This window comes from Meriones unguiculatus, chromosome X, assembly GCF_030254825.1.
Source record: "Meriones unguiculatus strain TT.TT164.6M chromosome X, Bangor_MerUng_6.1, whole genome shotgun sequence".
NCBI classification, from domain to species: domain Eukaryota; kingdom Metazoa; phylum Chordata; class Mammalia; order Rodentia; family Muridae; genus Meriones; species Meriones unguiculatus.
Window position 1 is genome coordinate 123,386,709 of NC_083369.1, and position 144,179 is coordinate 123,530,887.

General features: G+C 38.4%; 1 pseudogene; it reads left to right on the forward strand.

The window, feature by feature from the left end:
* The first annotated feature begins 76,286 nt into the window (after positions 1-76,286).
* On the forward strand, positions 76,287-77,209 carry LOC110542975 (olfactory receptor 5B21-like; annotated as a pseudogene).
* The last annotated feature ends 66,970 nt before the right edge of the window (positions 77,210-144,179 follow it).

The window sequence follows — 144,179 nt, forward strand, 5'->3', positions numbered from 1 at the left end:
CTAGGGTCAGATGGAAGGGGAGGATAACCTCCACTATCATTGGACTGGAGGAGGGTCATAGGAGAAGAAGATGGAGGGAGGGTGGAATTGGGAGGGATGGGGCAGGATCTACAGTTTGGATACAAAGTAAATAAACTGTAATTTATGAAAATAAAATAAAAATTTAAAGAGGCAAAAGCACAAAGCAAATTCAAAGGCTATCCTATTCTGTACAGTAAATGAAGAGCAAAAACCTAGCTCAAAAAGGAGATTGAGAAGGAACGAGGAGGAGGAAGAAAGCAAGAAGGAAGGAAGGAAGGAAGGAAGGAAGGAAGGAAGGAAGGAAGGAAGGAAGAAAGGAAGGAAGGAAAGAAGGAAAGAGGGAAGGAAAGATCGAAGGTTGATAGGAAGGAAGGGATCTTCAATAATAATGGGATTTAGCTACCTTTTAGATAATTTATCCCTGAAATTCCTTCAATTACATAAACCACTTTGTGGAATGATAATGTATAAGTGGAAATGATAGCTCCAGTGAATGACTGAAGTTCACCTTTCATCCTTTTGTTCATATTTGAAATCATTTGAGATCCTCCTTTATCTGTCAATTTTAAAAGATAACATTATTGACTACAACAATCTTGTTTGGCTGTTATTTGCTTTCAGTGTTGGAATTCTGTTACTAATTGCTATCCTAGCTTTTAGAGGTGCCAGTGAGAAATCTGAATCTATTCTAATATGCTTGTCTTTGTAAACATGTTGATGTTTTAGCCTAATAGTTATTAATATTGTTTATTGGTTTATACTTTTGCTATCCTGACTGCACTATGTTGTAAAGATGTGTATTTATTATCATGTCGCTTAAAAGTTATAAATGTTTCTTATAGTTAGATGTCTAAGCTCCCTCTACATTTAAAATTTTCCCCAATGTATTTTCTATATGTACACATTTATAATTTTGCTTTTTTAGCTTAGTGCTTTCTTCTATCTTTTAGATTCTTAAGTTTCTTCTCTGATTGTTTCCCAAAGTTCTGGGACATCAAGGCCCTAGCTATTATCTCTTTTCTCTATTGAGGTTTGAAAATAATAGCATTTCCTTGGCTTTGCCATCAATCTATGGTTTTATTTCTTCATGTCAATTCAGTGTTTTTTGTATTTTTATTTTTATTGATTACAGTTTATTCACTTTGTATCCTCCTGTAGTTCCCTCCCTCCTCCCCTCCCAATCCCACCCACCCCCCTTCTCCACCCATGCCCCTCCCCAAGTCCACTGATAGGTGAGGTCTTCCTCTCTGTCCTACTGATCCTAGTCTATCAAGTCTCATCAGGAGTGTCTGATGGCCTGGTAAGGCTGCTCCCCCATAAGGGGGAGGTTATCAAAAAGCAGGCCAATTAGTTCATGTCAGAGACAGTCCCTGTTCCTATTGCTGGGGACCCTCTTGGACACTGAGCTGCCATGGGCTACATCTGTGCAGGAGTTCTAGGTTATATCCATGAATGGTCTTTGGTTGGAGTATCAGTCTCAGAAAAGAACCCTGTGCCCAGATATATTGATACTGTTGCTCTCCTTGTGGAGCAACTGTCCTCTACAGGTCTTACTCTCTCTCCCTTCTCTCATAAGATTCCCTGCACTCTGCCCAAAGGTTGGCTATCAGCATCTGCTTTGATACCCTGCAGGATAGAGCCTTTCAGAGGCCCTCTGTGGTAGGCTCCTGTCCTGTTCTCTGTCTTCTCCCTCCTTGGATGTTCACCTGTTTATATTTCTGAATGGGAATTGAGCATCTTAGCCAGAGTCCTCCTTCTTGATTACTTTCTTTAGCTGTACAGATTTTAGTATGTTTATCCAATATTATATGACTCATATCCACTTATGAGTGAGTATATACCCTGTGTGTCTTTCTGCTTTTGGGATACCTCACTCAGGATGATCTTTACCAGTTTCCACCATTTGCCTGCAAATTTGTCAATTCAGTTTTTAATACTTGCTAATATTTTAAATTTGATCCATTGAGTTTTTCATTTACAATATTTTATTTGGTTCTTTTTTTAAATTTCAATTTTATTTATAATTTTTCCTTGTGTTGCTAGCTCTTTCATCTATATTGCTGATTTTCTCATCTATTTTATTGACTTTGTGTAGCTGATATTCCTCTCCCAGTCCCAGACTTAGTTAATTTTCCTTGTATTCTCTCTGAGATCACAGATAATTTTTACTAGTCAACTTTTGAAATATTTCACTTGACATTGTACCTATTTCATAATATTTGAACTCAGTAATTGAGACATTATCTTCTTTTAGATGAGTTAAATTGCCCCAATTTTTATCATTTTTATTTTTATTTGTGTGTGTGTGTGTGTGTGTGTGTGTGTGTGTTGCTTTTGTGCATCTACTGGTTTGGATATGTCTTCAGGATTTACTTAATGATATTGTTATTGATCCAACTTCTATTGATAGTATAATCCCTTGAAACACTCAAGGAAGATTCTGATGTCTAATATTGATTGTCACCATGAAAAGATTTAGAGTAATATAGGAGACAACTTCTGGCCACATCTATAAGGAAGTTTCTAGACTCAGTTAATTGAGATGGAAATACCCAACCTGAATCTGGGTAATGTCATTTCATGTTTTGGGGTGCAAGGGTGAATAAGAAAGAGAAAGCAAGTTGAGCACAAGCAATCACTGTTATATACTCCGTGACTGCAAAGAAAATACGACCTCATAATCTTGCCACCATGTTTTTCCTGTCAACATGAGCTGTACCTTCATCTTGTAAGGCAAAATTTATCATTCCTTAAAATATTTGTCTTACATATTTTCTTTCTTTTTTTATTTATTTTATTATTATTATTTTTTATCAGTTACATTTTATTAACTCTGTATCCCAGCCGTGTCCCGATCCCTCATTCCTTCCCAGTCCCTCCCTCCCTCCCTCATCTCCACCGTGCCCCTTTCCAAGTCCACTGATAGGGGGGACCTCCTCCCCATTCATCTGATCCTGTTTTATCAGTTATCTTCAGGACTGGCTGCAAAGCCCTCCTCTGTGGCCTAACAGGACTGCTCCTCCCTTCGGGGGTGGGGAGACCAAAGAGCCAGTCATTGAGATCCTGTTAGAAATAGTCCTTTTTCCCCTCACTTTGGGAAACCAATTAGTTACTGAGCTACCACAGGCTACATCTGAGTGGAGGTTCTAGGTTATATCCATCCATGGTCCTTGGTTGAATGTCAGTCTCAGAAAAGACCCTGTGCTCAGATATATTTGGTCCTTTTGGAGCTCCTATCCTTTCCCCATCAGACTAACTCCCCTTCTTTCTTATGATTCCCTGTACTCTGCCAAAGGTTTGGTCACGAGTCTTTGCTTTGAAAACACTGCTAGTTAGAGTCTTTCAGATGCGCTCAGTAGACTCCTGTCATACGTTCAATGCACATCCCATCTGTCTTTCTAAATGAGGATTGATCATCTTACCCCATGTCCGCTCAATTGATTATCTTTTTTAGGTGTATAGATTTCATTATGTTTATCATATCTTATAGGTCTATATAAGTGAGTATATCCCATGTTTGTCTTTCTCCTTCTGGGATATTTCACTGAGAATGATCTTTTCTAGATCCCACCATTTACCTGCAAATTTCATGATTTCCTCCTTTTTGATTGCTGAGTAGTATTACATTGTGTAAAAATACCACAATTTCTGTACCCATTCCTCCGTTGATGGACATCTGGGTTGTTTCCAGGTTCTGGCTATTACAAATAAAGCTGCTATAAACATGGTTGAGCAAGTATCCCTTTTGTGTACTTGAACGAACTTTGGATATATACCTAGCAGTGGTATAGCTGGGTCTTGAGGAAGCACTATTCCTAATTGTCTTAGAAAGCGCCAGATAGCTTTCCAGAGTGGTTGTACCAGTTTACATTCCCACCAGCAGTGGAGGAGGGTTCCTCTTTCTCCACAACCTCTCCAGCATGTGTTATCGCTTGAGTTTTTCATCTTGGCCATTCTGATGGGTGTAAGGTGATATCTCATATTTTCTATATCTGTGAAAAGACACCACAGCCAAGGCAACTTAATAAAGAAAGTATTTTATGTTAGATACAGTCCCTGTTCCCATTACGAGTGAACCCACTTGGACCCTGAGCTGCCATGGTTTACATTTGTGTAGGGGTTCTAGGTTATCTCCATGAATGGTGCATGGTTGGAGTATCAATCTCAGAAAACACCTCTGTGTCCAGATATTTTTGGTTCTGTTGCTCTCCTTGTGGAGCTCTTGTCTGATAGAAACTAATTGGCCTGCTCTTTGATTACTTCCTCCTCAAGGGGATACAGCCTTACCAAGCCACAAAGGAAGACAACACAGCCACTCCTGATGAGACCTGATAGACTAGGATCAGAAGGAAGGGGAGGAGTACCTCCCCTATCAGTGGACTGGGGGAGTGACATGGGTGCAGAAGAAGGAAGGGGTTGGGAGGGGAAGAGGGAAGGAGCTGCAGGTGGGATATAAAGGGAATAAACTATTTAATAAAAATAAAAGTAAAATATTATAATTAGAAAGTATTTAATTTGGACTCATGGTTTCAGAGTGTTAGAGTTCATGATGGCAGAGCAAAGAGATAATGGCCAGAATAGCTAAGAGTTTATGTCTTGATCCATAAGTAGAAGGCAGAGAGAGAGAGAGAACACAGGGGATGGTCAAGGTCTTTTGAAACTTCAAAGGCTGCCACCAACAAGGGGGCATGTCTTCCACAAGGCCACACCTCATAATCCTTCCCAATAGGTTCCATGAACTGAGGACCGTGTATTCAAACATATGAGTGAGAGCTATTCTCATTCAAACCACCACAGTTAATTTTTAGATATTTTGTCACAGCAATAAGATTAGTAGTTCTAAGAACTAGACAAACTGCTGTAACAGCAACATTGTCAAATAGTACAAAATTTAGCACAGTTAAAGTTTACTAAACCTCTAGAATACATCACTAGAGATCATACAACAAAAAATGCCAAATTAGTATAAATTGTACCATGTAGTTAAGAAGGTATTTTGTATAAAAATGGAATACAGTGAATGAATAAGATAAAGGGAGGAGGCTGAGAAAGAGATATAGAAGGAGCAAGTAAGATTAAACACAAAAAAGGAGAAAAGAATCTGATTGAAGGCAGATGTTATAGCAGGGAAAAGGACAAGAAATTAGGAAAAAAAAGTTTCTGAAATTTAAAATGAAGTCATGTTTCCAATAATGAGAAATATAAAACATTGCACGAACATACCAGGGGAAATACAAAGTAAAAATATAAAAATAAGGGGAGGGGAATCCAAGATGGCGGCACCGAGAGGACACTCTTTTTGATCAGCAGCACTGCAGGGTCTGCACAGTGACCAACAGACAGAATTCTGGGCCCTAAAACACCAATAATTGTATTTCCCAGGTGAGAAGAAACCCCAAAATGTGGGATTTCTATCAGCTTTAGGTCACCCAGCTAAACCAGGAAAGATTTCCGTGGTCCCACTAGATGCTTGGTCACCAGCCCAGAGCCAGAAGCCAGAGACTGGGATTTCCAGTAGAGAGAAAACCCCAAGGTGAAGGAAGAGATTAGGGCCAACCTTAGGTCACCCAGCCAATCCCTGGTAAAGGACCCAGGTCCAGCAAGCACCCAGGTGCCAGCCCAAAGTGGGGTGCTTAGCTGTCAGCACAAAATCCTGCCTATGTGCCTGACTCACCGTTCCAGAAAGAACTGTGGGTTCCAGAGTACCAGAGACTGAGTTGCTTTGTCTGGAGGAAACCACACAGTGAGGAGAATAGCAGGTCTGACCTCAGAGCACTCATCCAATCCCTCCCCCCCCCAAAAAAAAAAAAAACTTCTGAGGAAAAGTCCCCAGGTTCTTGCAGGCACACAGGCGCCCAGTCTACAGCAAGGCAGAGCCATGTGTCTGTGCCTGCACACTCTACTCAGCATCCCAGATGGAACTGTGAACTCCAAAGTACTACAGATTTGGGGAAAACATCAGGTCCAACCCAGCTCCAGAAAAGTTTCTGGGTTCCCACCTGCTCTAGGCTCTGGCCATCTACTGAACACATGAGTGCCTAGCTCACCTGCCATTGATGACAGCTAGGGTACTGGGGCACACAGCTCTAATGTCAGACCTACAAAAGCCTGGGAGCCATTGGAGAAGCCCTCAGATACTGCTCTAAGGTGCGACCAGTTATCCATAGCTAAACTGATGAAACCGCAGGACTCCTTGTTTCTTCAGAGGTCTGAACCCAGCAAATACAGCTTAAAAGCAGCAGCAGCTCACTAAATTCAGAGCAAAACACCCAGCAGCAGGACAGCCATCTCCAGGAGTTCTCCTAATTAGAGGAGAGCCTTCCTGAACACCACAGTTACCAAACAGGTCCATATGCCTCAAGTGAACAGTGATAATTCCTGAGAAGCACCATCATTCAGTTGACCATACCCAAAAAGCTGAAGAGATCTCCTTCAGAACCCTGCCAAAGGGATTCTCTCCACCCCAAAACCCCAAGAGGCACCAGAAATTAACAGACAGACAATATCTGCGACGGACAGATGGGTATAGGCCAGCATCAAAGCACAACCAACAAAAGTCAGAGCAATATGGCATCCTCGGAACCCCGTTATCCAGGGACAAGTAGCCTAGGACACCATAACGTAAATGAAATTCAAGACGCTGACCTTACATCTCTGCTTATGAATAGGTTAATGGAGGAAATAAATAAAATGCTTAAAGAAATAGAGGAAGATACAGTCAAACAGAATGTGGCTATCTGTACAGAAATACAGGAAGATGCAGCCAAACTGACTGTGGCTTTCAGAGAGGAAATGATTAAATCACTGAAATAAATAAAAGGAACAGAAGAATGTTCAAACAAACAGGTGAAGGAATTGAAGGAAAAACAGGAAAATACAGTCAGACAGGTGAAAGAAATAAAACAACACAAGATCTGAAGATAGAATTGGAAAAATTAAAGAAAACACAAGTGAAGGAAATCAGGGTGAGGGAGAACTTAGGAAAGAAAACAGGAACTACACAGGTAAGCATAACCAACAGACTACAAGAGATGGAAGAAAGAATTTCGGGTGTGGAAGATACAATGGAATAAGTCGATGTATTCATCAAAGAAAAAAAAATTCCTCACAAAAACCACCCAAGAAATCCAAGACAACATGAAAAGACAAAACCTAAGAATAATAGGAATAGAGGAAAAAGATTCCCTCCTCCAAGGCCTAGAAAATATTTTCAACAAAATCATAGAAGAAAATTTCCCCAACTTAAAGGAGAGGCCTATAAGCATACAAGAGGCCTACAGAGCACCTAATGAATTAGACCAGAAAAGAAAATCTTCCTGCCACACAATAATCAAAACAGTAAGTATACAGAAAAAAATAAAAAAATTAAAAACCTAAAAGCTGCAAGGGAAAAAGTCCAAGTAACATATAATGGCAAACCCCTCAGAATCACACCTGAATTCTCAACAGAGACTATGAAAGCCAGAAGGGCCTGGGTGGATATCATGCAGACCCTAAGAGAACACAGATGTCAGCCCAGGCTACTATACCCAGCAAAACTCTCAGTCCTCACAGACAGAGAAAACAAGCTATTAAATGACAAAAACATATTTCAACAATACATGCACACATATCCAGTGTTACAGAAGATACTATAAGGAAAAATACAACCAAAGAAAAATTAACTACTTTATGAAAATGCCGGAAATAATTAAAATTAGTACAGCAAAACAAAAAGTACCTAAGCACCCAAACATAGTACCACAGTCAACATCAATATCAAGGGATCTAACATCCACTGGTCATTAATATCTCTCAACATCAATGGACTCAATTCTCCAATAAAAATACACAGACTAACAGAATGGATGTGTAAACAAGACCCAACAATCTGTTGCATACAAGAAACACACCTAAGTCACAAAGATAGACATTACCTGAGAGTAAAGGACTGGAAGACAGTCTTCCAAGCAAATGGACCTAAGAAGCCGGCAGGAGTAGCCATTCTAATATATAATAAAATAGACTTTCAACCAAAATTAATAAAAAGAGATGGGGAAGGATACTTAATACTCATCATGGGAAAATTCCACCAAGAAGACATCACAATCCTGAACATCTATGTCCCAAATACATGGGCACCCACATTTTAAAAAGAAACATTAATAAAACTTAAACCACACATAGATCCCTAATTTTAATAGTGGGAGACTTCAACATCCCACTTTCAACAAGGGACAGGTCAACAAAACGAAAATTAAACAAAGAAACAATAACTGTAACAGAAGTCATGAATCAAATGGACCTAACAGACATCTACAGAACCTTACACCCAAACACAAAAGAATTTACCTTCTTCTCAGCACCTCATGAAACCCTCTCCAAAATAGACCATAAAGTTGGTCACAATGCAAGCCTCAACAGATACAAGAAGATTGAAATGATCACATGTATACTATCAGAACCATGCACTAAAGCTGGACCTCAACAACAACAGAAAGCGCAAAAAGACTACAAACACATGGAAACTGAACAATTTGCTACTAAATGACAGCTGGGTTAGGGAAGAAATAAAGAAAAAAATTAAAGACTGCCTAAAATTTAATGAAAATGAAGGCACAACATACCCAGACTTATCGTACATAATGAAAGCAATGCTAAGAGGAAAGTTCATAGCACTAAGTGCCTTCAAGAAGAAATTTGAAACATCCCATTCAAGCAACTTAATGGCTCACATAAAAGCCTTAGAGAAAAAAGAAGTAGATACACCAAAAAGAGTCGAGGATAGCAAATATTCAAACTCAGGCTGAAATCAATAAATTAGAAACAAATAAAACAACTCAAAGAAACAGTGAAACTGCTGGTTCTATGAGAAAATCAATAAGTTAGACAAACCCTTTGCCAAACTAACTAAAAGGCAGAGAGAAACTGTCCAAATCAGCAAAACCCGAAATGAAAAGGGGACATAACAAAAAACACTGAAGAAATCCAAACAATAATTAGGTCTTACTTCAAAAGCCTATACGCCTCAAAATTAGAAAATCAAAATAAAATGGACAATTTTATTTGTCTATTCCACTTGCCAAAGGTGAGTCAATACCAGGTAAATCAATTTAATAGTCCTATATTCCCCAAGGAACTAAAGGGTTCGTCAAAAGTCTCCCATGCAAAAAAAGCCCAGGGCCTGATGGTTTCAGCACAGAATTCTACCAGACCTACAGATAAGAGTAACTCCAATTCTCTTCAAACTATTCCACAAAATAGAAACAGAAGGAACTTTACCAAACACCTTCTATGAAGCCACAGTCACTCTGATACCTAAACTACACAAAGATTCAACAAAAAAGAGAACTTCAGTCCTATGTCTCTTATGAATATTGATGCAGTAATACTCAACAAAATACTTGCCAACCGAAACCATGAACACATAAAAGATATAATTCACCATGACTAAGTAGCCTTCCTCCCAGGTATGCAGGGGTGGTTCAACATACATAAATCCATCAATGTGATCCACCATATAAACAAACTGAAGGAGAAAAACCACATATGCTGAAAAAACATTTGAAAATATCCAACATCCATTCATGTTTAAAGTCTTGGAGAGATCAGGGATACAAGGCACATATCTAAACATAGTAAAGGCGATATACAGCAAGCCTATAGCCAACATCAAACTGAACGGAGAGAAACTTAAATCATTCCCACTGAAATCAGGGACAAGACAAGGCTGCCCACTCTCTCCATATCTCTTCAGCACAGTTCTTGAAGTCCTTGCTAGAGCAATAAGACAGTTGAAGGAGATCAAGGGGGTTACAAATTGGAAAGGAAGAAGTCAAATTATCATTATTTGCAGATGATATGATAGTATACCTGAGTGACCCCAAAAATTCTACCGGGGAACTCCTACAGCTGATAAACACCTTCAGCAAAGTGGCTGGATACAAAATTAACTCAAAATATCAGTAGCCATCCTGTATACAAAAAAAAAAAAGAAAGAAAAGAAAAGAAAAGGCTGAGAAAGAAACAACACCCTTTACAATAGCCACAAAGGACATAAATTACTTTTGTGTGACCTTAACAAAACAAGTCAAAGACTTGTATGAAAAAAATTGCCGGTCTCTGAAGAAAGAAATAGAAAAAGGTATCAGAAGATGGAAAGATCTCCCAGGCTCATGGCTTGGCAGGATTAACATAGTAAATATGGCTATCTTATCAAAAACAATCTACAGATTCAATCCAATTTCATCAAATTATCAACAGAGTTCTTAACAGACTTTGAAAGAAAAATTCTGAAATGCAAAGGACACTGTCATCAGAACAAAATGACTGCCTAGAGATTGGGAAAGGATCTTCACCAACCCTGTATCTGACAGAGGACTGATATCCAGAATATATAAAGAACTAAATAAGTTAAAAAAAAAAGAACAAATCAAGTAATCCACTTAAAAATGAAGTACAGAGGTAAACACAGAATTCTCTGTGTAGGAACATCGAATGGCAGGGATACACTTAAAGAAATGCTCAATGTATTTAATCATCAGGGAAATGCAAATCAAAACAACCCTGAGTTTTTACCTTACACCCATCAGAATGGCTAAGATCAAAAATTCAAGGGACAGCACATGCTGGAGAGGATGTGGAGAAAGGGGAACCCTCCTCCACTGCTGGTGGGAATATAAACTTGTAAAACCACTTTGGAAATCAGTCTGGTGCTTTCTCAGACAATTAGGAATAGTGCAACCTCAAGATCCAGCTATACTATTCCTGGGCATATATCCAAAAAAGGGGCTCAATTACACAACAAGGACATTTACTTAACCATGTTTGTAGCAGCTTTATTTGTAATAGCCAGAAGCTTGCAACAACCCATATGCCTCCCAGTTAAAGAATGGATACAGAAATTGTGGTTCATCTACACAATGGAGTATTACTCAGCAATAAAAAAAACAAGGAAATCATGAAATTTGTAGGCAAATTTTGGGAACTGGAAAAGATCATCCTGAGTGAGGTATCCCAGAAGCAGAAAGACACACACGGTATATACTCGCTTATAGTGGATATTGGTCATATAATATAGAATAAACATACTAAAATCTGTACACCTAAAGAAGCTAATCAAGAAGGAAGACTCTGGCTATAATGATCAATCCCCATTCAGAAAGTCAAAGAGGATGGACATCAGAAGAGGGAGAAAACAAGGAACAGGACAGGAGCCTGCCACAGAGGGCCTCTGAAAGGCTCTATCCTGCAGGGTATCAAAGCAAATGCTGAGTCTCATAGCCAAACGTTGGGCAGAGTGCAAGGAATCTTATGAAGAAGGGAGAGATAGTAAGACCTGGAGAGGACAGGAGCTCCACAAGGAGAGCAACAGTATCAAAAAGTCTGGGCACAGGGTTCTTTTCTGAGAGTGATACTCTAACCAAGGACCTTTCATAGAGATAACCCCTGCTCAGATTTAGCCCATGGCAGCTCTGTGTCCAAAGTGGGTTCCCTAGTAATGTGAACAGGGCCTTTCTCTGACATGAACTGATTGGCTTGCTCTTTGATCAACTCCATCTGAGGGGCTGGGGAGCAATCTTGCCAGGCCATAGTGGAAGACAGTGGAAGACCCTTCAGATGAGACCTGATAGATTAGGTTCCGAAGTAAATAGAGGAACTCCTCCACTATCAGTGGTCTGTGGTAGGGGCATGGGTAGAGAAAGGGAAGGAAGTGTGGGATTGGTAGGGTTGGAGCTACAGGGGAATACAAAGTATATCAACTGTAATTAATAAAAATAAAAAAACTAAAATAATTTGCTTACCTAAATTATATATATATATATATATATATATATATATATATATATATGTCTTACAAAATTAAGATTAACACTGTATGCATGATAAGAACATAAAAGACAAGAATTAAGGAACGAAAGAGAGAAATAAAGATTTTCCTAAAGTGAAAAAAATATGTAAAGAAAATTAGATGGATATATGGAAGGAAACAAAAAATAAAAACAAAGAAGCTTTAATTCAATAAATAAAAACACTAGCAAACGTTTTATATAGCTAGCTGGGGAGATGACTCAGCAGTTAGAAATATTGACTTTGCATCTAGAGGGCACAGGTTCAATTCTTAGCACCCAAACTGTTACTCACAACCATCTATAACTTCAGTGCCAGGATACCCAACACCTTCATCTGGACTTCATATCTTTGTACACATGTGGTGCTCAGACACATTCACGCAAACACTCACACATAAAATAAAAATTAAAAGTTTTTAAAGCTTAATATGAACAGTAAAGTATGAGGAGGTGGAAAAAATTTAAATATTGTATTTGAAACAACTGTTTTGTTGGTTCTAAAAAAATGGATACGGCCAACTATTTACTCTGTGATAAGGTCTGATGAAATTCATTACTCCTCTCTATGTTTTAGGCTGGAGTTGGGCTCATGCTGGAGTAGTATTTAGTATCCACTGTGACTCCCTTTAATTTAGCATCTTTCCTTCTTTGAGCAGCAAAGGTTTCTGTTGGTCACACTTAGATTTATAGTCTGTTGGTTAGGCAGATTCTCTAAACCCTTAAATGTTCCCAGATCATAATGTGTAGAACGATTAATCTACCTTAGGTTGTCTCCCAAATGTATAGCAATGAGAGAAGTGATTACACTACCAAGAACTGCGCAGGTAGAGAGGCACTGTGTGTACTTTCAAGACATTGGGTATTAATTGCCCTGCTGGAGGACTGTACCTGTCGGTTTCAAAAGACTGCTGGAACAGTTTGAGGGCTCTAAAGCAACAAGGAAGACAGGTCCCTCCAAAGTTGACACCTGTTGACCTCAGTTTTGTGGCAACCAAACTTCAGGTTTATTTTCAATTGATGAAAGGTGTACTAAGGCACCTATGGTAGGGATATGTACTTTACTGCCTGAATTTAGCCCCCTTTACGCTGTGCTTTTTAACTTGCTGATGCTTGGCTTTCCTGCCCTTTCTCATCTTGGAGTTGTAGTAGCACACATTCAGGCTACCTGATTTGCGACTGCTCCCTCTTCTAAGTGCTCCAAGAGTAACTCAGTTTTAAACAATAGATCCCTTCTTAAGTTGGCAGTGAGACGCTGTTCTCTGAAGCACACAGAGTAACAAAATGGTATTCCTTGTCTGCCTTACCAAAACCCACAGCTAGAATCCAAGCTTGTGAACACTTACAGGCTTGTTCTGGGGATAATGCTTACTTTCTTTTCTTCATGGCCTCCAGGCTTCCTTTTTGGATGAAATTCCTATGGACCTGCACAGCTAAAGCTGTATTCATTTTTGCTTATTCTTATTATTCTTACTATTTTGTCACATGCTTCTTTCCTATACTTTCAGCTCTTATATTACTGCCTTTGTGAATTTTTATAGCCTTTCTTCTCTTTCTCTGTTTTAGGAACAGTCTCCTGTTTTTCATTCTCGTTCTTCTTCACCAGGTTACATGGATACACTTTTAAATACACTATGTTTTAGAAAATGGTATGCTTTAAAAAAATAGCAGCAATTCATGAGTACGTAGGTCAAAACTCCAATGAGACTGACTATAACTATTTCAATTTTACAGGTTACAAAACTTATATGTAAATACTATAACCAAATTAATCAGTGATCCTCTGGAATCCTAATGCAGTCCCATGCTCTTTACTGCACTTATAATGTTTTATCTGGGAAACAGAAATATCAGTTTGTAGTAATAGCCACTCCAGATCCTGGAGTTTCAGAAAGCTTTTAGGAGAGTAGGGGTAGGAGAGATGCTTCTGGTGTTCTTTAATTTTGGAATTGAAAGTGAAATTTTTGAATATTCTGGTAAAACAAAGTTATGCATGCTGGGTAATTGGGAATCCTGGGAGATTTGTGTAAAGAAAAATTATGAAGTGTGTCCAAAATATTTCCAAAAATGTTTTTTTTTATTAAAAAAAGCTGTGAATGTATGTGTTGGAGTCTCTACATATGTCTAGCTAGCTTTGCAAGTTTCTGGCTTTCACAGTGCTAAAACACTGAATTATTCAATACAAATATATGATTGATCTGATGAAACTCACTCAGATCATATAAACACACAAAATGTGTTGTTTCCATATATTTATATTTACATTTGTTTTAAATCTTCAAGGTTATTAAACACCAGGACGTATATACTGTGGCAGCCTTTTTGGAGTTAATGGCAAATTTTGAGTTAATGGCATCTGAGCAGTGGAATTCAGCCTCTTGGCTTTGGCTATTTTCCAAAGTCCAGTTTCTCATAAACTGACCTTGGTGGTCCCACAGCAGACTGATTTGACCCTGAGAAACTCTGTGCAACCATAGTAACCAGACAGTAGGCTCTGTGTAACCTTGAGTGAGCTCTCCTGTGTTTTGACCAAGTAAAGCTCCTACATGAGAAACTGCTTATACTTTTTTGCCTACTTAAATGTTAACCTGATGTTCATTAAATCGACACTTTGATCAGCATGTAGACTTGGTGTCCTTCTCTGTGTCGCCCCCCCCCTCTCTCTCTCTCTCTCTCTCTCTCTCTCTCTCTCTCTCTCTCTCTCTCTCTCTCTGACCCGCTCTCAGGTGGTATTCAGGTGTCACTGCTGGCTGGTGACAGATGGAGCTGAAACCCCGGGAACCTGAGACGGAGGACCAGCTGAGGCAAGTTACACAGACCATAGGATCCCGCGCAAAGCAACTGACCAAGGTAAAGTTGGGTGGCCGTCAGGGGCAGGGAACTAGTAAGGTGGGATCTATTAGATCCCTTAAATAGTTTTTTAAGACACAGAGAATTAGAATAAAACTCCCTAATCCCTTTACTTTGTAAAACTAAAGAGTTGCTTGGAAAAATTAAAGCAGCCAAACAGGCAGAAAAAAAGTACTTCTAAGGTTATATCGAATGTTCATAAAGGAGCTCAAACAGATTTGTGTAATTTGAGAGCAGAAAATAATTTAGGAGCTAGATAGTAAAGATGAAACGGAGTCAAAGATAAAAGCTGCCAAGTCTCACAATTCAGACTGGCCTCTTGGGCCTTCCCCTCCACCCCCATGGGATCACTGCAGGAAGATATAACTGTTCTCTGAGAGAAAAATCCAGTTAAAAAGAGAACAGGTTCAATTATTAAATATTTATAATAATAATAGTAATAAATAATAATTTTAATGTAACACAAAAGGAGTATTCACTCAGAGTGGACTTTCTTTTGTGCAACAGTTGGCTTTTGAGAATGTTAATTCAGCCTGTAAAACAGCTATCAGACCCTATCAAACTAAAGCAAACTTAACTTGTTATATTCAACTTTGTGCTGATATTGGGCCGCTCTTGACTATTATACTTAAAATTATGGCTAAATCCAGTAAAAAGAGCTTTATTTGTCTGTTTAAATATATGGTCATCTTAAATGGCTAATATATATCTAGGTTATAGATAAAAGTAATTAAATATATTTTTAAATTATATTCAAACTGTTGTTTAGAATATATATATAATATAATATAATATACACATATATGTTTATAAGGTCTATAAACACATGTTTAAAAGGCAACCATATGATATAAGTCTGTCATCTTTGCTATAGGATATGGGTTAAAAAAATTATTATAAAACATCCTAGTTAACATAAATTTTGTTTCCTTTTAGACTGAAATGACAAGTCTCATTTTAAAATTGGATTGTTTGCACTGGTAAATTTGAAGTTTGGTTTTGACTTTTAAAATTATTAACATGCTATATGATTTCACTCCTAAAGAGGATGCTTTGTTTTAATATTGTAAAAACAGGTTTTTAAAAAATATTTAAATGTTTAAAAAGCAGGTACTGCGGTTGTTTCTTCTCTTTGTCTTGTGTGTGTGTGTGTGTGTGTGTGTGTGTGTGTGTGTTTGTCTGCCGGTTGTGTGTTTTGGTTTCTGGTTTCTGTTTGCTAAATAGGTCTGGGGAAGCTCGGAGAGTTTCCAGTTTGGTAGAGGGAATCTGGAGGACGCTCCAGTTCCCGGCGAGGGGGCCATGAGGGGGTTCACTCCTTCTGGAATCTGTGGGACTTGTGTCTGGTAGAGGCCGGTCAAGTCTTGGTATTTGGGTATTCTGGTTACTCCAAGGTGGCAATGTCAAATTTCTATGTTCCTTATGTATGTTTATCTGTGTATGTATGTTTATCTGTAGACTTGGACTAACGATACTAATATTTTTGGACATGAGACAGTTTAAATCAGCACCTCTGAGTTTGGTCCTGGACCATCGGAGTTAAATTCTATAAAACATTTTAAAATTTATCAGGTATTTTAAAATAATAACCATTGGGCAGTCTAACAAAGAACTTGAAACAGTTTCTCAACCCTTTGGGGGAGGTCAAAAGACCTTGGTATTTATTTTATTAATTTTGCAAAGTAAAATCAAGCCATGCTGTTTGAGCCAATTAAAAAAAAACTGCAGTTATTACAATGTATCAGATCAGAAAAAAATATAAAATATGTTGCTCCTCATTTAAAAAGGCTGGAGATTCTTCAATGCAAAATGTTTGCTTATGCTCCTTTAAAGAAAAAAAAAAAAAAAGGACTGCAGCTCCATATTAGCCCAGGATTATACAGGGTTATATTCAGATCATTGTTAACCATTGTAGGGCTTATAGTTCTCTCTAACTCACCATGGAACACGCCCATATTTATAATAAAAAAATCTAACAAATTTAGGTTATTACAAGATTTTTAAAAATGAGACTATAAAAATTATGAAAACATTGCAACCAGGACTCCCATCACCTAGTGGGATTTCTCAAAACACAAGATTATTTTAGATTTAAAAGACTGTTATTTTTTTCCATTCCTTCACATCCTGAGGATTGCCATAAATTTGCTTTTAGTCTCCCTTCTATTATTTTAAGGAACCTATGAAACATTATCATTGGAGTATGCTGTTACGGGGCATGGCAAATAGTTCTACTTTATGTCAACAATTTGTAGCTAATGCTATTAGTCCAGTACGGAAAAAATGTCCTTCTATTTATATCATTCATTATATGGATGATATTTTATTAGCCTCTCCCATATGTCAAGATGTTATAGCTTGCTATACAGATCTATTTAAGGCTTTGTCCCAAGCAGGATTAAAAATTACTCCAAAAAAGGTACAAACTAGAGGTCCTTATAGTTGTTTAGGTTTTAATTTATTTCCTCTGGGTATTAAACATCAAAAAGTACAAATTAAAAAAAATTAAAGACTCTTAATGATTTTTAAAAATTATTGGGAGATATAAATTGGCTTAGGCCATATCTAAAATTAACCACTGGACAACTAATGCCATTGTTTAATGTTCTTAAAGGGGATTAAGCTCCTACCTCCTCCCAAAACAAATTGATTCCAGAGGCTCAAGATACATTATTATTAATAATAAAGGCTTTAAAAAATCAATTTGTAACACATTGGGATCCAGATACTCCTCTCCTATCACTTGTATTTCAAACACAGTCAACTCCTACTGGATTGTTATGACAATCTAATCTTCTACTGTGCTCAGATATTTTGATACTGTTGCTCTCCTTGTGGAGCTCCTGTCCTCTCCAGGTCTTACTCACTCCCCCTTCTTTCCTTTGATTCCCTGCACTGTGCCCAAAGTTTGGTTGTGAGTTTCAGCATCTGCTTTGATACACTACTGAGTAAAGATTTTCAGAAGCCCCTTGTGGTAGGCTCTTGTCCTGTTTTCTCCTTCTTGCAATGTCTATCATGTTTGGCTTTTTGACTGATGATTGATCATCCTACCCAGGGCCTCCTTCTTGCTTGATTTCTTTAGGTATACAAATTTGTCTAGGTTTATCCTATATTATATGTCTAGTATACACTTATAAGCAAGTATAGAGTGTGTGTGTCTTTCTGCTTGTGAGATAGCTCAATCAGGATGATCTTTTCTAGATCCCACCATTTGCTTGAAAATTTCATGATTTCCTTGTTCTTAATTGATGAGTAGTATTCTATTGTGTAAACGTACCACAATTTCTGTATCCAGTCTTCCTTTGAGGGAAATCTGGATTGTTTTCAGGTTCTGGCTATTATGAATAAAGCTACTGATAACATGGTTGAACAAATGCTCTTATTGTGTACTTGAGAATCATTTGGATATATGCCTAGGAGTGGTATAACTGGATCTTGAGGAAGCATTATTCCTAATTGTCTGAGAAATCACAAGATTGATTTCCAAAGTTGTACAAGTTTACATTCCCACCAGCAATGGAGAAGGGTTCCTCTTTCTCCACATCCTCTCCAGCATGTGTTGTCAACTTGAGTTTTTGATCTTGGCCATTGTGATGGGTGTAAGGTGAAATATCAGGGTCGTTTTGATTTGCATTTCTCCGATGACTAAGGACGCTGACCATTTCTTTAAGCGTTTCTCTGCCATTTTATATTCCTCTACAAAGAATTCTGTTTATCTCTGTACCCCATTTTTTAATTGGATTACTTGATTTGTTGCTTTTTAACTTCTTCAGTTCTTTATGTATTCTGGATATTAGCCCTCTGTGAGATACAGGGTTGGTGAAGATCCTTTCCCAGTCTGTAGGCTGTTGTTTTGTTCTGATGACAGTGTCCTTTGCTTTACAGAAGCTTTTCAGTTTCATGAGGTCCCTTTTATTGATTGTTGATCTTAGAGCCTGTGCTGTTGGTGTTCTGATCTTTCAGTTGGGAAAATTTTCTTCTATGATTTTCTGGAAAATATTTCCTGGACCTTGGTGCCCGGTATCTTTTTTTTTTTTTTTTTTTATTCATTTTCTCCTACTATTCTTAGATTTCGTGTTTTCATGGCATCCATGATTTCTTGGATGTTTTTTGTTTGGAACTTTTCTGATTTTACATTTTCTTTGGGAGAAATATCAGTTTCTGCAAGTGTATTTTTAGCACCTGAGATTCTCTCTTCCATCTCTTGTATTCTGTTCCTGCTGTTTTGTCTAAGTTCTCTAGCTCCAGGTTTTTCTCTGTTTGTGTTTTCTTTATTGATTCTAATTCTGTTTTCATGTCTTACACCATTTCCTTCATCTGTTTTAATGTGGAATCCTGTTTTTCTATGATGGCTTCTTTTTTTTTTTTTGTTTCCTCTCTATATGCCATTAATTGTGCCTCTACTTGTTTGGCTGTATTTGCCTGTATTTCTTTGAGAGCTTTGTTCATTTCCTCTTTATTTGCCTGTACTTGTGTGGCTATTTCTGAGTGATTTGTTCATTTCCTCTTTATGAGCCTCTAATAACTGGCTAAGTATAGTTTTAAAATCAATATCTTCTGTTTCTGATGAAATGAAATGTCCATTGATTTTGGGGGTTGCTGGTGAAGCCATGATGTCCTGATTGTTGTTGGGTGTGTTCTTACTCTGACCTCTGGCCATCTGCTTATCTGTAACCTTCACTGTTTGTTCTTTGAGCCTGTATTTCAGACTGGGTCCATCTTTTTCTGGTTTCTGGAATGTTTTCCAGGAAGATGAGAGAGGTCCACTGGTTTGAGAGTGTGTGTTGGTGTTTCAGCTGTACTACGTGAGGAATTTGTTGCTGGTGCTATTCGCAGGTGCTGTTATTGGGCACAATGTGTAGGCGCTGATTCCCTGACTACCACAGTGGTCTACAGGCCACTGGTATGCCGATCTTTCTGGGTTTCAGGAATTTTTTTTTTCCTGGAAATCACTGGTAGACCTGCAGAGCAGGGGCTTCAGTTATGAAAACACTGTCCCAAGAATCCCTATGTTGCCCACAATAAGGCTCTGGGTGATAGGGATCTGTTGGCTCGTTGCTTGTTTGGAGGGGCCCTGGATCTGGGCCTTTCTAGGCACTCTGTTGAAGGTGCACTCACTCTCTAGCAGGACCAGTCCAAAAGCACAGGGGTTCCCCTTCTTCTCTATTCTCCGATTTGATGCTGCTGCGGCAAATGCTGGTGTAGGCTAACAGTCAGCTCAGTGGTGCTGTAGCTGCAGATCTTAGTGTCCACCAGCACTGTGCAACATGCTGGGAGCCACCGGAACTGGTGGCCAGGAACTATTTTCTGTATCGGACTCTGCAGGCTGTCTTTGTAGCCTTCTCCTCTGCCAGGGAAGGATTATGGTGGCTGGTCCTGGAGAAGTGCTGGGGGCATGGGAGTTGAGTATTCTCTGTCCCAGATCCTGGGCTGGGGTTTCTTTGTTAGGAGCCACCGGCACTGGGGGCCTGGCACTTTGCCCTGTGGCATGCACTGTGGGATGCCTCCGCTGCCTCAACCAAAGAAGGAGTAGGGAAGTGGATATAGGGAAGTGGCTGGGGATTGAGTCCCCAGGAGAAATCCACAGAGGAGTCTGTGGGTGACCCTAATTTAAATGGTTTCAGTTCATGTTTAGTCTCCTTTCTCCCTGGAAGCCTTCATGTTGTAGTTCTGGGTTCAGCAGCTCATTCACTCACCAATTTCATTTTCAGATGTCTTGCCTCTCAGATATGGTGCACGCTGGTCTCTGCCATCTTAGATCCTCTAGCATATTTTGAGTCTTTTTCTGGTGCTTTAGTTATATTTCTCATGCTCTACTGTTATGGTGTACTGGTTTCTGGAGGAGACATATTGTCTTGATTGTTTTTGTCCTGTGTCTAGGCATCTGGAATTAAGATAAAGATGATTTGAAGTTTTATTTTTTTATTTTTTTTCTTAAATTTTTCATCAATTACACTTTATTCATTCTGCATCCCCCCATAAGCCCCTCCCTCCTCCCCTCCCAATCCCACCCTCCCTCCTCCCTCTGCTTGCATGCCACTCCCCAAGTCCACTAATAGGGGAGGTTCTCCTCTCCTTTCTAAGTCTGTCAGTTCACATCAAAAGTGGCTGTATTGTCCTCTACTATGGCCTGGTAAGGCTGCTCCCCCCCCCCCCCCAGAGGGAGGTGATCAAAGAGCAGGCCAATCAGATTATGTCAGAGGCAGTCCCTCTTCACATTACTATGTAACCCAATTGGACTCTGAACTGCCCTGGGCTACATCTGTGCAGGGGTTCTGGGTTATCTCCATGAATAGTCCTTGGTTGGAGTATGAGTCTCTTGGAAGTTCCATGTGTTCAAATTTTTTTGTTCTGTTGCTCTCCTTGTGGAGACCCTGTCCTCTCCAGCTCTTACTATTTCCCAGTTCTTACCTAAAATTCCGTTCACCTGCCCAACAGTTGCCCATCAGGCTCAGCATCTGCTTTGATAGTCTGAAGGGCAGAGGCTTTCAGAGGCCCTCTGTGGTAGGTTCCTAGGTTGTTTCCTGTTTTCTTCTTTTTCTGATGTCCATCCTCTTTGCCTTTCCGGATGGGGATTGGACATTTTAGTTAGGGTCCTCTCTCTTGCTTAGTTTCTTTAGATGCACAGGTTTTAGTGGGTTTGTCCTATGTTGTATGTCTATATGAGTGAGTATATACCATGTGTGTCTTTTTGCTTCTGGGACAACTCACTCAGGATGATCCTTTCCAGATCCCACCATTTACAAGCAAATTTCATGATTTCCTTATTTTTCATTGCTGAGTAATATTCCATTGTGTACATGTACCACAATTTCTGCATCCATTCTTCAGTTGAGGGGCATCTGGGTGGTTTCCAGCTTCTGGCTATTACAAATAAAGCTGCTACAAACATGGTTGAGCAAATGTCCTTTTTGTGTACTTGAGCCTCTTTTGGATATATGCCCAGTAGTGGTATGGCTGGATCTTGAGGAAGCACTATTCCTAGTTGTCTGAGAAAGCGCCAGATTGATTTCCAGAGTGGTTGTACAAGTTCACATTCCCACCAGCAGTGGAGAAGGGTTCCCTTTTCTCCACAACCTCTCCAGCATGTGTTGTCACTTGAGTTTTTGATCTTGGCCATTCTCATGGGTGTAAGGTGAAATCTCAGGGTTGTTTTGATTTGCATTTCCCTAATGGCTAGTGAGGTTGAGCATTTCTTTAAGTGCTTCTCTGCCATTCGGGATTCCTCTACAGAGAATTCTTTGTTTAGCTCTGTTCCCCATTTTTTAAGTGGATTACTTGGTTTGCTGCTTTTCAGCTTCTTTAGTTCTTTATATATACTGGATATGAGTCCTCTGTCAGATAAAGGGTTGGTGAACATTCTTTCCCAATCTGTAGGTGGTCGCTTTGTTTTGATGACTGTGTCTTTTGCTTTACAGAAGCTTTTCAGTTTCATGAGGTCCCATTTATTGGTTGTTGCTCTTAGAGCCTGTGCTGTTGGTGTTCTGTTCAGGAAGTTTTCCCCTGTACCAATGAGTTCTAGGGTATTTCCCACTTTTTTTTTTCATGCCGATTTAATGTGTCTGGTTTTATGTTGAGGTCTTTGATCCACTTGGACTTCAGTTTTGTGCAGGGTGACAAATATGGATCTATTTTCATTTTTCTACATGTAGACATCCAGTTAGACCAGCACCATTTGTTGAAGATGCTATCTTTTTTCCATTGTATGGTTTTGGCGTCTTTGTCAAAGATCAGGTGTCCATAAGTGTGTGGGTTTATTTCTGGGTCCTCTGTTCGGTTCCATTGATCCACCATTCTGTTTCTATGCCAGTACCATGCAGTTTTTAAAACTGTTGCTCTATAGTACAACTTAAGATCAGGGATGGAGATACCTCCAGAAGATCTTTTATTGTAGAGGATTGTTTTAGCAATTCTGGGTTTCTTGTTATTCCATATGAAGTTGAGAATTTTCTTTCCCAGGTCTGTAAAGAATTGTGTTGGTAATTTGATGGGCATTGCATTGAATCTGTAGATTGCTTTGGGTAAGATGGCATTTTTACTATGTTAATCCTACCAAGCCATGAGCATGGGAGATCTTTCCATCTTCTCATATCTTCTTCTAATTCTTTCTTCAGAGATTTGAAATTTTTTTCATACAAGTCTTTGACTTCCTTGGTTAGGGTTACTCCGAGGTACCTTATGTCATTTGTGGCTATTGTGAAGGGTGTTGTTTCCTTAATTTCTTTCTCAGCCCTTTTGTCTTTTGTATACAGGAGGGCTACTGAGTTTTTTGAGTTAATTTTGTATCCTGCCACTTTGCTGAAGGTGTTTATCAGCTGTAGGAGTTCCCTGGTAGAGTTTTTGGGGTCACTCACGTATACTATCATATCATCTGCAAATAGTGATAATTTGACTTCTTTCTTTCCAATTTGTATCCCCTTGATCTCCTTCAACTGTCTTATTGCTCTAGCAAGGACTTCCAGAAATATGTTGAAGAGATATGGAGAGAGTGGGCAGCCTTGTCTTGTCCCTGATTTCAGTGGGATTGCTTTAAGTTTCTCTCTGTTCAGTTTGATGTTGGCTATAGGCTTGCTGTATAGCGCCTTTACTATGTTTAGATATGTGCCTTGTATCCCTGATCTCTCCAATACTTTGAACATGAATGGATGTTGGATTTTGTCAAAGGCTTTTTCAGCATCCAGGGAGATTATCATGTGGTTTTTTTCTTTCAGTTTGTTAATATGGTGGATCACATTGATGGATTTCCGTATATTGAACCACCCCTGCATACCTGGGATGAAGCCTACTTGGTCATAGTGGATAATATCTTTGATGTATTCTTGGATTCGGTTTGCAAGTATTTTATTAAGTATTTTTGCATCAATGTTCATAAGGGAGATTGGCCGGAAATTCTCTTTCTTTGTTGAGTCTTTGTGAGGTTTAGGTACCAAGGTGACTGTGGCTTCATAGAATGAATTTGGTAATATTCCTTCTGTTTCTATTTTGTGGAATAGTTTGAAGAGAATTGGTGTTAGCTCTTCTTTGAAGGTCTGGTAGAATTCTGTGCTGAAGCCATCTGGTCCTGGGCTTTTTTTGGATGGGAGACTTTTGATGACCGCTTCTATTTCTTTGGGGGATATAGGTCTATTTAGTTGATTTACCTGGTCCTGGTTCAGCTTTGGTAAGTCAAATCGATCAAGAAAATTGTCCATTTCATTTAGATTTTCAAATTTTGTGGCATATAGACTTTTGAAGTAAGTCCTAATGATTGTTTGGATTTCCTCAGTGTCTGTAGTTATATCCCCCTTTTCATTTCTGATTTTGTTGATTTGGGTGGTGTCTCTCTGCCTTTTAGTTAGCCTGGCTAAGGGTTTGTCGATCTTGTTGATTTTCTCAAAGAACCAGCTCTTGGTTTCAGAGATTCTTTGAATTGTTTTATTTGTTTCCAATTGATTGATTTCAGCCCTGAGTTTGATTATTTCCAGCCGTCTACTCCTTCTTGGTGTGTCTGCTTCTTCTTTTTCTAGGGTTTTTAAGTGAGCCATTAGGGTGCTTGAATGAGCTGTCTCGAATTTCTTCTTGAAGGCACTTAGTGCTATGAACTTTCCTCTTAGCACTGCTTTCATTGTGTCCCACAAGTTCGGGTATGTTGTGTCTTCATTTTCATTGATTTCTAGAAAGACTTTAATTTCTTTATTTCTTCCCTGACCCAGCTGTCATTTAGTAACAAGTTGTTCAGTTTCCAAGTGTGTGTAGGCTTTTTGTTATTTCTGTTATTGTTGAGGTCCAGCTTTATTCCATGGTGATCAGACAAGATACATGGGATTATTTCAATCTTCTTGTATCTGTTGAGGCTTGCTTTGTGACCCACTATGTGGTCTATTTTGGAGAAGGTTCCATGAGGTGCTGAGAAGAAGGTAAATTCTTTTGTGTTTGGGTGTAAAGTTCTGTAAATGTCTGTTAGGTCCATTTGATTCATGACCTCTGTCAGAGACATTGTTTCTTTGTTTAATTTCTGTTTGGTTGACCTGTCCTTTGTTGAGAGTGGGGTGTTGAAGTCTCCCACTATTAATGTGTGTGGATCTATATGTGCTTTAAATTTTATCAATGTTTCTTTCACAAATGTGGGTGCCCTTGTATTTGGGGCATAGATGTTCAGGATTGTGATGTCTTCCTGGTGGAATTTTCCCTTGATGAGTATGAAGTGTCCTTCCCCATCTCTTTTGATTAATTTTGGTTGAAAGTCTATTTTATCAGATATTAGAATGGCTACTCCTGCTTGCTTCTTGGGTCCGTTTGCTTGGAAAGTCGTCTTCCAACCCTTTACCCTCAGGTAATGTCTATCTTTGTGTCTTGGGTGTGTTTCTTGTATGCAACAGATTGTTGGGTTTTGTTTACATATCCATTCTCTTAATCTGTGTCTTTTTATTGGAGAGTTGAGTCCATTGATGTTGAGAGAGATTAATGACCAGTGGCTGTTAGATCTCTTGATTTTGATGTTGGCTGTGGTCATCAGGTTGTGTGCTTGGTTGCTTTTTGTTTTACTGAAGTGAGGTTATTTATTTCCTGTGTTTTCTTGAATGTAGCTAGCTTTCTTGGGTTGTATTTTCCCTTCCAGTGTCTTCTGTAATGCTGGATTTGTTTGTAGGTATTGTTGAAATTTGTTTTTGTCATTGAATATCTTGTTTTCTCCATCTATGAGGACTGAGAGTTTTGCTGGGTATAGTATCCTGGGCTGACATCTGTGTTCTCTTAGGGTCTGCATGATATCCGTCCTGGCCCTTCTGGCTTTCATAGTCTCTGTTGAAAAGTCAGGTGTGATTCTAATGGGTTTGCCATTATATGTTACTTGGCCTTTTTCCCTTGCAGCTTTTAGTATTTTTTCTTTGTTCTGTATACTTACTGTTTTGATTATTATGTGGCGGGAGGATTTTCTTTTCTGGTCAAATTTGTTGGGTGTTCTGTAGGCCTCATGTATTCTAATTGGCCTCTCCTTTAGCTTGGGGAAATTTTCTTCAATGATTTTGTTGAAAATATTTTCTGGGCCTTGGAGAAGGGAGTCTTCTTTTTCCTCTATACCTATTATTCTTAGGTTTTGTCTTTTCATATTGTCTTGCATTTCTTGGACGGTCTGTGTCAGGAATTTTTCGGATTTAACATTTTCTTTGACAGATACATCGATTTCTTCCATTGTATCTTCTACACCTGAGATTCTTTCTTCCATCTCTTGTAGTCTGTTGGTTATGATTACCTCTGTAGTTCCTGTTTTCTTCCCTAGATTCTTCCTTTCCATTATTTCTTCCATTTGTGTTTTCTTTAATTTTTCCAATTCTATCTTCAGGTCTTGAGTTGTTTTGTTTACTTCCTTCACCTGTCTGATTGTACTTTCCTGGTTTTCTTTTAGTTCCTTGAACTCTGTTTCTATCATTTCATTCAGTGTTTTAAGCATTTCCTTTCTAAAGGCCATAAACTGTTTGGCTGCATCTTCCTCTATTTCTTTACGGATGGCAATATTCTGTTTGAGTTTATCTTCCTCTATGTCTTTACGAATCTTATTTGTTTCCTCTGTTATCATCTTCATGAGCATACTTGTTAGGTCATCTTCTTGGATTTCAGTTATGGTGGGGTGTCCAGGGCTACTTGCCCCTGGGTAACTGGGTTCTGGAGATGCCATATTGCTCTGTCTTTTGTTGCTTGAGCTTTTACGCTGGCCTTTACCCATTGTGTTATCTTAGGAGTTTGGGGTTATTTTCTGATGGCTCCTGGTGATCCTGTGGTGGAGAGAATCGCCTTTGCAGAAAGCTGGTTTTTCCTGAAGGATGTCTTCTCAGCTTTTTGGGTATAGTCCCTGGATGGCTGGTGTTGTTTTATGAGTTGCTCACCTTAGGGATATAGACCTGAGTGGTAACTGTGGTCTTTCTTAGTCGAGAGGGTTCTCCTCTCACCCAGGGAAGTCCTGAGGGCAGCTGCCCTGTTTCTGGGTTTCTTGTTGCAAATTTAATGATCAGCTGCTGTGACCCAGTTGGACATCAGGCGCGCCTCAACTGTTTGTGCTTGTGTCTGGAGAACAGCTGAGTGCTGGCGCCTCGGTCCCACTAGACTGCTAGACTTTTTCCACGGAAGGATTGGGTGATTTAGATCAGTACAGTTTCCTTCCTTCCCCGTGGATTCTCTGGAGACATGGACTCCTAGTGTCTTTTTTTGCCCTGGTGCACACTGCTCAGTGTCTGCCAGCTGGCTGGCCACAGAAATTTGCCTGTGCCTGGAGCACAGCTGTGTGATGGCGGCTCAGTCTCTGCCAGCTGTCTGGTGCGCAGAAACTGCCTGTGTCTGCCTTTGCGGCTTTTGGGAGCCTGAGTGGCTCCCTAAGCTGAGTAATTTTCCAGGGACCTTTTCAGGTTGGGGGTGAGCTGAGTGCTCTGAGATCAGACCCGCCGTTTCTATCTCCGGCAGCGAATCTGGCCCGCAGGCAGGCAGGGCTCTGTGTCTGGGTCCCCGGCTCTGGCTCCGGGCTGGCTCCTGGGGTGCCCGTGGAACCCGCCCGAGTCTTTTCCAGGGGATGTCTAGGTGACCTAAGGCCGGTCCCAATCATTTCCTGTACCCTGGGTTTATCTCTCGACTGAAAATTCCAGTCTCTGATAGTGTGGTGCCCAAGGTTCAGTCTGGGACCGTGACCAGAGACACTGGCTTGTGGCTCTGGGCTGGGGCTGGGGCTGGCGGCCGGCAGCCAAGCGTCTGGCGGAACCGGGATCTCTTCCGCGGTTTAGCCGGGTGAGTTAAAAGCTGATTGAATCCCCCACAGTGGGGTATCCTCTCACCTGGGAAACACAATGACTGTGTTTTATGGCCGAGAGTTCTGATTGCTGTTCACTGTGCTGATCCTGCTGTGCTGCTGCTCAGAATGAGAGTCCTCCCGGCGCCGCCATCTTGCCCCTCCGATTTGAAGTTTTAATATCTGATCTTGTCTTTGTCAGGTTGGTGTTCCATTCCTTGGTTTCTGTTTCCATGTCTGGATCTTAGAAGTGTATGGTTGCTCTAGTAGAGAGCACTTCTTTCTCACAGTGTGTGGAAAAGTTAGATTGGCTAGACTGAGAGGAGCTATGGGAAAGAGCTAAAGGGAATCTGTCTAGAACGGGAAATGGGGTTCCCAGAGAGTTGGATATGTGGTGGAAGAAAAGGCTCCTGCAAATAAATTGAAGTAAAACAAATAATAATATGGAGAGATAGGGATGAAAAGGTAGAGGAACATGAAGTCTCTACCAAATGATGGAGTCTCCAGTAAATGCAGTACAGGTGGGAGGAGCAGCACCTGAAAGCCCCACTGCAGTACTAGGTTGAAATTGCCTAGCTGAATACAAGCCCAGTGTGGCTACTCATATTGCCAAGTAGAAAGTGTTTTGAGACTGGGCTAGAGGTGATAGCTAAGAGGGTCCATGGGAAGGAAAACTATGTCTTCTCCTAGGTTTTTTAGAGACATCAGATAATCGATGAAGTGTTGGAGTAGGGGCACCTACAAGCACACTGCTATGAGGCTTGAGTGAGCCTGAAAATTCCTAAAAGTTGAAATGAAGGAGAATGAAAACAGCTTACTTGGGCTACAGCCCAGTGTGACTATGAGTGTTTCCAGGAAGAAAGTTTTTCTACGAATCAGTGACTGACACAAAGGAATGGGAATGGGATAGTAGGGAAGGGTGAGAGGGTCCATGCTACGGAAGAAAGGTGAGTTCACACCTAGGTTCTTCGGAGTCACCAGAGAATGGAAACCCAACTTTATTACCTCTCTCCTATCTATCTATCTATCTATCTATCTATCTATCTATCTATCCATCCATCCATTTAGCTACCTACCTACCTACCTACCTACCTATAGATAAATAGATGTGTTTTGAGGCTGGGCATGATATTATCATTTTAACATCCATTTTAAAAATGTAATTCTTATCACCTTTTGTAAAATATAGTATAGATCTGAAACCCTGGAACTAAGCTAGAGCCCTGTTAATCAAGTCAATTCATATGTTAGACCAGATAGATGGTTTGATGATAGATGGTAGTGAATCTGACTATTTAACACATATTGATAGTTTTGCAATAGATATAGAAGAAAAGGCCAAGAGGACTTCATGACTGATTGATGTGCAGTGTAAGAAAACAGTGAGAATGGCCAAGCACACATTTTTTATCATGGATTTAAATGAGGTAAAGACAAATATCCATTGCATTATAAAGGTAATTAATGCCACTGTGATTTAAGGATCTGACTGCATTTTAATGGTAAAAAATGTACATTTTATTTAAGGGGAGTGTTCAGAGCAAGTTTCAGGTGGAACCCAACCACTTTGACAGATGAAGGAATTAAGACAACTAACTATTCTACTTTGTAAATTGATCTTGTGTTGTGTAAGAGTGCTTTATCTCTCAAATTAGAACATAAAGTTCCAAGCAGCATTACTTATTTTATAGACATATCTTCTTAATAGCATCTGATATAAGGACTGAGAACATAAGAAAAATTCAATAAATGCTTTCCAAATTAAAATTAATTGAACTTCTTTTTCTTTTTCAGGTAAGAGAGAGAGAGAGAGAGAGAGAGAGAGAGAGAGAGTTCTTATCAATAATGGCAATGTAACTGTTCATCTTTTGGGGTTTGTTTTATCATCAAACATCTCATCTTACCATTTATTGCACTCTGGAAGTGCTTTATCTTACCTTATTGGTGTACCTCAGTATTGTTGTGGTTAAAGTTGATGCAGAGTTTTGTACCTTTGTGTTTGCTTTCCAAAGCAACCTATATTTCCTTGGTATTTACTGCTTCAGCAATCCAATATTATAATAAACTACCCAAACTAGGTCCTATACTAGCTACATCGGTTTCCCTGGAAACCACATCCCTCTTTATAGGGGGTGAAGATCTCCTCCTTGCTCTTGTGGCTAATGGCAGATCTCCAGTTCCCCATGTTCCACAATCATTGTGAATAATCACATCTTAATATACATTGGCCTTGGCAATGTGGACCTTACCTTCCAAGTAACAACCAAAGCAATAACTGAATTTCTGCCCAGCTTTGTGGGCATGGCATCATAGTCATCCTACCTGTGAGGTACAGGCGCTGCTTTTCATCTCAGAAATCACTGTCAGTGTGATTGTGAGTCTATTTCTGAGCATGTTCACTTGTCTCTGCTCTTCACCTTCACTCTCATTTCCTGCTTCCACATTGTGCTTGTTATATGCTGAGGATCTGCTGTGTGGAGGCCAGGCTCAAAGCTTTCTCCACCTATGATACACACTTACTCCTTGTCACCCAATCATGTGGACTAGAAGCCTCAGTCAAAGGAATCTCAGAAAAGAAAAAAGATTTCTCAACATTGTGAATTATTTACTTCCAAGTTAAATCAACTGACATATATCCTGAAAGATAGGCATGTAAAAATGTTCTGAGAAAAAACCCTAGAAACCTAAAAATATTTTAATATTTTAAGGACTATATAACCAACAGTTTGTTTTTGAATTATAAAAATAACAAAGTGGTATTCCCTTGTGTAAATGAACCGCAATTTCTGTATCCATTCCTCCGTTGAGGGACATCTGGGTTGTTTCCAGGTTCTGGCTCTTACAAATAAAGCTGCTATGAACATGGCTGATCAAATATCCTTGTTGTGTACTTGAGCATCTTTTGGATATATGCCTAGGAGCAGTATAGCTGGATCTTAAGGAAGCAGTATTCTCTTTTTTTTTTCTTTATTAATTACACTTTACTCACTTTGTATCCCCCTCGTGGTTCCCTCCCTCCTCCCATCCCAACCCCTCCCTTCCTCCACCCTCTGCCTGCATGCCCCTCCCCAAGTCCACTGATAGGGGAGGACTTCTTTTCCTTTCTTCTGATCCTAGTCAATTAGGTCTCATCAGGAGTGGCTTCATTGTCTTCTTATGTGGTTTGGTAATGGGAAGCAGTATTCTTATTTGTCTGAGAAAGTGCCAGATTGGTTTCCAAAATGGTTGTACAAGTTTACATTCCCACCAGCAATGGAGTAGAGTTCCCCTTTCTCCACAACCGCTCTAGCATGTGTTGTCACTTAAGTTTTTTTAACTTTGCCATTCTGATGGTATAAGGTGAAATCTCAGGGTCGTTTTGATTTTCATCGCCCTGATGGCTAAACATGTTGAGCATTTCTTTAAGTGTTTCTCTGTCATTCTATATTCCTCTACAGAGAATTCTCTGTTTAGCTCCATATCCCATTTTTTATTGGATTGCTTGATCTGTTGCTTTTTAACTTCTTTAGTTCTTTATATATTTTGGATATCAGTGCTCTGTCAAATATAGGGTTGGTGAAGATCATTTCCCAGTCTGTAGGATGTCATTTTGTTCTGATGACAGTGTCTTTTGCTTTACAGAAGATTTTCAATTTCATGAGGTCCCATTTATTGATTGTTGCTGTTAGAGCCTGTGCTGTTTGGTGTTCTGTTCAGAACGTTGTATCCTTTCAAAATGATTTCTAGGCTCTTCCCCATTTTTTCTTCTAACCGACTTAGTGTATCTGGTTTTATGTTGAGGTCTCTGATCCACTTGGACTTTAGTTTTGTGCAGGGTGATAAATATGGTTCTATTTTCATTTTTCTGCATGTAGACATCCAGTTGGACCAGCACCATTTGTTGAAGATTATATCTTTTTTACACTGAATGATTTTGGCTTCTATGTCAAAAATCAAGTACCCATAGGTGTGTGGGTTTATTTCTGCGACTTTTTCAGTTACATTGATCTACCATTCTGTTTCTATGTCAATACCATGCAGTTTTTATTACTATTGCTCTGTAGTACAGAATGAGATCAGGGATAGAGATACCTCCAGACAATTTGTTTTTGTACAGGATCATTTTGGAAATTCTGGGTTTTGGGTTTTCCATACAAAGTTGAGAATTTTTCTTTCAAGATCTGAAAAGAATTGTGTTAGTATTTTGATTGGAATTGCATTGAATCTATAGATTGCTTTTAGGAGAAAGGCCATTTTTACTATGGTGAAAGAGCAGAGGAGATCTTTCCATCTTCTGATATCTTCTTCAATTTCTTTCTTCTGGGACTTGGAGAGTTTTTTAAACAGAACTTTCACTTGCTTGTTTAGAGTCATATCAAGTAATTTATGTTATTAGTGGCTATTGTGAAGGGTGATGTTTCCCTAATTCCTTTCTTGGCACTTTTGTCTTTGGAATACAGGAGAGCTTCTGATTTTTTTTTTAAGTTAATTTTGTATCCAGCCACTTTGCTAAAGGTGTTTATCAGCTGAAGGAGTTCTCTGGTTGAATTTTTGGGGTCACTCATGTATACTATCATAACATCTGCGAATTTGTCCTCTTCCTTTCCAAATTGTATCCCCTTGATCTTCTTTAGTTGTGTTATTGCTCTAGCTCAGACTTCAAGAACTATGTTGAAGAGATATGGAGAGAGGGGGCAGCCTTGCTTTGTCCCTGATTTCAGTGGGATTGCTTTAAGTTTCTCTCCATTGAGTCTGATGTTGGCTATAGGCTTGCTGTATATTGCCTTTACCATGTTTAGGTATGTGTCTTGTATCCCTGATCTCTTCAGTACATTAAACATGAATGGATGTTGGATTTTGTCAAACGTTTTTTCAGCACATGTGGTTTTTCTCTTTCAGTTTGTTTATATGTTGGATCACATTGATGGATTTCTATATATTAAACCACTCTTGCATGCCTGGGATGAAGCCTACTTGGTCATGGTGGATTATATCTTTGATGTCTTCTTGGATTCAGTTTGCAAGTATTTTATTGAGTATTTTTGCATCAATGTTCATAAGAGAGATAGTTCTGAAGTTCTCTTTCTTTTTTTTTTTTTTCAATGCAGTTTATTCAGGAACTTTGAACAATCCTCGGACCCCGCGGAGAGCTTAAATAGCCTCTGGGTAGCCAACCCAGGCGTGCCACGGGGGCAATGCAGATAGGTCCACATACATGGAAGCAAGCCAGATCCTCAGCCTTAGCCAAATGTGGAGTTGTTCGTGACAGAGAGCACTCACCATCGGGAAGGTGGAAGGCGGAAACCAGCTCCATCTTTAAGGCATAGCATTCCGCAGCTCTCTACAGTTCCCCCTTTTTGTTTTAGATGCATCAGGCAAGAGTAGAGGTCTGATCTCTGATATTAGAAATAAATTGGGACTTTGTACAGATGTTCATTTAGGTGTCATCCACCCAAAGAGCATCAGACCCGTCAGATACCTTTTTCTCAGAGGCGGGACCTGGGGCATCAACCAGCATGCAATCAGACATGCTCTTCTCTGGGTCCAAAGCGGCTGACCCTGAGTGCAGTGCTTAGCCTCGCATCCTGAGCATAACATTTTAGCTTTTTATGGTATCCAACCATGCTTGGGGAGAATGTCCTGCTTCAATGGCTGTAAAGGCCTGAATGATCATGGCTGCATCACACTGTTGTGAGACTCTAATCTTGCATATATACCACAGGCAAACCAAGGAGACCAACACCAGAAGGCCTGCTAACACTCCCATGCCTGCCCATTCCTTCAGATGATTCATGGCTGCAGCAATCCATGTTGATAATCCTGTGGCTAGTACTGCGTCCACTCTGGTCGAATTTACTGTGACAATGGCCACTCTCAGCTGCTCCATCGTAGTATCGAATTCTCCAGCTGCAATAAGTTCTCTTTCTTTGTTGGGTCTTTGTGTGGGTTAGGTAACAAGGTGTCTGTGGCATCATAGAATGGGTTTGGTAATGTTCTTTCTGTTTCTATTTTGTGGAATAGTTTGAAGAGAATTGGAGTTAGCACTTCTTTGAATGTCTGGTAGAATTCTTTGCTGAAATCATCTGGCTCAGCCCTTATTTTTGGAAGGTAGACTGTTAATGACTGTTTCAATTTCCTTGGGGGATATAGGACTATTCAATCTTTCTACCTGATCTTGACTTAATTTTGGTAGATTGAATCTATCCAGAAAATTGTCCATTTCCTTTAGATTTTCAAATTTTGTGGTATATAGGCCTTTATAGTACAACCAAATGATTGTTTGGATTTCCTCAGTGTCTGTATTTATGTCACTCTTTTCATTTCTGATTTTGCTGATTTGGATAGTGTTTCTCTGCTTTTTAGTTAATTTGGCTAAGGGTTCGTCTATCTTGTTGATTTTATCAAAGAACCAAGTCTTGATTTCATTGATTCTTTGAACAGTTTTATTTGATTCTAATTTATTGATTTCAGCCCTGAATTTGATAATTTCCAGGCATGTGCTCTTTTTTTGGGTATTTCTTCTTCTTCTTCTTCTTCTTCTTCTTCTTCTTCTTCTTCTTCTTCTTCTTCTTCTTCTTCTTCTTCTTCTTCTTCTTCTTCATAAGGCTTTCAGTTGGGCCATTAAGTTGCTTTTATGGGATGTTACAAATTTCTTCTTGAAGTCACTTAGTGCTATGAATTTTCCTCTGAGCACTGTTTTCATTGTGTCCCATACATTTGTGTATGTTGTACCTTCATTTTTGGTATATTTACACAATAGTATACTACTCAGCAATTAAAAACAAGGAAATCATGAAATTTGTAGGCAAATGGTGGGATTTAGAAAAGATCATCCTAAGTGAGGTATCCCAGAAGCAGAAAGACACACACGGCTTATACTCACTTATAAGTGGATACTAGACCTATAAGATTGAATAAACACACTAAAATCTGTACACCTAAAGAAGCTAATCAAGAAGGAGGACCCGGGTTAAGATGATCAATCCTCACTTAGAAAGACAAATGTGATGGACAATGGAAGTAAGAGAAAACAAGTAACAGGACAGGATCCTACCACAAAGGGTCTCTGTAGGACTCTACATAGCAGTGTATCAATGCAGATGGGGAGACTCATAACTAAACGCTGGACAGAGTGCAGGGAATCATATAAAAGAAGGGAGAAGTAGTAAGATCTGGAGAGGACAGGAGCTCCACAAGGACCAAATACATCTGGGCACAAGGATCTTTTCTGAGACTGCTTCTCCAACTAAGGACTATGCATGGATATAACATAGAACCCCTGCTAGGATATAACCCATGGCAGCTCAGTATCCAAGTGGATTCCCTAGGGAGTCGAACAGAGACTGTCTCTGACATGAAATCAGTAGCTGGCTCTTTGACCTCTCCACCCCCGAGGCAGAAGCAGCCTTGGTGGGCCACAGAGGAGGACATTGCACTTATTCCTGAAGAGACCTCATAAGCTAAGGTTAGATGGAAGGGGAGGAGACCTCCCCTATCAGTGGATTTTGAGAGGGGCATGGAGGAGATGAGGAAGGATGGGTGGGATAGGGAAGGAATGAGGAGGGGTCCACAGTGGGATACAAAGTAAATAAACTGCAATTAATATAAAAATAAAATTAAAAAGTAACAGTGGAAATAATAATTTATAATTTAGAAAAGTAATTAAAATATGCTGTTTCTAATTTCAACTATTATGTAAAATAGAACTTCCTTTCACCAAGAAAAGCATATTAAATTTTTACAGTGCCATCTATTTAAGTAGCAAATTACAAGAGATAATTTTGAGAGGTTTCTAATAAAATATTTACTAGTATATTTTAATAACAAGTTTGATTTTATATTATCAAATGGGAAATATGCTAGTATTCTAAAATTCCCTTTTCTAAGTGAGAAAGTGCAAACTGAATAAGGAGAAATTGCTATTTCAGTATTCCCAATGTGAAATACTATGACTCAGGTTTCAAATGTTGGATGTTATTGACTAAAAAGAGGAAAACTACAGTGTAGACTTCCACATGGAAGGTTTCTGCTGAAGCAAGGAGCCCTCCAAAACTGTGGATAGCTGAGAGTTGGACTTCATGTCCCTAAGGGCCATGAAATTCCATGTCTTTTAAAATATGTGTTTATAATAAATTATTATGGTGCATGAGGTGGTCAGACAACAACTTGCAGTATTCAGTTCTCTCCTTTTACCATGAACCTTGGGGATCAAATTCAAGTTATTTATCAGGCTTGGCAGCAGGGTCCTCTACCTCAAACCACTCTCACCAATCCTGACTTGTATGTCTTGAAAAGAACATACAACTGTGTCTTCTCAGTCAGTGTACACTTCTTCCAACTTCTAAAGTGGTTTTAAAACTATGAGAAAATTCAGCTCAGGAAGAATGTCTTTAAAAATTAGCAAACATGTAGTTGCAGTTAGAGTATAAACTATACTATTCATTATTTTAAATAGGTTAGGGGATCAAAGGAAATAGAAAATCCATTATAATCACTCAGTGAGGCATCCATAGGTTTTAACATCATACAGGTATATGTTTGAATCTGTCCCTCACAACTGTATTAATTTCTCTTTAGGCTTTAGATTTCTTACTGCTAGATAAGGACTATAAAAGTGCCTATCTCCAAATTTTGTCCTGCAACTTAAGTGAAGTCATAACTATGGAGTTGCTGTCATAATTTCTAGCACATCATAGTACTGACAAATATATGAGCCAAAAGAGAAAACAAAAGAATCAGTTTACTATTTAATATCTATACTTTTGATTAAGTGGCCAGTTGCCTATGTGCACACCAAAAATGAATGTATCATTTAAATTTGATGATAGCATAACAGGCTGAAAGCATATAATAATAATAATAGTAATTATTATTATTACAACTTATTTAATTTTAGATAAAGTTGATAATCTGGGTATATAGTTCAGTGGTAAAGTGGTTTCCTGGCATGCACGAGGTACTAAATTTGAATTCCACAGCCACAAATTGAACAGTATATAATAAAATAAAGAGAAAGCTAATGAGTTTCAGTATATTTATTCTGTAAATTAATTGGTTATTTGGATTTGGGGAGGGTGAATCTTTATCTTTTAATTTTTATATTTACTGTTTGAGTAACTGATACATTAATATGTGTTTTGATCAAAAACACCTCTACTTACTCCCCTCCAACATTTCCTGTAACCTTCATTTCTTTTTCCGGTCAACTTCATGGGCTCTTTTTAAAACCCACTGAGTCTACTTAGTGCTTCCACTATATGCACAGGAATGTGGCCATCAACTGAAGTATGAGCAACTTAACAAGTGGCCTCATCCATGAAGAAAACTGACTACCCTTCCCTGAGAGTAGTTACTCCATCCATGAAGGAATTTAGTCTGGCTTAATCTTTTGTAGGCCTTATGCACGCAGTCATGGCTTCTATGAGTTCATGTGTGCAACGGTAATGTCGTGGCTCATAAATAATGTTTCCCTAAACATATCCCCTGACTCTGGCTCTTATAATCTTTCTGCAGTCTCTTTCACAATGATTCCTGAAACTTGGGGTGACATGGGTATAGTTGTCTCATTTAGACCCACAATCTGTACTCTCTGCATGAGGCCAGTTTTCTATTTCTATATTAATTGCCATATACTCCAAAAAGAAACCTCTCTATTGAAGGCTAAGAATGATACTAATTTGGTATATGCTCATAGGTTTTTCATATCTAAATTGGTCATTTGTATCTGAAAATTCAAGGTGTTTAGTAGTTAAGTCCAAATGGCAATGAACTGTCACAGGTTCTGAGAACTACATTGATCATGTGTATTTCAAATTTCAAGGCGGTCGAAGTTAAATCAAAATGACAATGATCTGCCACAATTCTAGACAACAAATAAACAAAAAAAACCAATGCTACATTTAATAACATATGACAGACAAAAACCTCCATTTATGTTTCTTCTTTGATTGAATCTACCATTGCTTCAAGATACATCCTAGCAGACTTAAACCCACTTTGTGCCCTGTTTAACTCCACTAAGCATTCCTGGAATAAATACTTTATTTGTGTTTATTTATTTATTTAAATTATTATTATTTATTACAATTTATTCACTTTGTATCCTATCTGTAGACTACTCCCTTGTCTCCTCCCATTCCTACTGTTCTACCTTCTTCGCCCCTATGTCCCTCTCCTAGTCCACTGATAAGGCAGGTCATCCTCCTCTACTATCTGCCCCTAGTCTATCAGGTCTTATCAAGACTGTCTGGAAACTCTTTCTGGATTCATCCTAAGGCCTCCTTGTCAGGTGGAGGTGTTCAAAGGTCAGGCAATAGAGTTCATGCCAGAGACTGCCCCTGTTGCTCTTACTAGTGGACACTCATGAGCTGCCATGTCCTAAATCTGAGCAGAGGGTCTAGGTCCTCTCCGTGCCTGGTGCTTTGTAGATTCATCAGTCTCTGCAATCCCCCCCAACCCCGGGCCAAGATTTATTGCCTCTATTAGTATCTTTGTGGCGTTAGTGTTTCCTCCAGGTCTTTCAATCTCCCCAATCTTCCATATGATTCTCTACACTCTGACCAAAGTTTGGCTATGAGTCTCAACATTTGCTTCAATCTACTGATAGGTAGAGGATTTCAGAGACCTTCTGAGGTAGGCTTCTGTCCTGTTCCCTGTCTTCTCCTACTTTTTATATGTATCCTGTTTGCCCTTCTGAGTGATAGTTAAGCATCCCTAGGGTTCTCCTTGTAGTTTAGCTTTTTTAGCACTATGGATTTTAGTATTTTTATCCTATACTATATGGCTAATATCCACTTATAAGTGAGTATATTCCATGTGTGTCTTTTTACTTCTGGGTTACCTCACTCAAGATGATCTTTTCTAGTTCCGTCCATTTGCCTGAAAATTTCATGATTTTTTTTTTGTTTTGTTTTCAATTGTTGAGTAGTATTCCATGGTGTAAATGTCCCACAATTTCTTAATCCATTCCTCAGTTGAGGAACAACTAGATTGTTTCCAGGTTCTGGCTATTACAAATAAAGCAGATATGAACATATTTGAGCAGATGTCCTTGATGAATGGTGGAGTATCTTTAGGGTATATGCCCAAGATTGGTATAGCTGGATGTTGAGGTAGCACTATTCCTAATTTTCTGAGAAAGTGCCAGATTGATTTCCAAAGTGGTTGTACAAGGTTACATTTCCACCAGCAATGGAGGAGGGTTCCCCTTTCTCTACAACCTCTCCAGCATGTGTGGAGAAAAACAATTGAGTTTTTGATCTTAGCCTTTCTAATGGGTGTAAAGTGGAATCTCAGGGTCATTTTGACTTTCATTTCCCTGATGACTAAGGAGGTTGAGCATTTCTTTAAATGTTTCTCTGCCATTTGCTATTCCTCTATTGAGAATTCTGTTTAGTTCTGTGCCCCATTATTAATTGGGTTACTTGGTTTGTTGGAATTTAACTTCTTGAGTTCTTTATATATTCTTGACATTAGCCCTCTGTCAGCTGTTGGGTTGGTGAAGATATATCCCCACTCTGTAGGTTGCTCTTTTGTTCTGTTGATAGTGTCCTTTGCTTAACAGAAGCTTTTCAGTTTCATGAGGTCCCATTTACTGATTGTTGACCTTAGGGCTCATGTGTTTATTTTATTCACTTCACATACTTGTAGCCCCTTGCCTCTTTCCCATCCAGTCTCACCCTCTCCCTCTCCCTCTAACCCCTTTGCTTTTCCCTAGAAAAGGAGAGAAACCTTTCCCATCCATCCCAGCTCATCAAGTTGCATCAGGACTGAATGTGTCCTCTTCTCCTATGGCCTGTCAAGGCATTTCTGCCAGAAGAAAGTGATCTAAAAGCTAGCAAGGGAGTCCATGTCTAATGCAGTCCCCATTTACCTTACTAGAGCACCCAATTGAAGGCCAAGAAAAAAATTGTTGATTAATAGATATTTTATTTATTAAAAGTATATTGACTCTGTAGATTGCTTTTGGCAGGATGACCATTTTCACCAATCCATGAGAATGGGAGATCTTTCCATCTTCTGGTATCTTTACTTTCTTTTATCAGATACTTGAAGTTTTTGTCAAACAGGTCTTCCACTTGCTTGGTTAGAGTCAAACCAAGGTACTTTATGTTATTTGTGGCTATTGTGAATGGTGTAGTTTTCCTAATTTCTTTCTCAGCCCTTTTGTATTTTGTATACAGGAGGGCTACTGATTTTTTTGAGTTAATTTTTTATCCAGGCACTTTGGTGAAGATGTTTATCAGCTGACGGATTCAATGAAATTCCCATCAGAATACCAACACAATTATTTACAGACCTTGAAAGAACAATTCTCAAATTCATATGGAAAAACAACAACAACATAAAACAAATTTCCCAAATCGATCTTGTACAACAATAGATCATCTGAAGGTATCTCCATCCTTGATCTCAAGCTGTACTACAGAGAAATAGTAAAACAAAACAAAAAACCTGGTACTGGCAAATGGAATCGAATAGAAGACTCAGAAAAAAACCCGCATATCTACGGATACTTGATTTTTGACAAAATGTCAAAACCATACAATGGAAAAAAGACAGCACCTTTAACAAATGGTGCTATTCCTACTGGATGTCTACATGCAGAAAAGTAAAAATAAATCCATATTTATCACCCTGCATAAAACTAAAGCCCAAGTGGATCAAAGACCTCAACATAAAACCATACATGCTAAATTGGTTAGAAAAAAAAGTGGAGAAGAGCCTTGACCACAGAAAACAATTTCCTGAATAGAACACCAAACAGCACAAGCTCTAATATCAGCAATCAATACATGGGACTGCATGAAACTTAAAAGCTTCTGTAAAGCAAAGGACACTGTCATCAAAACAAAACGATTGCCTACAGATTGGGAGAAGATCTTCACCAACTCTTTATCTGATAGGGCTAATACCCCGAATATATAAAGAATTGAAGAAGTTAAACAGCAACAAATCAAGTAATCCAATTAAAAAAATGGGGTACAGAGCTAAACAGAGAATTCTCAGTAGAAGAATACTGAATGGCAGAGAAACATTTAAAGAAATGTTCAACCTTCTTAGTCATCAGGGAAATATAAATAAAAAGGACTCTGAGATTTCATTTTACATCCATCAGAATGGTCAAAATCAAAAACTCAAGTGACAACACATGCTGAAGAGGATGTGGAAAAGTGAGAAACCTCCTCCACTGCTTCTGGGAGTGTTAACTTGTACAACCATTTTGGAAATCAAATGGACACTTTCTCAGACAATCAGGAATAGTGCTTCTATACGATCCAGCTATATCTGTTCTGGGCATATATCCAAAATATACTCAAGTACACAACAGGGACGTTTGTTTAACCATGTTTAACAGCTTTATTTGTAATAGCCAGAACCTGGAAACAACCCAGATGTCTCTTAGAGGAGGAATGGATACAGGAATTGTGGTACATTTACACCATGGAATACTATTCAGCAATGAAAAACAAGGAAATCATGAAATTTGTGGCAAATGGTGGGATCTAGAAAAGATCATCCTGAATGAGGTATCCCAGAAGCAGAAAGATACACACACATGGTATATACTCACTTATAAGTGGATATTAGACATATAATATGGGATAAACCTACTAAAATCTGTATATCTAAAGAAGCTAAGAAAAAAGGAGGATCCAGGGTAAGATATCAATCCTCACTCAAAAAGGCAAACTGAGACAGACATTGGAAGAGGGAAACAAGAAACAGGACAGGAGACTACCACAGATGGCCTCTGAAAGAATTTACCCAGCAGGGTATCATAGCAGATGCTGAGGCTCATAGCTAAACATTGGGCAGAGTGCAAGGAATCTGATTAAAGAAGGCAGAGATAAAAAGATTTGGAGGCAACAGGAGCTTCACAAGGAGAACAAGCAATAGAATCAAGAAATCTGGGCCCAGTGGTCTTTTCTGAAACTAATACTCCAATCAAAGACCATGCATGGATATAACCTAGGACCCCTACACAGATGAAGCCCATGATAGTTCAGTGTCCCTAGTAAGGGGAACAGGCACTGTCTCTGACATGAACTCAGTGGCACTCTCTTTGATCACCTCTCCCTGAGGGGGGAGCAGTCTTACCAGGCCAGAGAGGAAGACAATGCAGCCAGTCCTGATGAGACCTCATTGTCTAGGGTCAGATGGAAGTGGAGGTGGACCTCCCCTATCAGTGGACTTTGAGAGGGATATGGGAGGAGTTGAGCGAGGGAGGGTGGGATTGGGAAGGAATGAAGGAGAGGGCTACAGCTGGGATACAAATGAATAAACTGTAATTAATACAAAAAAATTAAAAGTATAAAAAGTAAATTGACTGCAGATTCTTGTAAGCACATATAGTTGAGAAAAATCCATAGGAACTCTGATTTTTAACTATGCTGCATAACACGAATCCATTTTGTGTTGCAAATTTTGTTTTAGTATTGCCAATTTACAAAGTAAACATATTCTTTCATAAATTTAATTTGTGGTGTTTTATAATTATTCTTATTTAATTAAAAGCACCCCTGAAAGTACAGGGGTTTTACTATTAACGAGCAAATAAGAGACAGCAAGGAGACATTCTCCAACACCACAGGTGAAGTTGGGAACAAACATGATTCTACAAAAGAAAGGCAGGAGAGGCATAAAACCACAGGTCTAATATTTATTGGAGTTTGATTATTTTCATTAGGCACTAAAGTAGGTTGAGAAGAACAAGCAATAAGATGTGCCATATTCTGACAGGGAGAAATTTATTGGAAAGATGCAGCTACCTTTTTAGCTGTGAGAGAAAAATTAGACAGATAAACTAATGTCTTTCCTTTTTATTGCATCTGGGACATATTAAGAAGGATTCTCTCTAGAGTGAGAAAACTGGCACACCTGAAAGTAGAAAGAAAGCTGCAGTGAGGTGTTTGAGATGAAATCAAGACTCAATGAAAAAAAAATTTAAGGGATAATTAAAAAACACTTTATCATATAGAGATATGTATAAAACCAACCTTTATGTTCAATGTTTTAAAATCTTTCCTGTGTTACTAAATGGCTGTCATTGCTGGCTACTCAACAGGCAACCTGTAGGAACTCTCTTTTGCTGGGAAAAATTTATTTAGATTTCTTGTCTATGTCAAAGACACTTTATGACTTATACCTGATAACAGGCAACACTTAACCTTCTGCACACTATTTCCTCATAGGGTGTAAGAAATTTACTGGACAACCTTATGAAGTTGGCCTGGTCTATTAAAATCAACACTATTAATTAAAGAACATTATACAGTTCATCAGAATCAGGAGAGTGAGGAAAAGGCATGTGAGACCCATAACCAAAACACTGTTTTGAATTTTAAAAAATTATTTATTCACTTTATATCCTGATTACAGCCCCCTTCTTTCAGTTCTGCTTCATATACCTCTTGCCTCATTCTCCTCTCTCCTTCTCAGCAGAGAAAGGAAGGTCCACCATATGTACCAACTTGTCCTAGCAGATAAAATCACTGCAGAACACGGTGCATCCTCTCCCACCAATGCAAAAAAAATGAAACATAGTTAGGAGAACAGGATCCAAAGGGGAAGCTTCAGAGTAAAAAAGGGCCCCACTCTGGTTTTTGGTCCACATAAAGATCAAGCTGCACATCTACTACATATGTGCAGAGGACCTAGGAGCAGTCCATGCATGTTCTTTGGTTGATGATTCAGTCTTTGTGAGCTCCAATGCACGCAGGTTAGTTGACTGTGTATGTCTTCTTGTGGGGTCTTGACCCCTCCTAGTCCCTCAATCATTCACCCGAGCTATCCATTAGATTCTCTGAACTCTGTCTAATGTTTGGCTCTGGGTCTTTGCATCTGTTTCTATCAACTGCTGGATGAAGTCTCTCAGAGTAGTCATGCTAGGCTCTTGTCTATAAGCATAGCAGAGTAACATTAATAGTGTCAAGGATTGGTTCCCCCAAAGGGATGGATCCCAATTTGGGCCAGTCTTTGGCCTTCCCTCAAACTTTGATCCATCTTTGTCCCTGCATATCTTGTAGGTAGGACAAACTTTGGGTCAAAGGATTTGTGGGTGAACTGTTGTAAATACCCCTCCACGGTAATGCAGTGCCCAGCAAATACAGCTTAACAGCAGCAGCAGCAGCAGCAGCAGCAGCTCATTAAATTCAGAGCAAGAAACCCAGCAGCAGGACAGCCCTCTCCAGGACTTCTCCTGATGAGAGGAGAGCCTTCCTGAACACCAGAGTAACCACACAGATCCATATGCTTGAGGTGAACTCTTGACAATTCCTGAGAAGCACCACCATTCAGTTGACCATACTCAAAAAGCTGAGGATATTTCCTTCAGAACCCTGCCAAGGAGATTATTCCACCCCAGGATACCAGTAGGCACCAGAAATAAACAGACAACACCTGAGATGGACAGATGGATAGAGGCTAGCATAAAAGCACAACCAACAAAAGTCAAAGCAGCATGGTATCCCCAGAATGCAGTTATGCAAGTAGCCCTGGACACCCTAACATAAGTGAAATTCAAGAAGATGACCTTACATCTATGCTTATGAATAAGTTAATGGAGAAAACAAATAAAATGCATAAAAAATTAGAGGAAGATAGAGTCAAATAGATTATAGCCATCCTTAAAGAAATATAGGAAGATGCAGCCAAACAGATTGTGGCTTTCAGAGAGGAAATTAAATCATTGAAAGTAATAAAAGAGACAGAGGAATGTTCAAACAAACAGGTGAACAAATTGAAAGAAAAACAGGAAAATACACTCAGACAGGTGAAGGAAATCAATAAATGGTTCAAGATATGAAGATAGAATTGGATAAATTAAAGAAAACACAAACGGAGGAGATCATGGAGAGGGAGAACTTAGGAAAGAAAACAGGAACTACAGGGGTAAGCATAAGCAACAGACTACAAGAGATGGAAGAAAGACTCTTAGGTGTGGAAGATACAATGGAAGAAATTAATGTATCCATCAAAGAAAACAATAAATCTAAAAAATTCCTGACACAAACCATGCAAGAAATACAAGACAACATGAAAAGACAAAACCTAAGAATAATAGGAATAGAGGAAAAAGATTCCCATCTCCAAGGCCCAGAAAATATTTTCAACAAAATCATAGAAGAAAATTCCCCCAACTTAAAGGAGAGGCCTATAAGCATACAAGAGGCCTACAGAACACCTAATAAATTACACCAGAAAAGAAAATCCTCCTGCCAAACAATAATCAAAACAGTCAGTATACACAACACAGAAAAAAATAATAAAGGCTGCAAGGGAAAAAGGCCAAATTCATTAGAATCACACTTGACTTCTCAACAGAGACTATGAAAGCTAGAAGGGCCTGGACGGATATCATGTAGACCCTAAGAGAACACAGACGTCAATCCAGGCGAAAAACTCTGTTAAACCTACATATCCAAGAGCATCAGAGATCTTTCCATCTTCTGATATCTTCTTCAATTTCTTTCTTCAGAAACTTGAAGTTTTTCTCGAACAGGTGTTTCACTTGCTTGGTTAGTGTCACCCCATGGTACTTTATGTTATTAGTGGCTATTGTGAAGGGTGTTGTTTCCCTAATTTCTTTCTTGGCCCTTTTGTCTTTGGTATACATGAGGGTTTCTCTCTCTCTTTTTTTTTTTTTTTTTGAGTTGATTTTGTATCCAGCCACTTTGCTGAAGGGGTTTATCAGCTGAAGGAGTTCTCTGGTTGAATTTTTGGGGTCACTCGTGTATACTATCTTATCATCTGCGAATAGTGACACTTTGACTTCTTTCTTTCTGATTTGTATCTCCTTGATCTTCTTTTGTTTTCTTATTGCTCTTTCTAGGACTTCAATTACTATGTTGAAGAGATACAGGGCAAGTCTTGTCCCTGATTTTAGTGGGATTGATTTATGTTTCTCTCCATTGAGTTTGATGTTGGCTATAGGCTTGCTGAATATTGCCTTTACTATGTTTATGTATGTGCCTTGTATCCAGGATCTCTCCAAATCTTTAAACATGAATGGATGTTGGACTTTCTCAAAAGCTTTTTCGGCATCTAAGGAGATCATGTGTTTTTTCTCCTTCAGTTTATTTATGTGGTTGATTACAGTGATGGATTTCCGTATGTTGAACCAGCCTTGCATGCCTGGGATAAAGCCTATTTGGTCATGGTGGATGATATCTTTGATGTGTTCTTGGATTTGTTTTGCAAGTATTTTATTGAGTATTTTTGCATCAATGTTCATAAGAGTGATAGGTCTGAAGTTCTCTTTTTTTGTTGGGTGTTTGTGTGGTTTAGGTATCAAGGTGACTGTCACTTCATAGAATACGTTTGGTAATATTCCTTTTGTTTCTATTTTGTGTAAATTTTGAGGAGAATTGGTTTCAGATGAGAAGTCTGGTGTGATTCTGATAGGTCTACCTTTATATGTTACTTGACCTTTTTCCCTTGCTGCTTTTAGTATCTTTTCTTTGTGCTGTAGATTAAGTGTTTTAACTATGATGTGGCATGAGGAGTTTCTTTTCTGGTCTTGTCTATTTGGTGTTCTGCAAGCCTCTTGTCTGTTTGGGGACATCTCTTTCTTTAGGTTGGGCAAATTTTCTTCTATGATTTTCTTGAAAATATTTTCTGGACCTTGGAGCCTGGAATCCTCTTCTTTGTCAATTCCTATTATTCTTAGATTTTGCCTTTTCATGGCATCCTTGATTTTTTGGATGGTTTGTGTTTGGGATTTTTCCAATTTTACTTTTGCTTTGAGAGAAGTATCAATTTCTGCGAGTGTATCTTCAGCACCGGAGATTCTCTCTTCCATCTCTTGTATTCTATTAGTGATGCTTACCTTTGTGGTTCCTTCTCTTTTCTTTAAGTTCTTCAGTTCCAGGGTTTTTTCATTTTGTGTTTTCTTTATTGCTTCTAATTCTGTTTTCATGTCTTGCAACATTTCCTTCATCTATTTGAATGTGGCTTCCTGTGTCTCCAAGATAGTCTCTATTTTTTTGTTTGTTTCCTCTCTTAGTGACACTACTTCTGCCTCCATTTGTTTGTCTATATTTGCCTGTGTTTCTTTAAGAGCTTCCTTCACTTCGGTTTTCTTTGTTTCCATTTGGGAGGCCAAATCTTTGAGAGATTTATTTGTTTCCTCTTCAACTGTTTGAATCTGTATGACTATTTCTCTGAGAGATTTGTTGGTTTCTTCTTTATGTGACTCAAATAACTGGATAATCATAGCTTTAAAATCATTTTTTTGTGTTTCTGATGAGTTGGAGTGTCCAATAATTTGGGGGGTTGCCGGTGAAGCCATGATATCTTGATTTACGTTGGTTGTGTTCTTTCGCTGACCCCTGGCCATTTGTTTATCCGTAGTGTTCACTGTCTGTTCCTGGATTCTGCAGATCAGACTGGTCTTTCTCTGGTGTCTGGAGAATTCTTCAGGAAATTGGAGAGGACTAGTGGTTTCAGTGTGTGCATTGGTGATTCAGCTATACCTGTAGAAAGAAATTTCACAGGCGCAGAACAGCAAATGCAGGGTAGTGTGTGTTTGAGCATGTATTTGTGGATGTGACCTTAGGGACGGTGTTGGAGAATGAAGAGGCCTTCAGTGTGTGAGATGGGTGCTTTGCAGGCACTGAAGGTGTTGCGGGCGCTTAAGGGATCTCAAGCGCTGTTGAAGATTGCGGGCACATATTGTTTTTGCAGGTCTGCGGGACTTTGGTGTCTATTCAGCTGGTTTTCTGCCACTGAGGGGTTGGATGGCCCATACAATCACTGGCTGGGAAGCCCTGTGTAGTCAGTGCTGCCACTTGCAGACTTGGGATCTGGGAAGGATTGTACTGCAGATCTGAGTCTCTGTGGCTAGCACTCTTTGGGCGTGCACTCTGGCGGGGTGGAGTTTCTGGAGGTGCGTGCACTCAGGTGGGACCAAGTGGTTGTGGTAGTGGGGGGTACATTCCGAGCATCCAGAGCTCGGCAAGAGGGCACTAGGTGGGGTGTGGGCTCCTCAGATGTGTGCTCTGAGTGGTGGCGTTCAGCCGGTGGTTACAGCTCTCTGCTGTAGCTTCGGTGTCTGGAGCCCCCTGTCTCCTCTGTCTTCGGTCCCAGGCACTGAGCTTTGCAGCTTTGGGTTCCAGGAATGATTGTATAGCAGGACTGAGTCTCTGTGGTTGACACTCTGTGGTTGGGCCTGTGCTCTGGCGCTGGCAGTGGGTGTGCTCCTGCGGTGTGGCCGTTTCCGGAGGTGTGTGCGCTCCGGTCGTTTGGGACGTGAGCTCTGCTGTGCTTCTTGCGGCAGGATCACATCAGTGGGATGGGGGGAGGAGACCCTCCGCGGGTCTGGAGCTCCCTGTCTGGGGCCTGGGGTGGGACCTGTGTCCGAGGGGTGGTGTTCAGTGGGCGGTTACAGCTATCTGCTGTGCTAAGGGGTCTGGAGCACTGTCTCTGCTGTCTTAATCCCCAGGCTGTGAGCTTTGCGCTCAGCTGCCTGGTTCTGTGTGCAGGTTTCCCCACGGGAGGCCCAGACAAGGGAAGAGCCCACTTCCTTCCAAGAGAAGTCTGCGCCCTATCTATTTCTACAAGCACTTCATGCTTCTGTGGTGTCCCCTCTCTTTTAGAAATCCCCAAATCCAAATTCTAGTTTCAATTGTCTCTCCACTCACCAGTTCCCGAGATTCATGTCCTCTACCTCTCCAAAACGGTTAGCTCTGCTTGGAACCCGATTCTTTGCTTTTTTTTTTTTTTTTTTTTTTTGAGTTCTTTAAGCATTCTGAATATTTTTAAATTTATTTATTTATTCACTTTACGTCACTATAGCAAGCCCCTTCTTCCTCTCTTCCACATCCTACCCTGCTACCTTCTTCCTTCCTCCCCCTTCTCTTCAGAAAAGAAAAGCCCCTTCCATCTAACCCACCCCAGCACATCAAGTCACATCTGGACTAAGTGCATCCATCCTCTTCCACTGAGGCCAGACAAAACAGCCCAGCTAGGGGATAGTGATCCAAAAGCAGGCATCAGTGTCCATGTCAGAGACAGCCCTCACCCTAATTGCTAGGGGACCCTTAATGAAGATCAAGCTGCCCATCAACTACTTATGTGAAGGGGACCTAAGTCCAGTCCATGCTTGTTCTTTGATTGGTGGTTCAGTCTCTGATCCCCCATGGTCCTATGTTAGTCGACTCTGTTGGTCGTCTTGTGGAGATTTTGTTCCCTCCATGGCTCTCTATACTTACTCAAACTCTTCCACAAGACTCTCAAAGCCCTTATGTTTGGCTGTGGGTTTCTACACTGGTTCCCATCAGCTGCTGGGCCGAGCCTCTCAAAGGTTCTTGTCTGCAAGCATAGCAGAGTATCATTAACAGTGTCAGGGGCTGGATCTTAAGTTGGGCCAGTCATTATTTGGCCCTTCCCTTAATTTCTGCTCTATTTTTTTCCCTGCAAACCTTGTAGGCAGTATAAATTTTAAGTCAAATTTTTGGGTTCCCTCCACTGAAGGTCCTGTCTGGCTATAGGAGGTGGCAACTTCCATCCCCATATCCCTCACTGCTTGGAGTCTCAGCTAGAGTCACCTCCATATCCTCCCAGGAGTCAACCCTGTTACGTGTCTCCAACTTTTCCAAAAGATGCCCCCCTTCTCTCTCCCAGACCTTCACCTTCTACCTCCACTCTCTCCCAACCTGATCCCTAACCTCATTCCCCTTCCTATCCTCTCTCCTACTCAGTTCTCTCTCTTCATACACTTTTGATGCCTATTTTATTTTCTTGAGGAAGATTCAAGCATTCTTCTTTGTGCCCTCCTTGTTACTTAGCTTCTTTGAGTATGTTGGTTGTTGTATGGTTATCCTGGACTATACACAAGGAAATCATGCATTTTACAGGCAAATGGATGGAACTAGAAAATATTATTCTGAGTGAAGTAACCAAGACCCAGAAAGACAAACATGGTATTTACTCACTTATAAGTGGAAAATAGCCATGAAGTACAGGATAAAAATTCTGAACATTTACCCTCTCTTACATGTAAAATTCCCCTCCCCATCCCATGGGTCTTCTCTTCACCAAACTGTTTCTTTAGCTATACAGAATACTTTCAGTCTTGTGAAGTTCCATTTGTCCATTGTTGTTCTTAATTCTTGGGTAGATGGAGTCCTATTCAGAAAGTCCTTTCCTATAGCTATATCATATAAAGCACTGCATAATTTTTCTTTTATCAGTTTCAGTGTTTTAAGTTTCATACCTATTTAGGTCTTTGATTTGTAGTTCCTTTTTGTGCAGGGTGATACATGTAGCTCTAATTTCATTCTTTTACATGTGGACATCTAATATTCCTAGCAGAATTTTTTGAAGATGATTTATTTTCTCCAGCTTATGCTTTTAGAATCCTAATCAAATATGAAGTGACTGAAGTTACCTGTGCTCATTTTTGGTCTTTGATGTTATTCCATTGGTCTACACATATGTTTTTGTGCTAGTGCTATATTGGTTTTGTTACCATAGCTTTGTGATATATCTTAATATCTGGAGTAATAATCCCTATGGCATTGTCCTTTTTGCTCAGTATTGTTTTGGCTGTCTCTGTTTTTTTTTTTTTAGTTACATACTTATTTTAGGATAGGTTTCCATTTGGGTTGCATTAATTTGTTAACACCATTGTTTCTACGAATCCAGGAGTATGATATGTCTTTCTATTTTCTAATTATTTTCTATTTCTTTCTTCAGATGTTTAAAAATTTCACTTTAGAGGTCAATTATCTGTTTTGTTAGGCTTATTTCCTTTGAGGTTATTATGAATGGGAGTGTGTCCATGATCTCTGTCTGTATGTTTGTGGTGTATCAAAAAGCTATTGATTTTTGTAAGTTGGTTCTGTATTCTGCCACATTGTTGAATTTGGTTAACTTCTGTGACAGTTTTCTGATAAATGTTTTTTGGTTCCTTGTATATATATTCTGAAAATTAAGGATAGTTTGACTTCCTTCCATATTTGTATCCCTTTAATTTCCTTCTCTTACTTTATTGTGCCACTTAATGTTTTGAGCATATTGAAAAAAGAATGAGGAAAGTGGACAGTCCTGTCTCAGTCCTGATTTCTTCAGTGAGATTGCTTCAAATTTTTCTCTTTTTCAGATGGTTTTGGCTGTATTTTTTATAACTAGCTTTATTATGTTCAGGCATGTTCCCTTTAGTCCTACATTCTCTAGGATTTTTATCATGAAAGGATGCTAAAATTTTGTCAAAGGTTTTTCTTACAGCTATCAGGTGATTGTGTGATTTTTGTCTTTCTGTACATTTCTGTAGTTTATTCCAATTATTAATTTGCATATGTTGAATTATTCAATATTATTTTTAAATAAATATGTGCAGTAGCATCAATCATTTTCAGAAGTGTTATATGAAAAAGCAAGATAAGAAATATGGAAGATGTATGTTGTTATGAATATGATATTCAAAGACTACCAAAATCATTCTGGGTAAAGAAACAGAACAGTGGCTATTTATGAAAGTGGAGACTGTACAGTGATCCAAATAAATGAGTTCTATAGCCATGTTGCACATTTTAGCAAAATTGTGGTTACAAATGCATATACATTTTGAAAATTTGTCTCATGTTTTATGTTTCACTCTATGTAAATTTCACTTTCAATCTTGGAAGGAAACTGTTTCATAAAGGCAAAGTTCAATGCTCGAAATTGTGTTTCAGGTACATGCAGATACAGTGAAACCGAGATTCCCATTGAGTCAAGAAGCATGTTTGATATCAGGTGAGTGACATTCACGAAGTAAAAGTAGTTCCACATTCTTCATCTTCTTCTTGTTCTTCTTTTAAAATTTATTCGCTTTGTATTCCAGTTGTGGCTCCCTCCATCATCTCCTCCCAGTCCCATACTCTCTTCTTCTTTCCTCCTTTCCTCCTCCCCTAGTCCACTAGTCATCTTGATGAGATGAGACCTGATAGGCTAAGTCAGATAGTAGGGGAGGAGGACTTCCACTATAAGTTCCATATTCTTAGCACTTTGAGTACAATTCATCCTTTTTTCTAGTTTTTTGTCTTCTTCAGTTAAAGAAATTCAGCTATGTTTCCAACTCTTCATATGATAGGAATTCTGTACAGAATGTTTTAGATTTGCTCTCTGATGTATCTAGGCTGTTTCTTCAATGGGAATAATTAGATGTTCATTTCCATTTTCTCAGTAAGTTAACAACATATGAGAAAAAGTGAAATAGGGAATTGTCAGTCTCTGGCAGGAAGAGGAAAAGTATGCTATGTCTCACAGCTTATATCCTGTTAAGCTATAATACAGCTAAGGGCACTTCATCCTGTGCTGTGCTTTAATGATTTTGGAATTCCAATTGGCTACTATACCAGTATCTCCAAGAACAAGTGGGTCCCAGAAGGTTATGGATCCCTAAAGCATTACAGCTGCACACACACACACACACACACACACACAGATCTAGACCTAAGATATGTCGTATTGACAGATGATTGATGACATACTCTCACAATTACCTCCAACTTAATAAGATGTTTATAAACAATTACCATTACAGTTACATTTTCTCAGTTAATCATGAAAGGAATGAGCTCAGAGGTAATGACAGTCAGTCCATTTAGTGAACATGTAAATCAGGCACTGCTGTGCATTGTTTTAGTTTACCCCTAATTCACTCTCTTACATAGGTATTACTATGATCACATTAATTTTTAACGTGAAATACTGAGAGGAATTTGTGAAGGGAAGAATTCAACTGAGAATTGCATGACAACAATGAGCTCACAACGGAATACTAAAGTCATGCGGCTTCTTTTTAAATGTTTGTTATGTCCATAGTATGGTCTTCTTACAAAGAGTGGGATTCATAAGTGAGCTCCTGACATTTTATAGTCAAAACCATACAATTCACTTCTCCATGACATTTTGAGAAAAGGGGGTATATGATCACACTTAGAGAATTGCTTCAAAGGAAGAAAGTGGGATGACTCACTTGAAGAACCTAGTTATCAGAATGTTTACATGGCTAGTGTCTGTAGTCATTGTAGAACAGGCAAGAAAAACAATGAGTTATGTTCCAGACACTCTGTCCCTTGGATTTATAAAGGACAAGAACTCCTTGACAATTGAATGTATAGGTATTAAACGTCTTGTTACAATGTTTACTATCTTATTCAAGTGTCTGAGTACTGTTGGAAATACTTCTGCCAGTCAAGTAAAAGCCTTGATGAGAACATCCTGTGACTTTCAGGGCCAGAAATTGAGACTTGGTCTCCTTTTGGGAACTACATGGAGATGACTTGATTCCACGTCCTAAAAGTTGAGGCTTCTATCCTCAAATAATAAGCAAGCTATTATTCTTTGTAGGAAAAGATCTCTTTAAGTTTGTGCCCAGATTATGAAGAACACTTTCTCCATATTATAATCATAGGTGACTATTCAAATTAACCTTATTGATTCATGTATTTAACATCAATGTATTCACATTCAGAGATAACAGGAGCTGTTCTGTGAGGAGAACTTATTACCTGCTCTTATCGGGTCAGATTTCACTTGTAGATCCTAACAGTGGCCGGATATTGAACTTTCTCTCACTCTCTGCCTGGGAACTGCCAACTGAGTTATTGCTGTCGGAGAATTATGCAGTGTGTCTGGGCTTTGGAGTTATCAGATCAGCACAGGCATTGTTGAGTAAAGTTTATTTTTCTCCTAGCCAAAGAATTATAAACTCAAAATCATAAGGCTGTAATAACCTAAAAGGTCATTTTCTCTATTTTCTCTATCTTCCAGTTAAAAGCTACATCACATAAGTAGCACATATAGGCCTCTGTAACAATAATAGGCTAAAAATAAATCTGACTGTTTACTGTATACCTGAAATACCATTTTATGCATAGTTTCATTTAATATTCATAACATTACTCTGAGTTAGAAATTGTGTTTTTTTTTAATGGCAGATGTTTATTAGAGAGTTTAAGTGGCTAGACAAAGTTCACTTGGAATTAGGAAGAAAAAAACTCAGACCTAGGTTTGTTTGTAAAACCCATATCTTTACACTTCTTATGGTTTCTCATAATTCAAATAAGTAGGATAATTTTAACCTTGGAAATTTCATATTTTATTGCTGAATTCAGGAAATTTGCTTGCCTCTATATCACTTTCCTTGTTCTTCTCCCAGCAATGACCACAAAACTACTATTTTGATTTTTGTTTGTTTGTTTGTTTTAGTAGGTATTCTACAGACTATTATAAAAAACTGCAACTAACAGAAACATAAATCTGGCCATCAAATCCTGTAACTCTGAAAGATTAAAAGCTACTTGAAAACAGGAAATTTTGAACCACAAACAGACCAGTTTTAATTCTTGAGAAGTAAATAGGAAGAGAATAAAAGAGCCTCTGATCAAAATGCATCTTTTTTTTGATAAAATTCTATACCACAGAGTGGTGAAGCTGTTTGTTGGACTTATTTAAACTGATATATCTTCAGAATGATTTTTCCCTCCCTACTACATAGATGCCTTTCTCAGGCAGGTGCAATGTCTTCCCTCTGTTTCCTTTAAAGAGATCTACACTTTAGTTTTCCTAAACTTATTGAGCACTATTTTTGTCCTTAACATTATACTAAGAACTAAATACATGTAAAAGGAAACCACAGTCTCTATCTCAATCTAGCAGCCAAACATATCTTTAAACTAAAAGTAGCAATTTAATAAAGAGATTTTTAATGGAAATATGCACAGAATGCTTTAAAGCATAGGAGTTAGCAGTGTCACACACATTGCAGGTGCTCAATATCCGCTGTTTAAATTTCATTTACTCAAGGAGAGGAAAGGTTTAGCTCAGTAGGAAGTCGAAAATGAAACAAGGTTTTGAAGTATGAGGGAGATATAATCAAAATACAAAATTACTCTAGCAGAAATGTCGAACATAGAGGAACAGGACAGAAAAAGAGACCATGCAAAAGATAAACAAAAGGCTTTGACAAGGGAGGTGTCTTGCTATTCAGAATAGCATATTTTTTGAATCAGACTAGGTGCCTAGTAACTGATGAAAGGATAAAGAAAATGTGGCACATATGTTATAAAGTTTTGTTCAGGCATAAAGAAGGAAAAAACTCATTTATTGAAAAATGCATTGAACTGGCATCCTCTTATCAAGTAATGTAAGCAAACATAGAGACACAAGTGTCACATTTGTTTTTATTTGTGAATCTGAGATTTATATAGGTACATAAAACCATATGTGTGTGTGTGTGTGTGTACACAGAGAGACACCACACACACATCTCTGAGAGTGAGTTCTGTGTGTGGTGGTGGGAACTATAATGGAAGAAAGGGAACTAAGAAAAGGGGAAGGAGAGAAAATGGAGGATGCTGAGTGGTGAATATGATCAACAAGCATGACAACCAAACCTAGGTCTTCTGGAATAGCAGTAAGTGCTCTTAACCTAGGAAACATCTGTCCAGCCCTGTCAACACGGAAAAAAAATCAATGAAAATCAGTGTGCTTAGTAACTGATAGGGAAATTGTAATAAAGAAAATGTAGGTGTCTTTTGCAGTATTGGAGAAAAAAATGATGCTTTTAAATGGAATGGGATAGTTACAGATCTATTTTAATTTTTCAAGAAAGCAGAACATGGTGGCTCATCCTTCAATCTTAGAAAACTGAAGCAGGATAATTATCATTAGTTTGAGACAAGTCTGTATTACAAAATGAGTGTCAGTTAATCCCAAATTACATAATGAGTCCTTGTATCAAATAAACAAAAATAGTTTTTAAAATTGCTTACAGTTTAGAGTTCAGGATGCCATTACAATCAAGTGATTCACAAAGTTTTCTTTCTTTAGGAGTTATTGTTGTGAAGAACTGGATAGGCTCATATGGTCAGGTATGATCATCTATATAAGATATAAGGTTGTATAAATGAGTAGGAAGCATAATGGTGATCATTGGGATTTTTTACAATTACTACAGTCTCCATATCCTTCCATGTATAAGGTAGCATCAACCTGTGACTTGTTTAGCCAGCTCCGTGTCAGGAAATGGAAAGGCTCTGTCACTTCCTGATAGAAGCTTAAAGGTCACTACAGATTTCAGTATGCTTTTCTTATCCTGCCTTTGTCATCATTACTATACATGTCAAGTAGAATCTCCAGTCAGGCTTGGTGCCTGGATGTTGATGGATATGTAGCATGAACAAAAAAGAATAAACCCGTGTTATTCAGGCCATTCAAAATTCGACATATGTTACTATTTTATCTTAAATGCTACTAAAGACTTAGGAATACATACATTCAGAAATTTGAAATAAGAAAGGTGACAAGGGAAGTTGCAATGGAGATGAAGCAAAGACCTGCACTGAACCATGTTGAAAAAAATATAGTAAAGGAATCTTTACTATACAACAAGGACATCTGCTCAACCATGTTTGTAGCAGCTTTATTTGTAATAGCCAGAACCTGGAAACAACCTAGATGCCTGTCATTTGAAGAATGGATACAGAAATTGTGATACATTTACACAATGGAATACTACTCAGCAATTAAAATAAGGAAATCATGAAATTTTCAGGCAAATGGTGGGATCTAGAAAAGATCATCCTGAGTGAGGTATTCTAGAAGCAGAAAGACACAAAGGTTATGCACTCACACATAAGTGGATATTGCACATATTACATAGCATAAACATGCTACAATTTGTACATCTAAAGAAACTAATCAAGAAGGAGTACTCTGGATAAGATGCTCAATCTTAATTCAGAAAGGCAAAGAGGATGGACATCAGAAGAGGGAGAAAATAGGGAACAGGACAGGAGGCTACCACAGAGGGCCTCTGAAAGATTCTACCATGCTGGATATCAAAGTAGATACTGAGACTTATAGCCAAACTGTGGGCAGAGTGCAGGGAATCTTATGAAAAGGTGAGAGAAAGACCTAGTTAGGACAGGAGCTCCACAAGGAGAGCAACAGAACAAAAAAATCTGGGCACAGGGGTATCTTCTGAGACTGATACTCTAACCAAGGGTCATGTATGGAGATAATGTAGAACCCCTGCACAGATGTAGCCCATGGCAGTTAAGTGTCCAAGTGGGTTCCCTCATAAAGCATACAGGGACTGTCTCTGACATGAACTGATTGGCCTGTTCTTTGATCATCTTCTCCTGAGGGAGTATCAGCCTTACCAGGCCACAGAAGAAGACAATTCAGCCACTCCTGATAAGACCTGATAGACTACGTTCAGAAGGAAGGGGTGGAAGACCTTCCCTATCAGTGGACTAGGGCTAGGTCATGGATGGAGAAGAGAGAGGGAAGGTAGGGCTGGGAGGGGTGGAGAGAGGGGCTTACTGGTGGGATAAAAAGTGAATAAACTGTAATTAATAAAAATAAAAATGAAAATAATTAAAAAAGTTCTAGACTGATCATTTTGTAAAACCATTTTTTTCTCTTTGCAAAGGAGATGCTTCAAATTTTTAAGCCACTTTTTATTTCTGATGGGCCCTTGCTGACATATAAGAGTTAGGTCAGTTTCCCTCAGTAGGAAAAAGCTACTTAAGCATAATTTAGTTCAAAATACCAAAATTATAGATTCATGAGTTAATAGAGTAAAGGGTCTGAGAGGGCATCACTCAACACTACACTTGCTCAAGTTCTCCTGGCCATTCTGGCACTGCCAAATAGTTTATCCATGTGCTCTTAGAGGCACTTATTGACAGGGATACAAAGACGGTAGGAAATAGATTCTAACATTTCAACAATCTATAAAGCTCTTCTGTGATTGAATATTGTTCATAGTATCAACATGAAAAGAAAGATGCTCAAATGCAACTACTGAATTCCCACTATCCCTTCACTTTAAAAACACACAACAAAGTTGAGTTGGAGATAATCTTACCTGTATTATTTTTTTGTCAGAAACAGCAATTAATTACATTTACACTTTTCATATCATTTCACCCACCACTCATTTTATTGTAAAGTCTCAACTTTGAGGTAGGAAAAAATTTGAGGTAAGAAAGACATTGCTCCTCATTCTCATTCTATGGGTTATAAAACCACAGGTCTTTTATATCAATAAAGCAAATATATGATCACACTAAAATGCATGTGATTTAGCATTCTTTGCTAGTATTCTCACTGGTTCTTTTAATAATAATTCAGCTACATGAGAATAGAGTTATCCTGGACAAAAACTGCAGTTTCATTAATTGTATTCTTGATACCTCACCATAGTAAGCTCCTTGACTTTAATGACTCAAGTTCTATTCTATCTTTAATCCTATTGTATCAAAGAATTTGATTTCCATGTATACAGTCATTGTTCAGGTATTTTTATGCAGCTATTTCTAAGAGACACAGTTTCACAGTACACTTCCTGGTTCTAGTCTCTTAAAATCTTCCTTCCCCCTCTTCATTAATGTTCCTTAAACCAATGATTGCTGAGAGAGCAAAAATTAGCCTCTCCCAAGGAGGAACTCCATAACTGATTATCTAATACAAAGTGGTCAACCCTGAATTTATAAACATGCCAAAAAAGAAACTAACCTGGCAAATTATATTTATATATTTTTATACACACATGTATGTATGATTAATAACCATAGAAAAAGAAGCCATCAATTTGACAGAGAGAGGGCATGAGAGGCTTTATATGGATACAAGATGAGGGGATGTGACATAATTGTATTTAAATACATTCATTTTAAAAACAAATTGTTTTCTATACACAGCCAATGCTGAAAACCTGGAGACTAACTAGAAAGAAATTAACTTCAATTTTGTTGTGCAGGCCAAAACATAAAAAACATTTCAATTGGAATTAGAATTATTTATCCCTGTATCTGCATACATCTAAACCTCATTTTAGACGAAGTAAATGCTTTGGCATGCATGACAAAGCCTTTCAAGAGTTGTCTTTTACCATCAAAACCATTATTGTATACACAAATCAAGCTGAATTACTTAGGAAATCCATTTTTAATTAACATTTTATTTTTTATATTGATTACGATTATATTGATTACAATTATATTAATTACAATTAATTCACTTTATTACAATTATATTAATTACAATTATATTAATTACAATTAATTCACTTTATATTCCCCCTCCCTCATTCCCTCCAACTCCCACCCTCCCTCCCTCATACCCTCCCATACCCCTCTCCAAGTCCACTGATACAGGAGGTCCTCTTCTGCTTCCATCTGAACCTATCTTACCAGGTCTCATTAGGACTGGATGCATTGACCTACTCTGTGGTCTGGGAAGGCAGCTACCCCCTTAGGGGGGAGGTGATCAGAGAGCAGGCCACTGAGTTCATGTCAGAGACAGCCCCTATTCCCCTTAATAGGAAACCCACTTGGGTAGTGAGCTGCAATGGTCTACTTCTGTGCAGGGGTTCTAGGTTATATCCATGAATGGACCTTGGTTGGAGTATCAGTCTCAGAAAAGACCCTTGTGTGCAGAGTTTTTTGGTTCTGTTGCTCTCCATGTGGAATTCCTGTCCTCTCCAGGTCTTTTTGGCATAAGATTCCCTGCATTCTGCCAAAAGTTTGGCTATGATTCTCAGCATCTGCTTTGATACACTGCTTGGTAGAGTCTTTCAGAGGCCCTTTGTGGTAGGCTCCTGTCCTTTTTCCTGTTTTCTACTTCTTTCAATGTCCATCCCATTTGTCTTTCTGAGTGAGGATTGATAATCTTACTCAGTGTCCTGCTTCTTGCTTAGCTTCTGGAAGTGTACAGATTTTAGTGTCTAATATCCACTTCTAAGTGAGTATCTACCATGTGTGTCTTTCTGTTTCTGGGATACCTCACTCAGAATGATCTTTTATAAATCCCATCATTTGCCTGCAAATTTCATGATTTTCTTGTTTTTAATTGCTGAGTAGTATCCCATTGTGTAAATGTAGCACAATTTCTGTATCCATTACTCTATTGAGGGACATCTGGGTTGTTTCCAGGTTCTGGTTATTGAGAATAAAGCTGCTGTTAACATGGTTGAACAAATGTCCTTGTTGTATACTTGAGCATATTTTGGATATATGCCCAGGTGTAATATAGCTAGATTTTGAGGAAGCACTATTCCTAATTTTCTGAGAAAGTGCCAGATTGATTTCCAAAATGGTTCTACAAAGTTACATTCTCACCAGCAATGGAGTAGGGTTTTTCCTCCACATCCTCTCCAGCATATATTGTCACTTGAGTGTGTGAACTTTGCCATTATGATAGGTATAAGGTGAAATCTCAGGGTTGTTTTGATTTGCATCTCTCTAATGAAGAAGGACGCTGAGGATTTCTTTAAGTGTTTCTCTGCCATTCAATGTTCCTCTATTGAGAATCCTCATTTTAGCTCTGTACCACATTTTTAATTGGATTACTTGATTTGTTGCTGTTTAACTTTTTTAATTTTTATTTTTTTAATATTAATTACAGTTTGTTAGCTTTGTATCCTTGCTGTATCCCGCTCTCTCTTTCCCTCCCAATCCCACCCTCCCACCCTCATCTTCTCCCTGCCCCTTTCCAAGTCCACTGATAAGGGATAACCTCCTCCCCTTACATCTGATACTGGTTTATCAGGTGTCTTCAGGACTGGCTGCAAAGTCCTCCTCTGTGGCCTAGCACCTCCCTGAGTGGGGGGTGTCAAAGACCCGGCCATCGAGTTCATGTCAGAGACAGTCCCTGTTACCCTTATTAGGGTACCCACTTGGATACTGAGCTACCAAGGGCTACTTCAGAGCAGGGGCTCTAGGTTGCATCCTTGTTTGGAAACACAGTCCTTGTTTGGGAAAAACAATCTCATAAAAGACCCCTGTGCCCAGATATATTTGGTCCTTGTGGAACTCCTGTCCTCTCCACGTGCTGTTTAACTTAAGTTCGTTATATATACTAGATATTAGCCCTCTGTCAGATATAGGGTTGGAGAAGATCCTTTCCCAATCTGTAGGCAGTCGTTTTGTTCTGATGACAGTATCCTTTGCTTTACAGATGCTTTTCAGTTTCATGAGGTCCCATTTATTGATTGTTGCTCTTAGAGCCTGTGCTGATGGTGTGCTGTTCAGGAAATTGTCTCCTGTGCCAATGAGTTCTAGGCTCTTCCCCACTTTTTCTTCTAACCAATTTAGTGTGTCTGGTTTTATGTTGAGGTCTTAGGACTTTGGTTTTGTGCAGAGTAATAAATATGGATCTATTTGCATTTTTCTGCATGTAGACATTCAGTTGGACCAGCACCATTTGTTGAAGATGCTGTCTTTTTTCCATTGAAAGGTTTTGGCTTCTTTGCCAAAAATCAAGTATCCATATGTGTGTGGGTTTATTTCTGGGTCTTCTACTTGGTTCCATTGATCCAACATTCTGTTTCTATGCCAGTACCATGCAGTTTTCATTACTGTTGTTCTGTAGTACTACTTGAGATCAGGGGTTGAGATACTTCCAGACTATCTGTTTTTGTACAGGATCGTTTTGGAATTCCTGTGTTTTTTCTTTTTTCATATGAACTTGAGAATTTTTCTTTCAAGTTCTATAAAGAATTGTGATGGTATTTTGATAGAAATTGTATTGAATCTGTAGATTGATTCTGGCAGGATGGCCATTTTCATTAGGTTAATCTTACCAATCCATGAGCAAGGGAGATCTTTCCATCTTCTGATGTCTTCTTCAATTTCTTTCTTCAGAGACTTGAATTTTTTTTTTCAAACAGGTATTTCACTTGCTTGCTTAGAGTCACACTTAGGTACTTTATGTTATTAGTGTCTATTGTGAAGGGTGCTATTTCCCTTATTTCTTTCTTGGCCCTTCTGTCTTTGGTATGCAGGAGAGCTTCTTGTTTTTTGAAGTTAATTTTGTATCCAGCCACTTTTCTGAAGGTGTTTATCAGCTGAAAAGGTTCCCTGGATGAATTTTTGGGGTCACTCATGTATACTATCATATCATCTGCAAATAGTGATACTTTGACTTCTTCCTTTCCGATTTGTATCCCCTTGATCTCCTTTAGTTGTCTTATTGCTCTAGCTAGGACTTCAAGTACCATGTGGAAGAGATACAGAGAGAGTGGGCAGCCTTGCCTTGTCCCTGACTTCAGTGGGATTGCTTTAGGTTTCTCTCCACTGAGTTTGATGTTGGCTATAGGCTTGCTGTACATTGCCTTTACTATATTTAGGTTTGTATCCCTGATCTCTCCAAGACTTTAAATATGAATGCGTGTTGGATTTTGTCAAATGCTTTTTCAGTATCTATGGAGATGATCATGTGGTTTTTCTCCTTCAGTTTGTTTATATGGTGGGTTACACTGATGGTTTTCATATATTAAACCACCCTTACATGCCTGGGATGAAGTCTACTTGGCCATGGAGGATGATAACTTTGATGTGTTCTTGAATTTGGTTTGCAAGTATTTTATTGAGTATTTTTGCATCATTGTTCATAAGAGACATAGGTCTGAATTTCAATTTTTTTTTTGAGAGGGGCCTTTGTGTGGTGAAGGTGATTGTGGCTTCATAGAATGAGTTCGGTAATGTTCCTTCTTATTCTATTTTGTGGAATAGTTTGAAGAGAATTGGAGTTAGCTCTTCTCTGTAAGTCTGATAGAATTCTGTGCTGAAACCATCTGGCCCTGGGCTCGTTTTCAGAAGGGAGACTTTTGATGACTGCTTCTATTTCTTTGGGGGATATAGTACTATTCAATCTATTACCTGATCTTGATTTAATTTTGGTAAATGGAATCTATCAAGAAAATTGTCAATTTCATTTAGATTTTCAAATTTTGTGGGGTATAGGCTTTTGAAGTAAGACCTAATGACTGTTTGGATATCCTCAGTGTCTTTTGTTGTGCCCCTCCTCTTTTCGTTTCTGATTTTACTGATTTGGACAATTTTCTCTGCCTTTTAGTTAGTTTGGCTAAGGGTTTGTCTATCTTGTTGATTTTCTCAAAGAACTAGCTCTTGGTTTCATTGATTCTTTTGAATTGTTTTATTTGTTTCAAATTTACTGATTCCTGCCCTGAGCTTGAGTATTTCCAACCATCTACTCTTCTTAGCTGTGTCTCCTTCTTTATTCTAGGGCTTTCAGGTGACTTCTTTGTTTGCAATGTTTCAATTTTCTTTTTGAAGGCACTCAGTGCTATGAACAATCCCCTTAACACTGCTTTCATTTTGTTCCATAAGTTTAGGTATATTGTGCCTTCATTTTCATTGAACTCTAGGACGTCTTTAATTTCTTTCTTTATTTCATCTCTAACCCAGCTGTCACTGAGTAGTGAGATTTTCAGTTTCCATGTATGTGGAGGCTTTTTGCTATTTCTATTGTCACTGAGGTTCAGCTTTAGACCATGGTGGTCAGATAAGATACAAGGGATTATTTCAATATTCTTGTATCTACTGAGGCTTCATTTGTGATCAAGTATATGCTCTACTTTGGAGAGGGTTCCATGAAGTGCTAAAAAGAAGGTATACTCTTTGAAAATTTCTGTAGATGTCTATTAGGTCCATTTGATTTAGGGCCTCTGTAAGTGCTCTTATTTCCCTGTTTAGCTTATGTCTGGATGATCTGTTTCTTTTGTGTGAGTAGTGTATTGAAGTTTCAGACTATTAAGTTGTTGGGACTCATTAGTGATTTAAACTCCAGGGTTTACTCTGTTTGTGTTTTCTTTATTAATTCTAATTCTGTTTTCATGCCTTGCACCATTTCTTTCATCTGTTTGAATGTGGATTCCTGTCTCTCTATGATGTTCTCTATTTTTTTGTTCATTTCTTCTCTATTTGTTTGGCTATTTTTGCCTATGTTTCTTTGAGAGCTTTGTTCATTTCCTCTTTATTTGCTTATATTAGTGTGGCTATTTCTTTGAGAGATTTGTTTGTTTCCTCTTTATGTACCTCTAATAACTAGATAAGCATAGCTTTTTTTTTTTCAATGCAATTTATTCAGGAACCTTGAACAATCATCTGACCCTGGGGAAAGCCAGCCCACAGCTTAAATAGCCTCTGGGTGGCCAACCCAGGCGTGCCACGTGGGCAATGCAGATAGGTCCACATACATGGAAGCAAGCCAGATCCTCAGCCTTAGCCAAATGTGGAATTGTTCGTGACAGAGAGCACTCACCATCGGGAAGGTGGAAGGCGGAAACCAGCTCCATCTTTAAGGCACAGTATTCTGTAGCTCTCTACAGTTCCCCCTTTTTGTTTTAGACGCATCAGGCAAGAGTAGAGGTCTGATCTCTGATATTAGAAATAAATTGGGACTTTGTACCGATGTTCATTTAGGTGTCATCCACCCAAAGAGCATCAGACCTGTCCGATACCTTTTTCTCAGAGGCGGGACCTGGGGTTGCCCAATACTAGAATGCTAGTAAATTTAGGTATGCCCTGGTTACTCGCATGCCTCACTGGGTGCCTGTGCCCGTTGATGCCCCTCATGCTATGACTCTCTTCAGACAGAAAAGGGATCTTGGAACTACAGCCACCATTGTTACTACCATCTCATTGGCAGCTGTTGGAGCTACCACCGGGGCATTAGCCATGAGTCATACTGGGCAGACTGCTCAGACCCTGAATAATCATTTAGCCAATGTAGCTCATGCCTTAGTTGTACATAAAGGAATTAATGCTCAACTAAAAGGAAGCTTGATGGTGTTCAATCAGAGGATTGACCTCGTGCAGGAGCAAATTGATACCCTATGGCAAATTGCTCAACTTGGCTGTCAATGAAAATATGCTGGACTTTGAGTCACTAGCAGATAAGCATAGCTTTAAAATCATTTTCCTGTGTTTTCCATGAATTGGAGTATCCATTGATTTTGGGGGTTTCTGGTTAAGCCATGATGTCCTGAGTTTTGTTGGATGTGTTCTTACGTCGACCTCTGGCTTATCTGTAACCTTCACTGTTTGTTCCTGGATTCTTCAGTTCAGACTAGTACCATCTTTCTGTGGTGTCTGTAGAATTCTTCAGGAAGATGAGAGAGGTCCAGTGTTTTGAGAGTGTGCGTTGGTGATTCAGCTGTACCTGAGGGAGAAGATGAGACCTTGTAGGCTAAGGTCAGATGGAAGGGGAGGAGGTCTTCTCCTCTTAGTAGACTTGGGAAGGGGAATGGGTTTAGAAGAGGGAGGAAGTGTGGAATTGGGAGGGAATGAGGGAGGAGGCTACAGCTGGGATACAAAATGAATAAATTGTAATTCATAATAAATAAATAAATAAATAAATAAATAAATAAAAGATTAGTGTTGGAATTTTGATGGGAATTGCATTGACTCTATAAATTGCTTTTGGTTAGTGGCCATTTTCATTATGTTAATCCTACCAATTAATTAGAATAGGAGATGCCTATATTGTGATCTCTCTCTCTCTCTCTCTCTCTCTCTCTCTCTCTGTATGTGTGTATGTGTGTGTGTCTGTGTTTTATATGTGTTTTTGTGTGTTTTCTGGCGTATGTCATTGAGCACATATGGAGGTCACACGATGACTTTCAAGAGTTCTTTCTCCCCTTCCACTCTGGGTTCCTGGGATCAAACTCAAGTCATTAAGCTCTTCCAGAAAGCTCTTTTACTGTCATGGACCTATGACCAGCACCAGCCTCTTGTTTTTTAGATGGAGAAGAATTAGATCAGAAAGGGACTTTTATTAGCCCAATGTAAGATAGCTGTTTAGGGTCATATTTAAGGATGATCTATTTGCTAACCTCGTCATTGCTCTTTCTAATTAGGGAGCTGAAAGGTAAGGTTTTATACTAATTAGTTCAAATTGAAAGTTCATATTTCCCAGTGGGTTAGAACAATAAATATGCTGCAGTATGACAACTGACTTAGTGACCAAAGTTGGTGAAACGATGTTTGCACAAGCAGAAGACATGATAAAGCAACAAGATTCTATTTACATGATATCCTTCAGTTAAGCTAAGATTATCTCAGGGAAATGATTCTATATATTATATGAGGTATTTTTTTCCATACTTGGCTCACGATTGACTGTTTGTGTGGAGAGAAGAACAATGAGCTAAATGCTTCATTTGTTCCAGAAGAAACAGTTCAGGGAAGATGAATGAATTGCTAACCGTATTTTTTGGAAAAATATAACATGAAATTGTAAGTGAGCAGTGTGGCCTTGTGCCTTTTGTTGTAATCGCAGTACAGAATAGAGCAAAAATTAAAGTTTGTGTTTTGGTGGGATGCTACTGATACAGTCTTTACAATAAAAGTGTTCCTATTTTGACATGTTTGTCTAGGGCCTATATATTGAAAAACTTCAAACAGAAATTTTTTCTTTGAGTAACTCTATTTGCTTTTCATACTTCTATTTTATGTCTGCAGAGGTAACACACAATAAATTTGGGTAAGAATGTAGCAGGAGGAAATCAGAATTGATGAATTCCAAGCTTACATAAACTAAGGTCTGCAATCCTGTGTGCTTTTCTTTGTCCCTGTCAGTAGACTTAGTGAACAAGACCAATGTTCTGAGTCCTTCTCACTCCTGTCCTATCACTCAGGGATTTTGAAGACTAGGCAGTATGATTGCTTTGCTAAAACAGAAGAGGATTTACTGGGTTAAGATGTGAAATGGAAGTGAGGCTGCAGGGAGGAAGGCAGTATATCAAACAGATGACTTGTGTTCATAGGTGATATGAGAAGGGAAGATGCGCAGATTCCAGCTCGCTGCAGGAGCCAACAAGCAGCTACCACATCTTTTCATTTTTGGTAGATGCTGCAGGCACTCAGTGCCCACAGCTATCCTTACCTCAGAGTTTAATCCCCAACATGGACCAGAACAAGTACTTGTAGGTTTGACTTAACACTCACCTTTATATACTGTTGATTTTTAAAATTGCAGAACTTCACTGAGTCATAGCTATCCAGCCCCCTGCGTGCCTGGCTGACCTTTTTAAGGGACAGTCATGCTATTATGTGGCCTGAGGTTATATCAGATATAATTCTTTTCATTGTTTCTGGTGATTACATGGCCATCTAACCTGATAATATCAAATAGTGTGTTTAGCCATCCCCCGGTTTCTAGGCAGTTACTATTTTTCATGTAATGCCCTTTTCTCTCTTTTTATTTTTTTGGTAGATAAATAGTTAGAGGGATAAAGAGTCAAAGAATATATGTTTAATTTCCCTCTACAAAATTAGACCTAGTTTTCTTTCTCTGAGAGCAGTGTAAAAGCTCTGCATGGGGAACTCAGGATTCTCTGGGTCCCAAAGGGCTCCATTACCCCTGCTATACCACTGGAAACAGACACAAATTCTGTCATAGGCTCAGGTCAGCTTCACTCTACAGTTTTACTGTCCTTGGTGGTCATCCTACAGTACCAGCTTCTCAAAAATCCTGGTGTCTCCACTACATCTGCGCTACATCTTCACCAGAAGACTCTCCTTGGCTTTCTTCATTGATTCTGCATGGTGCCAAACCTCAACTTGTTCCCATGAGCCCTTAAGTCTGGGACTTCTATTGCAACTGAGGTTGTTCCTTCATTATTGTCCTCTCACAGTGCCGGCCCTCAGTTGGTCTCATTGACCCATTCATGCCTTCAAAACCAGCACTATATTAGAGAATCTTACACATGATCAAGTTGGACTTCAATCCAAGTTACAGCCATGGACCCCTCTGGAACACAGTTTCTGTGTGTAGATTTTCAAGAAAAACTTCCCAGAAGATTCTTCCTCAAAGAGGTTAGTCTTTTCTGAATTGCAGCTAATTATTCAGTATCAGTTGACCAGCATTAATTGTTCCAGCAAAGCAAAGGTTTCACTTCAGTGATTCTAATCTCATGTTAGTTAATCACATCATATTCTTCAGCCCCAAGTGACCCAAACTAAAGATTCTTAATTCATGAAATCTTCAGGCAAATGGTGGGATGTAGAAAAGATCATCCTGAGTGAGGTATCCCAGAAGCAGAAAGACACACAAGGTATATACTCACTCATAAGTGGATATTAAAGATATAATATAAGACAAACATACTAAAATCTGTACACTTAAAGAAGCTAAGCAAGAAGGAGGACCCTGGGTAAAATGATTAGTCCTCACTCAAAAAGGCAAATTGGACAGACATCGGAAGAGGGAGAAAACAGGAGAAAACAGAGAACAGGACAGGAGCCTACCACAGAGGGTCTCTGAAAGATTCTATCTAGCAGGATATCAAAGTAGATACTGAGACTCATAGCGAAACTTTGGGCAGAGTGCAGGAAATGTTATGAAAGAAGGGGAGAGAGGGAGGGAGAGTAAGATTGGGAGGGAATGCGGGAGGAGTCTACAGCTGGGATACAAAGTAAATAACCTGTGATTAATATAAAAATATATTTTTTAATTTTTTTAACTTTTATTAATTACACTTTATTCATTTTGTATCCCTCCATAAACCCCTTCCTCCTCCCCTCCCAGTCGCACCCTCCCCCCTTTCTGCATGCATGCCCCTCCCCAAGTCCACTGATAGGGGAGGTCCTCCTCTCCTTCTTTCTGATCTTAGTCTATCAGTTCTCATCAGAAGTGGCTGCATTGTCAGGGTTCTAGGTTATCTCCATGACTAGTCCTTGGTTGGAGTATGAGTCTCTGGGAAGTTCCCTGTGTTCAAATTTTCTTGTTCTGTTGCTCTCCTTGTGGAGTTCCTGTCCTCTCCAGCTCTTACTATTTCCCACTTCTTACATAAAACTCCATTCACTCTGCCCGACAGTTGGCCATCAGGCTCAGCATCTGCTTTGACAGTCTGCACGGCAGAGGCTTTCAGAGGCCCTCTGTGGCAGGTTCCGAGGTTATTTCCTGTTTTCTTCTTCTGGCTTTCAGAGGTCCTCTCTAGCAGGTTCCTAGGTTGTTTCCTGTTTTCTTCTTTTTCTGATGTCCATCCTCTTTGCCTTTCAGAATGGGGATTGAACATTTTAGTTAGGGTCCTCTCTTTTGCTTAGTTTGTTTAGATGTACAGATTTTAGTGGGTTTATTCTATGTTGTATGTTTATATGAATGAGTATATACCGTGTCTGTCTTTTTGTTTCTGGGACAACTCACTGAGGATGATCCTTTCCAGGTCCCACCATTTACCTGCAGATTTCATGATTTCCTTATTTTTCATTGCAGAGTAATATTCCATTGTGTAGATGGACCACAATTTCTGCATCCATTCTTCAGCTGAGGGGCATCTGGGTTGTTTCCAGCTTCTGGCTATTACAAATAAAGTTGCTACAAACATGGTTGAGCAAATGTCCTTATTATGTACTTGAGCCTGTTTTGGATATATACCTAGGAGTGGTATGGCTGGATCTTGAGGAAGCGCTATTCCTAGTTGTCTGAGAAAGTGCCAGATTGATTTCCAGAGTGGTTGTACAAGTTTACATTCCCACCAGCAGTGGAGGAGGGTTCCTCTTTCTCCACAGCCTCTCCAGCATGTGTTGTCACTTGAGCTTTTCATCTTGGCCATTCTGATGGGTGTAAGGTGAAATCTCAGGGTCGTTTTGATTTTCATTTCCCTGATGGCTAATGAGGTTGATAATTTCTTTAAGTGTTTCTCTGCCATTCTATATTCCTCTACAGAGAATTCTCTGTTTAGCTCTGTACCCCATTTTTTAATTGAATTACTTGATTTGCTGCTTTTCAGCTTCTTTATTTCTTTATATATACTGGATATTAGCCCTTTGTGAGATAGAGGGTTGGTGAAGATTCTTTCCCAATCTGTAGGCAGTCGTTTTGTTTTGATGGCGGTGTCCTTTGCTTTACAGAAGCTTTTCAGTTTCATGAGGTCCCATTTTTTGATTGTTGATCTTAGAGCCTGTGCTGTTCGTGTTCTGTTCAGGAAGTTGTCTCCTGTGCCAATGAGTTCTCGTGTCTTCCCTAATTTTTCTTCTAACCAATTTAATGTGTCTGGTTTTATGTTGAGGTCTTTGATCCACTTGGACTTTAGTTTGTGCAGGGTGATAAGTATGGATCTATTTTCATTTTTCTACATATAGACATCCAGTTAGACCAGCACCATTTGTTGAAGATGCTATCTTTTTTCCATTGTATGGTTTTGGCATCTTTGTCAAAGATCAGGTGGCCATAAGTATGTGGGTTTATTTCTGGGTCTTCTATTTAGTTCCATTGATCCACCTTTCTGTTTCTATGCCAGTACCATGCAGTTTTTATTACTGTTGCTCTGTAGTACAGCTTAAGATCAGGGATGCATTCTTCATCAAGCTCTTCTCAGTTTTCAAGGTCTGCATTCATGACTGCCTCCCCTGTCAAAACTTCCTTTTCTCTCTCTTCACCTTGTTCCACTTCCAGAAAGGAAATTAGGTTTCTGATTTGTGTTTTTATGACTCTTTGTCTTTTCTTTTTTCATGAAATTAGATATATTTGCAGGTGCCTTCCTTAATACAGTACAGGTCCTTTTAAGGCAACAATTGGAAGTTACACACCAATGAATCGCCAAACAACGTGATGAACATTTTTTAGTTATTAACATTTATTTGGGGTCATACATATGTATGCAAATTTCTGCAAATATCTGTGTTATTTAGGAAAAAAACAACAAACTCTGATTTTTATGGCACACATACACACTGTGTTAGGAGAAATTTTGTGTTTCAGTGCATACTTTTCTGAAGTTATAAGCTCTGTCATAGGAAGAGGATGGACCAAAAGATCTATTTACATTGCCATCTTATGTTTTTATCATTTCTTCATGTTTTAAGTAGTGAGTTTTAAAAACGCCATTACTGCATTTTATGTCTTTTAGTTACTGCCTTATTTGAAAGTAAAATATTCAAAATAATTTTCATCATATATTTTAACATACCATCCTACATCTGAGAACATCATTTTGACTTGATGATTCCTTGTCTTTTCAGTAACCATATAACGAAAGATGTAGCATTGTTCTGTTTTGGGTTTTGCTTCCTATTTCCACTGGAGAGAGTTGTTTGTTTAAATTTTGATCTTTTTGAAATTTAATAAACTATATGATGCAAATTGCATACCCTAATTCACTTCTCATTTTACTACTACAGTTTTACAACATTTATTGAAGTGTTTCAATTACAAGTGTTTTTGTTTTGTGTATGTGTGCTCTAACCTTCCTGAAAAATTTTTGCAAGAATTCAAAATTTGTTCTTTGTTTTCTAAAATATACTGTTTGTAAAATCAATCTTTAGTCCTACCTGATGCCAATTAGTCTTTATATAAATCTCTTTGCAATAATGTTCAAAATCTGAGAAGTTGTAACCTCCACTACTTAAAAATAATCTCATGACATTATTTTCTTCTTGTAGACAAATAACTTCAATTTATAGTTTGCATATATATATTTGCAATTCAAATAACATCAAAGCTGTACTTTTGCATAAATAGTATTACTAGTCGGGTATTTTGTGAATTTTTCTTATTTATGTTTTCATGTCTACCATTATAATTTTGTCATTTCTTTGTATATATTTGTTTTGTCATTATTTTTTTAATTTTAATTTTTTGTTTTTTACAATTTATTCACTTTACATCCCAATTGTAGCCCCCTCCCCCATCACCTTCCTGTCCCTTCCTTAGTCACTGAAAGATGGAATCCTCCTCCCTTACCACTGCCTATCAAATATCAGGACTGCCTGGATCCTTTTACTTTTTGATCTGGCAAGACTGCACCACCAGGGGGAAGTGATCAAAGAGCAGGCAACAGAGTTGATGTCAGAGACAACCCATGTTCCCCTTACTCTGGAACCCACATGTTGACTGAGCAGCCTACCAGCTACATCTGAGCAAGGGGTCTAGATCCTCTTCATGTATGGTCCTTGGTTGGTGCATCAGTCTCTTCAGGATCCCCTGAGTTCATATTTTTAGCTTTGTTAGTCTTGTGGGGTTCCTGTCCCCTCCATGTCTTTCTATCACCCCCCGTCTTCCATAAGACTCTCTGTGCTTAGTCCAAAGTTTGCCTGTGAGTCTCTGCATGTTCTTCAATCCTTTCTTGGGTGGAGCCTTCCAGAGGATATATTAGTAAACTGACAATAATATCTTGTGTATAGGGCTTTCTGCCAGAGGTCACTAGAAGAGTTCATCTTCGATCCCCTGTTGGGTGGAGTCTTCCGGAGGACATTTTGCTAAACTGATGATAACATGGTGTATAGGGCTTTCTGCCATAGGTTACTAGAAGAGTGTCTATATAGCATGAGTGACTGAGCTATAATGTATTTCTTCTCTTCAGTATTTATCATTACTTTTTTGGTACAAGTCTCTATTAAGATATAATTCATATACCGTAAAACTCATACATCTGAGCTGTACAATAGGTTTAAATATATTCACAGTTGAGTAGCTATCATTTTGGTCATCTGTAGTACATTTTCATCATCCATAAAAGAAATCCCATACCTCCAATTTAGCACCTTCAAAACCCTATCAAGATCTAATATACTTTCTGAAGCTCATGCTATAAATGAACTTTAAAGATATGCAATCCACATATACTGAGCATCTAAATATCTGCTGATATTTATATTTCTTTATACTTTACATGTTTATTTATACTTTTTAACTACTATTTATTTATACTTTATATTTATTTAAAATTTTATAGCTATGTTCATGAGCATTGTATCTACATCACTCTAGCCCTTCCCTTTTTCCTCCAACTCCTCTCATGTCTCTCCAATTCCCTCCAAAATTCGTGACCAGTTCTTCTTTAATTATTTTTGTTGTACAGACAACACACACACACACACACACAATTAAACATTAAAACAACAACAACAAAAATGTCTAATGACCCTAATGAATTATTTCATGTAGTTTTATGTACATGTATCCTGGGTTGATCATTTGGGATTCAACAACCTATGTGTGAGCTTGTTTCTAGAATAAAACTGATTATACCTCTCTCAGGAGAGACTGACCACCTGTATATCTTCACCAAGGCATGAGACCTATTGGAATTTTTCCTATCCACATTGGCATATCAACTGTTATTGCCATTATACATTTCTTTGTTCAAGCTACCTAATCATTGGGATCTCATGGGTGCAGTTTCCATGCCATGTCTAGATGATACTACCTAGGAGCAGGTATCCTGGTATTTTGGCTTTTAGAATATTTTCACCCCCCCTTTCATGATTTTCCTGGCTCTAAGTTGTAGAGGTTTTATTGCAGATGTAGCCATTGGGGCTGGACACCCCACAACACTTCTCTGCATTTTGATCAGTTATGGATATCTGTTATAGTTTCTATCAAGAGAGTCATTAAAGTTAAGTTGTATTTTTCTAACTTTAAGTAAGTAAATGGGTTTCAGAGAAGTTGATCAGTTTGCTCAGTCATGCTCTTAGAATTTGACTAGATCTTTGGGAATGTAATTTGTATTTAAAGTCAGGAGGAAACTTGGGAAAAAAACCTTTTATGCTCCGTCTCAGTTATCTTCAGTGACTTGCAAGAAGAGCACATACCAATAGAACATTTCTGGTACCAAGGGAGGAAAGAACAGTGAAGGGCAGAAAGGTTTGTAGAGCACAGATACACATCACTGTAGAAATTTGCTTTTGCTACTTCCCTTCATCAGATATAGAGAACAGCTGGTGACCTTTGAGCAGTATGACTCACAGAGCCATGGGAAATTAGAGAGCAAAGCTGCAAAGAGCTTCAGAGACCACCTAGTTTAGCTGTTCTGTTTTACTGATGAATGAACTAGGACCTGTAACAAACAAGCAATTTGCTTCCAATCATATAGCTGAAATACAGTGACAGATAATTACCTTTCATCCATTATTAGTGGAGTGAATGCACCAAAGGAAAGCATCCCCTCAAGAATAACTTCAGAAAACAAGTTAAGAATAAATCAAAAATGGTATTATAAAAAGAATGACTGTATCAGGAAAGAATATCTGGGTTTTAACACCAGCACTGCCCCTTGTTCACTGAGTCCTTAGCCACATTTGTCATTCCTGGGTGCTTGTTTCTTGTTTTAACTAAAAATTGGTGGGTTGGAATAGATGACTTCTAGAAGCCTTGCACTTAATAAACACTCAAAAAACATTTTAGTGAAGACTTCTTTAAATTCCAAGTTCTTAGTTATTTTTAGAGTAGTCACAGTTAACAGCCTAACTGAAGGATTGAAAAAGGTAATGAACTTTTTGAAGAATAGGTATTGTAAATGTAAATGCCTGTATGAACAAGTACAGGAATGCATTTAAAAATACCTGTAAAAGGTCACTTCTTCAACAAATAGGAGAGTCTGAGTATTTCCAACAAGTAAACATCCAAGACACATCATCCATGGTAATAAACCAGCTCAGTTGTCATCATGATAGCAGTTAATGCAGCAGCATGTGTGGATGGGAGTATCAAATCATTCTTTTATAAAAGCTTTAATTTTTATGTTTATTTCCTCTGGGGAAAAAAAGCAATTCTATCTTATTGTAAGTACAAAAAAGAGAGATTTCACTGCATTTTTAAGACTAGCAGTCACTTACTCATTCAAGTATACATATTGAATACTTAGAATGCATGCAGATGCCAAGGAAAAGACCCTAAAACAGTAAAAAAGTTTTAAAATGACACGAGAATGTGAAAATAACATTGAAAGGAGCCTGACTTTCTTAGGATCACAGGTATGTGCACAGCCTACAGCTACTGGCTTAAGCCTTCCCAGGCTGAAACACTCATAGTGAAGTGGCATAGCAGATAATATGTGCAGGGGTGAGTGGGAGGGCAGAGACGGCAGCTCTGTAAGTGGGAGCTGGAACAGGCAGCAGAAAAATGAGCATATTGACGTGTTCCTTCTCTCTCTCCCACCTTCTGAGATAGAATAATAGTAGGGATCTGTTCCATGTGTATTGTATCACGCTTCAGAGTTTACAGAGTGCTTCCAACATTAATCATCTTCTTTGATCTTCATGCCAACCCTAAAACAGAATATTGGTTGTTATATTTTCTGGTTTCAGACATAAAAAAAACATGGGACTCAAAGTAGTTATGAGTTTGTTTGCTGTTTTTCAACATTCACTGACAATACGAATTAATTTAATCCTTCTCTTTTTTATTTTAACTGAAAGCAGCTTACTTTCCACTCACCCCAACCCAGCTTTCTTCTGTCTCCTTATTTGAAGGAAGACATTGAGGAATGTTCTACAGAACACTGCAACAGCAGAAGGCAACTCAAACAGTTTTAGAAGAGCAAAAGCAAGCGACAAACAAAACCAGTGAAGTCTTAAAACAAATAAAACTGACAGGCTCTGTTTTAATTTGGTCTGACAAAATTTCCGTGTGTGTGTGTGTGTGTGTGTGTGTGTGTGTGTGTGTGTGTGCGTGTGTTGGGTAGACAACGTGGCAAGAGAGTGGAACTTGTGGAGTCTAGAGAGTTTTAATTTAGCTAGTTGTCAGTAAATTTCCTCTTACTATCTGCAGATGATGTTAATGACACACATGAAGCCTCTGCCTGAACTTAGTGAAATATGGACAAGCAAGAGAGAAAATACCTAACACAGGCATGAGTGGTATTGGAATGATGGAGAAAATAATTTTCTAAGCATTTGCATGTACCAAGGAGATTTAAAAACAATATTACTGAATGTTACAATAGTTCCATGGCATAGAATATACTATTGCCTTTCTTTTACAGAGTGAACTAAAAGTAACATAGGCTGAGTCCTTGGTCACAGAACTATTGCTCTCCTAAGAAGATTCAGATGGTCCATATGGCTGCAGGATCAGAAATGCTATTATCGCAAGTGATGACACTATGTCATCTTGAAAGATTGCAACTACAAAAATAATTTTATTTTTAATTTCTGAGGTTCAAAAGCATGGCCAAAAAAAATCCTATATGTCAAGTTTGGGACCACTCTTATGCAGTTCTCTTGTGCTGCTCCTAGGCAAATTGAGGACCTCACTCTAGATTCCACTGCACAATGGCTGTCAAACCATCCAGATTGAATGGGTGTTGGTTTCAATTCTATACATGGAGATAGAGCTGGATAGATGCACACATAGATGCAAAGGCCTGGTACTCATGTGAGGTAGCAAGCTGCCATCAGTGATAGGTTGTGACCACAAGAGTGAGGGCCATAGCCCATGCATCTGACACCAACCACTTTGCTCTTCTGGCCTGTGCCTAGACACAGCTGTTCACTCAGTGGACTTGGGAGTCACAGTTAGTTTTGCAACTGTATTCCCTCTGGTTTAGGAATGGTCAAAGGATCAAGCAGCTGCACAGGTGGAAGCTGCATGAATCCTGAGAGGTTTGCCCTTATTTGCTTGCTCCTTCATGGGATAGAAGCAGTACCTTCACATCTGAGTTCAATATCTTGTGGTCATTTGGGCATATTCTAACACCGGAAATAGTATTTTAGTGAGACGATAAACATGATTTTGAAAAATTCTGTGATTACCAACACAGTAATGATAACGTCTACTGTGTCAAAAATAATGTCCCAGATTCTGAGGGTATGGGGAAAGGTGGTCTGTGACTGAAATACTTGACCCATTTGATCCATTTGCCATTAGTTGACCCATTTGCCTCATGCCTTGTTTCAATTTTGTAGGTATGAGAGGAAGAAGGATGTAAAATTACACTGCACTATTTTGTTTTGATTTTGTTGTTATTTTTGTAAGAACGTGTAGTAAATCTTCACTTATTCCTTTGACAAATGTAAAATCCAGTTTGCCTCCTGGGCCTTTGCTCTTTTGTTCCCTCCTGAATTCCTATTAGGCCCTGAGTTTTGTTAACCTCTTTCTTGCTTTTCTATTTCTCTTCAGCCTTTCCATATTACACATTTTATCTGGAGATGGTACTACTGTATGGAATGGAGTTTAATATGAGACTATAGATAAGGGGATGCGTTTGATAATGTCCTGGTTTATGTGTTTTGAGAAGGACTATTTTACTTATATCAGCTAGTTTTCTTTCATTTTCTTAAAGCATGCCTAATGAGTTTTAAACAAGTCAAGAATGATTCTTAGTCACGTCAATGGAGAATTTATCTACAGAGACTAAATTCATTTTTCTTGGTTTGACAGATAACCAGCAGCTTGTGGTCTCAATTTTTGGACTCTTTCTTTTGTTATTTATTTTATTACTGTACTGGGGAACGTAGGCCGGTGGTACTACTTCAAGTCAGTCACCATCTCCACTCACTTACATACTTTTTTTTTCTTCTCTCAAATCTGTCCCTCCTTGATGTCTGCTTCTCTTCTATCACAACCGCAAAGACTTTAGCTAATTTATTATCTCAGCTACAAGACGTTTCTTTCTTTGGATGAATGGCTCAAATGGGCTTGTTCATAATCTTTGCTTCTGATGAATGAAATTTTTGGCCATGGCCTATGAGCATTGCACAGTCATCTGTTGGCCACTGATTTACCATATTACCATTTGGAGAGGTCATTGTCTTTTTGGCAGAAGGATGTTACCTTGGTAGGTTATTTAACATGGTTGCTGTAACAACTTCCATCTCACAACTGTCATTTTGCCAGCCCCATGTCATTTCACATTTCTTCTGTGGTATCCCCTCATTGCTGACATTAGTCTGTTCTGATCAGTGGGTAACCCAGAAGATCTTGGTTGTTGGCTGTGGGGGATTTGCCCTTGTCACCACTGTCATGGTAATTCTTCTTTCCTAAAAGTCTATATTAATGACTATCATGGGCATCCCATCAGCTTCTGGCAAACAGAAGACCTTCTCCACCCATGCTCCCCATTTAACTGCACTTACTCTCTACAATGGAACTACTATGTACACGTACTTGCAGCCCTCTCAGCATGGATCTCAAGCAGGAAATCAGATGATCTCAGTGTTTTATACAGTGGTGATTCCCATATTTAATCCTCTCATCTTTGAGAAATCAGGAAGTGAAAGCTGCCTTATAGAAAATATTGAGGCACAATCTCTAATTTATTTTGTGTCTCAAGAGATAATAGACTTACAAAGAACTACATTTCGTTCAGTGTTTTCCTTGCCTAAATATGAAGTCTTGTTAAGAATTTAATTTCACTGGCTAAGCTTTAGAAGTGGTTGTGTGGATAAATAAAAATGTAGTAGGGGTAGATTATATGTACAACACAATCTATTTTCTGAGACAGTTATTTAATAAGCAGTACTAAAGAAGGAAATTTCTAATTTAATGACTATAAATATGTCAGTCTTACTGGTGAACTTGTATAATACTAGTCATAAGTTTAAATAATCTCCAGATAACAGAGGTTAGAAACATTTAATTTTACCATGTTTTACAAAAGAAGCCATGGGTGTCAACTGGGCTGACTGCAAATAAAATTATTCTTTTATGCATTTACTTACAATGAGGATTTGGTGCACCATAGTTTGAATTAGATTAAGTCAATATCTGTGTTAAGGATTCAGAAGGTTCCTCGGTATTCATTACTGAGAATTATAGGGGAAAATCTTAAAAAAATACAAAATAGAGAAGACTTACAAATTTGAATTTCCAGATCATTTAAAAAAGACAATTGCTCATTGCTTACTGAGACATCCAGTTTTGAATTGCACCTGTGATTGCTGCATGCAAATTTTGAGTGGAACTAAACAAAGATTACTGTTATTATTGAATATTCTTGCAACAAGAAACACAAATGGAAATACAACTCCAGTTAACTCATTATTCCACAGCTACTCATCAGAACTTACAAGTATGCAATAAATATGTGGTGATTGTTATATTTTCTAAATACTCTGAGCAATGGTGCTGATGGGATAGCTCAGTGAAAGAGCATTTGCTTGGATTGCATTATACCCTGTGTTTCATCTTCACTACCTTGTACCGAAAAAAAAAAAAACAAACAAAAACCAAAAAGCCTCTAGTCATAAAACCAGCTAAAAATATAAAACCTTATTTTTATTTTATAAATGAAAGGAGAATCTAGGAAATTTACCAAACTCTAACAACTAGCTGTAGAGAAATAATCCTACTGGCACAAGCTGCAAGGAAAACCAGAAAATAGTATTTACCTGGAGCCTGGGATCGTGGCACATACCTAAAATCAAAACAGTGCCAGTGAGAGGAAGCAGCATGTAGGCTTCAGTGCTAGCCTGGGCTGTATGATGAGACCACATCTCAAAATCAAAGACAAAATAAACGCATCAAATCCCTATCATTATCAATAAGCAGAAAAATCAAGGTAATATTTCCGTCTACAGTCAGGCACAATCTTTGAACTCCAAGCATGTTTTATCTTTAGACTCTACTTTGAAGAATTGTGTAATCTTGGAAATAAATTTTCAAGGATCTTTTACTCCTAGGTGTTATGGAAGACACCATAATTTACTTATTGGCTTTGAAAAGCCCAAACCCGAGAATTCCAGATTCTGAAGCACTTAGTAGAACCTCGGGCACACATAACCTTTAAAAACCGAACCTCTTTAAACTTATTCTTCTTTCCTTGTCTCCCATATAAGTAACTTTTACAGCTCCAAAACTAAGATTAAATCATTGGCACTCCTTTTTTTTTTTTATCTGCAACTCCAAGTACCACATCCATATCAGTTCTCTCTCCATTCTCTTGAGTTAGGTTTTTCTTCACCATCCCTGTTCCAGATCAAGATGTTCTCCCTTCACACTTGGATTAAATCACTGGTGTTGCATCCTTTCTTCCTGAAAATGTTCTGTGTCCTATCCAATTCATTTTTTATCAGGCAGCCACAAATTTAAATGGTTAATATGACTCATGCACAGTATATCAAACTAGTTAGAGATTAAATTAGTCTGATCATAGCAACCCCCTCTTACTTGCCACACTGCTGAAAATCTTTCCAGGTGTCCACTTTCCATAAGACAAATCCTGAATACATCAAAAAATGAACCCAGTCCTTGTGTAAGTATTATTCATCCTTAACTTAAATTCCGTATTTTTGTGGGTAACTTTTCCTAATGTTTAGGCAGAAGTAAAAAAAAAAAAAAAGTCCCTTTTTCTAATTCACTTTGCATGTCTCTTTTAGGCTTATGATATTTTGATATCTAGTGAAATACTCAAATATTTACTTAGATTTTTTTCTCGCCTGGCCTGAATACCTTTGGAAGGACAGAAACATGTTTGATGAATTTTTTTTTTATGTCTAATCATAGGCCTACCATGGGACCTGATTACTTAGTAGAGGCTAAAAGAAATAAATAGTTGGAATTCACTCACAACTAACATCCTTGCTAATACAGTCTACTTTCTCTACTATGTATTCTTATATTCTGTTGTGCAACAAAGGCAAAGTTGAAAGTCTTGTCTCTTAAAACACCAGAATGCAGCAAAGTCTTTGATTTTTATAGATACATATCATATCTGTATGTATGGAAACTGAACTTCTTTTTCTTCAATCACCCTTAATGTTTGTCTCTCCACCACCAAATCAATCTGATGGCATCTCTAGATTTCTGTTCTTTTCCAGTCTTAGATATAAGTATGTATATAGATTGCGTCCTTTAAGCACAGTTCTCCACATTGGAACCAAAGGTAATAACAGGGCCCACAGAAAGAATGGAGAATGATTGATTTCAATATTTTCAGCACTGAAACATCTTCAAGATTGAAAGCACGACAGAGCGTTAGGTTTGCCTAAAGGAAGTATGATGTACTCATTACCTGGCTCTCACCATCTTTATCTAAGCCTATCTCCAGAATTTCAATGATAGAAAACACTAGATTAATAAAAGCTGTTATTTTCAGAACATGCCCAAGAGAAAAACTATATTCTAGAGATCATTCAGGTAGTCAGTGGCGAAGGTAAAATTAGAATTCAGGCTTATTGATTCATAACCCTTGAACACTATGTACTGAACACTATCCTTTGATGTGGTGTGATACTGACTACAACTGAGAGGATCTGATGAAATGGACCTTATCGAACCGTGCTTCAAAGAGTAAGTTATAATTCCTTAGCGTGTGAAAATGCTCACTGCAAAATACACACCTTAAAGAACCTCACTGAAAGTACAGATAGTTATGACCTCATCAGCTCTAAGGTATGGGCCTTGAGATATCCAAGTGATTTAGTCATAGATATACCTCATACATAGGACTGGCAACATAATTTTCAGGTCCGACACAGGATGTATCTATGAAGATAAAGCCCCTCTAAGGAAAAAAAAAGCATTTCTCCTAAAGCCCCTCAAACATATAGTTGTTTTTTCTAAGTCTATTTTCAACCTGCCGCACTGCCTTAATTTAGCTATTTAGTGTCACACCATCTCAGGTGCAGGCATGCTTAAAAAGCAGGTGCAGACACTCAAGGGTATCTAGTAACCTTTTATTAAGACTTGATTCAGTTGTACAGAGTCTACTGAATATCAGACTTTTCCTGACCCCAGTGCTGGACAAGAAGGCAAAATTAACCTTTTACCTTTCCATAAAGAGGGTGCCTCAACCTACCAAAGGTATATTAAACGTTAGCTCTATGTAGATCATCAGTCTTATGTCAGGGATAGTCTGTGGCTAGGATAGCTGTTAACATGATCAATAGTAATATTTCGCATCTTTCCTGTACCTGAAACTAAGCTTATCTGTGATCATGTTTAATCCTCTGTGGGTAGAGAATGATGAGATAGAGTAGGACAAGTTGGAAGAGCAGAAAATGATGAGATAGAACTGGACAGGTTGGATGGGGTTGAGGGAATCATAGTGAAGAATCTGTTAAAAAGAGATGGAAAGGCTGTGAAAATAGAACTGCATGCCACTAGAAGCTGCAAGCTCCGTGTATGAATGCAATTGTGCTTTTAGACTTCAGTGACAAAAAATATTCAACATATTAAAATGTATTAGATGCATAGGTGAACTCCAACTCTAAGGCCCTTCTAAGCTCTGGGATCTGTACAAATGCCTTGATCACATAACATGAAGCTATCTCTGTAAATAAAGGTAGTTTCTTTAAAGAATAGAACATGGTGGTTAAGGTACAAATTCTGTGGACAATGAATGTAGCTTGATGCTGGTTTGCTTGAGTAATGTGTACAGGGCTCCAAAATTCCATTCCAATGACAATGAGAACTCAAAAAGTTAAAAATCAACAAGATCAAGTAATCTAATTAAAACATAGGGTACACAGCATTGCCAAAATGATCCTGTAGAACAAAAGATCATCAGGAGGTATCTCCATCCCTGATATCAAGCTGTACTACAGAGCAATAGTAATAAAAACTGCATGATACTGGCATGGAAACAGAATGGTGGATCAATGGAATCTAACAGAAGACCCAGAAATAACCCACATACCTACTGATACCTGATTTTTGACAAAGAAGCCAAAACAATACAATAGAAAAAAGATAGCATCTTCAACAAACAGTGCTGGTCTAACTGGATGTCTACATGTAGAAAATAGATCCTCATTTCTCATGTGACACAAAACGAAAGTCCAAGTGGATCGAAGACCTCAACATAAAACCAGACACACTAAACTTGTTAAAAGAAAGAGTGGGGAAGAACCTTGAACTCATTGGCACAGGAGACAACTTCCTGAACAGAACACCAACAGCACAGGCTCTAAGAGCAACAATTAATAAGTGGGACCTCATTAAACTGAAAAGCTTCTGTAAAGCAAAGGACACTGTCTTCAGAACAAAACGACAGCCTACAGACTGGGAAAGAATGATCAACAACCCTATAGTTGATAGAGGTCTAATATCAAGAATATAAAAAGAACTAAATAAGTTAAAAGGCAAAAATCAAGGAATCCAATTAAAAAATGGAGTACAGTGCAAAACAGAGAATTCTCGGTAGAGGAATTTTGAATGGCAGAGAAACACTTAAAGAAATGTTCAACATCCCTAGTCTTCAAGGATATGCAAATTAAAATGATCCTGAGATTTCACCTCACACCCATCAGAATAGCTAAGCTCAAAATCTGAAGTGAGAACACATGCTAGAGAGGATGTGGAAAATGGGTAGCCATCCTCTATTTCTGGTGGGAATGAAAACTTGTAAACCACTCTGGAAATCAATATGGAGCTTTCTCTGACAATTAGGAATAGTGCTTTCTCAAGAAATAGTTATATCACTCCTAAGCATATATCCAAAAGATGCTCAAGTATACAACAAGGACATATGCTCATCCATGTTCATAGCAGCTTTATTTGTAATTGCCAGAATCTGAAAACAACCCAGATGTCTCTCAAAGGAGGAATGGATACAGAAATTATGGTACATTTACACAATGGAATACTACTCAGCAATTAAAAACAAAAAAAATCATGAAAATTGCAGGTAAATGGGGGGGGTCTAGAAAAGATCATCCCGAGTAAGGTATCCCAGAAACAGAAAGACACACATCATATATACTCACCTATAAGTGGATATTAGACATATAATATAGGATAAACATTCTAAAATCTGTACACCTAAAGAGCTAAGCAAGAAGGAAGACTCTGAATAAGAAGCTCAGTCTTCACTCAGAAAGGACATAGGAAGAGGAAGAAATCAAGGAACAGAACAGGAGTCTACCACAGAGGGCCTCTGAAAGACTCTACCCAGCAGTGTATCAAAACAGATGTTGACACTCATAGCCAAACTATGGGCAGAATGCAGGGAATCTTATGAAAGAAGGGAGAGATGAAAGACCTGGAAGGGACAGGAGCTCCACAAGGAGAGCAACAGAACCAAAAAATCTGGGTCCAGGGATTTTTTTTCTGAGACTGACACTCCAACCAAGGACCATGCATGTATATAACTTAGGACCCATGCACAGATATAGCCCACGGCAGCTCACTATCCAAGTGGGGGTCTCTAGTAAGAGGAACAGGGACTGTCTCTGACATGAAATCAGTGACTGGTTCTTTGAGCACATCCCCCTGAGTGGGGAGAAGCTTTCAGAGACCCAGAGGAAGACAATGTGGCCAGTCCTGATGAGACCTGATAGGCTATGTTCAGAGGGAAGGGAAGGAGGACCAACCCTGTCAGTCGACTTGGGGTGGGGAATGGGAGGAGAAGAGGCATGGAAGGTTGGAATTTGGAGGGAATGAAGGAGGGTACTACAGCTTGGATACAATGCGAATAAACTTTAATTAATATAAAAAATTAAAAAAGTAACAAAAACTGAGCCCTTTCCAACCTGCTCTCTGTGCTAAAGCCAGAAGTTGTGGATAGCTACACTTTAGCATTCTTATCACAATTTCTAAGAGTTCTCTTTGATGGCTTCTTGTCTAATCTGTAACTTTCATTTGCCATGGTAAGGGTGGAGGTGGGTAGGTGTTGTCACAGCCTTCTATGATTCTCTTTTTCAACTGAGTCTACAGTTATCTATACCACCATAAAAGTAGCTTCCTTGCCTTTTACAGTCAGTGGGAGCAAGGATGACATGGTTTCTGGCAACAATATGCACCATAGACATCAACATGTCCACGGTGTCCATACAAGTCATAGACCTTAGCATGGTTTCTGGTGGCAGAACAGACCATGGATATCAACATGGCCCTCAACAGCAGGGCAGCTAGGGACATAAAAAATGTCTTTGTTTTTAATCTTAGTCATTTTAAGTGGTATGAGATGAAAATATAAATATCATTTTAATTTTCATTTTTCTAATGACTAAGAATAATGAACATTTTCCACACATTTCTCAGCCATTTGTATCCTTTTTTGTAAGTACATCTGTTTTGTTACATGCCCCAATTTATATTGGGTTGTTTGTTTTCTTAGTATCTTGTTTACTAAGTTCTTTATATATTCTAGACACTAACCTTCTGTCACCTGTATTAAGGAATGTTTTTCAAAATTTTAAAAATATGGCTAAGCTAGCATTTTTGGAGAACAGAAATGTCCTAGATTGTCCATGAATATTTGAGCACAGTCTGTGTGAATTGCTATTTTTGGTTGTGTAGAAGGTCAGAGAAAAGAGCAGGGAGAGAGGTGGAAGATGCAACAGAAAACAAGGGCAGTAACTTTTTCTCTTTTGGAGCATAAAACATTGGCCCTTGAGGAAAAAAAAAAATGGCCAAGCACAATGAAAACCAAGTCAGAAAGAAACCAGTTTTATATTATTATTTTTTCAAAATTGTTTTGTAAAATTTGTTTCAAACTCACTAAATTTCTACTGATTTCTTTTTAGTTTTTAGAGATATTTTCCTCCTTTAAAAGGTAACCTAAATTCATAACAATAAAGGTGTTAATTTCTTTTGGTAAGGATTGTTACCTTTACCACACATGCTGGTTGACCATGATAAGTAATTGAATTACCTAAAATCACCTCTTTTTTATTCCCATTACTGAGGACTTGAAAATATGGAGAAAGAGAAACATAAATTAAGGAGCCCCAACCTCTACATCCAGGAAGCATTATTTGGTATACAACTTTTAGTCTTTATTTTTTTCTTAAATGCATGCACAGGACTTTGCATATGTGTATAAAAATATTTGTAATAGAAAAAATGGGGTATTATTTTGTATCCTCTCTTCACTTAAAATACATCAAGAAAATATGCATGTCATGAAGCATTGTCATTTCTCCTGAATTTAATGATTGCATAATGCAAAAGCGTATGGTTGAGCCCTCATGACTAATTGTTAACAAAGAACTTTGAATAGGCTGATAGGAAGAATATATAGTTAACAATAGCTTCTATCAATGTGCTCAAAGCAAGATTGAAAAACACAATTTTGGGTGTGACTGTACTTTATTAAATGCATAAATAGGAGTACAGGCTAAATTAAGTTACTGGGAAGAAAAATTATCTCCTGTGATCAAATCTCATAGGAGCACAAAGGTTTGAAGTGAAATGAATTTGAATATGTAGGGGAAAAAGATTTAACTTTTTTTTGAAAATGAAATGAAAACTTTTACTGGAAGTTTCTCATAAGAGTGTGGAATAGGAAATTCAGCTTATTTCAGCACTGAACACAACAATCAATATAATCACAGAAAAAGAAGTCCATTCCAAGGGTGAGGTTGGTGGAAGGGATCAGGGAATGCCTCTAGATTTTTAGTACAAGATTATAAGAGTGGTTTGGAAAGTCAGAGATGTGAGAACTTATTCCTTTCCTAGAGCAGAGTCTATGGAGAATGATAATCTCAACAGATACTTGTGGATGAAGGAGAGGAAAGCAGCGGAGAAGGATTAATAACTAGCTTCACCAAAGAAGGCTTATTACAGAGGGAAACAATTCAGAGAAGGTGTGAAACACCTGACGAGGATATTGAGTGTACAGATATCACAGTGGCTTGAAAACCAACACCCAGAAACATCTGAAACAAAATTTTTAACACAAACTCAAAGAATCCAACAGATATTCTGATTTGATCTCCTCATCCATGCTGGTGAAGTTTTCAGTTCCTCCTACTCTGAGTTGTCACAAAATCAGGATTGGCAATTTGTAGCAATCCCAAGGGGTAAAACCATTCTGGACCATTTAAAATTCATTTAAGCCAAGTTTAATTAACATAATATTTAATTCTACTTTAATTACTTTTAAGAACTCACATATTTCTTTGGGGAATTAGTAAAATTAGACAAAATTAGTGTGTCATAACCTGGAACAGGTTGAGAATCGTTAGTTTAAACCATCTGCATAGTTAGTTATCTTTCTTTCTACTTAGTAATTGACATCATCTATATCTGCCTGTACATCTCCCTACACCCTACATCTCCCTCCAGTCCCTCCCACACATGCATATCCATTAGGTAGTCTCTTGAGAAATGGGAGTTCTGTTATTTGGTCAACCTTTAACTTTATGTCTTCTTATGCTTTATAAGCTTTCAATTAATCACATATAACATAAAGTTATATTATCGAGAAAATTATGGTGACTTGACAAGATCATGTACCTAATATAATTCATGAAAAATTTCAATTGCTTGGAAACTTTAACCTAATATAGATGCTGGGTGGTAAGTCTTGATTCATACTGTTGACCAATGAGGAAGACATATTGGTAATCGCCACCAACAAAAGATAGCTTTGACTGGTTTCACAACTTAGGTCTATGAGAAGTATCTAATGAATAGTGAAATTAGAATTCTCCTCAGCTAAAAGGTACAATTGACACTCCTTTTCTCAAAAGACACAAAAACCTTCACAGATGCCCCAGTGTGATAACTTACACTTATCAGAATGGCTAAGATCAGAAATTCAAGTGAGAGCACATGCTGGAGAGGATGTGGAGAAAGGGAACACTTCTCCATTGCTGGTGGGAGTATAAACTGCTACAACCGCTTGGGAAATCAATCTGGCACTTTTTCAGAAAATTGGGACTAGCACTACCTCAAGATCCAGCTATACCTCTTTGGGCATATACTCAAAGATTCCTCACCATTCGATGAGGATATTTGCTCAACTATGTTCATAGCAGCTTTATTTGTAATAGCCAGAATCTGGAAACAACCTATATGTCCCTCAACCGAGGAATGGATACAGAAATGGTACATCTACACAATGGAATACTACTCAGCTTTTAAAATCAAGGAAATTTTGAAATTTGCAGGCAAATGGAGCAAGAAGAGATTATACTGAGTGAGGTAACCTGAGTTTTTGATTTTTGTCTTTCTGGTGGGTGTGAGATAGAATCTCAGAGTTAAGTTATGCTGATTTTTCATTTCCTTGATGACTAAGGATGTTGAGCATTTCTTTAAGTGTTTCTCTGTCATTCAATATTTCTGTGTTGAGAATTCTGTTTAGCTCTGTATGCCATTTTTTTTAATTTTATTTTTTCTTATCAGTTACATTTTATTAACTCTGTATCCCAGCCGTGTCCCGATCCCTCATTTGTTTTGTTGGTGTCTAAATTTCTGAATTCTTTATATAGTCTGAATATTAGCCCTCTGTCAAATGCAGGTTTGGTAAAGATAATTCCCAAATCTAGTCTATTGTTTTTCTCTGTTAACAGTGTCCTTTGCTTTACAGAAGCTTCTCAGTTTCATGAGGTTCCATTTGTTAATTATTGGTCTTAGAGCCTGAACTGCTGGTGTTCTGTTAAGGAAGTTTTCTCCTGTGCCAATGAGTTCAAGGCTCTTCTGCACTTTTTCCTCTAAAAGATTTAGTGTGTTTGGTTTTATATGGAGTTCTTTGATCCACTTGGAGTTAAGTTTTCTGCATGGAGATAGATTTGGGTCAATTTGCATTTTTCTGCACGTGGACTTAGACCAGCACCGTTTGCTGAAGATGTTATCTTTTTTCAATTCTATGGTTCTGACGTCTTTGTAAAAAATCAGGTGTCTGTATTTGTGTGGGTTTATTTCTGGGTCTTGGATTCAATTACATTGATCCATCAGTCTATTTCTATGTCAGTATCATGCAGTTTTTATTACTCTTGCTCTATAGCACACCTTGAGTTCAGGGATGGAGATACCTCTAGAATAACTTGTATTGTAGAAGATTGCTTTAGTTATTCTTTGTTTGTTGGTTGCTGTTGTTTTTGTTTTTAATACACACAATCTCATACACATTCAGATACACATACATACACAAACACATACATACATTCACACACACACACACACACACACACACACACAAACTTTGGATAGACATATATCTCAGCAAAAGAAGGAGTATATTTTAAGTTGTGATCCAAACTATGAATTCTGAACCTACAGTCCTAGTCCACTTACTGATTATCTATATTATGCACACTTGCCAAAATAAATAATTGAAATATATTTTAAAGATAACCTGTGTAACTTATAGCAGTAACATAAAAGAAAAAGACAGTGTAATTCATGGAATTAACATCAAAACATTTACTTATAGACTGGGAGAAAATCAAAATTTATGTTTCAGAATTTCCAGGCCTACAAGTTATAAGACTGTAATCCTAGCTATTCAGGAGATTGAGTTTGGAAGAATACAATTTCAAGGCTTGCCTAAACATCATAATGCAACTCTGACTCAAAATATAAAGTAAAGGCCAGGCATGGTGGCACTCACTTTTAATCTCAGCACTCAGGACGGAAAGACAGGTGGATCTGAGTTTGAGGCCAGTCTGATGTACTAAGCTAGTTCCATGAAATCCAAGGGCATGTATATGTGTGTGTGTGTGTGTGTGTGTGTGTGTGTGTGTGTGTGTGTGTAATCCTCTTTGTGCACTGAGCCAACTTGCTAACCTACTTTGATTTTTTTTTTAATTTTGACTGTGTCCTTTTTTAACATGAAGTTTCTGCAGTGAGAGATATTTTGTAACTAATCCTGCAATATTGATGTTATCAATTCCAGGATGGATGCCCAAAGGAATGAACTTGCACTAGAAGTAGAAAAAAACTACATCAAAGGGACATTTGATGGCAACTCTATTTTACAGTGTTCTTCTTACAGTTGTCTACCTTTCCCAGTGGGGAGGAGATTTAACTTAACTCCAATTAAAACAATAAGGATTTTCTGAATGCACTCATAAATGAGTTTCTATGTAATTTTGGATGTGCTCTAATTTTCTATTGAAACATCCCTTTCTCTGGTCACCTACTTAATTTCCAACACATTAAGATATTTCAGAAACATCTTGTACTTTTACTGTTCTAATCAAAATATCAGTTCTTTTTTAAGATTCCTTAAATCCTCTGAGAGGAGTTATGAGCAAAATTCATGCATACATATGGCGTGAACATAGCATATCCATTCTTTACATGTATCTCTGTTTCTCTTTCATCCTCTGGCTCTCCATCTCTCTATCTCTGTCTCTCTCTCTTGCTGTATGTGTGTGTGTATATCTGAGTGCCTAACTGCAAGTCTGTTTGTCTCTTTCTACTCCACCTCTTGAGCACATATCCAACACCTCTAATTTAAAACCAACATCTCAGAAATCTTTCTAGATTTCTTGTTTTCTATGCTTGCTTTTTAATTAAATTTTTATTTTTTATATTAATTACAATTCATTCACGTTGTATCCCAGCTATAGCTGTCTCCCTCATTCCCTCCCAATCCCACCCTCCCTCTCTCATCTCCTCCCATTACCCTCTCCAAGTCCACTGATAGGAGAGGTCCTCTTCCTCTTCCGTCTGACCTTATTATATCAGGTCTCATTAGGACTGGTTGCGTTGTCCTCCTCTGTGGCCTGGCAAGGATTCTCTCCCCTCAGGGGGAGGTGGTCAAAGAGCCCGCCACTGAGTTCACGTCAGAAAAAGTACCCATTCCCCCTACTAGGGAACTGAGTTGTTAACAAATTCTTTGTTAGTGAAAAAGCTATCTCTTATTACTTTTGCTTATTTATAAATACAGTCAACTTCCTTGCATATAAAAATTCTCTGGTCTATGATGATAATCTCTCCAGCTCACAGCTCCATTGCAATTTTCTCAGCCTTGCTACTTTCAAAAAAAAAAAAAGTAATGTAAATATTAGGTTCAAATACATCCAAAAGAATATAATGTAAAAGGAAGGTGATTTTATTAATTGTATTAAAAATAATTTACACGAATAGAATGAATGTATAAAGAAGACCCAACAATGTTGCATACAAGAAACACACCTAAGTCACAAAGATATATATTACCTGTGAGTAAAGGACTGGAAGATGGCTTTCCAAGCAAATGGACCCAAGAAGCAAGCAGGAGTAACCATTCTAATATCTAACAAAATAGGCTTTTAATCAAAATTAATCAAAAGAGATGGGAAAGACACTTCATACTCATCACGGGAAAATTCCACCAGGAAGACAACACAATCCTGAACATCTATGTCTCAAATACAAGGGCACGCACATTTGTAAAAAAAAAAGGAGACTTCAACACCCCTCTCTCAACAAAGGACAGGTCAACAAAACAGAAGTTAAACAAAGAAACATTATCTCTAACAGAGGTCATGAATCAAATGGACCTAACAGATATCTACAAAACCTTTCACCCAAACACAAAAGAATTTACTTTCTTCTCAGCACCTCATGGAAATTTCTCCAAAATAGACCATATAGTTGGTCACAAAGCGAACCTCAACAGATACAAGAAGATTTAAATAATCTCTTGTATCTTATCTGATCACCATGGACTAAAGCCGGACCTCAACCACAACAGAAATAACAAAAGGACTGCACACACATGGAAACTGAAGAACTCGCTACTAAATGACAGCTGAGTCAGGGAAGAAATAAAGAAAGAAATTAAAGTCTTCCTAGAATTCAATGAAAATGAAGACACAACATTCCCAAACTGATGGGAAACAATGAAAGCAGTGCTAAGAGGAAAGTTCATAGCATTAAGTACATTTGAGAAGAAATTCAAAACATCTCATTCAAGCAACTTAATGGCTCACATAAAGACCTAAAGAAAAAAAGAAGCAGGCACACCAAAAAGGAACAGACTACAGGAATAATCAAACTGAAGGCTGAAATCAATAAATTAGAAACAAATAAAACAATTCAAAGAATCAATGAAACCAAGAGCTGGTTCTTTTAGAAAATCAACAAGATAGACAAAGCCTTAGCCAAAGTAACTAAAAAGCAGAGAGACACTATCCAAATCAACAAAATCAGAAATGAAAATGGGGACAGAACACCAGACACTGAGGAAATCCAAGCAATCATTAGGTCTTACTTCAAAAGCCTATAAACCATAAAATTTGAAAATCTAAATGAAGTGGACTATTTTCTTGATCAATTCCACTTGCCAAAGTTGAATTAATACCAGGTAAATCAAATAAATAATCCAATAATCCTATGTCCCCTAAGGAAATAGAAGTGGTTATATATAAAAAGTCTCCCATGCAAAAAAAAAAAAAAAAAAGCCCAGGGCCAGATGGTTTCAGCATAGAATTCTACCAGATCTTCAAAGAAAAGCAAACACCAACACTCTTCAAACTATTCCACAAAATAGAAACAGAAGGAACACTACCAAAATCATTCTTTGAAGCCATAGTCACCTTGGTAACTAAACCCTCACAAAGACCCAACAAAGAAAGAGTTTCAGGCCAAACTCCCTTATGAACATTGATGCAAAAAATACTCAAAAAATATTTACAAATGAATACAAGGACACATCAAAGATATCATCCACCATAGCCAAGTAGGCTTCATCCCAGGCATGCAGGGATAGTTCAAGATATGGAAATCCATCAATGTGATCCAGCATATAAAAAACTGAAGGAGAAAAACAACATGATCATCTCCTTAGATTCTGAAAAGGCATTTGACAAACTGCAACATCCATTCATTTTTAAAGTCTTGGAGAGATCAGGGATACAAGCACATACCTAAATATAGTAAAGGCAATATACAGCAAGCCTATAGCTAACATCCAACTCAATGGAGAGAAACTTAAATCAATCCCACTGAAAACAGAGACAAGGTAAGGCTGCCCCCTCTCTCCATATCTCTTCAAGATAGTACTTGAAATTCTTGCTAGAGCAATAAGACAAAGGGGATACAATTTGGAAAGGAAGAAGTCAAAGTATTACTATTTGCAGATGATATGGTAGTATACTTGAGTGACCCCAAATATTCCTCCAGGAAACTCCTTCAGCTGATAAAAACCTTCAGTAAAGTGGCCGGATACAAAATTAACTCAAAAAAAAAAAAAATCATCAGCACTCCTGTACTCAAAGACAAAAGGGCTGAGAAAGAAATTAGGGAAACAACACCCTTCATAATAGCCACGATGGACATAAAATACCTTAGTGTGATCCTAACCAAGTAAGGCAAGACTTGTATAAAAAAAATTTTTTCTGAAGAAAAAATTAGACGAAGATATCAGAAGATGAAAACATCTCCCATGCTCCTGGCTTGGCAGGATTAACATAGTAAAAATTACTATCTTACCAAAAGCAATCTACAGATTCAATGCAATTCCCACCAAATTACCAATACAATTCTTTACAGACCTGGAAAGCAAAATTCCCAACTTCATATGGAATAACAAGAAACCCAAAATTGCTAAAACAACCCTGTATAATAAAAGATTTTCTTGAGGTATCTCCAACCCTGATGTCAACCTGTACTATCGAGCATCAATACTAAAAACTGCATGGTACTGACATAAAAACCATACTTATCACCCTGCACAAAATTAAAGTCCAAATGGATCAAAGACCTAAATATAAAACCAGACACACTAAACCTCTTAGAAGAAAACTTGGGGAAGAAAAATTGAACTCACTGGCACAGGAGACAACTTCTTGAACAGAACACCAACATCACAGGCTCTAAGAGCAACAATCAATAAATGGGATCTCATGAAACTGAAAAGCTTCTGTAAAGCAAAGGACACTGTCATGAGAACAAAAAGACTGCTTATAGATTGGGAAAGGATTTTCACCAAACCTATATCTGACATAGGGCTTATATCCAGAATATATGAAGAACTCAAGAAGTTAAACAGCAAGAAATTACTTAATTGTATTTAAAAAATGGGATACAGAGCTAAACAGAGAATTCTCTGTAGAGGAATATCGAATGGCAGAGAAACACTTAAAGAAATGCTCAACATCCTTAGTCATCAGGGAAATGCAAATCAAAATGACCTGAGATTTCACCTTACACCCACCAGAATGGCTAATATCAAAATCTCAAGTGACAGTACATGCTGGAGAGGATATGGAAAAATGGTAACCCTCCTCCACTGCTGGTGGGAATGTAAACTTGTACAACCACTTTGGAAATCAATCTGGCACTTTCTCATACAATTAGGAATAGTGCTTCCTCGAGATCCATCTATACAACTCCTAGGCATATATCCAAAAGAAGCTCAAGTATACAAACAGAACATTAGCTCAACCGTGTTTGTAGCATCTTTATTTGTAATATTCAGAAGCTGGAAACAACCCAGATGCCCCTCAGTTAAGGAATGGATATAGAAATTATGGTACATCTACACAATGGAATATTACTCAGCAATGAAAAACAAGGAAATCGTGAAATTTGAAGGCAAATGGTGGGAACTGGAAAAGATAATCCTATGTGAGGTATAAAGACACACAGGGTATATACTCACTCATAAGTGGGTAATAGATGTATAATATAGGATAAATATACTAAAATCTGTACACCTAAAGAAACTAATCAAGAAGGAGGTCTCTGGCTAAGTTGCTCAATCCCCATTCAAAAAAAGCAAATAGGATGGACACATCAGAAGAGGGAGAAAACAGGGTACAGGACAGACACCTAGGCCAGAGGGTCTCTGAAAGGCTCTATCCTGCAGGATATCAGAGCAGATTCTGAGACTTATAGCCAAACTTTGGGCAGAGTGCAGGGTATCTTATGAAAGAAGGGAGAGATAGCAAGACCAAGAGAGGAGAGAGGCTCCATAAGGAGAGCAAAAGAACCAAAAAATCTGGGCACAGGGGTCTTTTCTGAGATACTTCAAACAAGGACCATTCATGGAAATAACCTAGAACCCCTGCACAGATAGAGCCCATGGCAGTTCAGTGTCGAAGTAGGTTTCCAAGTAGGAATAGGAACTGTCTCTGACAGGAACTGATTGGCCTACTGTTTGATCACATCCCCCTGAGGGGGAAGCAGCCTTACCAGGCCACAGAGGAAGACAATGCAGCCACTCCTGATGAGACCTGATAGACTAGGATCAGAAGGAAGGAGTGGAGGTCCTCCTGTATCAGTGGACCTGGGGATGGACATGGATGGAGAAGGGCAAAGGAGGGTGGGGTTGGGAGGGAAGAAGGAGGGAGCTACAGGGGCGGGGATACAAAGTGAATAATCTGTAATTAATAAAAATAAAAACTAGCAATAAAAATAATTTACATGCATTTGTTTTACTCTATCTTAAGTTATATACTCATGTCCATGAATAATGAAGCATTTTAATTTTTCCAATATTGATATCTCATTTCTCTTAGCTTTTTTAATTTATACTAGATTGTCCCCAAATAATTAAATAACAAATGTGATTAGGGACATACTTTCTTTATTCTTGATATTGATATATTACTTGAGTCTCTCACCAGTAAGTAGAATAATACAGATTTCTAAAATTCTCACTTTATTTTTTTCTTTGTGATAATCTGTTTTGATTAAACATAGTCATTTAATTTTTATTAAATTAATGTTGTTACTTAAGGAAATTAATGTCAAATTTTATTTGATAAAGATTTGTATTAAATTATATTACTTTCCAATTATTTAATCTTAAAGTTTTCAGTATAAAACTCATCATTTTGGTTTAGTTATTTTCTTTTAATGGGGCTATGGCCTATTTGTTAACATTTAATTTGATATTTTTCGTTGGCGTTAATAATTCAGAATTGACTATGGTTTTTCAGTTTTGGTATTTCTGGTCTATTTTCTATCTCTGGTTCTGGAACATTTTAAACATCATTAACGTACTTTGTTCTTTTAAATTCTAGTAGAACTAGAGACTATGACCTTGGAATACATAAATACTTTTTTATATTAATATTTTTTATTTTTAAATAATTTTATACATTCACTTGTATCCCAGCTGTAGCCCACTCCCTTTTTCCCTCCCAGTCCTCCTGGCCCTAGCTTATCAGGTATCTTCAGGATGGTTGCAATGTCCTTATCTGTGGCCTAGCAAGGCTGCTCCTCCCTCAGGGGGGAGGGGAAACTCATGAGTTCATGTCAGAGACAATTCCTGTCCTCCTTACTAAGGAACCCACTTGGATACTGAGCTGTCATGGGCTATGTTTCAGCAGGGGTTGTAGGATATATTCATGCATGGTTCTTGGTTGGATAAACATTCTCATAGAAGACCCCTGTGCTCAGATTTTTTTGGACCTTGTGGGGCCCCCCTCCCTGTAGGATATACTAATTCCTCCTTCCTTCATATGATTCCCTACACTCTGCCAAAGGCTTGGTTATGGGTCTCAGCATCTGCTTTGATACACTGCTAGGTAGAGTCTTTCAGGTGCCTTCTGTGGTAGGCTACTGTCCTGTTACTTGTTTTCTCCTATTTCCATTGTCCATCCCCTTCGTCTTTCTAGATGAAGACTGATCATCTTACCCCTGGACCTCTTTCCTTTTTATCTTCTTTAGGTGTACATATTTTAGTATGTTTATCCTATCTTATAGGATATACCATGTGTGTCTTTCTGCTTTTGGGATACCTCACTCAGGATGATTTTTTCTAGATCCCACCATTTGCCTACAAAATTCATGATTTCCTTGTTCTTAATTGCTGAGTAGTATTCCATTGTGTAAAAGTACCACAATTTCTGTATCCATTCTTCCGTTGATGGATATCTGGGTTGTTTCCATGTTCTGGCTATTACAAATTAGGCTGCTACAAACATGGTTGAGCAAATGTTCTTGTTGTGTACTTGAACATCTTTTGGATATATGCCTAGGAGTGGTATAGCTGGATCTTGAGGTAGCACTATTCCTAATTGTCTGAGAAAGTGCCAGATTGATTTTCATAGTGGTTGTACCAGTTGACATTCCCACCAGCAATGGAGGAGGGTTTTGATTTCACCACAGCCTCTCCAGCATGTGTTATCTCTTGAGTTTTTGATCTTAGCCATTCTGATGTGTTGTAAGGTGAAATCTCAGGGTCGTTTTGATTTACATCTCTCTGATGGCTAGGGATGTTGAACATCTGCTTATGTGTTTCTCTGCCATTCTATATTCTACAGAGAATTCTCTGTTTAGCTCCAGACCCCATTTTTAAATTGGGTTCCTTAAATTATTGCCTTTTAACTTCATTAGTTCTTTATATATTCCAGATATCAGCCCTCTGTCAGATGTTGGGTTGGTGAATATTCTTTTCCAATCTGTAGGCTGTTGTTTTGATCTAACGACAGTGTCTTTTTCTTTACAGAAGCTTTTCAGTTTCATGAGATCCCAGTCATTGATTGTTGCTCTTAGGGCCTGTGCTGATGGTGTTCTGTCCAGGAAGTGTCTCTTGTGCCAATGAGTTCCAGGGTCTTCCATCAGCAAAATCAGAAATGAAAAGGGGGACATAACTACAGACAATGAGGAAATCCAAACAATCATTAGGTCATACTACAAATGCCTATATGCCACAAAAATTGAAAACCTAAAAGAAATGGACAATTTTCTTGATAGATTCCATCTACCAAAATTAAGTCAAGACTAGGTAGAAAGAATGAATAGCCCTATATGCCCCAAGGAAATTGAAGCAGCCATCAACAGCCTCCCTTCCAAAAAAAAAAAAAAAAAAAAACAGACTTTTTTTTGAATAAAAAAGTGCTAACTCCAATTATCTCCAAATTATTACACAAAATAGAAACAGAAGGAACATTACCAAACTCATTGTATGAGGCCATAGTCACCTTAATACCTAAACCACGCAAAGATCCAACAAAAAAAGAGAACTTCAGACCTATCTCTCTTATGAACATTGATGCAAAGATATTCAATAAAATGCTTGCAAACCGCATCCAAGAACACATAAAAGATATCATCCACCATGACCAAATAGTCCTCATCCCAGGCATGGAAGGGTAGTCCAATATACGGAATCCTTCAATGTAATCCACCATATAAACAAACTGAAGGAGAAAAACCACATGGTCATCTCCCTAGATGCCGAAAAAGCATTTGACAAAATCCAACACCCATTCATGTTTAAAGTTTTGGAGAGATCAGGGATACAAGGCACATACCTAAGCATAGTAAAGGCAATATACAGCAAGCCTATAATCAACATCAAACTCAACGGAGAAAAACTTAAATCAATCCCACTGAAATCAGGGACAAGGCCAGACTGCCATTCTCTGTATATCTCTTCAACACAGTTCTTGAAGTCCTTGCTAGAACAATAAGATAACTAAAGGAGATCAAGGGGATACAAATCGTAAAGGAAGAAGTCAAAGTTTCACTATTCACAGATGATATGATAGTATACCTGAGTGACCCCAAAAACTCAACCAGAGAACTCCTTCAGCTGATAAACACCTTCAGCAAAGTGGCTGGATACAAAATTAACTCAAAAAAATATCAGAAGCCCTCCTGTATACAAAAGACAAAAGGGCTGAGAAAGAAATTAGGGAAACAACACCCTTCACAATAGCCACTAATAACATAAAGTACCTTGGGGTAACTCTAACTAAGCAGATGAAAGACTTATTTGAAAAAAAGACAAAAAAACAAAAAAACTTCAAGTCTCTGAATATAGAAATCAAAGAAGACATCAGAAGATGGAAAGATCTCCCATGCTCATGGGTTGGTAGGATTAACATAGTGAAAATGGCCATTCTGCCAAAAGCCATCTACAGATTCAATGCAATTCCCATCAAAATACCAACACAATTCTTTACAGACATTGAAAGAAAAATTCTCAACTTCATATGTAAAGACAAAATCCCAGAATTTCCAAAACAATCCTGTACAACAACAGATCATCTGGAGGTATCTCCATTCCTGATCTCAAGTTGTACTACAGAGCAATAATAATAAAAACTGCTTGGTACTGGCATAGAAACAGAATGGTGGATCAGTGGATCCGAATAGAAAACCCAGAAATAAACCCACACACCTATGAATACTTGAATTTTGACAATGAAAACAAAACCATTCAATGGAAAAAAGACAGCATCTTCAACAAATGGTGCTGGTCAAACTGGATGTCTACATGCAGAAAAATGAAACCAGATCCATGTTTATCACTCTGCACAAAACTAAAGTCCAAGTAGATCCAAGACCTCAATATAAAACCAGATACATAAATACTTTAAGGTCTGAAATAAATATATTTAAATCAATAGCAATGGTGTATTTTTGTGATATTACAAATTTTCCATATTTCTCTACATCCAAAACAAAAAGTTTCTTATAAAGGTAGAGCTATGCAAATTTTATTGCTATATTTTGTGTACATATATTAACTTAAAACCTTACATCCATTATAGTTTTAAAATTAAAATGATAAATGTCATAAAATAAATGTAAGACAGACACATCTTCTCTTAGCCATTCTCTTCTACAAAGTATTTTCTTGATTCTTTGGTAAGGCACAAATTAGAAATTGAAAGTAGAATTTTAATTGAAACCCCTGGAGGAGAAAAGTAATCATTAGTCATACCCAGCCATGAACAATGCAAGATATTATAATTATTGATCTAACAAAACATGTCTATGGGTGTAATAGTGTCATGAATGTTATGGGAACCACCAGAACTTTCTTATTAGATTTGGTTCCCATGTCACGAATTGAAACCAATCCCTGGCACCATTATCAGAGCATGAAACTGTGCCTTAACAAGACATAAGCCATAGAGAAGAGCCTACTGCTATTATTCTGCTAAATGAACATAGTACTAAACTATGCCTATTGGCTCATTACTATAACAATATATTAATGTACTCTCAACCCTCAGAGAAGCTTCTATTTTCAGTAGATGGAGATTAACACGGAGACCCCAAAATGGTCAAGGTGCAGAGAATTGGAGCCTGAAATAATTCTTGGCCTTAAACAAGATACCTATCGTTATTCCCTTTCTACCAAGAATCAGAGATGTTGAGGACTACAACAAAAAGTGTTTTCTGAACATAAGAGAATGGCTAGAAATATGAACACAGAGTAGCTGTGACAGTATGTACAAGTTCAAGCAGGACAAAATCCAAACATGTAAATTGGAGGTGGATACAAAGTGACACACTATCTGAGGAGGTATTGACAGTTTATAGCTGTTGGATGAAAAAGACTCAATGTTCTTTAAAAATCCATCCCTTGGTAAATCAACCACATTTATGTGTAAGGCTACACATCCAATAACATATAGAAAGAACATGCTGGATTAGATCAGTGTGGTACTTCAAACTAATGTGGCTCAACAAGAGATTAACAGAGCCATAAAAATCTGGGCTCGTGAGGTCCTGCAGAGACTGATGAATCAACCAAGGACCATGCAAGGAGAGGACCTAGATGACCTGTTCAGATGTAGCCCATGACTAGTTCAGTCTCCATGTGGTTACTTAGTAAAGGGAGCAGAAGCTGTCTCTGACATAGACTCAGTGGCTGGCTCTTTGATCATCTTCCTCTGGTGATGTAGACTAATTAGGCCAGAGAGAAAGAGGAGCCAGCCAATCCTGATGAGACCAGATAGGCAAGGATCAGATAGTAGGGGTGGAGGACCTTCTCTACCATTGGACTATGGGAAGGACATATGGGAGGAAGAGGGAGGGAGGGTGGGACCACCAGGACATGAGAGAGTGGGCTACAGCTGTGAAAAAATAATAAATTACAATAAATAATAATAAAGAAAACAATGAAAAAATAAAATGGCCCCCAATGGCTCATAGTGATTGACATTATTTGAAAGGATTAAGATGTGTAATCTTGTTGGAGTAGGTGTCGCCATATTTGGAGGAAGTGTGTTGCTAGAGTTGGGCTCTGAGGTTTTAGAAGCTCAAGCCAAGTCCAGTGGCTCATATTCTCACTCCCTGCTACCTGCTGATTCAGATACATAGATCTGAGCTCAGTTTCCAACACCATGTCTGCCTCAGTTCTGCCATGCTTCCCACCATGACAATAATGGACTAAACCTCTGAAACTGTAGTAAGCCAGCCCCAGTTAAATATTTTACTTATTAAGAGTTCTATGGTTTTGGTGTCTCCTCCAATCAATAGAAACCATAACTCAGAGCACGGGTTTTCAAAAAAGACTATATATATTTTGAGAAGCAAATTTTGGAGGAACTGATACAAGGGCAGCCACAACCAAAACTTATGCAAAATTCACAAAGACCCAGTAATTATTTTTTTTCAAAAAGAACTTCAAAATATGTCCTATTTTTTCATGGGTAATCATATTTAATTAAATGATAATTCAACACTTAAAAATACATATCACCACTGCTCCAAACCCATAGAGGAGGAACAATTTTTTTTTTTTTGGCTGAGAAACACAGGACTTACAGGGTGAAATACAAAACACTGCTAACAAAAACTAAGGCAGGCGTCAATAAATGAAAAATATTGTGTGCTCAAAGGCCATGAAAGTTTCTAATGTTGAGATGACAATTCTCCCTAAAAAATCATCATGGTCATGGACATTTTTTTGAAAAATGATGAATTGACTTTGAAAGTATTATTTAAAAACGCTTGGAAGACTATTCAGATAAACAAAATGATTTACAAAGAAAATATAAGTTGTAACACTCATTTACTGATTTTAAACCAACTATGTATCCATCCTAAAAACCACAAGTGGCATTGCCTTAAATGCAAACATAGGACAAAAACTGAGAATGGAGATCACAGAAAAATATGCTCACAGGTTGAACACTGAAGGAAAAACAAGTAGAGCTGGAAAAGGTAGTGTAACTACTCTCAAAACAATGAAGCTGGATTCTTTTCGTATTTATTTAAACATTTACTCAAAATGAATTCAATATCTAAAGTTAAAAATGGACATTTCTTTTAGATTTTCCAATTTTATCTAATACACACTTTTGAGGTAAAACCTAACTATACTTTGGATTTCCGCAGTGTCTCTTTTTATGTTTTCCTTTTCATTTCTTATTTTGTTAGTTTGTGAGCTGTCTATCTTTTAATTAGTTTGACCAATGTTTTGTATGTCTTGTTGATTTTCTCAAAGAACCAACTCTTGGTTTCATTGATTCTTTGTATTGTTCTCCTTGTTGCTAATTTATTAACATTAGGTCTGAGTTTGATTATTTCCTGCTATCTACTCTTGGGTGTGTTTGTTTCTTTGTTTTTTTTCTAAAGTTTTCAGATGCTTTTTAAGTTGCTAGTATGAGATCTGTCCATTTTCATTTTTTAATTCAAATTCAAATTCAAATTTTTATTTTTATTTATTTTTTATTTTTATTTTTTATTATTAGTTACATTTTTTAATTTTATTTTTATCATTAGTTACATTTTATTAATTCTGTATCCCAGCTGTATCCCTCATTCCCTCCCCAATCCCACCCTCCCTCCCTCATCTCCTCCCTGCCCCTTTTCAAGTCCACTGATAGGGGAGGACCTCCTCCCCTTTCATATGACTCCGTTTTGTCAGGTATTTTCAGGACTGGCTGCAAAGTCCTCTTCTGTGGCCTAACAGTACTGCTCCTCCCTTGTGAGGTGGGGAGGTCAAAGAGCCAGTCATTGAGTTCCTGTTAGAAATAGTCCTTGTTTCCCTTACTATGGGAAACCAATTGATTACTGAGCTATCATGGGTCACATCTGAGCAGAGGTTCTAGGTTTTATACTCTCATGGTCTTTGGTTGAGTGTCCATCTCAGAAAAGACCCTGTGCCCAGATATGTTTGGTCCTTGTGGAGCTCCTATCCTTTCCACATCAAACTCCCCTTCTTTCATATGATTCCCTGCACTCTGCAGAAGGTTTGGTTGTGAGTCTTAGTATCTACTTTGGAACACTGCTAGGTAGAGTCTTTCAGATGCTTTCTGCGGTAGACTCCTGTCATACGTTCAATGCAAGGACTGATCATCATACCCTGTGTCCGCTTTCTTGATTATCTTCTTTAGGTGTATAGATTTCATTATGTTTATCATATCTTTTAGGTCTATATAAGCGAGTATATTCCATGTTTGCCTTTCTCCTTCTGGGATACTTCACTCAGAATGATCTTTTCTAGATCCCACCATTTGCCTGCAAGTTTCATGATTTCCTCTTTTTTGATTGCTGAATAGTATTCCATTGTGTAAAAAATACCACAATTTCTGTATCCATTCCTCCATTGATGGACATCTGGGTTGTTTCCAGGTTCTGGCTATTACAAATAAAGCTGCTACAAACATGGTTGAGCAAATGTCCTTATTGTGCACTTGAGCAAATTTTGGGTATATGCCTAGCAGTGGTATCTGGGTCTTGAGGTAGCACTATTCCTAATTGTCTGAGAAAGCGCCAGATTGACTTCCAAAGTGGTTGTACCAGTTTACATTTCCACCAGCAGTGGAGGAGGGTTCCCCTTTCTCCACAACCTCTCCAGCATATGTTATCACTTGAGTTTTTCATCTTGGCCATTCTGATGGGTGTAAGGTACAATCTCAGGGTCGTTTTGATTTGCATTTCCCTAATGGCTAATGAGGTTGATCATTTCTTTAAGTGTTTCTCTGCCATTCTATATTGCTCTACAGAGAATTCTCTGTTTAGCTCTGTTCCCCATTTTTTAATTGGATTACTTGGTTTGTTGCTTTTCAGCTTCTTTAGTTCTTTATATATACTGGATATTAGCCCTCTGTCAGATAAAGGGTTGGTGAAGATTCTTTCCCAATCAAAGAAGTGCTGATACCAATTCTCCTCAAACTATTCCACAAAATAGAAACAGAAGGAACATTACCAAACTCATTTTGTGAAGTGACAGTCACCTTGATACCCAAACCACACAGAGACCCAACAAAAAAGAGAACTTCAGAACTATCTCTCTAATGAATATTGATGCAAAAATACTCAGTAAAATACTTGCAATCTGAATCCAAGAACACATCAAAGATATCATCCACCATGACCAAGTAGGCTTCATCCCAGGCATGCAAGGGTGGTTCAACATATGGAAATCCATCAATGTAATCCACCACATAAACAAACTGAAGGAGAAAAACCACATGATCTTCTCCTTGGACGCCGAAAAAGCATTTTACAAAGTCCAACACCCATTCATGTTTAAAGTATTGGAGAGATCAGGGATACAAGGCACATACTTAAACATAGTAAAGGCAATGTACAGCAAGCCTACAGCCAACATCAAACTTAATGGAGAGAAACTTAAATCAACCCCACTGAAATCAGGGACAAGACAAGGCTGCTCATTCTCTCCATATCTCTTCAACATAATACTTGAAGTCCTAGCCAGAGCAAAAAGACAACTAAAGGAGATCAAGGGGATACAAATTGGAAAGGAAGAGGTCAAAGTGTCACTGTTCGCAGATGATATGATAGTATACATGAGTGACCCCAAAAATTCAACCAGAGAACTCCTTCAGCTGATAAACACCTTCAGCAAAGTGGCTGGATACAAAATCAACTCAAAAAAATATGAAAGACAAAAGGGCTGAGAAAGAAATTAGGGAAACAACACCCTTCATAATAGCCACTTATAACTTAAAGTATCTTGGTGTGACATTAACCAAACAAATGAAAGACCTGTTTGAGAAAAACTTCAAGTCTCTGAAGAAAGAAATTGAAGAAGATCTCAGAAGATGGAAAGATCTCCAGTGCTCATGAATTGGTAGGATTAACATTGTGAAAATGGCCATCCTGCCAAAAGCAATCTACAGATTCAATGCAATACCCATCAAAATACCAACTCAACTCTTTTCAGACCTTGAAAAAAAGATTCTCAGCTTCATATGGAGAAACAAAAAACCCAGAATCTCTGAAACAACCCTGTACAACAACAGATCATCTGGATATATCTCCATCCCCAATCTCAAACTGTACTCCAGAGCAATAGTAATAAAAACTGCATGGTAATGGAATAGAAACAGAAAGGAGGATCAATTGAACCAAATAGAAGACCCAGAAATAAACCCATATACCATACCTATGAATACTCGCTTTTTGACAAAGCAGCCAAAACCATTCAATGGAAAAAAGATAGTATCTTCAACAGATAGTGCTGGTCTAATTGGATGTCTACATGCAGAAAAATGAAAATAGATCCACATTTATCACCCTGCACAAAACTAAAGTCTAAGTGGATCAAAGACCTCAACATAAAACCAGATACTCTAAATCGGTTAGAAGAAAAATTGGGAACAGCCTAGAACTCATTGGCACAGGAGACAACTTCCTGAACAGAACTCCAACAGCACAGGCTTTAAGAGCAACAATGAATAAATGGGACCTCATGAAACTGAAAAGCTTCTGTAAAGCAAAGGACACCGTCATCAAATCAAATTCTTATTTTTATATTAATTACAGTTTATTTGCTTTGTATCTCAGCTGTTGCCCCTCCCTCATTCTATCCCAATCACACCCTTCCTCCCTCATCTTCTCCCATGCCCCTCTCCAAGTCCACTGATAGGGGAGTTTCTCCTCCCTTTCCATCAGACTCTAGCTTATCAATTTTCTTCAGGACTGGCTGCATTGTCTTCCTCTGTGGCCTGGTAAGGTTGCTCATCCCTCAGGGGGAGATGATCAAAGAGCCAGCCACTGATTTCATGTCAAAGACAGTCTCTGGTCCCATTATTAGGGAACCCACTTGGACACTGGGCTGCCATGGGCTACATCTGTGCAAGGGTTGTAGGTTATTTTCATACATGGTCCTTGGTTGGAGTATCAGTCTCAGGAAAGACCCCTGGGCCCACATTTCTTGATCCTGTTGCTCCTTAGGTGGAGCTCCTGTCCTCTCCACGTCTTACTATCTCCCCCTTCATTCATAAGATTTTCAGAATTCTGCCCAAAGTTTGACTATGAGTCTCAGTATCTGCTTTGATACCCTTCTGGGTGGAGTCTTTCAAGGTCCTCTTCGGTAGGCTCTGGTCCTGTTTCCTGTTTTCTCCTTCTTCTGATGTCCGTGCCCTTTGTCTTTCTGAGTAAGGATTGATCAACTTACCCTGGGTCTTCCTTCTTGCTTAATTTCTTTAGGTGTACAGATTTTAGTATGTTTATCCTATACTGAAGGACTAATATCCACTTATAAGTGAGTATATACCATGTGTGTCTTTCTGATTCTGGGATACCTCACTAAGAATGATCTTTTCTAGATTCCACCATTTGTGTGCACATTTCATGATATACTTGTTTTTAATTGCTTAGTAGTATACCATTGTGTAAATGTATCACAATTCCAGTATCCCTTCCTCAGTTGAGGTGCTCCGAGGTTGTTTCCAGGTTCTGGCTATTACAAATAAAGCTGGTAGATCATGGTTGAGCAAATGTCCTTGTTGTGTACTTGAACATATTTTGGATATATGCCCAGGAGTGTTATAGCTGGGTCTTGAGAAAACACTATTCCCAATTGTCTGAGAAAGTGCGAGATTGATTTCCAAAGTGGTTGTACAAGTTTACATTCCCACCAGCAGTGGAGGAGGGTTACCATTTCTCCATATCCTCTCCAGCATGTACTGTCACTTGAGATTTTTATATTAGCCATTCTAGTGGGTGTAAGGTGAAATCTAAGGGTTATTTTGATTTGCATTTCCCTGAAGACTAAGGACCTTGAGCATTTCTTTAAGGGTTTCTCTACTATTTGATATTCTTCTATACAAAGTTCTCTGTTTAGTTCTGTACCCCATTTCTTACCTAGATTACTTGATTTGCTGCTTTTTAACTTCTTGAGTTCTTTATATATTTTTGATATTAGCCCTCTGTCAGATATAGGGTTGGTAAAAATCCTTTCCCAGTCTGAAGTCTGTCATTTTGTTCTGATGACACTATCCTTTGTTTTCCATTTTCTTTATGATGACACTTAATGTTATAAACAGGATAACCTAAAAGCTGTCAAATGAGTCCTTGTCTGATGCAGTCCCCATATCCCTTACTAGAGGACTCACATGAAGCCTAACCTGTACATCTGCTACATCTTTGTAAGGGACCTGGTTCCAGTCCATGCATGGTACTTGGTTGTTGCTTTCAGTCTCAGCAAGCCACTCTAGGCCCTGCTTAGTTGGATCCGTTGTTTTTCTTTTAGAACTTCTGTCACTTTCAGTTCCTTTTCTCTTTCCTGCCACTTTTTCACAAGACTCCCTAAGCATTACTCTATTTTGTCTGTAAGTATTGGCATCTGTTTGGAGGTGCTGCTGAGCAATGACTCTCAAAACACAACTCTGACAGGCTCACATCTGCAAGCTTAGCAGAGTATCGTTAATGGTGTCAGGGGTTGACACTCTCCCATAGGGTAGGTCTTTGGTTTGGCCAGGCATTGGCTGGGCATTTCCTCAATCTCTGCTCTACCTGTTCTTTCTTTTTCCCTGCACATTTTGTACGCAGGGAAAATTTGGGTTTAAAGTTTTTGTGTGTATGTTGGAGTTCCCCTGCCACTACTAGGTGGCTAGTCTAGTTTGAAGGTGTCCTCTTCAGTCTCTATGGCCTCTGCTAGTAGCAGTCACTGCTTGAATCCCCCTCATATCCTCCCAGGTGCTTACCTTGACTTAGCTTGTTTCCGATATGTGCCCACCTTCCTTTTCTCTTTTTTCTGCAGGCCATCTGTCCTCTTGCCCTCACTCTCCCCAGGTCTGAGTTTCACCCTCTTAACTCTCTGTGCTCCCTCTCCTAGATCGTTTCCTTTCTTTAGCCACTACCTCTGTCTACTCTGCCTCTCCTTCCAAGTGAGGTTTATGCATTGTCCCTTAGATCCTCCTTAAACCCATATACCTAGAGACACTGGATTTTTGACAAAGGAGCCAAAACCATACAATGGGAGAAAAAAAAAAAAAAAAAAAAAAAACAGCATCTTCAACAAATGGTGCTGGTCTAAGTGTATGTCTACATGTAGAAAATGCAAATAAATGCATATTTATCTCCCTGTACAAAACTCAAATCCAAGTAGATCAAAGACTTCAATATAATGCCAGATACAGTAAGTTTATTATAAGAGAAAGTGGCGAAGAGCCTCAAACTCATTGGCACAAGAGGCAACTTCCTGAACAGAACACCAAACAGTTCAGGCTCTAAGATGGACAATTAATAAATGGGACCTCTTGAAACTGGAAAACTTATGTAAAGCAAAAGACACTGTCAATAGAGCAAAATGACTGTCTACAGACTGGGAAAAGATCTTCACCAATCCTTCATCTTACAAATGGCTGCTATCCCAAACATATAAAGAACATAAGAAAGTAAACACCAGCAAAACCACTAATTCAATTAAAAAACGTGGTACAGAGCTAAACAGAGAATGTTCAATAGAGGAGTATCAAATGGCAAAGAAATATTTAAAGAAATGCTCAATATCCTTAGTCATCATGGAAATGCAAATCAAAGTGACTTTGAGATTTCATCTTGCAGAATGGCTAAGATTAATATTTCAAGTGACAGCACATGTTGTCCAGGATGTGGAGAAAGGGGAACATTTGTCCATTGCTGGTGGGAGTGTAAACTTGTACAACCACTTTGAAAATCAACCTGGTAATTTCCCAGAAAATTTGGATTAGATTTACCTAAAGGCCCATCTATACCACTCCTGGGTATATAACCAATAGATTCTCCACCATACAACAAGATTACTTACTCAACTCTGTTCATAGCAGCTGTGTTCGGAATAGCCAGAATCTGGATACAACCCATTTGTCTCTCAGCTGAAGAATGGATAAAGAAACTGTGGCACAATGAGATACTACTGAACTATTAAAACAATGGAAATCATGAAATTTATGGACAAATGTATGGAACTAGAAAAGATAGTCCTGAGTGAGGTAGTCCAGACCAAGAAAGACACCATAAATGTTTTATTATTATTCAATTAGTGCAGCTTGAGATCAGGAATTACCTCCTGGAGAACTTTTATAGTACAGTTTTTTTCAATCTCTTCTGTGTTTTTTGTTTTACCATATGAAATTGGGAATTGTTCTTTCAAGGTCTGTAAAGAATTGTTTTGGTGTTTTGATGGGAATTTCATTGAATCCCCATCTAGATGGCAAGATGATGATTTTTAAGTATGTTGATGTTATAGATCCGTGATCACAAAGGATCTTTCCATCTTCTGATATCTCTTTCATTTTCTTTCTTCCAAGACTTGAAGTTTTTTCTTACAAGTCTTTCACTTGCTTGGTTAGGGTTACACCAAGATACTTTATATCTTGTGTGTGTGTGTGGGGGGGCTATTCTAACGGATCCAAGAAGCAAGCTGGAGTAGTCATTCTAATATCTAATGAATATGCTTTCTACCAAAATTAATCAGAAAAGAAGAGGAAGGACACTACATACTCAACAATGTAAAATTCCTCCAAGATGACATCTCAGTTCTGAACATCTATGCACCAAATACAAGAGCACCCACAAATGTATAAGAAACATTAATAAAACTTAACGCCCGGGGGGAGTCCAAAATTGCTGCAACCAGCATGCAATTTATCTGAAGGGCACAGGATCTGAAACTCAAAAATGGGTCAGTGGAGAGCAACTGAAATCAGAACACTGACATTGAGGCTTCCTAGGCTAGATGGGACAAACTGAGACCTGGGAGAGTTTGGACCCAGGTCACCCATGGGCGGCTCTGGGGACAGAGAGTGGTGAATATTCAACACTTCCCCTGCACTTCCCCTTGCACCAATCACAGGCCTTCATGCTCAGCAAGGCAGCAGTGGTTGCCCCAAGCAGGCGCCTCTGTGCTGAGTGACTGAGATGGCAGAATTGGCAGCGGTACAGACCTCCAGGTCTCTGGCTACAATGGGCAGCAGAGAGCCCTAGAAGGAGCCTCCATGCTCTGTGACTGAGACTACAGAGGCAGCTGCCCTAAGCAGGAGCCTCCATGCTCAGTGACTGATATAGCAGAGGAGGGTGCCCCACATATTTCTCTCCCTGTCTGGAGGCCAAACAGAGGACACCTCTGAGCTGACAGATCTCCTACACTCTCATTTTCTCCTGGGGGCACATATCTGAGAGTACAGAAGAGGGAGTTCCCTTGTGATTTCTGATGAAGCCTGCAAGCATGTGAGTGCAACTTCAAGTTAGTGCCTGCAGAGCCCAGATACAGGGTCCTTTTAATTCTAGCAGCCAGACATTGGATTCCTCCCACCCACACCCCCAGTGTGGGCAACATAGGGATCCTTGAGACAGCCTTCTCAATATGGAAGTCCCTGTTCTGTGGGTCTACCAGTGGAGTCCATTCAAATAAATCCTGGAGCCCAGACAGATATGAATACCAGAAGGACAGTACAACAGGTCTGTGGGCCACTGAGATACTCAGGGAACCTGCAATTGTTCATAGCATATGTGAAAAACATCAGCACCCCTCCTGTGTTTAAGCTCCACACTTCCAGGCATAAACATACTCTAGCACCCTGTCCTTCAAGACAAACTCTACTCACAGCCTCACTCTTGTGTACATGCACCTGCAATCTTCCTGCCCTAGTGATAACTGAAACACCAGCATCCACACTCAAAAAAGTGGACCTCTCTCATCTTCGTGAAGAAAACTCCAGACACCAGAGAAAGAAGGACCTGGTCTGAAGTACTTTGGTGTAACCATAACCAAGCAAGTCAAAGACTTATATGAAAAAAATTTCAAGTCTCTGAAGAAAGAATTAGAAGAAGATATCAGAAGATGGAAAGATCTCCCATGCTTATGGCTTGGCAGGATTAACATAGTAAAAATGGCCATCTTACCAAAAGCAATCTACAGATTCAATGCAATTCCCATCAAATTGCCAACACAATTCTTTACAGATATGGAAAGAAAAATTCTCAACTTCATATGGAACAACAAGAAACCCAGAATTGCTAAAACGATTCTCTACAATAAAGATCTTCTGGAGGTATCTCCGTCCCTGATCTTAAGCTGTACTATAGAGCAACAGTAATAAAAACTGCATGGTACTGGCATAGAAACAGAAGGGTGGATCAAGGGAACTAAATAGAATACCCAGAAATAAACCCACACACTTATGGACACCTGATTTTTGACAAAGATGCCAAAACTATACAATGGAAAAAAGATAGCATCTTCAACAAATGGTGCTGGTCTAACTGGATATCTACATGCAGAAAAATGCAAATAGATCCATACTTACCACCTGCACAGAGCTAAAGTCCAAGTGAATCAAAGACCTCAACATAAAACCAGACACATTAAATCAGTTAGAAGAAAAAGTGGGGGAAGACACTAGAACTCATTGGTATAGGAAACAACTTCCTGAACAGAACACCAACAACACAGGCTCTAAGAACAACAATCAATAAATGGGACCTCATGAAACTGAAAAGCTTCTGTAAGGCAAAGGACACCGTCCTCAAAACAAAACGACTGCCTACAGATTGGGAAAGAATCTCCACCAACCCTCTATCTCACAGAGGGCTAATATCCAGTATATATAAAGAAGCTGAAAAGCAACAAGCCAAGTAATCCAATTAAAAAAAAATGGGGTACAGAGCTAAGCAGAGAATTCTTGATAGAGGAATATCAAATGGCAGAGAAATACTTAAAGAAGTGCTCAACCTCATTAGCCATCAGGGAAATGCAAATATAAACGACCCTGAGATTTCACCTTACACCCATCAGAATGGCCAAGATGAAAAACTCACGTGACAACACATGCTGGAGAGGTTGTGGAGAAAGGGGAACCCTTCTCCACTGCTGGTGGGAATATAAACTTGTACAACCACTCTGGAAATCAATCTGGCACATTCTCAGACAACTAGGAATAGAGCTTCCTCAAGATCCAGCAATACTACTCCTAGGCATATATCCAAAATTTGCTCAAGTACACAGTAAGGACATTTGTTCAACGATGTTTGTAGCAGCTTTATTTGTAATAGCTAGAAGCTGGAAACAACCCAGATGCCTCCCCAACTGAAGAATGGCTACAGAAATTGTGGTACATCTACACAATGGAATATTACTCAGCAATGAAAAACAAGGAAATCATGAAATTTGCAGGTAAATGGTGGGACCTGGAAATGTTCATCCTGAGTGAGCTGTCCCAGAAGCAGAAAGACACACACACAGTATATACTCACTCATATAGACATATAATATAGGATAAACCTACTAAATTCCATACATCTAAAGAAACTAATCAAGAGGAAGACTCTGACTAAAATGCTCAATTTCTATCCCAAAAGGCAAAGAGGATGGATATCAGAAGAAGAAGAAAACAGGAAATAAGTTAGGAACCTGCCACAGACGGCCTTTGAAAGGCTCTGCCCTGCAGATTATCAAAGCAGGTGTTGAGACTTATGGCCAACTGTTGGGCAGAGTATATGGAATCTTATGAAAGAAGTGGGAAATAGTAAGATTTGGAGAGTACAGGAGCTCCACAAGGAGAGCAACAGAACCAAACAGTTTGAACACAGGGGTCTTTCCTGAGACTCATACTCCAACCAAGTACCGTGCATGGAGATAACCTAGAACCTCTGCACAGATGTAGCCCATGGCAGTTCAGTGTCCTAGTTTGTTACATAGTAATGGGAACAGGGACTGCCTCTGACATAAACTGATTGGCCTGCTCTTTTATCACCTCCCCCTTAGGGGGGATCAGCCTTACCAGGCCACAGAAGGTGACAATGCAGCCTCTCCTGATGAAATCTGCTTGACTAGGATCAGAACGAAGGAGAGGAGGACCTCTTCTATCAGTGCACTTGGGGAGGATCATGAGTGAAGAAGGAGGAGGGAAGGTGGGATTAGGAGGGGAGGAGAGAGGGGTTTATGGGCAATACAAAGTGAATAAAACCTAATTAATGAAAGTTAAAAAAGAAGTTAAAATATAATTACATCAATTTCCTCTTCCATTTCTACTCTTCAATCCCTCCCATTGCACCCACCTTGTTCAATGTAAAAATCTTGGCTATTATTATTTCTTTGTTGAAATATATATATTCCTAAATATATAAATAAATCCTGTTCAATGAATATAATGTTACCTTTATGTACTTCAGGACTGACAACCTGATATTGGATTAACTAGAGGAAGGGAGTCCTCCTAAGATGGAAGAGTATTCCTTGGAGCTGAAAATTTTTTCTTCAGCTGTCAGCCGGCCCTCAGTTGCTTATTGATTTTTTTTTTTGTCTAGATTTCAAAGCCAGGAAGAGTTCCCTTTCATGTTAGTATGTCTCTTGGTTCCATCCTTTTTCAAGTGTGGCATGCAGGCCTTGGCAGTAACCAACAGCTTTGTAATTGGACTTAAGATCTACTCAACATTATGAAAATCATGTCTGGTCCTCAGAACCTAACCAGCTGCCCAAGGATACTGAATTCATGGATTTTGAAGGGGAACCACAACTGTCACCTTACTAAACCAATATAATTTTTAATTGCACTTTAAATATTTATCCCTATGCCCACAGATAAATGAACCGCAACACAGAAATGTCTTCTTGCAACAGACAGAGACAATTGTAGAAAACCATAGCCAATCAAAATGCAGAGAAGTGATTGTGTAGTACCCAGTTCCTACTGGTACATCTACCACAACTCCTGCACCCAAGGTTCAGAATCATAGAAAAAGCCGGAGCCAAAAGATGGAAGTAAGAATGAAAGGAGCAAGAAGTTTTCTCTGAGATTGTATCTCCTAAATAATATCATTTTTAGATTTTTGAATAGCACAGATTCTGTTTGCCATAAGATTGTGCTCTTTAATAGCTCTATTGCCAAAGTGCATGCAAAGATTTGCTTTCCTTTATATCATTGCCAATACTTGCTACATTTTGTAGGTTTTACCATATTTCATTATGGGTTACATTTAAAATTTCCTAATAACAGAAATGGTGAGCACTTTTTCACATGCTTACAAGTCATTTGATTGCTTTGTTTTAAGAAACATTTACTCCATTTTTTGAGCATTCTAAAATGGGATTCTTAGATTTTTGCTATTGAATTCTACTTGTGGCTTCAAATATACATTAAATAGGAACTCTTATATATGATTTTCAATTATTCTCTCCCATTGTATGCTCTGCCATTTAACTCTGTTGATTAATATTTTGTTTTGCAGGACACTTTTAGTTTTATGTAATACCAATGCTAGAATATTAACAACAAAATTAAATAATGTTGATGTAAAATTCCACTTAAAAATAAATTTCTGTGTGTTTATTTTAATGTAAGTGTCAAATCAGAATTGTTTACTAAATTGAAAAGTGAGGGAAACACAAATCTGTGCAGAATTCCAAATAATTTATAAAGATAGTTCAGCCTGGAGTTCCTCCTTATTTCATAAGCATGGGCTGCTCATACTAACTCCCTACACAAATATATAGCATGGAAAGTGCTACAGTGGAAAGTTATAGTTGAAAAGCTGAAAAAGAATGAGCTCAGCTAGGTACTCAAAGTTGACACCTAGGATGTGTCCTTATAGCACATAAAATTTCTAGGTTATGACAGAAATGGTTTTCCATTGATTAATTCATGAGTATTCTATATGTAACCAGACCTATTCTCCTTGAAATTATCAAGTACATAAAATACAAACAAAGCCTGAAAAACCTATATTGGCCGCGAGGAGCCTAAGAAGTTAATGAAAACTAGATGAAGTATAAGAATCAGGCTGGAGTATCATGGAACCAACATTTGAACTGATTTATTGGCTTTAGTGAATGAACAGTGTGTCACTATAGGATCTTTTATTGAACAACTATTTCATAGTAGTATGTTATGGGAAACACCTTTTGTGGGTTATACTATCTTCACAAATTTGTGGTAAAGATTTAAGAGTCAGTCAGGTACAGTGGTGCACACCTGTAACCCCATCACTGAAGGAATCAGAAGCAAGCAGATCTCTGTGAGTTTGAGGACAGCCTAGTCTATAAAGTGAGCCAAAGGTACACAGAGAAACCCTGTCTGAAAACAAACAAAACAAAACACCAACCAAACAAAACTTGAAGTGTCCTATTATAATATTTTAAATATGATAGAATTTACAAAAGTAACAGGTTGGGTTTGGTCCTCCAATGTTGATACCCAGCATTATTTATTTTATTTATTTTTTTTTCAATTTTCATAGCTGAGTTAACTAAATTCATTGTCTGCCAGCTCTACTGAGATTCTACCATCTCAGACTTTCTGTGCTTTTACATTCTGCAAGATAGTCTTGGTCTGTGCATCCTAAGATCCTTTGCTAGATAATTCCACAAGAGTACCATGCTGCACAACTCCCATTGGCTTCTTTATCCCTGACCTACAGAGCAGAAGTGCCACAAAGCCTTAGATATTCTACCAATTTTGTTATCAAAGACATCACATGTCTTGTTCTAGTCTCAAACAACTTTCTTTGACCTCTTGCATGCCATTTGTTTCATTTGCTGTCAGCAAAGCATCCTATGGAGACTTCTCCATTCCTTACAATTGCAGTGGTCCCCCCTGGAGCCTTGAAACATGACAATAACCATGTTGATTCCCTTCTCAGGAGCCCTTTCTGTCTCTGAAGGGATTTCAATCCAATGCTAATGAATGGGTCATTATTTAATTAAAGCAACATTAAATGAAGATCCTGCCTGATGACCTTTACAAGGTAAAGGGGATAATTCTTTCCTTCCAAAAAAGTCCCCTTTTTGTTTCCATCTTTGTAATAACCTGTAAATCTAGGAGTCTGAGCTAAATAGCTGCTTTGTTTTTTTTTTTTTTTTTTTTTTTTTGAGGTTTACATGCATAAATTTTCTTTGAATAGAAGAAACCTTAAAGTACCTAGCAACAGAGAAGGGCAATTTAAGAAAATGGCGGGACATCTTTTGGGTATATGCCTAGGAATTGTATAACTGGATCTTGAGGTAGCACTATTCTTTTGTTTTTTAAAAGACTTTTATTTTATTTTTTTAATATTAGTTACAGTTTATTAAGTTTGTATCCCAGCTGTAGCCTGCTCCCTCATTCCCTCCCAACCCCACCTTCTCTCCCTCATCTTCTCCCTGCTCCTTTCCAAGTTTACTGATAGGAGAGGTCTTCCTACCCTTCCATCTGACCGTAGCTTATCAGGTTTCTTCAGGACTGGCTGCAATGTCCTCCTCTGTGGCTTAGCAAGGCTGCTCTTCCCTTGGGGGTGGGGTGAAGTCAAAGATCCAGCCACTGAATTCATGTCAGAGACAGTCCCTGTTCCCCTTACTAGGGTACCCACTTGGATACTGAGCTGCCATGGACTACATCCGAACAGGGTTCTAGGTTATATCCATACATGGTCCTTGGCTGGACATACAGTCTCATAAAAGACCCCTATGTTCCTTATGGAGCTCCTGTCCTCTCCAGGTCATACTAACTCCCCCTTCTTTTATATGATTCCCTGCACTCTGCCGAAGGATTGGTTAATTTTCTGAGAAAGTGCCACTTTGATTTCTGAGGTGGTTGTACAACTTTGTGTTCCCACCAGCAATGGAGGAGGATTCTCCTTTCTCCACATCCTCTCCAGCATGCATCATATCTTCAGTTTTTTATCTTAGCCATTCTGATGGGTGTGAGGTGAAATCTCAGAGTTGTTTTGATTTGCATTTCCCTGATGACTAAGGACGTTGAGCATCTCTTTAAGTGTTTCTCTGCCATTCGATATTCCTCTGTTGAGTATTCTCTGTTTAGCTCCTTACCCCATTTTTAATTGGATTACTTGGTTTGTTGTTGTTTAACTTCTTCAGTTCTTTATATATTCTGGATATTAGCCATCTGTCAGATGTAGGGTGGTGAAGATCTTTTCCCAGTCAGTAGGTTGTCATTTTGTTGTGATGACGTGTCTTTTGTTTTACAGTGTCCTTAACCATGCCCATAGCAGCTTTATTTGTAATAGCCAGAATCTCAAAACAACCTATATGTCCCTCTGTGGAGGAATGGATACAGAAAGTGTGGTACATTTTCACAATGGCATACTACTCAGCAATTAAAAACAAGAAAATCCTGAACTTTGCAGGCAAATGGTGGGAACTAGAAAAGATCATCCTGAGTGAGGTAACCCAGAAACAGAAAGACACACATGGTATATACTCACTTATAAATGGATATTAGCCATATAATTTAGGATAAACATACTAATATCTATAGTCTTAAAGAAGCTAAACAACAAGGAGAACCCTAGGGAAGATGCTTAATCCTCATTCAGAAGGATAAACAGGATAGACCTAGAAAGTAGTAGAAGACAAGGAACAGGAAAAGAGCCTTCCAAAGAGGACCTCTGAAAGACTCTACCCACCAGGGTATCGAAGGACATACTGAGACTCATAGCCAAACTTTGGGTAGAGTGCCAGAAACCTTATGGAAGAAGAGGGAGACAGAAAGACCTGGAGGGGACAGGAATTACATAAGGAGAACAATAGAGCCCAAAAACTGGATCCAGGGGAGGCCTGCAGAGACCAATACTCCAACCAAAGGACCATGCATGGAGAGAACCTAGAACCCCCTATTCAGAGGAGACCCATAGGCTTCTCAGTTTCCAAGTTGGTTCCCTAGTAAGTGGTACAGGTGTAGTCTCTAACATAAACTCAGTGGCCCACCCTTTGATCACCTTCCCCTGGGGCATGCATCCTTACCAGGCCAAAGAGAAAGAGAATGCAACCAGTCCTGATGAGACCTGATATGCTAGGTTCAGATAGAAAGGAGTTGGTACTCCCCTATGAGGGAATAGGGAAAGGGCATAGGGGGAGAAAAGGAACTGTGTGTGGGACTGCGAAGAGATGAGGGAGGAGACTGCAGCAGGGATATGAAGTGAATAAATTGTAATAAATAAATGAATAAATAAATCAAAATAAATTTTACAAAAGGAAATGCTGTTAAAGCCAGAAGCTAAAGCAGATTGATTTCAGTTTCCCGGGTGACCTTTGTAGCTGACTACCAATATATCTGCCTGTCCAGAGATGCTCGGAAGGATTTAGCATTTTGCTTGGGCTTTGGTAGCAAGGATTCTGAGATCATTGTCTTAATAGAAGACACACACCCAGGGAAACAGCTACAGACTGCTTTATCTAAGGAATTTCTCCAAACTGCTTTCTCGAGGAGACAGTAACCCTTGAGAAGCAATACGGTTTTCAACAAATAACTCTGCAAATGTTTTGAACAGTTCTTTTGTAAATGTTCCTAATCCTCCATTATGGATTCAGGATACAGCATGGAAAGGGAGATGAAAAAGATGTTTCTAGCTACCCAGGGTCCTGAATTTAAATAACTGCCTAGTAGGGTGCTGTGCTGTGAGAAAATGATGAGACATGGACAGATAGGTGTCAGTAACTATTAATTGAGGTCTTTTTTTTTAAAGTCCTGTACTAGATAACAATTTGCACTGATCAAATCTGAGAGTCGTGAAAAGCTATGAACCTTGATTCTATACTATATAAATTCCAAAGGAGTATAAAGTCAATGAAGCCTGTTGACTCCAGAAAGTTCTTAGTAGAAGTGGAACTGGAAATGTAGGGAAAAATTAGGTTCAGAGTCTTTCCTCCTGATCTTCTGGAACAGAGAAAAACTGGAACCTTATCCATTTATGTTCTGCTCCCATAATCTAGAAAAACCCTAAAAGACCACTTTACCCAGATGCCTGCTGGATTGACAGAAGACCAGTTAAACTGCAGGAGGCACATGGGTTCTCACTGGCTGGCCTATAGAGGAGCTAGAAGTAGCAACTGGGAAGGATGGGAATCTAGGGGCCAAATGTGAGCGATGTGAAATTGGGGGATAATAGTTGTGTAAGCATCAGTGTCCAAAACAGAACTCCATACATCTAAGAGAGAGAAAAGGAGTCATCAGTTCTAGAAAGTGTTTCCAAGGTTTTAAATCCCTAAATATGAGTGGCAGTGTGCAATGAACTTGGTGGAACAGGCTTGCTGTCAAATTCACTTCTTTCTGAATCATGGATGCCCCATGATATAGACTTGTTGTCTATATCTCTGAATAGAGAGTATAGATGCTCTACTACTCCCTTCTGCAGAAAATAAAAGCCTTGTCTGTCTAGTGAATATGGACAGTCACTTAACATTTTACTCAAATAAAATGGTGGTGTTCTGCTTCTAGGTTTCCTTGTTCCCTCAACCTTCTGATCTTAATGGGATTGCCATTTTTTCCTTCTTATCACTGTTCTTTCATGTGGAGGGGAGGTCCTCAACTTCTTTCTGAAATGTTGGTCATTGAACAGCTTGACTCATCAAAGAGAGGGTTAATTCTACCCACCACAGCCTCAAAATTTTATTTTACATGGTTCCTGCATGACTGGTGCTCACACCTCCCGCTGTTAATCTGAAGTTTTATTATTGTTTCATTTAGCCAGTGTGCAGAGCACTCACCCCCACTTCCCCAGACCCATGTCACTGTCTCTACAGTAGGGCCTCTCACGAAACCAGGTCTCAGCTGTTGAATAATTTCATGACTTAAGTGCTGCAGTGGCTGCCTGTAGAGGCCACATTTTTTTGTTTTCTTAAAACAAAAACAAAACAAAACAAGCTGCAATTTAGGTAGACCATCACTAGGTGGAACCAGTCCCTTAGAGCAAGTTGAGTCCATGCCCAACAGCTATGAGCTCCTTGTGTTGCTGTATACTGTTGATATTTTCTTCTAGAATCATAAATAAACCTCTCCATGAAAACTGTAAACTCTCATTTCGAAGACAAAGTAGATCATTCTTTAAAATGCAATTGGCACCCTGGGTAGAGTCTGTTACTTTTCTTTCCTTCTTTCTATTTATCAGGTCCACCAGAATCTTAAAAGTCAAAGGTCTTTTTTTTTTTTTTTTGACAGGTATGTTTTATTAAGTGTTGCTACTTCTTTGACGTCAAAATTACCCAGATATTTATTCGTCAATGGCTACCAAAAAACAAAAACAACCCCTGCACAGATGTAGCCCAGGGCAGTTCAGAGTCCAATTGGGTTACATAGTAATGTGAAGAGGGACTGCCTCTGACATAATCTGATTGGCCTGTTCTTTGATCACCTCCCCCTGGGGGGGGAGCAGCCTTACCAGACCATAGTAGAGGACAATGCAGCCACTTTTGATGTGAACTGATAGACTAAGATCAGAAAGGAGAGGAGAACCTCCACTATCAGTGGACTTGGGGAGTGGCATGCATGCAGAGGGAGGAGGGAGGGTGGGATTGGGAGGGAAGGAGGGAGGGGCTTGTGGGGGGATGCAGAATGAATAAAGTGTAATTGATGAAAAATTTAAAAAAATGAAAAAAAACAAAAACAAAAAACAAAACAAAACAAAAAACAGTGGAGATCTCAGCCACAGGCAGTCTGTTCACCCTTCCTCCACTATTTGAGCTAATCATAGGGAACAACTTCTTTGCCCACTGAGGAGGAGGTGTGATGATGCTGAAAGTATACAAGCTAGCTCCTCCCTTCATTGTTTTGCCTGAAATAAAAATAAATGTACTTTCTTACTAGACACCTAGATTCTCTCTGCCCATCAGCTCTCTAAACCCGCTGGAGGCTGCTGACTTAATGTCTGCAATAGCTGCAGTTAATTAGTATCCCAGGGTAACTGACTTCCCTTAGCAACAGAGGTAACAATGACATCAGCTCACAAATTACCTTAGCTACAGTTTTCTTCCACTGATAAAAACATATTTAATATTCAAGCACAGATTATTTAAACAGAAAATTAATGTGATGTCCACTCATCAATAAATATTTATTAAATTTCTACTGTGTGAGCATAACAGACCTGGCTACTAGATTTAGGGAATACAAATCATTATGGTTCATTCTCAAACACAAACTGCAATGGGAAGATATGGAATCAAATTAGTCTCCTACAAGATAATGTTAAATACCTGGTTTGATTTGAAACCCCTGAAGGTGTTGGTGCCTTAATGAAGGTCTTTGTGAATGTGTGAGTTGGGCGTGGAATTAGAAAGCCCAACTATGGAGTATGACTGATTATACCTTAAACTCTAATGTTGCCACTCTGGCATATTTTTAAATTTTTTTTATAAAATGTTTTATTTATTTTTGATAACATCATACATGTGTATTTTCTCAATTTTATGTATATGTATTTTCATTATATCCATCCTTACCTTCCCTTGTCCCCTCTGACCTTCTTTTTCTTTCAATTTGCCCCCCCCCTTCTATCTCCCTCTTCCTCTTCTGCTTCTGCTGCTGATGGTGGGGATGATGGTGGTAGTGATGGTGTCCTTCTGAGTTCAATTAAGATTCTCTGCATATTCATGGATAGAAGGTTATTTGGACACATCACCAGTTGTGACAACCCTAAAGAATATAATTTCCCAACAATCACTAATTGTTAATAGCTCCTCAGGAAATGGTGGGGCACAAGAACCCCAAGAATACATGACAGAATGTTGGTGAGCCCAATATCATTCAGGTGTTCTGCAGGTAACAAAAATTGCTGACACTGAGATTTTTTAATTAGTCAGCCATGTCACATTCCGAAGTCAGCTTTCCACAACACTCCTCTTTTCTGACTTATATTCTTTCTTCTGCTGTTGTGATGTTCCCTAAGCCTTAGAACGAATGACACAAATATCCTGCTTAAGGCTGCACAGTCAACTGTTACTTATTCTCAACACTTTAAGAAATCAGAGTCCGATACCTTTTTCTCAGAGGCGGGACCTGGGGCATCAACCCTGATGCTCTTTGGGTGGATGACACCTAAATGAACATCTGTACAAAGTCCCAATTTATTTCTAATATCAGAGATCAGACCTCTACTCTTGCCTGATGCGTCTAAAACAAAAAGGGGGAACTGTAGAGAGCTGCGGAATGCTATGCCTTAAAGATGGAGCTGGTTTCCGCCTTCCACCTTCCCGATGGTGAGTGCTCTCTGTCACGAACAACTCCACATTTGGCTAAGGCCGAGGATCTGGCTTGCTTCCATGTATGTGGACCTATCTGCATTGCCCCCGTGGCACGCCTGGGTTGGCTACCCAGAGGCTATTTAAGCTGTGGGCTGGCTTTCCCCGGGGTCCGAGGATTGTTCAATGTTCCTGAATAAACTGCATTGAAAAAAAAAAAAAAAAAAAAAAAGAAAGAAATCAGAGTCCATGCATTAATATATATCTGTTGGAAAGCGAGGCTTCTTTGATCAAGGCTGAGAACACTGCTCTTCTACTGGTCATATAGTACTTAGTAGGCAGTTTGATGACCACAACATGACAATTTGACAAAATAACATTACTAGATAACCCCACTATCCACTTATTATTCAATGCCTATGATTTCCCACAGCAATGGACTTTTACCAAGCACACAATATCAGGCATGAATTTCCCGCTCTGGAACTGGCCTGATAGCCCTCCTGTATACAAAAAACAAACGGACTGAGAAAGAAATTATGGCAACAACACCCTTCACAATAGCCACAAAGGATATAAAGTACCTTGGTGTAACCCTAACCAAGCAAGTCAAAGACTTGTATGAAAAAAACCCTTCCAGTTACTGAAGAAAGAAATAGAAGAAGATATGAGAAGATGAAAAGATCTCCCATGCTCATGGCTTGGCAGGATTAAAATAGGAAAAATAAGGAAATCCTGAAATTTGGCTATCTTATCAAAAGCAATGCACAGATTCAATGTGATTCCTATTAAATTACCAACACAATTCTTCACAGACTTTGAAAGAAAAATTCTCAACTTCATATGAAATAACAAGTAACCCTGCATCGCTAAAATAATCCTCTACTATAAAAGATCTTCTGGTGGTATTTCCATCCCTGATCTCAAGCTGTAGTATAGAGTAAAAGTAATAAAAACTGCATGGTACTGGCATAGAAACCAAGTGATGGATTAATGGAATCAAATAGAAGACTCAGAAATAAACCTTCACATTTAAGGACAACTGATTTTTGACAAGGAAGCCAAAACCATACAATGGAAAAAAGATAACATCTTCAACAAATGGTGCTGGGTCTAACTGGATATCTACATATAAATAAATGCAAATAGATCCATACTTACCACCTTGAACAAAACTAAAGTCTGAGTGCATCAAGAACCTCTATAAAAAAAAAAAAAACAGACACACTAAACTTGTTAGAAGAAACAGTCAGGAAGAGCCTTGACCTCATTGGCACAGGAGACAACTTCTTGAACAGATCACCAACATTACAGACTCATAGACAAACTTGAGGCAGAGTGGAGGGAATCTTATGAAAGAATGGGGAGATAGAAAGACCTGGAAGGGTCTGGAACCCCGCAAGGGCAACAGAACCCAGAAATCTGGGCCTACTGGTCTTTTCTGAGACTGATACTCCAACCAAGGTCCAGTCATGGAGACCGCCTAGAACCCCTGCACAGTTATAGCTTGTGGCAGCTCAGTGTCCAAATGGGCTCCTTAGTAAGGGGAACAGGGGCTGTCTCTGACATGAATTCAGTGGCTGGTTCTTTGCTCACCTACCCCTATAGGGAGAGCAGCCTTATCAGGCCAGAGAAGAAGACTATTGAAGACAGTCCTTATGAGACTGATAGGTTAGGGTCAAACAGAAGGGGAGGAGGTCCTCCTCTATCAGTGGACTGGGGAATGGGCATGGGATTAGATAAGGGAAGAATGGATGCAGGGAGGGATTGGGAGTGGGCTACATCTGGGATACAAAGTATATAAACTCTAATTAACAAATAAATAAATTACAAAAATACAGCTTCTTTAGGTACATAGATTTTAGTAGGTTTGTCTAATATTATAAGTCTAATATCCACTTATAAGTATATCCTATGTGTGTCTTTGTGTTTCTGGGATACCTCCCTCAGGAGTATCTTTTCTCATTCTCACTATTTGCTTACAAATTTCAGGATTTCCGTATTTTTAATTGCTGAATAGTATTCCATTGTGTAAATGTCCCATAATTTCTGTATCCATTCCTCCGTTGATGAACACCTGGGTTGGTTCCAGCTTCTGGCTATTATGAATAAAGCTGCTAAGGACATAGTTGAGCAAATGTCCTTGCTGTATACTTGAGCATATTTTGGATATATGCCTAGGAGTGTTATAGCTGGATCTTGAGGTAGCACTATTCCTAATTTTATGAGATAGTGCTAGTTTGATTTCCAAACTGTTTTATTTCCAAATGTTTTACACGTATATTTTTGTAGAGTATGTTTTGTGTATATGTGAATGACTCTCAAATGAAAATTCTGGTGCATATTGCCAGTCTGGAGGCAACATTTGTCAATCACTTTGATTAATGAAGTGTCTCCTATAACTACAAAAAGATGGAGTGAAAGAAGATGATGGAGTTAGGGAGGGACAGAGGAAAGGGAAAGAAAATGATGGATGACAGAAAAGAATATAAATTTATGTGAAATATGTTCAAATATTTTTTATATTTAAGATTACAATATAATTATATTTCATTTCTCCCCTCCTATTCCTGCCTTCAAACCCTCCTATATATCTTTCCTTGCTCTCCTTAAAATTCATGACCTTTTTTTCATTGTTATTGCATGCATATTTGTATGGATGTAAATATATATGTTCCTAAATAAAACCTGTTCCTTACATATAGTGTTGTTTGTAGCTATGTTTTCAGTGCTGAACATCTGGCAGCCACAAATCGGCTTGCTTTCCTCTGGGGAAGACCATCTCTTCCATTCCCATCACTTGTTAGTTACTTATAGTTCTCTGTATAGTGTTGAGCCCTCCTTGGATTTTTTCCCATCCACTTTGGCATATCCATTAGTATCAACCTTGTTTAATTCACATTTGGTCAGTCATGTTGTATGACTTCATGGGCATGGTATATGACATTACTAGGAGACACGATTTCACAGCAAATTCCGACACTCTGAGTCTTTCTGCCCCTTCTTCAGCAGTGTTCCCAGAGCCCTTAATTCAGGAGTTATTTTGTAGACATATGGACTCCACAACTCTGTCTTTTGATTGGTTTTGGTTGTGTGTAATGGTCTCCATTTGCTGCAAATAGAAATTTTCTTGATGCCGTGAAGACTAACTTTAAGAAAAAAATTATAGCTTGTTATTAGGCATTAGGGCATTTAATAAAGTGATGGTTGCAGATTCTCCTCCAATAGCCCATGACTTCACTAGTACTAAGTAGTTATCAAAGTTTCCAGTACCATACATAATTTCCCTCAGCTCAAAAATTTTAAAGAGGACAAAATAAATAGTGGGAAATTGGGGAAATGTTGGAAGAAATTTGCACATACTAAAAGGAACTATAAATCTCTAGTAACTAAAACACTAGTTCTGGTACATGAATTGATAAATTAGATCCCTAGAATCAAGGTTACTCAATGTCCTACTCAAAAATATGTTTTAGAAATATCAAAGAATGAAACGGAGAAGAATTGGGGCTGGAGATGTGCCTCAATGGTTAAAAACACTTGATGTTCTTGTAGAAAACCCTAGTTTGATTCCCAACAGACACATGGTGTCTCAGAACCATCCATAACTCTAGTTCTAGAGGGTCGAGCACCATCTTCTGACTCCTCAGGCTCTAGGAACATGTGGAGTGCACATACACTAAGTTGATGCACATAAAATTAAAAAAATCTATTAAAAATCCACATAATACTGAAGCAGAACTGGTCTTCCTAAAGAGCCATAGTTCAGAAAACAAAAAGAAAATCTGATAAATTTAGCTGTACATAGTTTTTCACAAAATACCCTAAACACAGAAGATAACTTAGGAAAACACCTTTATTGCCTCTGATGTGTAACCATCTAACGAAATCAAGAATTTATTTCAAATAACAGTGTAATCAGTTAGTTAGTAAAGGAGATTCTCTTACAAATAAACAGCAAATGAATACATGTACATAGAAAAAAATCAGAAAAGCCATGTGTGTGTATTTCACCTGCACATAGTTAACAAACATACAAAAATTCTTTCTAATCTCACAAATGATGAATGTAGTATAAGTTAAAACAATCTTTAAATACTATTTTTCTCCATCTTATCCAAACAGAGAAACAGAGAATATGAACTAGTAGAAATGGGCATTTCACATCTTGGAGGTGGGATTATAAAAGGCTTCTACCCTTTTGGAGAACACAATTTTGTAATATCTAACAATATGATAAAATGCATTTAAAATTTGCCTTGACTTAGTAATTTTCATAGTGGTGTGCAAGGGTTCAAGGGTTTTCCTTACAGTGCTGTTTTCATGAATGAAATATGGAATGAGGCTTAATAAGCATTACAAGGGGATAGGTTTAAATTAATGAGCCTATATTCCTATATAGAAATAATAGTCAATTAAGGTAATAAAAGTGAACTATATGTGCTACAACGAAACTATTTACAGGCTTAATTCATAGAGATTCGAAACAGCAATGCTCACAATGGTGTGTAAAGTGCAGTATGCTTTTTTTTATGGCAAAGACTGTTTACACACTTGCTTCCATGTAAAGAGGAAGTTTGGCTCACATTGTACTTATTTGTACCCTAGTAGTTTTTTTATGAAGTCTATGTATTAATTTTTCAATAAACAAACCTAATCTAAAAAACATGCTCCTTTTGAGTTTACGTTTGCTTATCTCATCTCTCATTTCTTCTCTAGTTCTTGTCTCAAGGTCTCTTTTCCAGTAATCATAGTTTTCGCAGTAGAACCTGCAGGGAGTTGATGATAACTTGTAACTTGCCCTCTTTCATAACATAGCCCAGAAACCATCATTTCAATTTCCTTGTACCCAAAAGGCCTTCACTTGATGTTACCATCCAAGTATGTAACGTCTCTTAAATAAAAAAACCTCAGGGGGGAAGACTGAGTCTCTTCAGCCCTGAAGTTTAGGGCTCCATGCAGTGCTTTCACAGTAGCCAACTATCTGCCACACCCACGGTATGGGGTTCTTTTTCTAACTCTCCAGCAGATGCCGCTCTCCTCAGTACTTTTCCCTGTGCTGTTAGTGCTTGGAGCAATGCTCATTCTCACTCAGATGCTGCTCAAGTCAATCTTATGTCAAGCCTCACTTTCTTCTACTGTGAGTTTCATGGTTACTTCATCCCTGTGCAGAATCATTCTCTGATGTTGCACTTTGCTTTCCTAAAAAGCTATTAGGCATCCCAAATTATATGTTAAGAAAGCATGTTAAATGCATTTACGTTTTAGTTTTAATTTTAATTGATAGGTGATATTTTATCATATGCACCATGTTTCTGTTCTCCCTCTTTCTACATGTGTGTATATGTATGTATATATATATGTCTACATACATACATTACTTATTGCCTCAATGTAGCTAAGTTTTTTTCTTTTTATGAAATGTCATAATAATGACATTTTACATTTCTCATGAATATAACACATTATCACTTAAGTAGAGTCATCTTGCTGTATGGTAAAATCCTAAATGTATTCTTTATAACTATATAATTTTATAACTAATAACTTTAATAGCATATATCCATGTCCCCATGTATCTAATCATTTCACCCTTTGGTAAATATCGTAATATTCTCTATCATGAGATCAAGTTTTCTGATTCTATATGTAAGTGAGATCATGAGGTATTTGTCTGACTATGACTACCCTATTTCACTTAACATAATGTCACACACACTCATGTCATCACAGATAGATGTGTCATTTTTCAACAATTGAATAGCATTCCATGTGTATAAATACCATTTATCTTTTGTTTGCCATTTGGTTCACATTAGGTTGAATTGATAATTTGACTCTAACTAAACGTTAATAGTGCTATGATAAAATATGATAGATCTTCTCTTGACATAGTTGGTTTATTGATTTACACTATACTACACGACACACACACAAAGAGAGAAACAGACAGACAGACAGAGATACAGAGAAAAAGAGACTGACAGAGAGGTGGAGAGACAGACGAACAGAGAAAGAAAAAGTAGTGAGTGGGGTTGTTTGATCATATGGTAATCATACATTTAATTTTTAAAGGCGCTTCCAAACTTTTCTTTATAATGATCCTACTAAAGTTTCACCATTAGTGAACAAAAGCTTTGTTATCTACACTTTAGCAGTACTTAGTCTTTTGTGCTTTTGAGAATAGTACCTCTACTAGGTTTGATACAATATTTCATTGTATTTATCATTGTAGTTTAGATTTTCATTTGCTTGATAATTAGTGAAGTCAAACATTTTTCATACATATGTTGCCTATTTGTATCTCTTCTTTGGAGAAGTTTCTATTCATACCTTTTACAAATTTTATAGAATTTTATTTACTGAGTTGTTTCTATTTTAATATTAAACCAATGCCATGTTAGACTTTTGCTAATGTTTTTCTAATTCTTTAGATCCTTTCTATATTTTTGATGCAATTCGTATAAAAGTAATGAAGACAATTTGTATAGAAATGGGAAACACCACCAAAATTTACTTAGAATCACAAAGGATCCCTAAACAGCAAAAACAATCTTTTTTTAAGGTTATTTATATCTTCCTTTTTAATTTTTTTATTAATTACACTTTATTCACTTTGTATCCCCCCTGTAGCTCCCTCCCTCCTTCTCTCCTAAACCCTCCCTTCCTCCCCCTTCTCCAAGCATGCCCTTCCATAAGTCCACTGATAGGGGAGGTCTTCTTTTCCTTCTTTCTGATCCTAGTCTATTAAGACTCATCAAGAGTGGCTGCATTGTCTTCCTCTGTGGCCTGGTAAGGCTGCTCTTCCCTCAGGGGGAGGTGATCAAATAGTAGGCCAATCATTTTTTGTCTCTGTTTCTGTCTCTTTTTCTGTGTCTGTTCGTCTGTCTCTCCACCTCTCTGTCAGTCTCTTTTTCTCTGTATCTCTGTCTGTCTGTCTGTCAGTTTCTCTGTGTGTGTGTATGTGTGTTGTGTAGTATGGTGTAAATCAATAAACCAACTATGTCAAGAGAAGATCTACCATATTTTATCATAGCACTATTAACATTTAGTTAGAGTCAAATTATGAATTCAATTCATGCCAATCAGTTTATGTCAGAGACAGTCCCTGTTCCCATTACTATGGAACCAAGCTGAGGAATGGATACAGAAATTGTGGTACATCTACACAATGGAATACTACTCAGCAATAAAAAAACAAGGAAATCATGTAATTTGCAGGTAAATGGTGGAAACTGGAAAAAAACATACTGAGTGAGCTTTCCCAGAAGCATAAAGACACACATGGTATATACTCACTTATATAGACATAAAATATAGGATAAACATACTAAAATCTGTACATCTAAAGAAACTAATCAAGAGGGAGGACTCTGGCTAAAATGCTTAATCTCCATCCAGAAAGGCAAAGAGGATGGACATCAGAAGAAGAAGAAGAAAACAGAGAACAAGTTAGGAACCTGCCACAGAGGGCCTCTGAAAGGCTCTGCCTTGCAGATTATCAAAGCAGATGCTAAGAATTATGGCCAACCTTTGGGCAGAATGCGGGGAATCTTATGAAAGAGGTGGGAGATAGTAAGATCTGGAGAGGACAGGAACTCCACAAAGAGAGCAACAGAAGCAAAAAAAAAAAAAAAAAAAAAAAAAAAAAAAAAAAAAAAAAAAAAAAAAAACACTGAGCACAGGGGTCTTCCCTGAGACTGATACTACAACCAAGTTGCATGCATGGAGATAACCTAGAACCCCTGCACAGATGTAGCCCATGGGAGTTCAATCTTTTTATTTTTTTAACAAAGACTCTTTTTAGAGCCACCCACAGTATCTTCCAGAGACCTAAACACTATTTTAAAAAATAGGATAAATATACTGAAATCTATACACCTAAAGAAGATAAACAAGAAAGAGGACCTGGGGTAAGATGATCAGTCCTCACTTAGAAAGACAAATGGGATGGACATTGGATGTAGGAGAAAACAAGTAACAGGACAGGAACCTACCACAGAGGGCGTCTGAAAGACTCTACCTAGCAGTGTATCAAAGCAGATATTAAGACTCATAATCAAACTTTGGGCAGAGTACAGGGAATCATACAAAAGAAGGGGAAGTTAGTGTGACCTGGAGAGGACAGGAGCTCCACAAGGAGCAAATATATCAGGGCACGGGGGTCTTTTCTGAGACTGATTGTCCAACCCAGGACCATGTATAGATACAACCTAGAACCCTGGCTAGGATGTAGCCAATGGTATCTCAGTATCCAAGTGGATTCTCTAGTAAGGGGAACAGGGACTATTTCTGACATGAACTCAATGGTTGGCTCTTCGAACCTGCCCCCACCCCTGAGGGAGGAGCAGCCTTGCTAGGCCACAGAAGAGGACCTGGCAGCCAGTCCTGAAGAGACCTGATAAGCTAGGGTCAGATGGAAGTAGAAGAGATCTTCCCCTATCAGTGGACTTGGAAAGGGACAGGGAGGAGATCAGGGAGGGATGGTGGGATTGGGAGGGAATGTGGGAGGGCGATACAGCTGGGATACAAAGTAAATAACCTGTGATTAATAAAAAATAAAAATTATTATAAAACATGACCAAAAATTCATAAAAGAAAAAACCTCAAGGCAGTGTAAGCTCAAGGAGCTGAAGGTTGAGACAAGACATTTGGCATTAAGCAGAAACACTGTCAGTCTAAGGCAAATTGGGCAACATTTGTGGTAAAAGTAAAAGACATTATTTCAGCAATTATAAAAAAAAAATATGTTTATCAGGACTGTCCACATTGTCTTCCTCTGTGGCCTGGTAAGGCTGACCTACCTCACACCCTATCAGGGTGAGGTAATCAAACAGCCATCCACTGAATTCATGTCAGACACAGCCCCTGTTCCCCTTAGTAGGGCTCTCACTTGGAGGCAGCCTTGCAAGGCCACAGAAGGAGAAAATGCAGCCAGTCCTGATGAGACCTGATAGGCTAGGATCATATGGAGGAGGACCTCCCCTATCAGTGGACTGGAGGAAGGGCATAGGAGGAGAAGAGGGAGGGAAGGTAGGAAGGGAAGGACTGGGAGGGGATGAGAAAGGGGGCTAAGTAAATTTTATAATTGAATAAATTGTAATTAAAAATTAAAAACAGATTTATTTATTATGTATACAATGTTCTGTGTGCATATATGACTGCAGGTCAGAAGAGAACATCATGTTTCATTATAGATGGTTGTAAGCCATCATGTGGCTGCTGGTAATTGAACTCAGGACCTTTGGAAGATCAGTCAATTCTCTTAACCTCTGGGCCATCTCTCCAGCCCAGCCAAAAAAAGCAACCTAAAGCAAAGAGAACAAAGCTGGAGCTATCACACTGTTTTACTTCAGAATATATTTCAAAGTTAACATAACAGAAGCAACGTGGTACTAACATAAGAGGAGCCATGCAGCAGAACAGTGGAATAGAACAGAGAATCCAGAAACAAATCCATAAATTTTCAACTATCTCTTTGCTTCTTTTGGCACAGATCCCAAGAACAACTAAGAAAATACCTTCTATAAAATTGTGTTATGAAAATTAGAAATACACATGAAGACCTTTATCTCTCACTATACCAAGAAATTAATTCAAATAGTGTTAAATATGGAACTGAGAGACAAAAACACTTGTTTTAGAGGAAACATAAGAAATACTTCAAAACATTGATCTAAACATACTAAAATCTGTACACGTAAAGAATATAACAAGAAAGAGGATCCAGGGTAAGATTATCAATCCTTACTTAGAAAGACAAATGGGATGGACATTAGAAATAGGAGAAAACAAGTAAAGGGACAGGAGCCTACCACAGAGGGCCTCTGAAAGAATCTACCTAGTAGTGTATCAAAGCAGATGCTGAAACTCATAAACAAATCTTGGGCAGAGTGCAGAGAATCATATGAAAGAAGGGGGAGTTAGTAAGACCTGGAGAGGACAGGAGCTCCACAAGGATCAAATATATCAGGACACAGGGGTCTTTTCTGAGACTGATTCTACAAACAAGGACCATGCATGGAGATAACCTAGAACTCCCGCTCAGACGTAGCCCATGGCAGCTCAGTCTCCAAGTGGGTTTCTCTAGTTAGGGGAACAGGGATCATCTCTGACATGAACTCAGTGGCTGGCTCTTTGACATCCCGAGGGAGCAGCAGCCTTGCTAGGCCACAGAGGAAGACAATGCAGCCAGCTCTGATGAGACCTGATAAACTAGGGTCAGGTAGAAGGGGAAGAGGACCTTCCCTATCAGTGGACTTAGAGAGGGATAGGGAGGAGATGAGGGAAAGTGAGTGGGGATTAGGAGGGAATGAGAGACAGGGCTACAGCTGGGATACAAAGTGAATAAACTGTATTTAATATAAAAAATAAAAATTTGGAAAAAAAAAAACACATTGGTCTAGGTAAAGATGTTTTTCATAAAATTCACTTCCTAAAATAACATGATATAGGAAGAATTGGCTGCTGTTGCTGAAATTACATTGATGTTTTATTCAAATACATAGTTATTCATTTTCACTAACTCTTATGAATTACTTTCTGGATATCAATTTCATTTTAACTATAGATAATAATAATACCAACCATATAAGGCTATCTCATGCTTTTAAATGAAAAGTTACTTATACCATACACGAGATATAGTTATTTACTATTAGCCTAGAATCACCTCGTTATCACCTCATGGCCATAATATCACCCAGAAAGGGAACGGCAATTATGAGAATAATAGATCCCAGGATAAAATTCAGTGCAGAAAGAGATTTTGGTCTTTTCCTTGCCATTTGGTTTTCTTACCTTAGTTTTCATTCTCCCTTATTTGAAGACCTATTTATGTTCTGATGACCACTTATAAACTTTGTGACAATGGGCTAGTCATTGAAGTATATAGAACCTTCTTTTTCTCCATCCTGAATCAGGGTTGGTGTATCCTTAAAAGAATTATTAGGAGGTTTCTATGGAATCATGCCTTTGACTGTGTAGAGTGTGAAGTTGCACAGTGCAATAACAAGTTGACGTGCTCTTATTACATGGTCATGTAGAGTGAGATTTTAAAGATAACAAAAGCCTCTGGAGCTCCAATGATTTATTTCACAGCTCAGATTGATTTGTCATTTTCACTTGGTTCACAAGTCATACTTCCAGCTGTCATCCATCAGCACTTTGGCCACAGCCTGTTCTTGGCTGCCTGGCTGGCTGGAATTAGTTACCCCTTTTAAGGCAGCCTAGTTTTCTTCAGACAAAATCCCTCTTCCCAAAGACAGAAAGTTTTCCACTGAAATTTTCTTCTGATAAACTTTTTCTGTCAAATCTGCCTCATTCATTCTTGTCTATTTTTCTGCCTTGTAGATGCTGAAATATGCATAAAATTCATTCATTTGTACACTCTGTAAATACATTGGACACAGATTCTGTATCACTTCTGATGGCTAAGTCTGAATGATATACAGCAGCACATACTGCAACTCCAGCTCTTAAACATGTAAGTAGAGGAGAAGCATGAAAACCAGTGAATTTATTTTAAGTGATAAGTGCAGTAATATGAGTGTTTACAAGCTATACTGACAAAAGATTCAGATTCAGAAATAGTTTATAGGAGCTGTTGTTTTAGTTTTAAATGATGATCCATGTGTCAGACAAGAAAGGCAAGGATTTTTCTTGCAGAGAAGGGAAGTTATCAAAAATATGTGTCATGAGGCAAAATAGTATTTAGAGATTATATTACAATATTATAAAGAATTATAGGATGATTATTCAAAATAAAGTTCAAGCTAGATCCCCAAATTCATAGTATCCATACTAAGGGACTCAAGCCAAAAAGACTGAAAACATGAGTATTTTACAAGGTGACAGACATAATCAGTTCACAAAAATGGTTATCAGACTGCAGCAGGCATTGGAAATAACTCGGGAGTTAGAAAAATATTATATTCAAGGCACGAGACTCTTATAAAAGTGACTTGCATCAAAAATGTTTTAGCATTTTAAAAGCTGTTCTCCGGTATTTTTAATGTGCATCCACAGTTAAGATAATGACCATAGAATACTTAAGAAATAATTTGAATAATAGTATGGATGGTCCCCTGAGATTCTAGGAAGGGAAAGGCCAGAGGTTGAGAGCTCAGGTGAAATAAGATACAAAATGTGTTTAAAAGGATATACTGTCCCATCTACCAAGAACATTATTAGCTATTTTAAAACGGAAACTGAGTTTGATAATTTTTCAGTATTGTGCATCTAGGCAAAGCAGATACTAAGTAGTTTTTGTTAGGTTGGCAATGAGTAAACATTAGTTGTTTAACTTTAATTTCCTTGTGTTTTTAATATCCTTGCTCCACTCAGGTAGTTATTGCTAAGTATATGCTCACATATCATCTTCTAGACTCACACTGCTGAGTCCAAGAAATGCAGTATACTTTTAATGATAAATATCTCCAGCAAGTAGAATTTGAAGCAAAACAAAGCACAACATACATGCCTATGTATGTCTGTGTCTCAAATCTCATATGTAACATATTAATAGAGAGTGGCCTTAGGTATATTGTTTTATGGGAATTTATTATATTTTTGTATAGGTGTAAAATTTTCATCGTTAAATATTTCTGGTACAGTGAATTATCTTCATTGAAAAGCCTTCCACCTTCCCGATGGTGAGTGCTCTCTGTCACGAACAACTCCACATTTGGCTAAGGCCGAGGATCTGGCTTGCTTCTATGTATGTGGACCTATCTGCATTGCCCCCGTGGCACGCCTGGGTTGGCTACCCAGAGGCTATTTAAGCTGTGGGCTGGCTTTCCCCGGGGTCCGAGGATTGTTCAATGTTCATGAATAAACTGCATTGAAAAAAAAAAAAAAAAAAAAGAAATGGCTAAAATTATAAATTTCAAGTTATATATTTTTTTACATGACAATTAGGTGAAAATGTACAGATTATGTGGGTGAAAACACAGGCTAATGACACTAATGAAATATATGACTTAAGCTGGTCATTAGAGGAAGACAGACACCAAGGTGTACAGCAGAATTGTAACTTCAAAGAATATCAACATGTTGGACTGTTAGATGCTAACTAACACTTCCATAAATCTGATTTGGGAAGAAGCACCAACTGCACACACAGAGGATGGCTTGTTATGACAGCAGTTGAGTTGAAAATGCCCTGAAATTTTTCAGTTGCCTGTGGCTTGATGCGAGACTAGAGCACAATACAGTTGTTAAATAATGCCACACAACTTGAGATACCAGAGTAGAATATCAATGTCCCAAAGAGTCAATGTCTGACTCTAAAAAATATTTGTGCATATGAAGCCATACCTAAAGTAGTGTTCTCTTGAAAAGAAAGCTCACAAGAGAAATGTAAAAATAGAGAAAACTTAAAAAGCCATTTTGTCTGAGAAATGGACTGGAGAGTTTGTAACTAATCTTTGGTCTGCATGAGAAGGCTGGCCTAAAAGGAAAGGATCAGGAAGGTAGATAAATAATCTCTGCCAGGTATGCAGAAACTATGAGGTTAAGAAGTGAAGACTGAACAAATTATAGTATTCCCATGATCTAGACCCACAGGGTTAACAGTTCAGAGTTCCCCAAAACCTGGGCAGCAGTTGGGAAGGGGAATCCACTACAGCTGTTATCCAGAGTTTGGCCCTAAACCTCATGCCTGATGTCTGTGCAACTGTCTGCCAAAACCAGGAGAGGGTCTCAATAGCTAATGAATATAAAGAGGATGTGTGTTATTCCTTCAAAACTCACAGTACAAGGTTATAATTTTTATTCTTCTAAATTCACAGATGAAGAAACCAAAGCTCCAATCTGACTAAATGTCAAATCACTAAAGAATGGGAGAAATTAATTTCACCTATTCTATGTAGTGTTTACCAAGATCAACATTGGTCCAGAACTTCAGCTAAAGGACTAAACTTTGTGCAGAGTGCCAGAATCCTTATGGAAGAAGAGGGAGACAGAAAGTCCTGGAGGGGACAGAAACTCCACAAGGAGAACAATAGAACCAAAAAAACTGGGCCTGTGGGTCTTCAGAGACAGATACTCCAACCAAGGACCATGCATGGAGAGGACCTAGAACCCCAGTTCAAAGAAGCCAAGTGGCTACTCAATTCCCAAGTGGGTTCTCTAGTAAGGGGTACAGGGCCTGTCTTTGACATGAACTCAGTGGCTGTCTTTTTGATCACCTCTCCCTGGGGAGTGCAGACTTGCTGGATGATGCAGCCATCCTAGATGAGAGCTGATAAGCTAGGGTCAGATAGAAGGATAGAAGGTAAGAGGTCCTCCCCTATGAGGGGACTAGGGAAAGGGCATAGGGGGAGAAGAGGGAGGGTGGGTGTGGCTGGGAGGAAATGAGGGAGGGGGCTACAACGAGGATACAAAGTGAATAAATTGTAACAAATAAATATATAAATAAAATTGTTTATCAAAAAAACCTATCAATATGTAGTCTTGGCCCTTTGATGTTTATCAATATCTTTAAACAATAAAATGAAGGTTAAAGTACATATTTTTCGGATCATGCTCTATATTTACATGCAGGAGAACTGTTGCTTAAGTAGACACATGAAAAGAAGGATAGGAAAGTATCTGGAAAACTGATTTGGGCTCAGATTTTGATGTACTGAAAATGATATGCCAAATTTGGTGGGCTTTGTACTTTGTAGAGGAAGGAATTACAAACATGGCTAAGGCAGAAGAGCTTATAAGTCAAATCCATTTCAAGAGATAACTCTAAGAACAGTTGGAAATGAACTAAATAAAATTGAAAAGAAAGACGAAACTTGGCAACTGTACAAATGACAAAAGATGAATTCCAGAAAAACTAAAACAGAAACAGTAGAGATGTGAGAAAATTGGAATAAGGACATATGAGATCATTTGAGAAGGTTGAATTGTGACAGTATCTACATAGAGGATAAACACGAGGAGGAAGTAATTGATAGAACTAAACATCAGACAGGTAATGGATAAAGAGATTGAAGAAAAAGATCAAGCTGAGGTTAGGTGGTATTTGCCTTAGGGTAATCTTCACATGACAGTCTGGTAAAATGTAGTACTTGAACTAGAGAAAACATTTGGGATAAAATTAGGGATTGGGGGATTATCAGATATTTCAAGTTGATTGAAAGCAAAAGAAAGGACAGAATCTGTTTTAGAAAGAAAAAGGAAGAGAAGAGAAGGAAAATAGGAGTAAAGTAGAGTGGACATGGGATGAGAGAAGAGGAAGAAAGAAATCGTAAAGGGAGAGGAATCATAGACAATGTCCAAACATTGTTGAGACTCAAAACGTGGGCATAGCAAATAGAATTCTAAATTAAAAAAAAAAAACAACAACGTAGAATCAACTGAATGAAAACAACATTCCAACAATTAAAGGTAGAAGAAAAGAAGCCAAAGGATTCAGAAATGGTGCTAGAAGTAGAACCTCTAAGAAGAAATGGAATTGTGTGCACCAACTGAGAAGAAAGGTTTTAGGTTATACTGAAATAAGAAAGGACAATGAGAGACTTTCTTGAGGATGTTGGAATCTAGTTGGAGGTATCAATTTTATCATGTTTGCAACACGATGGTGAACAGACTCTCCATACTTTGAGGGAAAGTATGGATGGTGAGGCAGCAGCAGAGAAGCTTCCTGGGAAGATGGGCATTTTGACAAACAACTTAAAGAAGATAAGCTTTTCATGCTGAGAGGAAGGCGAAGAAAACAAACATAAAGGAATTAGTTAGTGTTAATCTTTGAATTTGTCACCGAGTGTTCATGTTCCAAAAGCTTGGTTCCCGGTGTGGAAATATTTTAAAAGTGGAAGGATTGAGCCAGCAAAATTCTTCAGGAGGGTAAAGGCACTTGCCACCAAGCCCAGTGGTCCGAATTTAATCCTTGAAACCCACAGGGTAGAAGAAAAACTCTCACAAGTTGTCCCCTGACTTTCACATGCACTATGCCATATCTCCACAGTGTATATGTGTATATATGTGTGTGTGTGTATGTATGTATGTACACAAACACACACACACAATGTAATTTAAAAATTAAGGGTAGTGGTAATTATCCTATGTTGGGTGTAGAAGGAGATCAGGAGAATGCTCTAACCCCATTCTGGCTTCCTATATAGCCAGACAATCTCTACCTCCCACCCATATTCTGTCATTGTCATACCATGTATCATTATATAATTCATCCAAGGGACCTTAACCAGAGCTGTGCAAGGCTGTTTGGACTTTCAGCCTGTGAGCTGAATAAACATCTTTCCATATTTGTCCATAGCCTTAGCTATTTTATTGTAGTAACAGAAAGAGGACTAACATAGCTAACCTGAGGACCTTGAGCCTGAAACTGATTTAGTAGAGTGACACTGAACAAGTTACTAGTATGGTTAAGAAAAACTAACGTATGTTGGTCAGATGCACTGCTACATGATCTTGGCCCAGCGAAGAAATTGTGTTATCTGTTAACATCAAATTCTGCTCCACAGCACTTACCCTAAGGGAAAATAATGGAGTTAAAATGGTGGATTTTCTCATTCCTCATGATTTAATCCTCATCCTTCACACAGAGGCAATGCAGTTCTTATTGGTAGAAATTCTCAAAGGAGATTTAGAAATGTAATTCATATCAAGGCTAAAATAATTTGCAAAAGGCTGTGATAGGGAAGGCTTCAGTATCCAACTATCAAATTGGTATTCAATCCTCTAAGAGTGAGGAGCCAATCAGAATGTGTTGAGAAAGAAATGATAGTAAGAACTAAATGGTGGCACTAGGAATCTCCGATAGAGTATTCATTTTTTTTTTGTTTTTTTTTTTTTACTATTTTTTTTACTTTATTCACTTTGTATCCCACCATAAGCCCCTCCCTCCTCCCCTCCTGATCCCACCCTCCTTACCCCTTCTTCATGCATGCCCCTCCCCAAGTCCACTGATAGGGGAGGTCCTCCTCTCCTTCCTTCTGACCTTAGTCTATCGGATCACATCAGGAGTGGCTGCATTTTCATCTTCTGTGACCTGGTAAGGCTGCTCCCCCCTCAGGGGTAGGTGATCAAAGAGCAGGCCAATCAACTCGTGTCAGAGGCAGTCCCTCTTCCCATTACTATGTAACCCACTTAGACACTAAATTGCCATGGATTACATCTGCACGGGGGTTCTAGGTTATCTCCATGCATGGTACTTGGTTGGAGTATGGGTCTCTGGGAAGACCCCTGTGTTCAAATCTTCTAGTACTGTTGCTCTCCTTGTAGGGTTCCTGATCTCCAGATCTTACTGTTACCCACTTCTTACATAAGATTCCATGCACTCTGCCCAACACTTGGTGATAAAGTCTCAGCCTCTTTGATAGTCTGCAGGGCAGAGCCTTTCAGAGGCCCTCTGTGACAGGTTCCTAGGTTGTTTCCTGCATTCTTCTTCTTCTGATGTCCATCCTCTTTGCCTTTTGGGTTGGAGATTGAGCGTTTTAGTCAGGGTACTCTCTCTTAATTAGTTTCTTTAGATGTGCAGATTTTAGTAGGTTTATCCTATGTTATATGTTTATATGAGTGAGAATATACCGTGTGTGTCTTTCTGCTTCCGGCCATAAGTCTCAGTGTCTGCTTTGATATCTGAAGTTATTTTTTTAAAGTCTAAAGACCTTACTGAGGTTAAACAGAGACATCAGAATTAAGATTGAACATTATAAGGTAAAATTCTCATCAACCAAATCCAAAATATTCATTCCAAATATAAGTCAAAGTAGATTCTGGCCCAATCTCTGAACCTATGCTTTGAGAGTTTTTTGGGTTTTTGTTTGTTTGTTTGTTTGTTTGTTTCAAATGCCTTTCCATAACAAAAGAGCAAATATTAGCATTGTGGAAAACTTCCTTCTCTAAAAGATGGTTCTCCACATTATTTGACCATTATATGGTATATTTTTATCATGGTGAAGAACATGATTGATTAAGTCTCAATATATCTGTCTGTCATTAAGACTTTGTAAGTATATTCTTCAACGATAGTGATTCTCTACTCTTTCTGTAGTTCTAAAACAAATATGAGTGTCTTCAGAATCTCATGTACCTCTTCTTTTCCTCAACAGCAATAGGTGGTGGTGGTCATGGTTCCACTGCCTGTGAACATTTATTCTCCCTAGTTACAACTCCAAGAGACACACCTGGCATTTTTCTATTAAGGTCTTCAACTCAGCCATTTTCCATTTCTTTTGTTTCACCTCTCCTTCTTCAGTCTCCACATGTACTTTGGTTACATTTCTACCTGTTTCACATTCATATTCTTTGGAACACGGCTTCTAGCTTTTAAACTGCTTCATTTTTCTAACACCAATAAAACTTTCCTCATCTGTATGCTTTTCTCAGTCTACAGTTTGTACAAGCCACCAAGCCACCATCTTGAGGTGGTCACCTGCTGAAAAATAGAGACTACTTTCTTGTTCCACACTTGGGTATCCAGGGAAAAAAATTAAAATATGTAAAAAAAACCCCAAAGTTTAAAGACAAGACTATGTTTTCAGAATCCTATTCATTATTCTTTCTTCTTTTTCAAATTAAATCTTTATTAAACAACATTCTTAAAGAAAATCTTTCCACATTTCCATAATGCATAGAAGTTCAAAGAGTATCACCTTCTGAATTAGAGGTTTTGTTGTTTTAATTTAATTAATTTTATTTATTACAATTTATTCACTTTGTATCCCAACTAGAGCCCCCTCTCTCATCCCCTCCCAATCCTACCCTCCCTCCATCTTCTCCTCTCATGCCCCTTCCCCAGTCTATTGATAGGGGAGGTCCTCCTCCCCTTCCACCTGACCCTAGCCTATCACATCTCATCAGAACTGTATGCATTGTCTTCTTCTGTGGCCTTGTAAGGCTGCCCTCCCACAGAGGGGGAGGTGGACAAAGAGCCAGTCACTGAGTTCATGTCAGAGACAGTCTCTGTTCTCCTTACTGGGGAACCCATTTTGAGATTGAGTTGCCATAGGCTACATCTGTACAGGGGTTCTAGGATATCTCCATGCATAGTCCTTGGCTGGAGTATCATTTTCAGAAAAGACCCCTGAGTCCAGATTTTTTTTGGATCTGTTACTCTCCTTGTGAATCTCCGGTCTCCTCTAGGTCTATCTCTCCCTTCTTTCATAAGATTCCTAGATCTCTACCTAAAGTTTGGCTATGAGTCTCAGCTTCTGCTTTGGTACCCTGCTGGGGATAGTCTTTCAGAGGCCCTCTATGGGTAGGCTCCTTTCTTGTTTCTTGTTTTCACCCTCTTCTGAGGTCTATACCATTTGCCTTTTTGAATGAGGATTGAGCTTCTTACTCAGGGTCATCCTTCTTTCTTAGCTTCTTTAGGTATACAGCTTTTAGTATGTTTATCCTATATTGTATGTCTAATATCCACTTATAAGTGAGTATATATGATGTGTGTCTTTCTGTTTCTGGGATACTTCACTCAATGTCCAAGTGGATCAAAGACCTCAACATAAAACAAGGCACACTAAACCTTTTAGAAGAAAAGTGGGAAAGAGCCTTGAATTCCTTTGCACAGGAGACAACTTCCTGAACAGAACACCAACAGCACAGGCTCTAAGATCAGCAAACATCTGGGTTGTTTCCAGGTTCTGGCTAAGACAGATAGAACATGCTAAGAACATGGCTGAACAAATGTCCTTGTTGTGGACTTGGGCATATTTTGGATATATGCCTAGGAGTGATACAACTGGATTGTGAGGAAGCACTATTCCTAATTGTCTGAGAATGCACCAGATTGATTTCCGAAGTCATTGTACAAGTTTTCATTCCCACTAGCAATGGAGGAGGGTTCCCCTTTATCCACATTCTTTCCAGCATATATTTTCATTTGAGTGTTTGATCTTTGCCATTCTGATGGGTGAAAAGTGAAATCTCAGGGTTTTTTGATTTACATCTCCCTGATCACTACGGACATTGAACATATCTTTATGTGTTTCGCTGTAATCTATATTCTTCTACAGAGAATTCTGTTGAACTCTGTACGCCATTTTTTAATTGGATTACTTGTTTTGTTACTTTTCAATTTCTTGAGTTCTTAATATATTCTGGATATTAGACTTCTGTCAGATATAGGTTTGGTGAAGATCCTTTCCCATTCTGTTGGCTGTCGTTTTGCTCTGATGACAGAGTCCTTTGCTTTAAAGAAGATTTTAGTTTCATGATGTCTCATTTATTGATTGTTGATTTTAGAGCCATTGTCTCTTGTGCCAATGAGTTCTAGGCTCTTTCCCAGTTTTTATTCTTACAAATTTAGAGTGTCTGGTTTTATGTTTTGGTCTTTGATCCACTTGGACTTCAGTTTTGTACAGAGTGATAAATACGGATATATATGCATTTTTATGCATGTAGACATCCAGGTATACCAGCACCATTTGTTGAAAATGCTGTCTTTTATCCATTGTATGGTTTTGGCTTCTTTGTCAAAAATCAAGTATCCATAGGTGTGTGGATTTATTTCTGGGTATTCTATTTGGTTCATTGATCCACCATTCTGTTTCTATGCCAATAACATGCGATTTTTATTACTATTGCTCTGTAGTATAACTTGAGATCAGGGATGGAGAGACCCTCAGATGATCTGTTGTTGTAGAGGATGATTTTTGCAATTCTGGATTTTTTATTTTTCCATATGAAGTTGAGAAGTTTTCTTTCAGAATAGGTAAAGAATTGTGTTGTTATTTTAATGGGAATTGCATTGAATCTATAGAATGCTTTTGGCAGGATGGCCATTTTCACTATGTTAATCCTACTGATGAATGACCACTGGAGATCTTTCCATCTTCTGATATATTCTTCAATTTGTTTCTCCAGAGACCTGAAGGTTTTTTTTTTTTTTTTTTTTTTTTTTTTTTTTTTTCAAACAGGTCCTTCACTTGCTTGGTCAGAGTCACACCAAGGTGCTTTATGTTATTAGTGGTTAATGTGAAGGGTGTTGTTTCCCTAATATCTTTCTTGGCCCTTTTGTCTTTGGTATACAGGAGAACTTCTAATTTTTTTTGAGTTAATTTTGTATCCAGCCACTTTGCTGAAGGTGTGTATCAACGGAAGGAGTTCTCTGGTTGAATTTTTAGGGTCACTCAGGTATACTATCATATCATCTGGGAATAATGAAACTTTGACTTCTTCCTTTCCAATTTGTGTCCCCTTGATCTCCTTTAGTTGTCTTATTGCTCTAACTAGGACTTCAAGTACTATGTTGAAGAGATACAGAGAGAATGGGAAGCCTTGCCTTGTCCCTGATTTCGGAGATATTGATTTAATATCTCTCCATTTAGTTTGATGTTGACTATACATTTGCTGTGTACTGTCTTTAGTATGTTTATGTATGTGCCTTGTATCCCTGATCTCTCCAAGACTTTAAACATGAATGGGTGTTGGATTTTGTCCAATGCTTTTTCAACATCTAAGGAGATGATCATGTGGTTTTTCTCCTTCAGTTTGTTTATATGGTGGATTACATTGATGGATTTCTATATATTGAACCACCCCTGCATTTCTGAGACAAAGCCTACTTAGTCATGGTGGATGTTTTCTTTTATGTGTTCTTGGATTCGGTTTCCCAGTATTTTATTGAATATTTTTGTATTAATGTTCATAAGAGAGATAGATCTGAAGTTCTCTTTTTTGGTTGGGTCTTTGTGAAGTTTAGGTTTCACGGTGACTGTGGCTTCATAGAATGAGATTTGTAGTGTTCCTTCTATTTCTGGTTTGTGGAATAATTTGAAGAGAGTTGGAGTTAGCTCTTCTTTGAAGGTCTGGTAGAATTCAGCACCAAAACGATCAAGCACTTTCCTTTTAGTGAAGGAGACTTTTGATGACTGCTTCTATTTCCTTTGGGGACATAGTATTATTCAATCTATGACCTGATCTTGCTTTAATTTTTTTGACACTTACTCAGCATTTATTATACAGATGAAATTCCTTGGAAACACACGTAATTTGTTCTTTCTTTGTTTCTTTCTTTTTTTATTAATTACATTTTACTTACTTTGTATCCTCCCTATACCATGCTCCTCCCTTTCTAATCCCACCCTCCCTCTTCCTCACCTGTGTCCCTCTCCCAGTCCACTGAAAATGGAGTTCCTCCTCCCCTTCCCTCTGATCCTAGTCTATCAGTTCTCATCAAGAGTGGCTGTATTGCCTTCTTCTGTGGCCTGGTAATGCTGCTCCCCCCTCAGGGGGAGGTGATCAAAGAGCAGACAATCAGTTCATCTCAGAGACAGTCCCTGTCCCCATTACTATGGAGGTGACTTGGATACTGAACTGCTATAGGCTACCTCTGTGCAGGGGTTCCAGGCCATCTCCATGAGTGGTCCTTGGCTAGAGTATCAGTTTCAGAAAAGACCCCTGTGCCCACACTCTTAGGATCTGTAGCTGTCCTTGTGGGGCTCCTGTTCTCTCCAGGTCTTACTACCTCCCACTTCTTTCATAAGATTCCCTGTACTCTGCCCATTGTTTGGCTGTGAGTTTCAAGATGTGCCTTGATACCCTGCAGGGTAGAGCCTTTGAGAGGCTCTCTGTAGTAGGCTCCTGTCCTGTTCCTTGTGTTCTCTCTCCTCTGATGTCCATCTTCTTAGCCTTTCTAAACCGGGATTGAGCATCTTATCCAGAGTCCTCCTTCCTGATTAGCTTCCTTAGATATACACATTTTAGCATGTTTATCCTATATTATATGTCTAGTATCCACCTATGAGTGAGTATATACCCTGTATGTTTTTCTGCTTCTGAGATACCTCACTCAGGATGATATTTTCCAGTTCACATTATTTATCTGCAATTTTCATGATCTTCTTGTTTTTTATTGCTGAGTAGTATTCCATTGTGTAGAAGTACCACAATTTCCGTATCCATTCCTCAGTTGAGGGACATTTGGGTTGTTTCCAGCTTCTGCCTATTACAGATAAAGCTTCTACAAACATGGTTGAGAAAATGTCCTTGTTGTATTCTTGAGTGTCTTTTGGATATATGCCTAGCAGCGGTATAGCTGGATCTTGAGGCTAAATGGAATCTATCAATAAAATTGTCCATTTCATTTGGATATTCAAATTTTGTTGCATATAGGCTTTTGAAGTAAGACCTCATGTTTATTTGGATTTCCTCAGTGTCTCTTGTTATGTCCCCTTTTTGTTTATGATTTTGCTGATTTGGATAGTTTCTCTCTGTCTTTTAGTTAGTTTGGCTAAGGGTTTGTCTATCTTGTTGATGTTCTGAAAGAACCAGCTCTTGGTTTCAATGATTCTTTGAATTGATTTGATTCTAATTTATTGGTTTCAGCCCTGAGCTTGAATATTCCTCTCCGTCTACTTCTCTTGGATGTGTCTACTTCTTTTTTTTCCCACCTAGGGCTTTTAGGTGAGCCATTAAAGAGCTTGTATAAGATGTTTCAAGTTACTTCTAGAAGGTCCTTAGTGCTATGAACTTTCCTCTTAGCACTGCTTTCACTGTGTCAAATAAGTTTGGGTATGTTGTGCCTTCATTTTCATTGAATTCTTGGAAGTCTGTAATTTCTCTCTTTATTTCTTCCCTAACACAGTGCCATTGAGTAGCAAGTTGTTCAGTTACCATGTTTGTGTAGGCTTTTTGCTATTTCTGTTGTTGCTGAGATCTAGCTTTAGTCTATGGAGGTCAGATATGATACAAGGAATTATTTCATTCTTCCTGTATCTCTTAATGCTTGCTTTGTGACTAATTGTATAGTCTATTTTGGAGAAGGTACTATGAGGTGCTGAAAAGAAGGTATACTCTTTTGAATTGAGGTGAATAGTTCTGCAGACATCTACTATATCTATTC